General features: G+C 44.4%; 1 protein-coding gene across 1 annotated transcript; it reads left to right on the top strand.

The window, feature by feature from the left end:
- The first annotated feature begins 42680 nt into the window (after positions 1-42680).
- SCN11A (sodium voltage-gated channel alpha subunit 11) lies at positions 42681-135719 on the top strand. The gene is made up of 26 exons (XM_010595497.3): positions 42681-42947; positions 46066-46184; positions 49115-49216; positions 55466-55594; positions 57722-57816; positions 70541-70720; positions 71496-71562; positions 76682-76823; positions 78568-78765; positions 80113-80286; positions 83863-83992; positions 85911-86149; positions 89804-89974; positions 92452-92817; positions 95446-95877; positions 103288-103398; positions 104130-104244; positions 106526-106680; positions 109616-109789; positions 113988-114089; positions 114555-114824; positions 115424-115477; positions 118370-118511; positions 124888-124988; positions 129656-129926; positions 134692-135719. The coding sequence occupies exons 1-26, from the start codon at positions 42681-42683 to the stop codon at positions 135717-135719; spliced, it is 5334 nt and encodes a 1777-aa protein (XP_010593799.2).
- The last annotated feature ends 8460 nt before the right edge of the window (positions 135720-144179 follow it).

Here is a 144179-nt window from a genome sequence, read left to right as displayed (position 1 = left end):
CAGGCGGTGTTCTAAATACACTGCGAATACCGGTCCTTCGTTCTCACGTCAGCTCCATGAGCATTTATGACGTGCCAGGCGGTGTTCTAAATACACTGCGAATACCGGTCCTTCGTTCTCACGTCGGCTCCATGAGCATTTATGACGTGCCAGGCGGTGTTCTAAATACACTGCAAATACCGGTCCTTCGTTCTCACGTCGGCTCCATGAGCATTTATGACGTGCCAGGCGGTGTTCTAAATACACTGCGAATACCGGTCCTTCGTTCTCCCGTCAGCTCCGTGAGCATTTATGACGTGCCAGGCGGTGTTCTAAATACACTGCAAATACCGGTCCTTCGTTCTCACGTCGGCTCCATGAGCATTTATGACGTGCCAGGCGGTGTTCTAAATACACTGCGAATACCGGTCCTTCGTTCTCCCGTCAGCTCCGTGAGCATTTATGACGTGCCAGGCGGTGTTCTAAATACACTGCAAATACCGGTCCTTCGTTCTCACGTCGGCTCCATGAGCATTTATGACGTGCCAGGCGGTGTTCTAAATACACTGCGAATACCGGTCCTTCGTTCTCACGTCGGCTCCATGAGCATTTATGACGTGCCAGGCGGTGTTCTAAATACACTTCAAATACCGGTCCTTCGTTCTCACGTCGGCTCCATGAGCATTTATGACGTGCCAGGCGGTGTTCTAAATACACTGCGAATACCGGTCCTTCGTTCTCACGTCAGCTCCGTGAGCATTTATGACGTGCCAGGCGGTGTTCTAAATACACTGCAAATACCGGTCCTTCGTTCTCACGTCGGCTCCATGAGCATTTATGACGTGCCAGGCGGTGTTCTAAATACACTGCGAATACCGGTCCTTCGTTCTCCCGTCAGCTCCGTGAGCATTTATGACGTGCCAGGCGGTGTTCTAAATACACTGCGAATACCGGTCCTTCGTTCTCACGTCGGCTCCATGAGCATTTATGACGTGCCAGGCGGTGTTCTAAATACACTGCGAATACCGGTCCTTCGTTCTCACGTCGGCTCCATGAGCATTTATGACGTGCCAGGCGGTGTTCTAAATACACTGCGAATACCGGTCCTTCGTTCTCACGTCGGCTCCATGAGCATTTATGACGTGCCAGGCGGTGTTCTAAATACACTGCGAATACCGGTCCTTCGTTCTCACGTCGGCTCCATGAGCATTTATGACGTGCCAGGCGGTGTTCTAAATACACTGCGAATACCGGTCCTTCGTTCTCACGTCAGCTCCGTGAGCATTTATGACGTGCCAGGCGGTGTTCTAAATACACTGCAAATACCGGTCCTTCGTTCTCACGTCGGCTCCATGAGCATTTATGACGTGCCAGGCGGTGTTCTAAATACACTGCGAATACCGGTCCTTCGTTCTCCCGTCAGCTCCGTGAGCATTTATGACGTGCCAGGCGGTGTTCTAAATACACTGCGAATACCGGTCCTTCGTTCTCCCGTCGGCTCCATGAGCATTTATGACGTGCCAGGCGGTGTTCTAAATACACTGCGAATACCGGTCCTTCGTTCTCACGTCGGCTCCATGAGCATTTATGACGTGCCAGGCGGTGTTCTAAATACACTGCGAATACCGGTCCTTCGTTCTCACGTCGGCTCCATGAGCATTTATGACGTGCCAGGCGGTGTTCTAAATACACTGCGAATACCGGTCCTTCGTTCTCACGTCGGCTCCATGAGCATTTATGACGTGCCAGGCGGTGTTCTAAATACACTGCGAATACCGGTCCTTCGTTCTCCCGTCAGCTCCATGAGCATTTATGACGTGCCAGGCGGTGTTCTAAATACACTGCGAATACCGGTCCTTCGTTCTCACGTCGGCTCCATGAGCATTTATGACGTGCCAGGCGGTGTTCTAAATACACTGCGAATACCGGTCCTTCGTTCTCACGTCGGCTCCATGAGCATTTATGACGTGCCAGGCGGTGTTCTAAATACACTGCGAATACAGGTCCTTCGTTCTCACGTCGGCTCCATGAGCATTTATGACGTGCCAGGCGGTGTTCTAAATACACTGCGAATACCGGTCCTTCGTTCTCACGTCGGCTCCATGAGCATTTATGACGTGCCAGGCGGTGTTCTAAATACACTGCGAATACCGGTCCTTCGTTCTCACGTCAGCTCCATGAGCATTTATGACGTGCCAGGCGGTGTTCTAAATACACTGCGAATACCGGTCCTTCGTTCTCACGTCAGCTCCATGAGCATTTATGACGTGCCAGGCGGTGTTCTAAATACACTGCGAATACCGGTCCTTCGTTCTCACGTCAGCTCCGTGAGCATTTATGACGTGCCAGGCGGTGTTCTAAATACACTGCGAATACCGGTCCTTCGTTCTCCCGTCAGCTCCGTGAGCATTTATGACGTGCCAGGCGGTGTTCTAAATACACTGCGAATACCGGTCCTTCGTTCTCACGTCAGCTCCGTGAGCATTTATGACGTGCCAGGCGGTGTTCTAAATACACTGCGAATACCGGTCCTTCGTTCTCACGTCAGCTCCATGAGCATTTATGACGTGCCAGGCGGTGTTCTAAATACACTGCGAATACCGGTCCTTCGTTCTCACGTCAGCTCCGTGAGCATTTATGACGTGCCAGGCGGTGTTCTAAATACACTGCGAATACCGGTCCTTCGTTCTCCCGTCGGCTCCATGAGCATTTATGACGTGCCAGGCGGTGTTCTAAATACACTGCAAATACCGGTCCTTCGTTCTCCCGTCAGCTCCGTGAGCATTTATGACGTGCCAGGCGGTGTTCTAAATACACTGCGAATACTGGTCCTTCGTTCTCACGTCGGCTCCATGAGCATTTATGACGTGCCAGGCGGTGTTCTAAATACACTGCGAATACCGGTCCTTCGTTCTCCCGTCAGCTCCATGAGCATTTATGACGTGCCAGGCGGTGTTCTAAATACACTGCGAATACCGGTCCTTCGTTCTCACGTCGGCTCCATGAGCATTTATGACGTGCCAGGCGGTGTTCTAAATACACTGCGAATACCGGTCCTTCGTTCTCACGTCGGCTCCATGAGCATTTATGACGTGCCAGGCGGTGTTCTAAATACACTGCGAATACCGGTCCTTCGTTCTCCCGTCAGCTCCATGAGCATTTATGACGTGCCAGGCGGTGTTCTAAATACACTGCGAATACCGGTCCTTCGTTCTCACGTCGGTTCCATGAGCATTTATGACGTGCCAGGCGGTGTTCTAAATACACTGCGAATACCGGTCCTTCGTTCTCACGTCGGCTCCATGAGCATTTATGACGTGCCAGGCGGTGTTCTAAATACACTGCGAATACCGGTCCTTCGTTCTCACGTCGGCTCCATGAGCATTTATGACGTGCCAGGCGGTGTTCTAAATACACTGCGAATACCGGTCCTTCGTTCTCACGTCACCTCCATGAGCATTTATGACGTGCCAGGCGGTGTTCTAAATATACTGCGAATACCGGTCCTTCGTTCTCACGTCGGCTCCATGAGCATTTATGACGTGCCAGGCGGTGTTCTAAATACACTGCGAATACCGGTCCTTCGTTCTCACGTCGGCTCCATGAGCATTTATGACGTGCCAGGCGGTGTTCTAAATACACTGCGAATACCTGTTTCGTTCTCACGTCAGCTCCATGAGCATTTATGACGTGCCAGGCGGTGTTCTAAATACACTGCAAATACCGGTCCTTCGTTCTCACGTCGGCTCCATGAGCATTTATGACGTGCCAGGCGGTGTTCTAAATACACTGCGAATACCGGTCCTTCGTTCTCACGTCAGCTCCGTGAGCATTTATGACGTGCCAGGCGGTGTTCTAAATACACTGCGAATACCGGTCCTTCGTTCTCCCGTCAGCTCCATGAGCATTTATGACGTGCCAGGCGGTGTTCTAAATACACTGCGAATACCGGTCCTTCGTTCTCACGTCAGCTCCATGAGCATTTATGACGTGCCAGGCGGTGTTCTAAATACACTGCGAATACCGGTCCTTCGTTCTCCCGTCAGCTCCGTGAGCATTTATGACGTGCCAGGCGGTGTTCTAAATACACTGCAAATACCGGTCCTTCGTTCTCCCGTCAGCTCCGTGAGCATTTATGACGTGCCAGGCGGTGTTCTAAATACACTGCGAATACCGGTCCTTCGTTCTCACGTCAGCTCCATGAGCATTTATGACGTGCCAGGCGGTGTTCTAAATACACTGCGAATACCGGTCCTTCGTTCTCCCGTCAGCTCCGTGAGCATTTATGACGTGCCAGGCGGTGTTCTAAATACACTGCAAATACCGGTCCTTCGTTCTCCCGTCAGCTCCGTGAGCATTTATGACGTGCCAGGCGGTGTTCTAAATACACTGCGAATACCGGTCCTTCGTTCTCACGTCAGCTCCATGAGCATTTATGACGTGCCAGGCGGTGTTCTAAATACACTGCGAATACCGGTCCTTCGTTCTCACGTCAGCTCCATGAGCATTTATGACGTGCCAGGCGGTGTTCTAAATACACTGCGAATACCGGTCCTTCGTTCTCACGTCGGCTCCATGAGCATTTATGACGTGCCAGGCGGTGTTCTAAATACACTGCGAATACCGGTCCTTCGTTCTCACGTCAGCTCCATGAGCATTTATGACGTGCCAGGCGGTGTTCTAAATACACTGCGAATACCTGTTTCGTTCTCACGTCAGCTCCATGAGCATTTATGACGTGCCAGGCGGTGTTCTAAATACACTGCAAATACCGGTCCTTCGTTCTCACGTCGGCTCCATGAGCATCTATGACGTGCCAGGCGGTGTTCTAAATACACTGCGAATACCGGTCCTTCGTTCTCACGTCAGCTCCATGGGCATCTATGACGTGCCAGGCGGTGTTCTAAATACACTGCGAATACCGGTCCTTCGTTCTCACGTCGGCTCCATGAGCATCTATGACGTGCCAGGCGGTGTTCTAAATACACTGCGAATACCGGTCCTTCGTTCTCACGTCAGCTCCGTGAGCATTTATGACGTGCCAGGCGGTGTTCTAAATACACTGCGAATACCGGTCCTTCGTTCTCCCGTCAGCTCCATGAGCATTTATGACGTGCCAGGCGGTGTTCTAAATACACTGCGAATACCGGTCCTTCGTTCTCACGTCAGCTCCATGAGCATTTATGACGTGCCAGGCGGTGTTCTAAATACACTGCGAATACCGGTCCTTCGTTCTCCCGTCAGCTCCGTGAGCATTTATGACGTGCCAGGCGGTGTTCTAAATACACTGCAAATACCGGTCCTTCGTTCTCCCGTCAGCTCCGTGAGCATTTATGACGTGCCAGGCGGTGTTCTAAATACACTGCGAATACCGGTCCTTCGTTCTCACGTCAGCTCCATGAGCATTTATGACGTGCCAGGCGGTGTTCTAAATACACTGCGAATACCGGTCCTTCGTTCTCCCGTCAGCTCCGTGAGCATTTATGACGTGCCAGGCGGTGTTCTAAATACACTGCAAATACCGGTCCTTCGTTCTCCCGTCAGCTCCGTGAGCATTTATGACGTGCCAGGCGGTGTTCTAAATACACTGCGAATACCGGTCCTTCGTTCTCACGTCAGCTCCATGAGCATTTATGACGTGCCAGGCGGTGTTCTAAATACACTGCGAATACCGGTCCTTCGTTCTCACGTCAGCTCCATGAGCATTTATGACGTGCCAGGCGGTGTTCTAAATACACTGCGAATACCGGTCCTTCGTTCTCACGTCGGCTCCATGAGCATTTATGACGTGCCAGGCGGTGTTCTAAATACACTGCGAATACCGGTCCTTCGTTCTCACGTCAGCTCCATGAGCATTTATGACGTGCCAGGCGGTGTTCTAAATACACTGCGAATACCTGTTTCGTTCTCACGTCAGCTCCATGAGCATTTATGACGTGCCAGGCGGTGTTCTAAATACACTGCAAATACCGGTCCTTCGTTCTCACGTCGGCTCCATGAGCATCTATGACGTGCCAGGCGGTGTTCTAAATACACTGCGAATACCGGTCCTTCGTTCTCACGTCAGCTCCATGGGCATCTATGACGTGCCAGGCGGTGTTCTAAATACACTGCGAATACCGGTCCTTCGTTCTCACGTCGGCTCCATGAGCATCTATGACGTGCCAGGCGGTGTTCTAAATACACTGCGAATACCGGTCCTTCGTTCTCACGTCGGCTCCATGAGCATCTATGACGTGCCAGGCGGTGTTCTAAATACACTGCGAATACCGGTCCTTCGTTCTCACGTCAGCTCCATGGGCATCTATGACGTGCCAGGCGGTGTTCTAAATACACTGCGAATACCTGTTTCGTTCTCACGTCAGCTCCATGAGCATTTATGACGTGCCAGGCGGTGTTCTAAATACACTGCAAATACCGGTCCTTCGTTCTCACGTCGGCTCCATGAGCATCTATGACGTGCCAGGCGGTGTTCTAAATACACTGCGAATACCGGTCCTTCGTTCTCACGTCAGCTCCATGGGCATCTATGACGTGCCAGGCGGTGTTCTAAATACACTGCGAATACCGGTCCTTCGTTCTCACGTCAGCTCCATGGGCATCTATGACGTGCCAGGCGGTGTTCTAAATACACTGCGAATACCGGTCCTTCGTTCTCACGTCGGCTCCATGGGCATCTATGACGTGCCAGGCGGTGTTCTAAATACACTGCGAATACCGGTCCTTCGTTCTCACGTCGGCTCCATGGGCATCTATGACGTGCCAGGCGGTGTTCTAAATACACTGCGAATACCGGTCCTTCGTTCTCACGTCAGCTCCATGGGCATCTATGACGTGCCAGGCGGTGTTCTAAATACACTGCGAATACCGGTCCTTCGTTCTCACGTCAGCTCCATGGGCATCTATGACGTGCCAGGCGGTGTTCTAAATACACTGCGAATACCGGTCCTTCGTTCTCACGTCAGCTCCATGGGCATCTATGACGTGCCAGGCGGTGTTCTAAATACACTGCGAATACCGGTCCTTCGTTCTCACGTCGGCTCCTTGAGCATCTATGACGTGCCAGGCGGTGTTCTAAATACACTGCGAATACCGGTCCTTCGTTCTCACGTCAGCTCCATGGGCATCTATGACGTGCCAGGCGGTGTTCTAAATACACTGCGAATACCTGTTTCGTTCTCACGTCAGCTCCATGAGCATTTATGACGTGCCAGGCGGTGTTCTAAATACACTGCAAATACCGGTCCTTCGTTCTCACGTCGGCTCCATGAGCATCTATGACGTGCCAGGCGGTGTTCTAAATACACTTCGAATACCGGTCCTTCGTTCTCACGTCGGCTCCATGGGCATCTATGACGTGCCAGGCGGTGTTCTAAATACACTGCGAATACCGGTCCTTCGTTCTCACGTCGGCTCCATGAGCATCTATGACGTGCCAGACGGTGTTCTAAATACACCGCGAATACCGGTCCTTCGTTCTCACGTCGGCTCCATGAGCATTTATGACGTGCCAGGCGGTGTTCTAAATACACTGCGAATACCGGTCCTTCGTTCTCACGTCAGCTCCATGAGCATTTATGACGTGCCAGGCGGTGTTCTAAATACACTGCGAATACCGGTCCTTCGTTCTCATGTCAGTTCCATGTCCGCATTTATGACGTGCCAGGCGGTGTTCTAAATACACTGCAAATACCGGTCCTTCGTTCTCACGTCAGTTCCATGACGCAGATATCATTATCTAGAATTTGCAGGAAGGAAGTGGAGGCGTAGACAGGTTAAGCAGCTTGTTCAGGTGACGTAGCTCTTATTAACGGGAGCCCTCACAGCCTTTCCAGCAGCCCTGGTCTCGGGTCTCGGCAGTGGCAGGATGCAGGCCGGATGGAGGGGGAGGAGGAGCGGGAGGCAGGATGGACAGGAAACCGTGCCAGCACTTGAGACGAATTATGAGAATCGGACTAGGCCGGTGGGAATAAAGAGCAGAAGGGAAATCTGAGAGCTAGCACGTCCTCTGTCTCCTTTTGAGTGATCCTGCCCTACTCGGCAACAGTAATTTCTTTTAAGTTTTTTCTTTTGTTTAGTGGAGATGCACACGAATACAAATCCGCAGTAGGAGACCTGAGTAAGGTCTGGGGAGGGTCTTCCCAGAGATTTTGTCTCTCACGGTTGGTCTCCCATGGCCCACATTCTGAGCAGTGTTAGACGGTAAATTATTTTCCTACCCACCGCTAGTTGTACAGGTAACGACCAGTCACTGCTTTTGCAGGAGGAAGGCTTCTGTAGAAGACTCTTTGATGGTTCTGAGCACCTGTACGGGTTTGTATTTGGGCTGGAGAAAGCCGACTTGGTCAGTGTGAAGGGTGGGAAGAAATAGAGTTCCTGAGTGTGAGAAAGGAGCGGCGAGGAGGAGAGAGAGGGGCAGGTTAACCAGTAAGCACGGTACCCACCCACTTGCCATAAGCAAGGTAGGCACGGGCTGACTTGTGCTCCCCTACTGATCTGCAGTGCACGGTGTCACCTGTTTTCCATTGCATCAGTTGTGGTGACATGTGCACTTCAGATTAGGAAGTAAGCACACTAAGCCCGTGCCTACCTTGCTCATAGGGTAATCTGTCCTGAGAGAGAGGAAAGGAGGAGAGAAGCCAGGAAGAGCAAATGAGGCTTGAGGCTCTGGGGTGGGGGGCGGGGGCAAAGATCAGGAGTGAGCCACATTTGGTTTGAAAATGTTCGTATTTCTGTAATGTAAAGGCCCGGCCATCTCCCTAGACGTTCAGCAAAGTCTGCTGGTTTGGGGCGTCTTGTGTGAGCGGATGTTGCCAGCACGTGAAAACTGAGAAACTATCCTCACAATGTGGAAACTTGGTTTGTAACAATCTATGCCTTTCTGTTCTTTGGCTTTTAATATTTCTGTTTTCTTATGTTTTCACTGAGTCTCCTAAGATACACATAACTGGATTTTTATTTTAAATCCGTTACGACATTATTTGATACTGAACAGTTCATCTATTTAGTTTTCTGGTGATTACTGATATATTAAGATATACTGTGCTACTATCTTACTGTGTTTTTTTTTTTTTTAAAACTGCCAAAAATTAGATTTATACTATATTACCAATGATCTAATCATTCTGATCTCTATTGTAGACACACGGTTACCTGGTAAGAAGGAAATATGTCCCTGTTCTGTCTAGTTTGATTGCTTTTCATTACAAATCCTTCATTCGTGCAGAACACTTTGATTCCATAATAATATGGCTCAATGGTGTAATGAAATGCTATTATAACACTGCAGGGGTTATACCACAATTTCATGGGTTATGCTACAGTTGAAAAAATTTTATGATGATGCATTAATGGGCATAAAACATAATGCACGTGAGTGTGTGTGCACATGATTCAGCCTGCAGTAATCGTCAGTTATTACATTTCTAATACATATATACCTGTATTCTATGCCTGAGAAGATTTTCCTTTAAAATATTTATGTTACCGTTTGACAGCCAATGAGGATTTCAGTAAACATCCTAATATGCTTTTACAATACTGAGAAGCAATATATTGAAAGAAAACATTGACACCTTTAAAGTCCTGAAATAAAATAATAGAACATTGTTGTTAGTTGCCCTCAAGTTGGTCCCAATTTATGACAAAAACCAAACCAAAACAAAACATTGCCTAGTCCTGTGCTATCCTGAAGATCTTTGATTTGTTTGAACCTATTATTGTGGCTTTTTTTTTTTTTTTTGGTAATTTTTATTGAGCTTTAAGTGAACGTTTACAAATCAAGTCAGTCTGTCACATATAAGCTCATATACACCTTACTCCATACTCGCACTTACTCTCCCCCTAATGAGTCAGCCCTTCCAGTCTCTCCTTTCGTGACGATTTTGCCAGTTTCTAACCCTCTCTACCCTCCCATCTCCCCTCCAGACAGGAGATGCCAACACAGTCTCAAGTGTCCGCCTGGTACAAGTAGCTCACTCTTCATCAGCATCTCTCTCCTACCCATTGTCCAGTCCCTTCCATGTCTGATGAGTTGTCTTTGGGAATGGTTCCTGTCCTGGGTCAACAGAAGGTTTGGGGACCATGACCACCAGGATTCCTCTAGTCTCAGTCAGACCATTAAGTCTGGTCTTTTTATGAGAATTTGGGGTCTGCATTATCCCAGCGATCTCCTGTTCCCTCAGGGGTTCTCTGTTGTGTTCCCTGTCAGGGCAGTCATTGGTTGTGGCCGGGCACCATCTAGTTCTTCTGGTCTCAGGATGATGTAAGTCTCTAGTTCATGTGGCCCTTTCTGTCTCTTGGGCTCATGGTTATCATGTGACCTTGGTGTTCTTCATTCTCCTTTGATCCAGGTGGGTTGAGACCAATTGATGCATCTTAGATGGCTGCTTGTTAGCATTTAAGACCCCAGATGCCACATTTCAAAGTGGGATGCAGAATGTTTTCATAATAGAATTATTTTTCCAATTGACTTAGAAGTCCCCTTAAGCTGTAGTCCCCAAACCCCCACCCTTGCTCCGCTGACCTTTGAAGCATTCAGTTTATCCCGGACACTTCTTTGCTTTTGGTCCAGTCCAGTTGAGCTGACCTTCCGTGTATTGAGTATTGTCCTTCCCTTCACCTAAAGTAGTTCTTATCTACTAACTAATCAGTAAATAACCCTCTCCCACCCTCCCTCCCCCCCCTCGTAACCACAAAAGTATGTGTTCTTCTTAGTTTATACTATTTCTCAAGATCTGTTAATAGTGATCTTATACAATATTTGTCCTTTTGCCTCTGACTAATTTCACTCAGCATAATGCCTTCCAGTTTCCTCCATCTTATGAAATGTTTCACAGATTGGTCACTGTTCTTTATCGATGCGTAGTATTCCATTGTGTGAATATACCACTTTATTTAACCATTCATCTGTTGATGGACACCTTGGTTGTTTCCAGCTTTTTGCTATTGTGAACAGAGCTGCAATAAACATGGGTGTGCATACATCTGTTCGCGTGAAGGCTCTTATTTCTCTAGGGTATATACTGAGGAGTGGGATTTCTGGGTTGTATGGTAGTTCTATTTCTAACTTTTTAAGAAAACGCCAGATAGATTTCCAAAGTGGTTGTACCATTTTACATTCCCACCAGCAGTGTATAAGAGTTCCAATCACTCCACAACCTCTCCAACATTTATTATTTTGTGTTTTTTGGATTAATGCCAGCCTTGTTGGAGTGAGATGGAATCTCATCGTAGTTTTAATTTGCATTTCTCTAATGGCTAATGATCGAGAGCATTTTCTCATGTATCTGTTAGCTGCCTGAATATCTTCTTTAGTGAAGTGTGTGTTCATATCCTTTGCCCACTTCTTGATTGGGTTGTTTGTCTTTTTGTGGTTGAGTTTTGACAGAATCATATAGATTTTAGAGATCAGGCGCTGGTTGGAGATGTCATAGCTGAAAATTCTTTCCCAATCTGTAGGTGGTCTTTTTACTCTTTTGGTGAAGTCTTTAGATGAGCATAGGTGTTTGATTTTTAGGAGCTCCCAGTTATCTGGTTTCTCTTCGTCATTTTTGGTAATGTTTTGTATTCTATTTATGCCTTGTATTAGGGCTCCTAATGTTGTCCCTATTTTTTCTTCCATGATCTTTATCGTTTTAGTCTTTATGTTTAGGTCTTTGATCCACTTGGAGTTAGTTTTTGTGCATGGTGTGAGGTATGGGTCCTGTTTCATTTTTTTGCAAATGGATATCCAGTTATGCTAGCACCATTTGTTAAAAAGACTGTCTTTTCCCCAATTAACTGAAACTGGGCCTTTGTCAAATATCAGCTGCTCATATGTGGATGGATTTATATCTGGGTTCTCAATTCTGTTCCATTGGTCTATGTGCCTGTTGTTTGACCAATACCAGGCTGTTTTGACTACTGTGGCTGTATAATATGTTCTAAAATCGGTTAGAGTGAGGCCTCCCACTTTCTTCTTCTTTTTCAGTAATGCTTTACTTATCCGAGGCTTCTTCCCCTTCCATATGAAGTTGGTGATTTGTTTCTCCATCACATTAAAAAATGTCATTGGAATTTGGATTGGAAGTGCATTGTGTGTATAGATGGCTTTTGGTAGAATAGACATTTTTACTATGTTAAGTCTTTCTATCCATGAGCAAGGTATGTTTTTCCACTTAAGTAGGTCCTTTTTAGTTTCTTGTAGTAGTACTTTGTAGTTTTCTTTATATAGGTCTTTTACATCTTTGGTAAGATTTATTCCTAATTATTTTATCTTCTTGGGGGCTACTGTGAATGGTATTGATTTGGTGATTTCCTGTTCGATGTTCTTTTTGTTGATGTAGAGGAATCCAAGTGATTTTTTATAACCTGAGACTCTGCCAAACTCTTCTATTAGTTTCAGTAGTTTTCTGGAGGATTCCTTAGGGTTTTCTGTGTATAAGATCACGTCATCTGCAAATAGAGATAATTTTACTTCCTCCTTGCCAATCTGGATGCCCTTTATTTCTTTGTCTAGCCTAATTGCTCTTGCTAGGACCTCTAGCACAATGTTGAATAAGAGCGGTGATAAAGGGCATCCTTGTCTGGTTCCCGTTCTCAAGGGAAATGCTTTCAGGCTCTCTCCATTTAGAGTGATGTTGGCTGTTGGCTTTGTACAAAAAAAAAAAAAAAAATTTCCGATCCAAATTCCAATGACATTTTTTAATGTGATGGAGAAACAAATCACCAACTTCATATGGAAGGGGAAGAAGCCTCGGATAAGTAAAGCATTACTGAAAAAGAAGAAGAAAGTGGGAGGCCTCACTCTAACCAATTTTAGAACATACTTTTTTTTTTTTTAGATGCCCTTTATTATGTTGAGGAATTTTTCTTTAATTCCTATTTTGCTGAGAGTTTTTATCATAAATGGGTGTTGGACTTTGTCAAATGCCTTTTCTGCATCAATCGATAAGATCATGTGTTTTTTTGTCTTTTGTTTTATTTATATGGTGGATTACATTAATGGTTTTTCTAGTATTAAACCAGTCTTGCATACCTGGTATAAATCCCACTTGGTCGTGGTGGATTATTTTTTTGATATGTTGTTGAATTTTATTGGCTAGAATTTTGTTGAGGATTTTTGCATCTATGTCCATGAGGGATATAGGTCTGTAATTTTCTTTTTTTGTGATGTCTTTTTTTACCTGGTTTTGGTATCAGGGAAATGGTGGCTTCGTAGAATGAGGTAGGCAGTATTCCGTCGTTTTCTATGCTTTGAAATACCTTTAGAAGTAGTGGTGTTAACTCTTCTCTGAAAGTTTGGTGGAACTCTGCAGTGAAGCCGTCCGGGCCAGGGCTTTTTTTTGTTGGGAGTTTTTTGATTACTGTTTCAATCTCTTTTTTTGTTATGGGTCTATTTAGTTGTTCTACTTCTGATTGTGCTAGTTTAGGTAGGTAGTGTTTTTCTGGGAATTCATCCATTTCTTCAAGGTTTGCAAATTTGTTAGAGTACAATTTTTCGTAATAATCTGATATGATTCTTCTAATTTCAGTTGGGTCTGTTGTGATGTAGCCCATCTCGTTTCTTATTCGGGTTGTTTCCTTTCCTGTATTTCTTTAGTCAGTCTGGCCAATGGTTTATCAATTTTGTTAATTTTTTCAAAGAACCAGCTTTTGGCTTTGTTAATTCTTTCAATTGTTTTTCTGTTAGTTCAGCTCTAATTTTTGTTATTTGTTTTCTTCTGGTGCCTGATGGATTCTTTTGTTGCTCTCTTTCTATTTGTTCAAGTTGTGGCGACAGTTCTCTGATTTTGGCTCTTTCTTCTTTTTGTATGTGTACATTTATCGATATAAATTGATCTCTGAGCACTGCTTTGCAGTGTCCCAGAGGTTTTGATAGATAGTATTTTCATTCTCATTGCATTCTTTGAATTTCTTTATTCCTTCCTTAACGTCTTCTATAACCCAGTCTTTTTTCAGCAGGGTATTGTTCAGTTTCCAAGTATTTGATTTCTTTTCCCTAATTTTTCTGTTATTGATTTTCACTTTTATGGCCTTGTGGTCTGAGAAGATGCTTTGTAATATTTCAATGTTTTGGATTCTGCAAAGGTTTGTTTTATGACCTAATATGTGGTCTATTCTAGAGAATGTTCCATGTGTGCTAGAAAAAAAAAGTATACTTTGCAGCAGTTGGGTGGAGTGTTCTGTATAAGTCAATGAGGTCAAGTTGATTGATTGTAGCAATTAGGTCTTCAGTGTCTCTATTGAGCTTCTTACTGGAAGTCCTGTCCTTCTCCGAAAGTGGTGTGCTGAAGTCTCCTACTATAACTGAGGAGGTGTCTATCTCACTTTTCAGTTCTGTTAAAGTTTGTTTTATGTATCTTCCAGCCCTGTCATTGGGTGCATAAATATTTAATATGGTTATATCTTCCTGGTCAATTGTCCCTTTTATCATTATGTAGTGTCCTTCTTTATCCTTTGTGGTGGATTTAACTCTAAAGTCTATTTTGTCAGAAATTAATATTGCTACTCCTGCTCTTTTTTGCTTATTGTTTGCTTGATATATTTTTTTCCATCCTTTGAGTTTTAGTTTGTTTGTGTCTGTAAGTCTAAGGCATGTCTCTTGTAGGCAGCGTATAGACGGATCGTGTTTCTTTATGCAGTCTGAGACTCTCTGTCTCTTTATTGGTGCGTTTAGTCCATTTACCTTCAGCGTAATTATAGATAAGTATGTGTTTAGTGCTGTCATTTTGATGCCCTTTTATGTGTGTTGTTGACAATTTCATTTTTCCACTTATTTTTTTGTGCTGAGACGTTTTTCTTTGTAAATTGTATGTTCCTCATTTTCATAGTATTTGACTTTATGTTTGCTGGGTCGTTATGTTTTTCTTGGTTTTTATTTTGAGTTATGGAGTTGTTATACCTCTTTGTGGTTACCTGAATATTTACCCCTATTTTTCTAAGTAAAAAACTAACTTGTAATGTCCTATATCGCCTTGTATTCCTCTCCATATGGCAGTTCTATGCCACCTGTATTTAGTCCCTGTTTTTGATTATTGTGATCTTTTACATATTGACTTCAACGATTCCCTGTTTTGACCGTTTTTTTTTTTTTTTTTTAATTAATCTTAATTTGTTTTTGTGGTTTCCCTATTTGAGGTGATATCAGGATGCTCTGTTCTGTGACCTTGTGTTGTGCTGGTATCTGATATTATTGGTTTTCTGACCAAACAATTTCCTTTAGTATTTCTTGTAGCTTTGGTTTGGTTTTTGCAAATTCTCAAAGCTTGTGTTTATCTTTAAATGTCTTAATTTCGCCTTCATATTTCAGAGAGAGTTTTGCTGGATATATGATCCTTGGCTGGTAGTTTTTCTCCTTCAGTGCTCTATATATGTCATCCCATTGCCTGCTTGCCTGCATGGTTCCTGCTGAGTAGTCTGAACTTATTCTTACTGAATCTCCTTTGTAGGAGACCTTTCTTTTATCCCTGGCTGCTTTTAAAATTTTCTCTTTATCTTTGATTTTGGCAAGTTTGATGATAATATGTCTTGGTGATTTTCTTTTTGGATCAATCTTAAATGGGGTTCGATGAGCATCTTGGATAGATATCCTTTCGTCTTTCATGATGTCAGGGATGTTTTCTGCCAACAGATCTTTAACTATTCTCTCTGTATTTTCTGTTATCCCTCTCTGTTCTGGGACTCCAATCACACGCAAGTTCTTCTTGATAGAGTCCCACATGATTCTTAGGGTTTCTTCATTTTTTTTAGTTCTTTTATCTGATTTTTTTTCCAGCTATATTGGTGTCAATTCCCTGGTCCTCCAGATCTCCCACTCTGCATTCTAATTGCTCGAGCCTGCTCCTCTGACTTCCTGTTGTGTTGTCTAATTCTGTAATTTTATTGTTAATCTTTTGGATTTCTGAATGCTGTCTCTCTATGGATTCTTGCAACTTATTAATTTTTCCACTATGTTCTTGAATAATCTTTTTGAGTTCTTCAACTGCTTTACAAGTGTGTTCCTTGGCTTTTTCTGTAGATTGCCTTGTTTCATTTCTGAGGTCATCCCTGATGTCTTGAAGCATTCTGTAAATTAGTTTTTTATATTCTGTATCTCGCAATTCCAGGATTGTATCTTCATTTGGGAAAGATTTTGATTCTTTGGTTTGGGGAGTTGTAGAAGCAATCATTGTCTGCTTTTTTATGTGGTTTGATGTTGACTGCTGTCTCCGAGCCATCACTAAGATATTGTAGTGATTTATTCTATATTTGCTCACTGAGTTTTATCTTGTTTTGTTTTCTTTCAATATATATAGATGGGCTACTAGATTGCACTGTCTTGATTGTTGTAGCCCTTGACTCACTTATGTCCTATTACCAGCTGGTTTGGGCTGTTACCAGATATATAAGCCTAAGAGTCCATTCACTATTCTTGAGTAGAATCTGATTTTGGGTCATCAAGCGTGTGGTGCAGACTGTCACCTATCCACCTAGAGAAGTAGTGGTGATAGTCGTGTGCACCAGATTCTAGTAGCAGCAGGGGTTCACACTCCCGGGGGGGAGCAGGATGCTGACAGGCTTCCCCGAAGTGCCAGTGAGGTAGGTGTGTCTCTATTCCTAAAGCACCTTGATGGGTGGGTTCTGCAGCTGTACCTTAGGCCCCCAATGCAAGTACCTCTACAGATTGGTAGGTGTCACCCTCTTTAGACCCCTAAGGCAGGAGGCTAGGTGGTCTGGGGGGAGCTTCAGCCCTCAGTTCCCTGTTGTGGGTCAGTGAGGGCTCTGTTGAATATTGAGAGATATCAGACCTGGGAAACTTGTCTTTCCAGTAATCCGCTAAAACAATTACAGTCAGATCCCTATCAGAATTGCCTTTGCATTATAATAGCCATCTTGTTCCCTGTAGGGATGAAAGCCCAAGACTGTGGATCACATATGCTTGGCTGGACCTGGTTCTGTGTTTTTAGTCCAATTAGGGAAGGGTTTTTGATCCCTGGGTTTTTTTTAGCTGCTTCTCTCAGGTCAGGAGAATGGGTTAGGAAATTACCAAAAAAAAAAAAAAAAAGAAAGAAAAACTGCAGCGCAGTTCACTCTCTGGCTCAGGAAATTCCAATGTTAATGAAGCCGCCTGGGAAGGGGAGGGGAGGGTTCAGATAAGTAGGAGAGAATAGCACCCCGGAATATAGACAAAGTTACTTATCTTGCTTGGGATGACTGTTTTACCTGAGATTCCCGAGGGGCACGTCGACTGTGTGCGCTGGCTGGGTAGAGATTGCCCCTGAGGGTCAGGCCCGCGTCCCATGCTTGCGCTGTTTCAGAAGCGGCCCTTAGTTCCTCCGCTCCCAGTCCAAAAGCCCAGCGCCAAGGCTCCCCAGCTGGGATGCCGCACTCCTGGCTCCAAAACCAGTCGCTGCCTCCCGGTGACTTCTCCTCCTGTCAGCCGCGTCACTGCGCTGTCTGTGTGCACTGGCTGGACTTCTGCCGAGGTCAGTTCTGGGGGCTAGGGCTGTATCCCGTGTTTACGCCGTCTCAGGATGCCGTGCTCAGCTCCCCTGCGCCCAGTCCAAAGCCCAGCGCCAAGGTTTCCTGACTGGGACGCTGGCTCCAGGCTCCGAAAACAGTCGCTCTTTCCCCGTGGTTGTTTGTTCTCAGTCTCTGTCACTGAGGTCAACTTTTTAGATCTGTGTTTGATGGTCAGGGTTCGTAGATTGTCATGCATGTGATCGATTCACTTGTTTTTCAGAGTCTTTGTTGCAAGAGGGATCCGAGGTAGCCTCTACCTAGTCAGCCATCTTGGCCCCGCCTCCTGTTCTTCGTGTTTTCTTTTTATACTGCATTTTCTTTTTTTTTTTTTAAGCAATCTCCATTCTTGCCTTCTTTTTCTTATTACAATTTTCCTCTCAATTCATTGGGAAGTTAGGTACTCTATGTCCATTTCTTTAGCAAGTTATTTTAACATGCCTACACTACACTAGTCTGGAAACCCTGGTGACCTGGTGGCTAAGTGCTACGGCTGGTAACCAAAAGGTTGGCAGTTCGAATCCTCCAGGCGCTCCTTGGAAACTCTACGGGGCAGTTCTACTCTGTCCTGTAGGGTCGCTATGAGTTGGAATCAACTCCACAGCAGTGGGTTTGGTTTGGTTTGGACACTAGTCTAGTCCCTGAGTGGTGCAAAAGGTTAATGTGCTTGGCTGCTGACCAAAAGGTTGGTGGTTCAAGTCCACCCAGGGGGTACCTGAGAAGAAAGCCCTGTTGAGCTACTTCTGAAAAATCAGCCATTAAAAACCCTACAGAGCACAGTCCTGTCCTGACACACACGGGGTCACCGTGAATCAGAATCAGAGTCGACTGGATGACAACTGGTTTTTTTTTTTTTTTTGGTATGCTAGTCTAAAGTTAATATTTTAGTCCTTCTTTTGAATTGAACAACCTAAGAATCCGAGAATGCTTTAGTTCCTACCAGCCTTTCCCAACTAAGATGCCTTTGCTATCCAGTGTTTTATTTCCCAGCTACCTTTCACCTCTCAAAGCACACGTTGTCATTATTACTCTTAGCGTCATCACAGTTAGTTTCAGAGTTCGTATTCACTTAGCTTTACCCACATATTGTGTTTTCACTCTCTGTTTTTCATGTGGCTCTGACTTCCTAGCTGAAATCATTTCTCTTCTAGCTGAAAAACTTCCTTTAGTAAGGATGTTTTGGTGATCATTTTTTTCTCAGTTTTTGCCTGAAATTGTCTATATTTTACTCTTGTTCTTGAAAGATAGTTTTACCAGCGTAGAATCTTAGCTTTATGTTTTTTTTCCCCCTCTCCATACACTGGAGAGTTTATTCTGTTGATTCCTGATTCCTTTATTGTGGTTGAGATGTCAGCTATCAATTAAATTGTCATTTCATTGGCACAGGATCTGTCTTTTCTCTGGGACTGCTGTCAGAGTCTAATTGCTTTGAGGTTCTGGAATTTCACAATTATGTATGTGGTTATTAATTAAATTTTTTTCCTTGCTTTGAATTTATTGAATTTTTTGAATTTAAAGATTGCTGTTTTTCTAACAATTCTGGAACTATCTCCATTATTATTACTTCAAATATTATCTTTTGCTCATTCTCTCTATAGCTTCTTTTTCAAACTTTAATTGGACTTGTATCAGTGTTTTTTAATCTATATCCATACCTGTTAACCCCTCTTTTTTATTTTGCATCATCTTGTATTCCTGTGTTGCATTTTTATTCAATTTCCTAATATTTATCTTCTGTGTATTAATTTTCTTTTCATATGTGTATAATCTGCTGTTTAATGCATGCACTGGGTTCCCAATCGCGGTTGTTAAATATTTTCATTTATTTAAATTCTATTTGTTTCATTTTAGAATTTGTTAGGGTCATTCTTTTTTTTATTGTACTTTAGAGAAAGGTTTACAGAATAAACTAGTTTCTCTTCAGTCAGTCAGTACACACGTCGTCCTGTGACCTTGGTTAAGAACCCCGTGACGTGTCAGCACTGTTCCCTGTCAACCCTGGGTTCCCTGTTACCAGCTGTTGGGGTCATTTTTGATGGTCTCCTGTTCCCCAATGTGTTCAAGCTTCTCTGTTAGTTCTTAAGTTTCTATGTGGTAACTCAGTATTTAAAGTATTTGTTGTTTCTGTTGCTTTGACTAGCTCTCATTCCTGGCGACTTATTTCCTTATATGTTTTGTTATTTTTGATTGCAATCTCCTAATTTTTTTAAAAACCTTACTGTGGTAATCTCTGAGGCCTGGATCAGAGTGAACTTTCTGCAGAAAGGATTGTTTTTGCTTCTGCCAGCCTCTTTCTGGAGGCAGAGTTTATTTCTCATTACCTTACACTTTACACCGTAACCTTACACCTTACTTAGGAGACTCAGGTGTTCTGCTTTAGAGGGGCCCAACCTCACTGCTGTGTCCCCACCCTGTGCAGCCATCCAGGTGGAAGCATAAGGCCTACAGAGCTTGGCAGAAATCCTTCAGGTGAAAGCTGGTTCTGACACTCTCTTCTAGCCAAGGGTTTCTGTTTTCTCTTTATCGTAAAGTCCTTAAATCATCAGAGCTTTTAAAATGTTTTACTTTTCATCTTTTACTGTGTTATCCAGTATTTTAGCTGTTTCAATTACAAAAATTATTTAGGGTGTCTAACCCTCCATGACCCTGGTGGCGTAGTGGTTAAGTGCTACTGCTGCTAACCAAAAGGTTGGCTGTTGGAATCCGCCAGGCCCTCCTTGGAAAGTCTGTGAGGTAGTCCTATTCTGTCTTATAGGGTCGCTGTGAGTTGGAATTGACTTGATGGCAACGGGTTAACCCTCCATACTGATAGAAATGTCACTCCAGTATCTTAAATCCCACATTTTCTTAAACTAAAAACGATTTATCCATATTCCTTTCTTTGTTAGCATTTAGATTTCATTATCTACGCACACATGCACACACACACGCACACGCACACACACACACACATTCAGTGCTGACTCCTGCTTGCAGTGAGAGACTGTGAGCCTCTAATTAACAGACCTGTGAAAAAGCTTTTTCTCCTGAGATAACATTTAGTTACTCAAAGCTTTGCTCATGAAAAATTTTTCTTGTGATAAAGCTGAGAATACTCTTAAAAACATAAAATTAAAATATTTATTAAACTACCTTGTAAGCACGTGGACGTCAGCATTTTAGTGTTGTCTCATGTATAATATAACCGTAAAACTCCAAGTCTTGTTAATTAACTGTCATGTAAACATCGTGTGAAATCTTTTTCAGTAACACAGCTCTGTAGATTTCTGAATTTCTTTATTTGCTGATGGTGTTATCAGGCTCCCTCTGCCTTCCTCTTCTCCCTTTGGTCTCACGATTATTAATAAAACCCAAGACTCTGGCAGATTCTTTGTCTTAAATTAAATGCTAGAAAGACTTTTTTTTTCCTTTGCAGCCGACAATGAGTAAAATGTGCTTGTATCTGTCTTCTCAATTGAGTTAAGGCAGAAGCCGAGTCTTATTCATTTCTGTGTGCCTCCATTGACCCTCTCCCCAACTAAGTGCTTTATAATTTAGTAGAAGATCAGCATATATTGAATAGAATAGAAACACTAAGAGAAAAGAAAGAAAGAAAGAACCAAAATACAAGTTTTTGAATACAGATTCAATCTGCTTTTGGGGCCACCTACCTTTCTTTAGGGTGAGGGACATCTTGGGGGGGTGGCTGGTGGGGCATGTTTGGTGCTCAGAGCTTGGGGGACCATTAGGTGACGCTCCCCTTGTTTTGGGGTCACTCAGTACACCCCCTGACTCTCTCAACCTTGGGCCACCTGGCTACCAAAAAGGCTCAAGCCTGCTGGGGGACAGAGCGTGCAGGAATGGGACCTGGCTGTTGCAGGAGCCTGGGGAGTGAGCGATGACCCACACTGTGCTTGTCATCATGGCCGCATGGTCCTGGCTACAAACCTGCAACTGAGACTCCCTGCCCCCCAGGGGAGTGCTGCTTTGAGGCTCTTCTCTGCAGCATCTTGTCCTTTCCAATTAACTGTGCATAACAACGAGGAGTGAAACCAAGTGATTTAAGTCGTAATTTATCATCTTCAGCTCACCATTAACAGCCATCTCGTGTTTCCTTTGCCCTTTTAAATGAGTCTTTGTTCTGCTGTTCTGCCCTTCTCCTGTGTATTCCATAAGCTTTTAGCAGATGCCTGCCCTCCCACCTCCTTCTCCCTCCCTTCTCTGCCCTTCCTTGAGCTTTGAAGCACAAGCGTCTTTCTGGAAGCAGCTGGGCCATCACATCTGGCACACTTTGCCCTCTTTATTAGGGAACTGGGGTGTTAACTGTGAGCCTCAACTCCAGGATGGTGTTGGGAGACACAAGGGAAAGGGATACAGCCTTTTCCCTGGACCAGTCTCCAACCTAACTGGGGGGATGAGGCCCATCCAACAATAACCAGTCAGAGGAGGAGGGCGGGGCAGAGTATGCGTCAATGTGGCTGACATAGGGTGGTTCTGGGGACTCACAGGGGTCAGCAAAATCAGACCTAGCTCTGAGGAAAGCCCCCTGAAGGAAGAGCACTTGAACCGTGTTCCAGTCTGCTACAGCTTTGGTGGTGGGAAGTGGGGGGGTGGGAGCAGCCTATGTGGGGACACAGCGGGGGCAAAGGTGTGAACTGGTAATGGACCTCTGCAGTGTGGTGTGGGGGTGGGAGATAGAGGAGGGGCAGCCCATGTGGAGGACAGTGGGGGCAAAGGTGTGAACTGGGAATGGACCTCTGCAGTGTGGTGTGGTGGTGGGAGGTAGAGGAGGGGGAGCCCATGTGGAGGACAGTGGGGGCAAAGGTGTGAACTGGGAATGAACCTCTGCAGTGTGGTGTGGTGGTCGGAGGTAGAGGAGGGGGAGCCCATGTGGAGGACAGTGGGGGCAAAGGTGTGAACTGCGGAATGGACCTCTGCAGTGTGGTCTGGATGGGTGGAGGCAGGTGACAGTAAGGACAGGCAGATGGGCCTCACGAGGCCAGTGCCCAGGTAGAGGGTCCTTTACCTGCCTGCTTTCTCGTTCCACTCTTCTTTGGAATGGCCTGACCTGTGAGTGTTCCTTTCCTGACCCCGTGATTTCTGGGGCATGGGGAGCCCAACCTTCCCGAGGAAATCAGGTAATTGGTCTCAGTGAAGGCCAATTTTCCTGGGTCTGTACATGTTCATGTCTGACTCATAGCAACCCTGTGTACAACAGAACAGAACACTGCCCGGTCCTGCGCCATCCTCACAATCATTATGTTTGAGCCCATTGTTGCAGCCACTGTGTCAATCCATCTTGTTGAGGGTCTTCCCCCTAAACTGTGAGGAAATTAATTTCTGCTTGTTAAAACCATCCACTTGTGATATTTCTGTTATAGCAGCACTAAATAACTAAGACATTCAGTATCCATTTTTAATTTCTAAAATTAAATATAATATTGATAGCAAAATAAATAAAAAATATTACTTTTAACTTCAAATTATGGTGTTCCAATGAGATGGAGAAATGTTTCTTTACTAAAATTTCCTTTGGAGAGCATATTATTTGTTTGAAAGAAATACTGAGATAAATTGCTTGAGAAGGAGGGTAAGATCCCAAGGGAGAAAAAAAAAAATGGAGGGGATGCCTTGAAAACAGGTAGGCTTGAGTTGCCAGAAGAAATGTGCCTTATTCCTGAGAGGAAAGATAGTGGGAAATTGAGGGGACTAGAAAGAACCCCGGGTTCAGTAGGTGGGGAAGCCAAACCCACTCCTGTGTCTCTGGCACAGAAGCCTTGGTGACATTTGTTGCTCGCTAACTGTTCTGTGGGGCGGGTGTTCGGGGGACCAGAGTCAAGCGGCAGGAGGGAGTGCAGCATACAGACAGCTGACATCTGTACAGAGGAAAGGAGCCGCTTCTCCAGTGATGACAGAGTCGCTGGGTCAGGCGCGACTTCTGTGGGGGTTACAGGGGCGGCTTTGGTTCCCCCATTTAGAGGAGAGAGAACCGCACCTCAGCAAGGTCTGGTTTTGGTATCAAGCAGTCAACCCAAGGCCACATGGCGGGCGGAGGGGGGAGGCTGCGTGGTGGGCAGAGTGGGGGGAGGTCGTATGATTCCTTCGTGACAGTGTCACTCTGTTCCTGACCTTGGAGCTCAGTTATCGGACACTGTCCCCCTTCCTGCGCACACTGTGGGTTCCTTTCCAGATGCCTCTAAATTTGCACCAGAAATACCAGCATCCACTTTCTGCCTAATCAGGGAAAAGCAGAGAATGAAGGCTAAATGATCAAACAACTGGGGTATCGTGAGACGAAACTGCCTCAGTGCTTCAGGGGACACTGGGGTGCAGCCCTGGCCACATTCAGTCCCTAAGGGGCTGGAGGGTCGCCGTTTCACACCCAGGCCATGTGTATTTCCTCCTGTGGTAACAGTTCACCTCCTTTCCTCTGTCTGTTCCGTGAGGGAGTGGCCGGCAGGTATCTGATGTCATGGCAGGCCACTCAGTTTTCCTTCTTTCTTGTTTGTATGTGTGTGTGTGTTTTTAAAATTTATTTTTTGTTGTGAATATATATAACAAAAGCATTTGCCATTATGACCTTTTTTTATGAGAACAATCCATTGACGTTTATTAGTTCATCATATATTGCGACCGTCATCACTGTACGTTTCTAATTTTTTTTTACCCCCCCAGCAGATCCAGTGCCCCCTAAGCAATGACTGCCCTTCCCCTTCCCTCCTGCCCCGTAACTGCCCGTAAACTTTGGTCTCGATGCATCTATGGCCACTGCATTTTTGTCCAAAACCTCTACCCATTCCTTCTCTTGTAAGCATGGTGTGCTGCCCTTTAAGGCTTCTCCTGGCCTTTCCTTCTTCCCTTCTTCCCCAGCAAGGGCACACCGAGAATGAAGCCAGGGTATATTGAGAAAATATTTGAACCTATTAAGAGTCATCACAAGTTTATTGTGATTCTTAAGTTAATTATATACATTTTGACTTCCAGCCAGTCCCTCTGCTGGGCTTCCATATAGACTTGGCCACCTAGCCCAGCCGCAGGCTGGCAGCATGCCCATCTGCCTGCCTTGTTCCTCCCTTCCTCCCTCCTGCTCCGACAATCAGCAGTAATCCATTGTAGCTGCTGCTTGCTGGAGCTTAGGTGTGGCAGGGACTGTGGTGGGTATAAAGAAGTTGAAGTGTGTATGTGTGTGTGTTTCCCCCGTCTTAGTTATCCAGTGCTGCTGTAACAGAAATGCCACAAGTGGATGGATTTATCAAAAAGAGATTTATTCTATCACAGTCTAGGAGGCTAGAAGTCTGAATTCAGGGTGCCAGCTCCAGGGGAAGACTTTCTCTCTCTGTCAGTTGTGGGGGAAGGTCCTTGTCATCAGTCTTTCCCTGGTCTAGGAGCTTCTCAGTGTAGAGACCTTGGGTCCAAAGGACACACTTCCCTCCTGGTTCTTTGTTCTTGTTGGTAGAAGGTCTCCCTGTCTCTCTGCTCTGCTCACTTCTCTCTTTTGTATCTCAAAAGAGATTGACTCAAGATACAACCTAATCTTATAGATTGAGTCCTACCTCATTAACATAACTGCTTCAAATCCTGCCTCATTAACGTCATAGTGGTAGGATTTTTCAACACATAGGATGACGTAATGGTGGACAGTCAGACCCAATACGGGGAATCATGGCCTAGCCAAGTTGACATACATTTTGGGGGGAAAAAATTCAATCCATAACACCCTTCTACACTATATGTAGTTGTTGTGTGCCATTGAGTCTGTTCTGACTCATAGTTCCCCCGTAGGACAGAGTAGAACTGCCCCCTAGGGTTTCTAAGGCTGTAATCTTTATAGACGCAGACTACTACAACTTTCTCCTGTGGAGTAGCTGGTGGGTTCCAACTCCAGCTCTTTCAGTTAGCAGCCGAGCGTTTAAGCGCTGCGCTACCAGGGCTTCTTCCCTCTACACCATACTGGTTCTCAAAGCAATAAAGCTGTACCTTTGTATAACATTTAAGAACATACAAAGAGAAGCTCATAAATATTATCTCATGCAACCCTTAAAACATTGTGATGTTGGTGCTATCCCCATTTGGGGCTTCTTCTTTAGGAATTGCTCCTCCTCTCTTCACTCTCGGGGTGGCAGGGGAAGCTGCCATGATTCTGCTGCCTGACCCTCATCTCCCTGACCTCTATGGATTGGCTCTGGGTCAGGTCCCTGAGCCAGGCGGGGCCAATCAGTCCCTTCCCCAGGAATTTTATATCTAGGAATGAAAGAGATCAGCATGTAAGCAGGGTGGCTGAGGGTAACCATTTTTCATTCTGTCAACTAGAACAAGAGACAACAGTCAGAAAGGATAGCAAAGAGGCTGTGCAACCATGACAGAAGGAAGAGACAAGGAGAGGGAGACCTTCCTGCATTTCCTGCAGGCCCGTCTTTGGTTTGTTCCCTGAGGGTCAGCAGCTCCTCTTCTTTTGGGTTCCGTATGACATACCCCTGTTCTCTGCCGGTGAGTTCTCTTTAGGATTACACTAGTTGGGGTTAGGATTTGTTACCTTCAACTGAAAGAATCCACAATAACATCCGTCAGAAAATGAAACAAAGTGAACTAAATGCTAAGCACAGGTACAAGGAGTGAACTGGAAGTCAGAGGACGGAGTTGGGTTGCAGGAGGCTACATAACCTGGGCATTAAAGTCTTTGCTAAGTACTGACATGCACGTCCAGCCCTTTGTCAAGCCCTGTGGAGCAGAGAGAATACAGAGAAACTGTCTTTCAAGAGGTTTCTGAGTGTAGCCGATGCTCTTGGTGCCTTTGCTGCATGTCCTCAGGCCACCTCTGATTTCAGTTAAAGCTGTGGCAGACAGTTCTCTTGTACACAAACAACTCCTCCCTCAAGATTCTACCTTGCTTTTCTGTCTCAGTGCTTTCTCCCGTGCCATGGGGGCTCTCTCAGCCACGATCAGGCATAGTCCAGAGATTTGGAGGTGGGAGGCCAGTTAACACCTGATTGAGGTTGGAGAGCCTGCTTCCAAAATGACTTACATAGCAGGCAACTTAGTGCTGGCTGTTGGCTGGAGGCCTTAGTTCCTCCCCACATGGGTCACCCATGCCTGTTTGAGCACCCTCACAGCATGGCAGCTAGCTTACTTCAGAGTGGACAATCTTACAAAAATTGTGAGATACCATGGACTATTGGAATATTGATGATTAATATCATTGAGAGGGCTTGGGGAGGGACCACATGGCCAAGAAAGAAAGTGACATGCACTGTTTTAAGCATGGGGGCATAGCAATGAACAAAATATGGATAAAATTAAGCTGTGACCATAAATGGGCATATTTTCTGTAGGAGTGACAGGTATAGAAACAAATACACATGTAATATAATCCTAGGCAGTACTATAAAGCCACTATGAGTTGGAATCGACTGGATGGCAAGGGGTTTGGTTTTTTTTTCATTTCTTTTCTTTTATAGGCGGTACTCAGTGCTATAGAGGAAAACAAGTCAGGGCAAGGCAATGGAGGATGACAGTGACGCTGCTGTCATTATAAGTATGGGGGTTAGCATTTGGAGAGGATCTGTTTTCAGTGTTTTTCTGCCATTCCCTGGGGAGAGAGAAGAGTGGTGGCCAGGAAGTATAAAGAATAAAGTTCCCTTGATCCAATTTCCCTCCTAAAAGATGAGCTCCTGTGTTTGGTTCCCTAGCCACCCAACCTGCAGACCCCTTGGCAGAAGGAAGATTTCTTTGGTCACCAAAGATTTACCTTAGAAACCTGAAGTGCAAGTGCTTCACAGGAAAGGGATTCTGTGTGTCCTTAGAACTATGTCCATAGAATCAGCTGCAGCCAGTTCTCCTTGGTTTGCTCACTCAAAGTTTTCCCCAAAATGCGCTGTTCACCTTTGGCTGCTCATACCTTCTGCTGTGGTGTGTATCTCCCCCAGCATTACCCATTAATATCTGCTTATTTATGTGGAAGAAGAATTGATGCATTTGACCATAGTGTTGATGAAGAATATCGAACAAGTCGTAGAAGGAATACAGCCAGAATGCTGCTTAGAAGCAAGGGTGGCGAGACTTCAGTTTGCTTTCCTCGGAGACATCATCAGGAAGAACCAGTTGCTAGAAAAGGACATCATGTTTGGTAAAGTAGAGGGTCAACAAAAATGAGGGAAACTCTCAATGAGATGGGTTGACACAATAGCCACAATGAACTCAAACACACCAACGATCATGAGGATGGTGCAATCTGCTTCTGTAAAAGGTCACCATGAGCTGGAGCTGACTTGATGTCAACTAACAACAACAACGATTTATATGGATGCCTTATTGTCAGTGGGCTCAGAGAGCAGTGGTACACGTTAGGAGAACAGAAGACTTGATTATACATCAAGTCATCAGAAACTTAAGATGGTGCCATGCCTATTGTGTGGCTCAGTGCAAGTTCAAGTTGACACTCTTTAGTGTGGTGTTCAAGGCCATGCAAAATATCCTTCAGTTTAGCCTCTTCCTCTGTGGCTGCCCAGTATAGATACTCCATCCTCATGGAGGCACTTGGGACGCTCGACACATGGCCTATGTTTCCAGGCCTGTGCATCCTTGCTCAGGCTTCTCCTGGAAAGCCCATCTCCAGTCTCTGAACATTGAGTTCTTACTCATCCTCTCAGCCTCAACTCAAATCCCACTTCTTGGAAGCCTTCTCAGAAAATGCGTTGCTTCCTGCTCTGTGCTGTGAAGGCTTCTGTCTGTATCTTGTTTGCAGCTCCTTGATACTCTCTTCCTCGGTTTATAGTCCTTTGCCCACTTTTCTTTCCAATACAGTTGACTGCATGCTACTCAAGGTCTCAGGTCTTGTTTTCATATTCCCAGGACCTAGCACAGAGTTCTGCAATGGTAGAAGCTCAGTGTCATCTTTGCTAAGAATAGATGGGAGGTGTCGGTGAAAGCTGATGGCCCTTAACTAGCCAGTGATGCTGAAGCTGGTCTGAGACTGGCAGGGTCTCACTGCCTGCTAGCACCCGAGGGGATCAACATGCTGAGTGGCTCTGGGGCTGTAAATGTAGGGGACACCCTGGGTGTTGCAACATGCGGTGTGGCTCTGGGGCTACAAATGTGGGGGACACCCTGGACGTTGCAAGTCACTGTGTTCTGATATTGGCATCCTCTCACTCTGAGGACTCAGCACAGGTGCTCTGCTCTGGTTGTCTCGTGCTCTGCACGTTTGCCTTCCCCATGCTTCCCACAAGAGAGAGGAGTCTGAGGAAAGTCCTGAATGCCAACTTCACACTGCTGGGTGCACTAATCTGGCCTCTGGGGCCTGGATTTCTTTGTCTTTAAATCCTTACACTGGGATTAGTTGCACTTGCCTTGAAGATGGAGCTAGAAGGAGTCTGGAACTTCAGAGAGGAAATCCGAATATGACTTAATAGATTTGGAAAATAATATTTACAATGAGTTTTTATTCAAAAGGGCTAGTGCCTTTTAAGATAATGCATTTAGAGGCCTCCTTTACCTTCTCAAATGCACACATGTTGAAAAAGTGTTTATGAACTCTTAAGTACTTTTCCCATTCTTTGGTCTTCTTTTATTCTGAGAGTCATCCTGAAATCAGACAAGAAATTTAGAATTTCTGGTCACCACTTAAGAAAGCCAGGTCAGATAACGTGGTACTAGGCCAGGGATGAATCTTGGATCTGTGGTTTGATTTCCTCTCCATAAGATCATTTCTTCTCCCTGTCGGGCCAGTGGAGGGGGAAAAGCAGACAGGCATTTTCCCTCTTAAAAATTAAAAGAAATGTCAACAGATACTTATGTTTAGTGTTTGCAAAGTGCTTTTTATTATCACATTTGCTCCTTAAGTGTAAGGAGGTTGAACATTATCCCATTTTGGGGGGGAGAAAACTAAGACTCAGAGAAATTAAGTGACTTGTCAGATATCACATAGCTTGTAAATGGTGATGAGACTCAAGTCCAGTTCTTTGGAGTAGTACTCAGTGCCCCTTTGGCAGGAACTTGTCTAAGGCCCATCAGGACCATGGAGAGAGGCAGTATGCTGTGATCTTCATCCAACACTCCGCTGAGCACTTTTGCTTCCCTGGAAACGTCCATACTCATCTTACATCCTTTATCTACATTGGGCTGTCAGCTGGCCACCAAAGGGTGACGATAGCTGATAGTTCTTAGTGTGACACCTTCCGGGGATATTTAAAGTCTCAGGCTTGGTGGCCGGTCAGTTGTGGAGTTGCTTTAGTGGCCAAGGCATCTTCTTGGCATCCATTATGGCCACCACCTAAGCAAGCAGGCTGTTTTCCTGGGCGTGAACCCCAGTGTTGATAGTGCAAGAGGACGGAGAGGAGGAGGAGCTGCGTGGGTGCCCCACCAGCAATTGTGTGGGCCTCGTCATATGTCTTGGGGTGAGATACCAGACCCTCCGGATAGGCAGCCTGCAGGCTGAGCTGTGTACAACCACAGCCTGACCTTTCAGATCATCTTTTCTTTATTCCCTCACCCACTTGGATGAGGCCAAAGAAAAAAACAACCTGTTTCTTTATTAATGATGCTTTCTGCAGAGTTAGATTAAGCACTGATTAAAGGCAGATGATTGCAAAGTATAAATGTAAGTACTCTCTCAGTCACTTCTCTGGTAACAGGGTTTCCTACGAGGTTCTTTAAAATCACTTTGGCTCCTTTCCCGTTTGCCTTCCTCCACGCTCTCTCCACCCAGCTTCCGAGCCACCCCTCCCAGAAGGACTCAGATTGCCCAGACCAGGAGCTTGGGCTCTGGTGAGACGTGCTCTGTGGAGAACCTCAGGAGGCATTGCTGGGGCAGCTGTCTGGGGTGGCCTTACCCAAGGCAGGTAAGTCCACTGGGCCAAGGGGAGCCTTGCTTTTCAGTTCTTTCAAGGGTTAGACTGCCACTTTGGAACTTCGGGTGTTGTTGTTTTGAACCAGGGTGGAGTAGAGACCTTCTGTAACCATTTCCTGCCCAAATCAGTGGCAGAGACCAGACACACGATACATGGCTCAGGGGATGGGGCATCTCTTTGAGAGGGCATCAGGGCATGGCTGGCAGCCTGATAGGTGCTCCCAACCTTTGGATGTCAGGAGTTGGATCTCTCTAGAAAAGGTGTGCTCTAATCTTGCCTCCATCTGAGGTGTTGGTGTAAGCCCTCCAAATATTTTCTGAATACCCGGTGGCCAATTTACTTAATCATAATTGTTGCGCACAGCCTGTTTTCTGAAGAGCTAGCAAACTAATCTTGGAATTGGCTTCTGATAGAGATCGATTGTGTTAAAGTCTGTTCGTATTTATTTGCTTCTGCTTTTCTTATGGGATCTACGAAGAGGGAGGAGAATATTATTTTTTTGTAACCCACATTAATAAGCATGGCTTATGTGCCACCAAGGTTAAGAAGTTGTTGTTGAGACTACCACCCAAACCAAAGACAGGGCATCCTGTCAGACATATCTGCCATTGGGCTGTCTGGCTGGGGTGGGGGCGTGGTCATGGTGGGGCAATAGAATGCCTGTGTGCCTGATATATGATTGGGGTGGGGGGTGGAGGCTGATGTCCTGGGTGGCACATCACACACAGTCAGGGTGCCATAGACCCAGACCAGCTCGAGCTGGAAGCAGTGTGGCTTTCTCCTCCTGACTCCCCTTTGCCCACTTCTTGGGGATGTCTTAGCTTTATGCATAAAGAAGGCGGCTGGTAGGTAGAATTGTATAGAGGCTAAGAGTATGAGGCCTGGAATGGAATTGTTTGGGTTTGAGATTCTCTGGCAGTTGAGTGACCATAGACAAGTTTCTCAATTTCTGTAAACCCCAAAGCCTTCCTTTGTAAAATGCAGACAATGGAAATGGAATTATCAGAGATAATCCATTTAAAGCATTAGGCACAGTGCTTAGCCCATAACTCAATAGCCGGTGACTCTTATTAAGTTCATTTGGACCTTTGGAATTCCAGATTGCACGGACAGATCCATGTCGAATATTCCGGAAGCTCAGTTGCAAGCCTGTTAAGAATTCTCCAGTGGCTTCCTTTATTGGTTCGGGTAAAGCGTGAGGGTCAGGGTGTCCAGTCTGGCTCCCTGAAAGAGACCACCCTCCCTTTCTTGATGGGGATGTAGATAATTATCAAGGAGGAAATATCTGCATGTGTGGGGGACTTCCCACTCAGACTGATGTGAAGTATTCCCCCAGGGAAGCAGTCCATCTGCCGTAAAAAGAAGCAGTCCATCTGCCGTACTTGTTAAAAATGCACATTCCTGGACCCCAGGAGATCTGGGGAGAGGCCCCGGAATGTGCGTTTCATTTAATCACAGGTGATTCTGATGTAGGCTGACCAGGAGCCCCACTTGAAGAAAGGCTCCACTCAGCAGGAAGAATCTGAAGTCTTCTGACTTGTACTTTTCTGGAAACTGGAGAGACAATTCTTTCTTTGGATTTAAAAGGTTGTTCTTGGAGCCCAGGGTGAGTTTTGTTTATAAGTAATAGCTTGTTCACTCGACAAACATTTACAGAGTACCTGCTGTGCACTGGGCACCTGATGAGCAGAGGCGGGCCCTTGAGGAGCCCACAGTCTGGTAGGAGAGTTGGGGTGCCAACCAACAATGACATCCTGATGAGCCCCAAGAGGAAAGTTGGCGTGAGTGCTGTGGGAGCCTAAGGGGAGGCTTTTCACAGGAGGAGATGCTTGAGCTGAGTCTGGAAGGATAGTAGAGCCTTGCTGGTTAGAACTAAGGCCTTGGCAATGGGGGAGAAAAGGGAAGCGATCTGAGAGGTGTTTGGGATGAGCAAAGTTGAGGACTTGTTGGTTCTTTCCTATTTGTGGATGGATGGATGGTGGCATCATTAGCCAAGAGGAGAAACCCCAACAAGTTGGAGTGGCTACATTTTATTAACCTGACAACTCAAATGGGGGGACTATTCCCAGAGGGCCTCTGCCCATAGATGGAATTGCAATGGAAGCCAGGACAATTCTCAAACCCTAAGGGAAAGCAAGATAACCTCAAACAACCCCAGTCTTACATAATAAAATGAAGATGTCAGAGAAGGCTTACAGTGCCTAGAGAGAAAACTCTAGTCAAGAAGGTATATGGTTAAACTCCTACCCCTTGAGAGGAGGCCACAAATAATTCGTCTTAATTCTAGACGAACATTTCTTTTCATAAATTTCTAAGTTTAGTATTCATCTCATGAGGTTTTCTGAGGATTAAATGAGACAGTGTATTAATACACCTAACATTTGATCTAGAACGGGGTAGATACCATTAAATGAGAGGAGCCCTACGGGGCAGTGGTTAAGAGCTTGGCTGCTAACCTAAAGATCGGCAGGTTGAATCCACCAGCCACTTCTTGGAAACTCTATGGGGCACTCCTACTCTGTCCCGTAGGGTTGCTCTGAGTTGGAATTGACTCCATGGGAATGAGTTTGGTTTTTTTCTTTTGGTTTAGTGGTTCTGTGGTAGAACTTTCACCTTCCATGCAGGAGGCCAGTACACCTCATGAGTGGGTACCACTCATCCGTCAGGGAGTCTCGAGTGTTGCTATCATGCTAAAAGGTTTCAGCAGAGCTTCCGGAATAAGACAGTCTAGGAAGAAAGGCCTGGAGATCTGCTTCTGAAAATCAGCCGGTGAGAGCCCTATGGATCATAACAGTGCAGTCCCCAGCTGATCGCGAGGTGGCGCGGGACCAGGCAGCCTTTCGTTCTGTCGTGCGTGGGGTCTGCGTGAGTCAGGGCCGACTAGACAGCAGCTAGGAACACTACCACTGTAACAACGTTTGTGACATAACATTATGTGACAAGGTCAGGACATAAATTGTAACATGTGACAATGACGACTGTGTAAAAGGTACGCACAAAAAGATTTACTGAAAAGAAATGCATGAAGATGCTAAAACTTGGATGTGTCAGGTGGCTTTGGCTTGTGGGTGATCATTTCCTTGTCTTGTTCTCTAAATTCTGTTTAATGGATGATTCTGTCAGGGCCCTGGCAGGAAACAGATGGAGCATTCAAACCGGGCATTTTTGAGGGATATTTTATTAAAGAGACTTTTTATAAAGGTATGGGCAGAATTTCACAACAGGAAAAAGTGACAGTGACGCTCCGGGGGCTAGTGAGAGTGGGGTGCCACTACACCCCACATCTGACAGGACGAGGGGAGGGAGGTGCTGCAGAACTGGAGAGAGAGCTGCAGGAAGTGGCCACCTGACAAGAACTAAGGTCCATGGTGGAAGGACACAGCAGTGTTCGGGAAGCGGGGGAAGGAATTCCTGACCTCGCTCTCCTTCTGTTCTCTGGGTCTCCTGCTGAAGCTTCCCATTGGCCAAACCCAACCAGAAACCAGAGTGCAAGGGACCCCAGCAATGGGATCCACGTGGGTCAGCTTCGTGGGCACTGAGCAGGGTGGACGGTTGGGGAAGAGATCTGGAGGGCAGACTGGAGGTGTCCATCAGCACAATGAGGTCATGTAAATTCATAAAAAGAAACAAAAGCCTTTGTGCTACCCTCACTGACTGAACACACACACTCCCTGCTGTCTAAGACCTTTCTCTTCTCCTCCCAGGAAACAAGGCTACTTCCTCTGGACTCCCAGGGCACCCAGCACTTACCCATAGAGTAGCCACAAGTGTTGTGTGGCTCCGTCCTCTGTCATTGCTTACTTGATTCCCCACAGGATCGTAAGACCCTGAGGGTTAGCAGGACGCTCTGTATCACTTTGTATACCTAGCACCTAGCACTGTGCCTGGCACATAATAAAACAAACAAAAAACCCAAACCCGTTACTGTTAAGTCAATTCTGACTCCTAGCGACGTCACAGAACAGAGCAGAACTGCCCCATAGGTTTTCGAAGAAGCATCTGTTGGATTCGAACTGCTGACATTTTGGTTAGCAGTCAAAGCCTTAACCACTGCACCACCAGGGCCCCTGGCACATACCAGGGCTCAATAAATATTTGAGGAGTGAATGAAGGCACGGGCAATTGGAGTTCAGATCAAAATACCTCCATAAAGCTATAGATTTGAAGTGAGTCCTGTAGCTACTTAACCTTGTCAGTGAATTTCTGAGAAATTTGGGGCCTCTCCTTTGGGAAACGAGGGCCCTGGTCCCTTTCCTAAGTGAATGACTGTTTTGTCTGTTCAGCAGGAGCAGCCTGTGGGATTGCTGGGTATAGCCAATCCTCAGAGGAGCTGGAGCTCCCACCACCTTCCAGTCCAGCCAGTCACCTCGCTGAGGTCTTGTAGAGCCCGCTCATGGCCAGGGGTGTCACTAGGGAAGTGCAGGGGCTGTGGACTATACTGGGTAGCACTGTGTGTGTGTGGCGGGGGGTGACACCAAAATGACTGTCTATAAAATTTATGTGCAGTGTTTCAGCAGAAATTTACTGTTTTTTATAAAAATATCCCTGTAGTTGGTTACAACAAAAACATTTTTCGTAAGCCCAGCTGACATGCATCAATATACCTACAAGGCTAAAACTCTATGTTGATTTACTTTCTGAACCTTCGAATGTGCCCTGGGCAGAGCGGTCATCACCACCCCATTACAATGATGCCTCGAGTCACGTGGTTTCCTCTGCATGCGCTACAGTTGGGCCGTTGTTTTCATTGCACTTGCTGTTTTTCTCGGTTTTCAGAAGAGAATGCTCTTAGCATCTCACACTCTCTAGGACCTCCCCCAAGCTCCCCAGCCTCCTTCCTCCCTGACCTCAGTCTGGGGAGGTGGGTTTTCCATTCTACTCTGTCCTATAGGGTCGCTGTGAATCGGAATTGACTTGACGGCAGTGGAGAGTGGGGGTTGGCTGGGTTCACACAGTGAGAGGATGACCACACGGTCTCCTGACACAGGATGACCCACAGAGGACCGTCTACACAGCTCCAGGCTTTCAAGCAGCCACCAGAGGAGCCCAGAGCTCGTATTCTCTCACTCAGGGACCCCTTTAAGGAATTTTTACTAAGATTTTCCTACAAAAACTACATCCAGGTAGCTAAAAGAGCAAGCCCGATGGGATTTGTATATAATCTGCTTGTGCCCACCTGGTTACCATTTTATTAGACTTGATTTATTGAGCTCTTGCTACATGTCGAGTGTTGTCTAGGACTTTGACCTTCTTTATATTATTTGGTAGCCTAGAAAGCCTATTGTCCAAGAGCTTTTCAAGGTAAAACCTTGTTGCTGAAATGGGTATTCTGAACAGTGTCCAATTTTCTGGTGTTTTGGCTACAATACTGTGGTAATTAGTGTTTGTGAGCCTGTATCAATAACTTTTTTGAGAATGAAGTAGTAATTAAAAGAAAAGAAGAAGTGACATAGGGGAATTACAATTTCTGAGTAACGTTAGTACAAAAAACATTCCTAAGGGTTCTGGATCGTCTGATACAGGAGGAGGTCCATGAGGGTGGAGGGTGACACCATGAGTTAGCGCACTGGGCGACACCAACCCTAGTGGCCCCACTGCTCATGGCTCTTGGTTTCCTCTTGCTTCTGTAACACAAATACCACAGGTGTGTGGCTTTAAACAACAGAAATTTATTTTCTCACAGTTCTGGGGGCTGGACGTCCAAATCAGGATCTCAGCTGTGTTAACTCCTTCCTTGTCGATAGCCCTAGCATTCCTTGGTTCTTGGGAATCCTCCCATGGCATCTGTCTTCCCCTCTATGTGTGTATGTGTCTACGCTGCTCTTTGCATAACTCGCGAGTGATTAGGGTTAGAACACGCCCTACATTGGTATGGCCTCATCATTAACGCGACAACCCCCGCTGCAGTCGAGTAGATTCCGACTCATAGCACCCTATAGGACAGAGTAGAACTGCCCCATAGAGTTTCCAAGGAGCACCTGGTGGATTCAAGCTGCCAACCTTTTGGGTAGCAGCTGTAGCTCTTAACCACTATGCCACCATGGTTTCCTAACGTAACAGAGAGAACCCTATTTTTAAGCAAGATCACATCCACAGGATTAAGGGTTAGGATTCTAACACGTATTTGGAGGTTGGGCACAAATCAATCCATAACAGTCTCCTAGCTCTGTAATTTCCCCTTGTCAAATCTTAGTTGACATTTCGCTGGCCTCATGATCGAAAATTACAAGTTGAGATTATATTTGTTTCGTTTATGAGTCAAGGATATTTAAAGCCTGTCATTTGTAACTGATATTTTGAGTCAGAGGGTAATTTGAGCCCCTGGAGGATTTTTATTATAAAAGTAGTACGTGCACATAATTCCAATAGCTCAGAAGTAAAAGCTGTTGGAAAGGATGTTGTTGTTGTTAGGTGCCGTCGAGTCAGTTCCAACTCATAGCAATCCCATGCACAACAGAATGAAACACTGCCCGGTCCTGCACCATCCTTACAATCGTTGTTGTGCTTGAGCTCATTGTTGCAGCCACTGTGTCAATCCACCTCGTTGAGGGTCCTCCTGTTTTCCGCTGACCCTGTACTTTTCCAAGCATGATGTCCTTCTCCAGGCACTGATCCCTCGTGACAACATGTCCAAAGTATGCAAGATGCAGTCTTGCCATCCTTGCCTCTAAGGAGCATTCTGGTTGTACTTCTAAGACAGATTCGTTCATTCTTCTGGCAGTCCATGGTATATTCAGTATTCTTCGCCAACACCACAATTCAAAGGCGTTATTTCTTCCGTCTTTCTCATTCATTGTCCAGCTTTCACATGCATATGATGCGATTGAAAGTACCATGGCTTGGGTCAGGCTCACCTTAGTCTTCAAGGTGACATCTTTGCTTTTGGAAAGAATATAAAATGTCTTCCCCTCCACCTATATCCCCAATCCCACTTTTAACCATTTCAGTTTCTGACTCTTCTGGTCATTGCCTCTCTTATCTAAATCATTCACTTGTATGACTGTTTCTTGATTTATCAAGTCTAAGTAGAAGTTAGCCCTGGTGGTGCTGTGGTTAAAGTGCGCTCAGCTGCTAACCAAATCCATCAGCTGCTTTGCGGAAGAACGTTATGGCAGTCTCCCTGTAAAACTGCAGCCTAGGAAACCCTATGGGACGGTTTTACTCTGTCCTGCCGGGACGACGGCAGTGGGTTGAAGTAGAACTTATGCAATCGTTCCTAGGCAAGAGGAAGAATTTAGCCTACGGTCAGAAACCCCTCTCCCCTCCCCAGGCTTCTCCTAGCGTTTGTTACGTGTATATTCTGATTTGGTTATGCATTTGATTGCCTGTATAATTTCAAGTACTGACTTACATGTGAATGGTTTAGTTCATCAACTTCCCACAGAATGTCTCTGCTCTCCAGTGTTTAAGATGAGGAAACTGGTTAGCCTCTGAGCTTCACTACACATTTTCTCGCCAACTCCAGCTTCCAATAAAATTTTATAACATTTGTCACATTTGCGTTGTATTCTGTGGTTATAAAGTCCCTTCTGCTTTGTGCTGGAGCCCTGGTGGCGCAGTGGTTAAGAGCTAGGGCTGCTAACCAAAAGGTCTGCAGCTCAAATCCACCAACCGCTCCTGTGAAACTCTACGGGGCAGTTCTACTCTGTCCTGTAGGGTTGCTATGAGTCAGAATTGAAATGACTAAAGGGCAGCAGGTTTCTGCTTTGTCTGTAGGATGATTGTTAAAATTAAAAATTATTAGAAAACCTTTATAATGATTTTGTAGCCACTCTTCTAGTAGGAGTACTGATGGCACAGTGGTTGAAGCATTCAACTTCTGATGGTCGGCAGTTTCAAGCCCCCAGCTGCTCCTTGGGAGAAAGATGTGGAGTCTGCTTCCATAAAGACTTATGACTTTGGAAGCCCCACGGGGCAGTTCTACTCCGTCCTATAGGGTCACTGTGAGTCAGAATCAACTCGGTGAGAGTGGGTTTGGTTTTTTTGGGTTCTTCAAGACCAAGTGCTATATCTAGACTTAGAGAGAAGGATATGGACTCTGGTGTCACTGATCTGCTGCTGCATGAAGGAAAACGTTCTAAATGCCAAGGTCAAATGGACGCTCTTTTCTTCTATTCTTATGTCCTTTCAGGCTCTCAAATAATTTAGTTGGCTTCATATGTGGAACATGACTTTCTGAGGAATGTTTTGTTTTGATGGGATTCCTAATTACCTTTCTTTTTATATACTGAGAAATCGGTTTCTTAGTCATATTCTTTGTTACAGAGAATTTACTTTATTCTTAAAGAATTTTTGGCAGGGTCCTCTGACTTCTAATTCTAATTGGACCAATTGCTTGGATGTCTTGGATTCCATGCATCTGAATTTCTTGGATTATCTTTTCATTGTTTGGGAGCACATACTCCAAAAAATTTCTCGGAAAGAGTAATTTAGTGTCTGGAAGTTTTCCCTCATACTTGATTATTAGTTAGGTATGGGAATAATTGTGCTAAGCCGATTCAATCCTTCCATCTATATTCTATGCCACACAACCTATTTTCTATACAGAAAGTTTGCAGGACTAAATGTTGTCTGAATAAAGTCACAATAAAGTTTTGAGTCATTAAAAATTTTACCAATTATAGTATCTACCATATTAATTTGTGTGTGACCTTCATTTTCACATTCCAATTTTCCTGAGTCTAATTTCATTGAAGAAGATTGGGTTCTTCCAACCATTATTTTTTTTTTTTCCACTTAGCAAGAAACTTTTACTGCATGTTGTTTTATGTTGTCAGGTTTATTTGAGTTGATAATCTTTATAAAGTCATCTTTTTTCCTGGGTCGATTTTTTAACTTTTTCTTCAGTTGTTTATCATCTATAACAAATTTTAATGTGTGCATTTTCAGTCGTTGTCAGTTTTCCTTGGTGTTATTTATCTTTATCAAGTCTCTTTTCCTCAAAGGAAACCAAAAACTCAGGCAAAGTAGCCCCGGATCAAAATATCCCCATGGTCAAAACAACAAGGTCAGAATGTCCAGCTGCTTCTTTAGCAGTGACATTACTAGGCAGCAGCCTCCCTGGGATCCTTCCTGTAACTTAGCATCAGGCCCAGTGTTTACCACCCAAGATCCTTCTCAGCTCACCCACTGTTACAGGATCAGCTAGCATCCATATGCTACCAGCTACAAAAGCAAGGATGGGGAGTCTTCATCTCATGTACTTTGGACATGTTCAGGAGGGACCAGTCCCTGGAGGAGGACATCATGCTTGATAAAGTAGAAGGTCAGTGAAAAAGAGGAAGACTCTCGATGAGATGGATTGACACAGTAGCTGCAACAATGTGCTCAAACATAGCAGCGATTGTGAGGATGGTGCAGGACCGGGCAGTGTTTCATTGTGTTGTACATAGAGTCACTATGACTCGATGGCACCTAACAACAACAACAAATTTTCAATGTCTTTCATAAGCTCTAGAGCCAAATACAGTAGAGTCTCATTACATGCCCATTTCAATTCAATTGTTTATGAGAGAGAGAAGAGAGAACAAAGAGGGAATAATTTAAGTAGTATGGAACACCATCATCCAGTTCTTTCAGTAAAGAGCCTGACCTGAAAAAGGACAGTGAGAATGGTGGCACAATGTGAAGAACACAGACAATGTTGCTGAATTGTACATGTAGAAATGGTTGAGGTGGCGTATGTTTGGTTATGTATATTTTCATCACAATAAAATTAAAAAAAAAAAAAGAGCCTGACCTGAATGAATATGGGATGGAATGCGTGAATCATACTTCGTACATTCCAGGTTTCTATTATTAATGGATGTTTGCAGCTGTTTCTTCTCACTTTGAGTTGTGCTACATCAGCAAGTGAAGATCCCGAAAGCTTGACTCCATCCACGTCATTAAGGTCGACTCTCCTTTGAGGAGGCAGACTCTTCCCCAGTCATCTTTTGAGTGCCTTCCAACCTGAGGGGCTCTTCTTCTGGCACTATGTCAGTGTTCCACTGCTATTCAGAAGGTTTTCACTAGCCAGTTTTTTCAGAAGTAGACTGCTACCTCCTTCTTCCCAGTCTGTCTTAACGTGGAAGCTCTGCTGAAACCTGTCCACCAAGTGTGGCCCTGCTGGTATTTGAGATACCGGTGGCAAAACTTTCAGTATCACAGCAGCATGCAAGCCACCACAGCAGGGCAAACTGACAGACACGTGGTAAGCCTACCCGTTGTCACCAAAGTCAGAGGGATCTTTGAAAATAATAATAATAAAACCTGATAGAGTTACTCCTCTGCGATAATAATAAATTAAAACCACACCCTTCAGCAGCTCTCCATGGTTTTTACCAGGGATTACAGGATCCTACTTGCTCTCCCTCTGTTGACCGGATCCTATCTGGCCACTCCACGAAATCTCCATTCCCAGTAAACAGGACTGGCTGATGGCCACCGTGTTCCTTCTCACCCGAGGAGCTCTATACATGCTGTTTGCTCTCCCTGCAACACTCTAGTGCTCCCTTTTTTTTTCTTGTCTAACTCCTGCTACTCCTTCAAGTCTCAGCTTAGACATTAAAGCTTTGGGAGGCCATCCCTGATCCCCCAAGATGGTGTGCCGCCTCTCCTATGTGCAGACCGAGCACCTCTCCCTATAGTAGCATTTATTCCACTATATTATAATTTCCTGTCTTTTCTCCATCTTCCCCACCACACCAGGGCAGCAGAAATGCGGGACCAGGAGGATGGGGATGACAGCTTCTCACCATTAGGGCCTACTGCTGTGCCTAGAACAGACACTGGGCATGAGTTTGCTGAATGAACAAATCTGTGTTGTGTTGGATTACCCCTGTAATTCCCAGGAGCGGTATGGGAGTTAATCCTAGGGTGGAATTCAGTAAATAGGAAAAGATGAGGGTGCTTGGCATGGGGAATAGAGGCATTCAACCTGAGCACCACTGATTTTCCTTAGAGTCTAGTTTTAACTCTGGGTTCCCTGGGTGGTACAAACAGGTAACATGCTGTCTGCTAACCAAAAGGTTGGAGGTTCGAGTTCACCTGGAGGCACCTTGGAAGGAAGGCCTGGTGATCTATTTCCAAAAAGTCAGCCACTGGAAATCCCATGGAGCACAGTTCTATTCTGACACACACGGGCTCGCCATGAGTGGGAGTTGACTTAAGAGCAGTTGGTTAGTTTTAACTCCGGGCTGTTGAGAAAGTCCTTGCAGAAGGAGCTGTTAGAGATAGGGGCCGAGAGAGTTATTATCCCACAGGAGAGTGACCCTACTAGTTTTGGCAAATCCTTTCTGCTTTCTTGGGGTCTCACTTCTGCCACATCTGGGTTCCAGAAGTAGGAGAGGTGACATGGGATCATAGGTGGTAATATAAATTTCTGTGCTTGTATTTATGGCTCATTTGTTTTGATTCCAATACATTTTAAGAATTTTGCTGACCAAATGTGAGAAAAGATTGTTGGGGGAATGGTCTGCCTCTACGCCTTCCATACAGGCTGCCTAAGTAAAGGCCTTGGGCCCACAGCATTCTCTGATAAGGAGGCTGGAAATTGGATCACCTTATCTCTCCTAGTTCCTCCTCCTTCCCAGAGAAGTCTTCTTCCTGTTCTGGGCACACAGTAGCCTTCTCTGTCTCTTGCACATGTGGGGGCACCATATGGCACCTGGCCAACCCTACTTCTGTATCTGTTCCTGGTGGGGAGGGAATGGGTCTCTCGTACTACAGCACAAGAAGGGGAGCGTAGGACATCTGCCCTGCACCGGCCACGAGCAGGGTGAGCCCGTTGGCCACGGGAGACCAGTGCCCACTAGTGAAGCTGATCTCCATCTGTCTCCTTTCTTTGTGCGTAAAGTGTTTCCCATGCACTGCTAGAGCGTGTGGGTGTGGCCTTTTCTTGGCTATCCTGAGTGCTGCCTCAACGACAAAGGTTTGCATATTTATAGTCTAGATTTTGCAACCCACTGCTATGGCCACTTGATTCCCCATTCCTTCCCCTTCTGTTCACACAGTGTCCCCTTGTCTCCCATCTGCAGCCCCCACATCAGTAGTTCAGCCGATTCAGCCTTATTGCCTTGCGTGTTGCTTGGGCCTCAGTTTTAAAGACGGGGCTTCCTCTGCCAACTTGTTCCTGAACTCAGCTTCCCACCTATCCCCAGGTACTCTAGGAATAATACCCTGCTTTTTTTTTTTTTTTTTGGTCTTGGCTGTGCCCGAAGTTCCAGCTATCTACAGTGGCGGTCACCGCTGACCTGTCCCTCAGCAGCGAGCTCCCAAGCCCCCTCATCTCAGTCCCTGCTCCCATAGACTCTGATGGCACTGTCCTTTGAGGGTGGAATCCCAGGGAAGCCTGCATTATTCCTACCTCCTGAAAGCTCTCAGGAGCTGCTGTCTGTCTCTGTCCCAAGGGTAAAGATGGACGACAGGTTCTACACGATCATCTTCCCAGATGAACGGAATTTCCGTCCCTTCACCCCTGACTCTTTGGCTGCAATCAATAAGCGGATCGCCATCGAAAAGGAGAGAAAGAAATCCAAAGATCAGACAGCCACGGAGCCCAAGCTTCGGCCTCAGCTTGACCTAAAGGTCTCCAGGAAGTTGCCCAAGCTGTACGGCGACATTCCCCCCGAGCTCGTAGCGAAGCCCCTGGAAGACTTGGACCCCTACTACAGAAATCATAAGGTACTCCTGTGGGAGGCTGGGTGGTTTGACCATCTAGTTGTAACCAACATTACTAGGTTCTCCAAACATCAATTCCTACCTCTCCTTTGCAATCATACCCTGTCTTTGCCTTCATAGTCCTGAGAACCCTTTTCAACCACCATTTTTCTCTCTGTAATGCATGTTTTGGGGAAGGACATGAGGACAAGGAACATCAGAAAGTGCAGAAGGCACATAGAGGAAACACAAAATGATGTCTGGAAAGAGAACTGGACTAGCAGTCAGAAAAGTTGAGGTGTAGGTCATTTCAAGCGGTTGGCTTTATGACTTTGGGTAAGTCACTTCGTTAATCCTCGCTTTCTTAAACTGTAAAATGGGAATAATGCCTGTTTTCCCTACAGCATAGACATGCTAAAGAAGCACTTTATAAATTGTGATGCATTATATTGGTATGCAGGATTAATATCACTGTCCAGGCATACCCATTTCAGCAACAAGATTTTACCTTGAAAAACTCTTGGACAATAGGCTCTCTAGGCTACCAAATAAGGTAATGAAGGTCAAAGTCCTAGACACCTCTTGACACGTAGCAAGAGCTCAATAAATGAAGTCTAATAAAATGGTAACCAGGGGGGCACAAGCAGATTATAGATAAATCCCATGGGGCTTGCTCTTTTATCTACCTGGATGTAGTTTTTGTAGGAAAATCTTAGTAAAATTCCTTAAAAGGGTCCCTGAGTGAAAGAATATGAACTCTGGGCTCCTCTGGTGGCTGCTCGAAAGTCTGGAGCTGTGTAGGCGGTCCTCTGTGGGTCATCCTGTGTCAGGAGACCATGTGGTCATCCTCTGTGTGATCCTAACAGGGAATGGAAAACCTACCTCTCCAGACTGAGGTCAGGGAGAAAGGAGGCTGGGGGACTTGGGGGAGGTCCTAGAGAGTGTTGGATGCTAAGAGCATTCTTTTCTGACACTCATGAAAAACTGACCTCTCAGAGAAAGGTCGTCAGGCTTGTATGTCCTTAAATTGGGGTACTTAGGGATGCCAGCCCAAAAGGGGACCCTGTGTATAGAGGAAAGTGGGGTATAAGTGGGAGGGACAAGCAAAGGGAAAAGAGATGAGGGAGCAAGAGTACTCCTTATGCCACAGAACTCCAGGGGCTTCTTGGAGGCACCGTTGTTGGAGGTGAGTTAACTGCTGGAGGCCTCCGTCTGCCTCAAGGCTGGTTAGGACACCCCCAAGTCAGTCAGCAGCTCGGTGTCGTGCAGGCAGGCCTAGCAGAACAGGCTCTGTCCCAGCATGGGTGTATGTCCTAAGACCATCTCTTAGGCTGGGCCCTCCCTTTAGGTCAGAAAACATGGTACTGGTTTTGAGTGTCCACACCCATGATCTCACATGACTGATGCTCCCAACAGTCACATGGTATATGCGTGGTTGTCTCTAGAGTTCCACTTTACAGGTGAGGAAACTGAAGCCAAGCCAGGCAAAGTGGCTTATGCGTCGGTGGTGGAGCTGGGACTGAGATCCAAGGGCTCTGTCCATAGTCACAGGCCACCACCTCTCCTTAGGGGCTGCCATTTTAGAGATAGCTACAGGGAGATGGAGTGGAGATGTGTCAGCAAGCAGGCACCATGAGCTGCTACCTATCATTTCAATCGTTAAAGCCCTGGCAAGTGTAGTTAAATACACCATTAGTTAAAATATTTAAAGCAGTCAGAAGAAGCATTAATAAAACATCAAAATCAAAGGGCACAGAAACAGAGCCAGATCACGCCACCTATTAATCTGGGGGTGATTTGTTTGTTCTCTGCTGTAAAATTGTCTCCAAAGGAAGGGCACAGAATCCCCAAGGTGGGTCTTGGGCTCTCAGTTCCTAGCTTTTAAAGAACACTGTGGCCCATTTCGTTTTGTTATGGAGGCAAAGGAAAATATCCTAGTCCACACTTTCCTTCCAGTCCCCTGGCCACCAGACAGTTGGTTCGGCATGTCACCCAAGGAAGGTTGCTGGTTGGCAGTGGCTGAGAGTCTGGCGCCCCAGTCAAGGAAGCACCCATCCTGCTGTCTCTGGGCTTGGTGATAAGATCTGTCTTTTCTGTCTGAGAGCATGCTGGATTACATGGTCAAGCGGCACCCCCTACAAATCTGAGAGGGGTAGTGAGACAGGAATGACCCTCACTCTGTGAAGGCGTTTGTAACTGATGGCCTGAGGGACAGAGAAGAGGACAAGCAGCCTAGCGTTATGGAGAGAGGGAGGTCTGGGGGTCAGTGTTAGAAGCCTGTGAGTAGTGGGTTGTTGTCTGGGGGATGCTTCACTCCCAGAGCAAGGGGGCGCGACTGGGCACTTTAGGTGGACACCCTGGACCTACCCACCAAAGGCCAAAAGAGTCCTTACTCGTTATGACAAACAAAAGCACCCACGCAGATTTCCAGATGCCTTCTGTAGGGGCAGTATCCCACTCCCCTGCTAGATGGGAACCACTGAGCAGATTTGCCCTGATTTTCATGGGGAGGATGGGATAGCAACTCTGGGAACCTTGATGGCGTCTTGAAGATCCTCGAGGTTAGAGTTGAATGGCAGACTCTTGCCATGTGGAACTGCTCAGACCTGAGGTGTAATAATATGGACTCTGGAGGTCCCGACTATGCTGAGATTCACTACAAAGATTTCACTGGTAATAAAAAAAATAATAATTTAATCTGCTGAATGTAAATGTTTAACCCCACTTCCAACTCCTCAAATTCTCCTCTAGTCCTTGTCTCCACAGACACGTGCCATAGAGGATACAGAGACGCAGGAAGGGGCTTGCTCTGCCCTGTTGACGATTCTACACCCCTGCTTCCTGCATTTGCAGGGGCCCTACTCTGCATCTCTGGTGCCTCCAGAGCATCCCATTGGGTGAAGAGTCCACTTACCTTGAGACCCTGAGTGAATCCCAGCTACGTGGGAGGTTGGTTGGCTCCAAAGCAACAGTGTAGGCTGGTCAGAAAGTACTTGGGGCTTCAGAATGCCAGCTCTCCAAGAAGCAGTAGTTTTCACAATCAGCCAAACCGCACCTCTGCCCATGCTTCCCTGACTTTTCTCTAAATGCACTCATGATATTGTCATTCCACTTGTGCGTGTGTGTGTGTGTTTTTTTGCAGACATTTATGGTGTTGAACAAAAAGAGAACCATCTACCGCTTCAGTGCCAAGCATGCCTTGTTCGTTTTTGGACCTTTCAATCCAATCAGAAGTTTAGCCATTAGAGTTTTGATTCATTCATATCCTTTTACTAAGTTGATCCCCCACGAAAAGTGCATAAGACCCCGGGGTGGAGGCAGGAGTGGCCAAGGGCTTTGTCACAGAGCTGGACCAGGCTGATGGCAGGGGTTCCTGGAGCTGAGGAGAGTAAATCTGCAGAGCTGGAGAGGAGGCTGAGATCTGTCAGCCAGAGAGCAGCAGAGGGCAAAGAGATAATGGGGAAGGCAGACAGATACCCCCTTCCACGGGTGTGGGCTGGCCTGGGCTCTAAGGCTGAGGGCATCTCAGGGCAGTGGGGGGCTCTGGGTGATGCTGCTGCTGAGGCCTTTGTTGGGGAGCAGACAGGGCTGCTTGGGGCAGAATTTGGCAGCTAAAGGAGTTGCTTGGTTAGCATGGTCTCTGCCGTCTCACTGGGTGGGGATTTACCCCATGAATTCAGGAGCTTTGGCATCGAGTTGCAAAATCAAATTTTTACCCTGTGGCTTGGTTTTACAGCAGGATCTGCACCACCAAGAGGCCCTGAGGGTCGAGTTGAACAACAAAAGCATTAGTCTCCCTCTCTCTCTTTTTTTTGAATGTCTTTCTTTAAGGGATCTGAGCCCTCTTTGGGCACAGCACAGGATCCTGACCACTGGGCTAGGAAATTTCATGGTCCAAATGAGAGGGCCACCACCACCAGGCTGGCACATGGAAACTGCTTTATTTTATAGAGATTTTAGTGAGTAACGAAAGAGGTTCCAGCTGAATTTGATTCGGAGCTGGGGACAGCCCTGTCCTGGGCGGTGGCCCCAGCCTGGGCTCCTCCACAGCAAGTCCGAGTCCAGCCCTCTGAGCTCCCATGCACTCCCAGAGCCTCCTGCGTTTGCTCCTGGTTCTCCTTCTCTGCACACCCAGCCTTGTAAGACCCCGTGTCCCCCACCAGGGTGTAAACAGGATAAGGAGCGGGCCACGGACACCCTGTGTTGTCACAGTCTACCCTGGCCCTTTATGTGGTTGTGTCCAATCGGTCCTTGCTGAATGTGTGGGCGGATGATCAGCTTGCTTCCTGTCCGCATCTCTCCAGAACCTTTCCTCCCCCTTTCACTCCGGGGACACAGCGTTGTTTATGGTTCTCCAGTTCAGTGATCTCTCACGCCTCTGTGTTACTGTTCTCGTTCCCTCTGTCTGGAATGCTCCTGCCACCCTACCTCCACCCCACGTTCCCGTCTGCTCTTCATCTTTCCATGTACCCCCCTTGCCTCTCAGGACCGTGGTCTCTGTCCCCCCCATGCCTGGCCCACCTCCATGCTTGTACGGTTTCCCTGAGGCACTGCGGTGTGAGTACTACAGTTGTTCTTTTCTTACATGTCTGTCTCCTCCACCACCTGCCACCATCCCTGAGGACAGGGCCCAACTCCTTTCAAAAGAGGAGTCATGTAGGCATGTTCATTGAGTGCAAACAAATTGCTCATCCTTTCAACAAATACGATTGTGTGTCTACTGCTTCACAGTGGGCACTGTGCTAGGTACCAGGGATACAAGGGGGGACCAAGGTATGGCCCCTGCCCTTGGATCCTATGGCTTCAAAGGGAGACAATCAAAAGGCAGGCAGTTTTGTTAGTGAGATGAAGTATGTGGAGAGGCACTGCCATGCTTTGGAGGTATCAAGTATGGCTTCTTGGAGAAACTACGCAGTTGCCATTGAGTCAGTTCTGACTCATGGCGACCCCATATTTGTTAGAGTAGAACTGTGCTCCAAAAGGTTTTCAGTGGCTGAATTCTTGGCAGTAGATTACCAGACCTTTCTTTGAGGTACCTCTGGGTGGACTTGAACCGCCAGCCTTATATGTTAGCAGCCAACCGCAGGTCAGCCATTTGCACCACCCACACATTCTTCTTAGAGAAAGAGACATCTAAGTTGAGACCCAAGCCAAGGCTGTAAACTGGTGACCAGTGAACCACATCTCCCTGGTAGATGTGTTGTGTCAGAACTACAGTGTTTGAAACATTTTTTGAAAATAGTTTGCATTCTGATAAAAGTCCAGATTTCAAGCATTTCTTGAAAAAATGGCACCTCTGGCAAGGCGAGGGCTGCATTCCTGTGCAGCCAACATCAGTGCAGTGGGAGACAGTGGCCTCTATCAGTGGGGACTAGTAGGTTGTGTTTCACATGTCTCCTCACTCTCTTCTGCTCAGCGTCAGTCCCTCTCACCTGTTTGTATTACTTGCCAGACTTCTGAAGACGTCTGAGTTTGCGATTTCAGTCTTAAAGCATAAAGACAGGTAGGGATTGTTAACATTTCTGAAGTGTACAAGGGATTAGGGAGAGACTAGGCAGATTTAGACAAGGCGAGGTAAAAAAGATAGTGATTGGTAGAGATGATGAAATGTTGAGAAGGATGTTCAGGAAGAGCTATGGAGGCTGGGTTCCCTAGGAGGATGGCCATGAAGAGCTATGGAAGCTGGATTCCCTAGGAGGATAGTCATGAAGAGCTTGGAGGCCGGGTTCCCTAGAAGCAGAGCCTGAGATGGAGATTCTCGTTCAAGTAATGTAGTGGTGGGGGGGAGCAATGCTTGCTGGAAAAGGAAAGAGAGGGAAGCCCAGGCAAAAGGAGGAGCCCCAAAGATGGGCCTCAGCTGGGGTATGCTGTAGCCTGACCCCATGGGGAGCTCCAGAATGTGAATTGCACCCCAGGGGTGTCCTCCCTTGGCACAAAGAGCCAGCATTTGTAAGTCTGAGTCAGTCAGACACATGGGAGGGGATTTGCAGCCCTCTAGGAGAGGTGATTCCTCTTCACTGAGGACAGTACTCCAGAGAAGGAAGAACTGCGAGCTGTTCTCAGCCAACCTTCCCTGTTAGAGGATGACAAACCTGTGGGAGAGGAGCCCTGGGGGACACTCACAGCCTCCATTACGGTCACTGATGACACTCACCGTCCAGCGTGTATCTGCCTTAATGGACGCCAGCCACAGTATTTAGCGTGTTCATCATCTGCACGGTCACCGTCAACTGCGTGTTCATGGCCAGCATCCCTGCTAAGCACAACAGTGGCAATGACAGTAACATTCCTGAGTAAGTATGTTTTCTTCACTCGCCTGTCCTGCCTTTTCAGATAAATACACCTGAAGAGTTACGGTTACACTGACAATTTTAGAGACAGCAAAGAAGAAGGCACTCGTAATCCCAACTCCCCAGCACAAATGCTAGCACCAACAACAACAAAAAAAGACCCGTTGCCATCACATCAATTCTGACTCATAGCAACCCTATAGGGCAGAGTAGAACTGCCCCATAGGGTTTCCAAGGAGCAACTGGTGGATTCAAACTGCCAGCCTTTTGGTTAGCAGCCAAGCTCTTAGCCGCTGCACCACTAGGGCTCCTAAACGCTGACATGGTCGGTTTTATTTTTATTTTTTTACAATCGTCTTTAAACACCTTTTAAAATTATACTTGTAGTAATAACACGTTAAGTTTGGCTTTTAAGTGGTTTTCTTTGTGCTTATGTGGGCTTTATAGGAATTCATTTTTACGGCTGTGTATTTTCTTAGGCGAATAAACCATAATTTACTTAACTGCTCTAGTGTTTTACTACTATAAACAGCATTGCACTAAGCCTCTTTTTGCATAAAGTTATCTTTTAAATTATTATTTTATTAGGATAGACTCTTAGCGATGAGTTTGCTAGGTCAAAAGGTCTAAACATTTTAATGCTTTTGTAATATATATACTGACAAATTATTTCTCACAAAGTTTGTGTCAGTTTACTCTGCCATCAGCAATGTGTTCTAATGACCAGTCATACCATGTGCTTGCCAGGATTACGTTGTTTTTCTTCACTAACTTATGGGGTTAAAATATTTACATTTCCTTAATTTCTTGTTGAGTTGGACTTTTCTGATGCTTATCATTTGTTAGTTACGTATGCCTATTTATCTATCGGGTCACTATGAGTAGAAATCAACTCGATGGCATTGGGTTTGGTTTTGTTTTTTGTTTTTTTTGGTTTTATTTATTAGCCTTAGTGTTTTTCTTTCCTAGTCAGTTTGTGTGAGTTCTTCGTATAATTAAAATATCAACTTTTAGTCTGTGATTTTTAATTGGCTCTTAAGATGTGCAAGTTAATTTTTAAGCTTGCAGTGTTTCATGTTTTGCTAAGTATTCTCTTATATGTTGTCATAATTTTTCTAATTTGGCATATTTACTGCTTTACTATTTCAGAAATCTATTGAATAATAAACTGAATAAATAATACGAGGCTGTTTATTGAGGTTTAACTCTGAGATAGAAACTGCCACAACTAACATACAGACCACTTCAAACACCCCAGGAAGTTCCTCTGAGCATCTTTGTAGACAATCCTTTGCCCCACTCTCTACCCCAGGCAAACACTGATCTGCTTTTTGTCACTATAAACCAGTTTTGCCTTTTCTAGAATTTAATAGTTATTAAAAAATTTCCCCATGCTTTCTTCCAATGATTTTATATTTTTTTAAATTTAAAATATTTGATTAATTTGGGATTTATTAAAAAAAAAGGATTTATTAGAATGTGATAAATAGATCTAACTTTATTTTTTCATCCCCAGTGACTCTCCATTTGTGCTATCATTGTTTATTAAATAGTTCATCTTTTCATCACTGATTTAAGATGTTACCTTCCTACTTGGGTTTGTATCTGGACTTTGTCTTTTGTTCCATTTGCCCATATTTTCGTATACCAGAAACACACTCTTTATCAAGGTTGTCTAACGTTGTAATATCTAGACTGCTACAGATCCCTCTTTGCTCCTCATTTTGAGAGCTTTTATGGCTCTTCTTCTTAGTTTATTTTTCTGCATGAACTTTGTAGTCAGCTTGGTTAGTTTTATTGAAATGGAGAGAACATTTCTAAATGAACTAAGAGATAATTTACATCTTCATGAATTTGGAACTCATAGAGAACATATGTCTTTCATTTGTTAAAAAAATTTTTTTGTATCCTTCAGAATGCTTCAAAGTTTTCTTTATATCCATCTTTCACATTTCTTGTTAAATTTGTGTCTGTAGATTTTACTCTTTTCTATTGTAGGTATGGTCTTTTCTTTCATTGTATCTTCTAATTCTTGTTGTTATATGAAAACTATTGTGATGTCCTTGATAAAGTTTGTTGTCAGCATTTGTTTTCTCTCCCTTGATGAGTTGGATGGCTTTCTATTTTTTCCATGTAACATGGGAATGAGACATCCCTTGAAAATTAAATGACAGAGATAGAGAGACAGAGAGAGAATTACCCATTAAATCATTTTATCTGCAAATCTTTTTTGCAGGCTGGGATATAAGAAGTTAGATGGTGGAGTGTGGAGGGATTAGTTTGAATAGCTTCTTTAAATATTTTTTCCCTTGGTAATTGATCTTTTGTTAATTTCAAAAATCCTCTCAATATTTTGCTATATCCTCTTTCTCATTTATAATTTTGTTCATATGTTTTCTTTTTGTGTGTGTCTAGATTTGTCAGGGGCTTGATTTTTTTTTTTTAATTTTTATTGTGCTTTAAGTGAAAGTTTACAAATCAAGTCAGTCTCTCATACAAAAATTTATATACACCTTACTGTATACTCCTAATTGCTCTCCCCCTAATGAGACAGCACACTCCTTCTTTCCACTCTCTATTTTTGTGTCCATTCGGCCAGTTTCTGACCCCCTCTGCCCTCTCATCTCCCCTCCAGACAGAAGATGCCAACATAGTCTCATGGATCTACTTGATTCAAGAAGCTCATTCTTCACCAGTATCATTTTCTATTCCACAGTCCAGTCCAATCCCTGTCTGAAGAGTTGGCTTTGGGAATGGTTCCTGTCTTGGGCTAACAGAAGGTCTGGGGCCATGACCTCCGGGGTTCTTCTAGTCTCAGTCAGACCATTAAGTCTGGTCTTTTTACAAGAATTTGGGGCCTGCATCCCTCTGCTCTCCTGCTCCCTCAGGGGTTCTCTGTTGTGTTCCCTGTCAGGGCAGACATCGGTTATAGCCGGGCACCATCTAGTTCTTCTGGTCTCAGGCTGATGTAGTCTTTGGTTTATGTGGTCCTTTCTGTCTCTTGGGCTCATAATTACCTTGTGTCTTTGGCGTTCTTCATTCTCCTTTGTTCCAGGTGGGTTGAGACCCATTGATGTATATTAGATGGCCGCTTGCTAGCATTTATGACCCCAGACACCAGTCTCCAAAGTGGGATGCAGAATGTTTTCTTAATAGATTTTATTATGCCAATTGACTTAGATGTCCTCAGGGGCTTGATTTTTGTTTTCTAAAATCATCTCTTAAATTCTATTTTAAAATAGAATTTATTTTCTCTTCTAGCTTCCTTTATGCTCTTTATCTTACTTTCATTAGGACGTAATGTTTTCTAAAATATGATTTTAAATGTCTCATTCATTCTCCTTCTGTAAACATTGGAAATATTTATAGAGACAGTAATTATGAGTATAGCTTTGGCTCTGTCCCCTAGGTTTTAATAAGTGGCATTTCAATTTTTAATATTTTCTAAATGTCTTTTGTATTCTTGATTTTCCTCCTTCCTTTACTCAGTTCCTTGTAGATTCCTTTTTAAGGATGCTGACATGTAACATTCCTGGTGTTTTATTCAGAAAGTTCCAAGTATTATACTACCTCTCTTGCATTGGTTGCCCTTGTGGATACATATTTCCCTTCGGATTCTCCAGAATTTCAAAGAGACCCATGCAGGTTCAGATAGAGGTAAAAAGCCTCTTGCAGCTGGAATGGTTGATCTGATATTTATGCAGTGACTAAGCAGTGGTTCGTCTACTCTGTCTCAGTCTTGAGGGACTTAAGCACACAAGTAATAAAGCCCTTTACCCCAGGGATGTGACAGAGCTGACTGCAAGGTGGTTTGTGTCTCCAACATGGAGTGGGGTTGAGAACTTCCAGACGCTGGAGTAACTGGTCAGGGAATGGACCATGTCATCAGGCTGGGGAAAAAGGGCATTGAGTGAGGTGGGTGCTCCTGGGAAAGATGGGTTGATGATCTGTGGAGACTTTCCTTCTGGAATCTGGGGAATGCTCAGTTTTCATTATGCTTCTTCAGTAAATGTTTTTGTTTTCAGACTGTTCCATAGATTTTTAGAATGGGAATTTGGGAGAGCAGTCTTGTCACTTCCACTTGCTCTACCATCTTCCTAGAAGTATTCTCTGAATCCCAGACTATACTCTTCCTGCTTTATTTGGTTCTAAGGATTTCTGGAACATGGGCTATAGGTCAGACATTGGAAGTTGCCCTTTCTCTGACCGAAAGGTCTGGGCAGGTCCATCTGTCCTTGGAGACAATCCTCCCTCCTTGCTGGGACCATTGTAGGAAGGGTCCCTCTCTGTTGCTGGGTGGGACCAGGAATCCGGTTAAGGCCAGCCAGCTCTGGGACTGTCCTGGGGAGGGCACAGGACACCACTGGGAACAGAAACCACTCTGGCAGCAACACTAGAGAAAATGGCCTCCCTTTTGGAGAGTTGGCTGTTCGGTGTGGGAGCAGAGTGGGAATGTAGGGGCCACTGCCCATTCTTTATCGCGGCTTCCGTAGGAGGCTTTGTGGCCCATGGAGCAGGACGTGTGGAGGAGACAGAGCCAGGGGAGGGCATTGCTCCTGCAGCAGTGGTTTGCATTGCCCAGCACTTTGCCAGATGCAATGACTTGTCTCCCTCCCTTATAGGAAGCAGTGGCCCAATTAGGAGCTTATTTGCTCTAAGGGCATTTTTACTACTAGAAGACCCATAAGGCAGAGATATGAAAGAACCCTTGTCTCAGCCGTTGGTAGCAGAGAGGCGGTGGGGTGGCGGGGGATATGACTAGGGGGAAGCTGCTGCTCTCCCCAGGGGTGGCATTTGGATGGCTAGAGGCTGCACGAAGGCATTTGGATGGGAGGAGGCTGTTGAGAATGTCCTCTTGAAAGGAGCCATGCAGCAGAATGGCTGAGTCCATGGGCAGTGTTTCTTTATTTTTCTTTGGTTAGAAAGCTTCTAAATGGGGAAATCGATGGCAAGTTATTAGTGCCCAGGAGAATGAATATGAAAGCCCCCTAAGATAGGCGATGGGGTTCTGTTAACCTACCTGGACACCATCCATGGCCCTCATTGGATACCTTAAATATTCTTGAGTTGACAGTGACATGTCCCCCTGTGAGCCCCCACTGAGCTCCCAGTCCCTGTTATGACCTGCCGATGGGCTTGTTCAACTCCATGTCAGATGTCATCTGGGCTTCATGTGGAATAGAGAGAATGGGGGGGAGGGGGGCAGGAGATGAGAGACTGAATGGCCAGGCAGAAATGATGGCCAGGGGCAGCCCATCTCATTTGCTTGAGATCTAGAAGAAATTTTGCAAAATACCACAAATCCTCAGTACTGATCTTTTTTCAAAGTACTTATAACTTTATAAATAAACTTGAGTTTAAAAGATGATATTTCATGGCAGACATTGTTTAATCCGGTGCATTTCCATTGGTCACCTAAAAGGTGAGCAGCTCGGAAGAAGATGGAAGCAGGTAGGAGCTCCTGCTTGTGGCAGCCTCATGACCTCATCGGCTCTTGGACTTGGTTACTCTGGGGTTCGCCAAGTTTCTAAGACCGTGGTTTAGCTTTGAGGACTAATAATGGCTGGATAGTCTATCAGAAAATGCCTACGTTTTTTACTCTGAATCAACAGACTGTTTGACCAAATTGATTATTTCTGTCCCCAAAATGGAGCCTGTGTGTGTGTGTGTGTGTGTGTGTGTGTGTGTAGACCCAATATCTGACAACTTGGGAATTATAATAAGAGAAACAGGGTGTTGTTATTATAATAATTATTGTTTTTTTAGTTGGAGGAGGGGACAAAAAGGAAAATGAAGAAATTGAATAGAGGACAGAACATGATGTAGGTCCCAGAAGAAGTGGAAAGACCCAGCTTTTTGCCTTGTCACTTACTCTCTTCATTGTTCCCTCACCATGGCCTCCTTCTGTACATCAGAGTACCAGCTCTAGAATGGAGTGACGACCTGCACCCCCAGTCCTAGGGCGTCCCTTGTCAGCTGAAACTGGTATCAAGAATATGGCCATAAGGCTAGGCATTGAAAAGGAGCTTTACAAATTTATCCACTGGCCTGCTTCCTCAGAAATTCTAAATACCAGGACTTGCCTGAGGAGCTGGCCTTTCTGAACTTGGGTTTGCTGATGACCAGAATGTTAAATACCACATTCAAATGGAAGAAAATCTATCTCATCAAGGCCAGACAAGACAGATGGGCTCCTTGCTTTTCTCATCACTTGCCATGCTCTTTCTTGTTCTAAATGATTTTTTTTTGTAGGTATGTCTTCACTGGGATCTATATTTTTGAAGCTTTGATAAAAATATTGGCAAGAGGCTTTGTTCTGGATGAGTTTTCTTTCCTTCGAGATCCATGGAACTGGCTGGACTCCATTGTCATTGCAACAGCGTAAGAATGTTAAAGATTTTTATTGGAGACACAGGGTGGGAAAGAAGCTCCTTTGCTTCTACCAGGGCACGGTGTCGATCCAGAGTGCTGGAGCCTAGCCAATAATGCCTATAACTCTTAGTGCAGCATCGGCTAGTCCTGAACAGCACCATGCAGCCAATTGGCCAGAGGTCTCCAGGCACACATCTGTTTCCAGGCCAACTCTCATGCGCTTGCTCCTTCAGCTATTCCCTCCCCAAATGCTGGCCTGTTTCAGGCCTGGCTGTGTGAAAGATATAGGGAGTGTGACAATGGAAAAGACATAGTTCTCACCCTCTTTCTTAGTTTCCTGTTGCTGCTGTAAGAAAAAGACCACAAACAGGTGGCTTTAAAGAACAGAAATCAATTTTCTCACAGTTCTGGAGGCTAGAAGTCTGGATTCAGGGTGTGGCTCTGGGAGAGGTCCTTCTTTTTCTATCTCAGCATCCCATAGCTGCTGAGAGTCCTTGGCAGCTGTCCCCACCTTGTGTGTGTTTGTGTCTGTTTTGCTCTTTTTATAACTCAGAATTGATTAGGTTTAGGACCCACCCTACTCTGGTATGACCTCATTAATGTAAGGAAAGAAACCCCTATTTCCAAATAGGGTCATGTTACAGGACAGGGGATAGGATTTCTACGTATTTTGGGGGACACAATTCAATGCATAACACCCTCTTAAAGCTCACAGTCCAGAGGGGGAGATACACCACGAATGACTATTACTATATAGCATAAATCTGTTGCTGTTGAGTTGATTCTGACTTATGGTGACTTGGTGGCACAATGGTTCTGTGCTCAGCTGCAAACCGAAAGGTTGGTAGTTCGAACCACTAGTGGCTCCATGGGAGAAAGACCTGGTGATCTGGTCCATGAAGATGACAGCCTAGAAAACCCTATGGGACAGTTCTGCCCAGTCACATGGGGTTGCTATGAGTTGAAATTGACTCGATGGCACCCAGCAACAACAACACTATATGGCATGGTGAGTGCTAGAATAGGGGATACGTATGGATTTGGCTATCAGAACAGGTAGGAAGAACCGAGGAGTCTTAAAAGTCTTTGGCTACTGCAGGGTCACAAGGAGTTTCTCTCATGTTTTCTTTTAGATGCTATCTAGTTTTGGGCTCTTATGTTCAAATCCATGGTCTGTTTTGATTCAGTTGTTGTCTATGGTGTGAGGTAAGGATTGAAGGAGAGGACATCAATTTGGCATCTAAATGATGGGCAGAGTCAGCAAGATAAAAGGGGAGAAGGGAGTCCCAGAAAGAAGAAAGACCGTGTTTAACGGTCCCATTGCCATGCAAAGATAATAAACCTAACATTACTTAGTGCAACCCAGGCATCTTGTTAACCCCTTAGCCGCCCCAGGTGTCTTGTTAACCCCTTGGCATATGTTTTCATATTTAATATTCACAAAAACTCTTTGAGGTAGGTGCTATTAATTTCAGAGTTTTACATTTGAGGTTCAGCAGCTGGATGCTGTTGTTGCTGAGAGGCAGCATAGTGTAGCGGTAAGAGCGCAGGCCCTGGAGTCAGATCACCAGGGTTCACTTCTGGCCTTGGCTGCCTAGTAGCTTAGAAGACTGTGGAGAAGTGCATTAATACTTGGAACGTGGTAACCAGTCAGTAATGTTTGGGTTGGTTTCTGTTATCCATGGGTGTAGCCACAACCAAAAAAAAGACCCAGCTGCTGTTGAGTCGATTCTGACTCATAGTGACCCTATATATAGGACAGAGAAGAACTGCTCCATAGGGTTTTCAAGGAGCAGCTGGTGGATTCGAATTGCTGACCTTCTGGTTAGCAGCCACAACTCTTAACCACTGCACCACCAGCATCCCATAGCCACAATAGCACGAAGTATTTCAAGGAATCCTTATCTATGTCCAACTACAAGGATTAGCTGAGAGCGGGCTCCATGCAGTCCGTAGCAATAAAGAGTGATGTTGCCTGATCCTGAGATTAAGGTGAGTCTGGGAAGGTGGAACTGCAGATTTTGGATTTTGCCTTGGTGGACACAGGCCTCAGGATCTTACCTGAAGCCCCGTGACATGCACAATGCAGCTGCAGGACTGAGCAAGCCCAAGCTCTCTCTGTATTTTGTCTTGTAGGTTTGCATCATATTTTCCAGCCACCAAAATCAGTCTTTCATCCTTGCGGACCTTTCGTGTGTTCAGAGCTTTGAAAGCGATTTCAGTGGTTTCAGGTAAGTCACTGTAACTTTCAACGCTGGCTGCTAGCTGGAGAGAATGTCCTTTAATACTTAAAAGTTTAAAATGTCACCATATGAACCCAAAACAAACTTCACTTTGTTCATTTATTTGGTTGTTCAGTGAGTGTTCATTGAGCACCTAATATGTCCAGGCATCATGCTGGCCACTTGAGGTGTGTCAGTGAACAAACAGACCCAGATCCCTGTCCTCATGGAGTTTACATTCTAGGTGGGGATGGGGAGACAGCCACTCATCAATAACCATAATAAATAAGTAAATTATGGTGCATGTTAGAAAGTGATATATGCTATGGAAAAGGAAAAGTAGACAACATAAGGAACACTGGTGGTGCAGTGGTTAAAGCGCTCAACTGCTAACTGAACAGGTCAGTGATTTGGAACCACCAGCGGCTCCACAGGAGAAAGATGTGGCGGTCTGTTTCTGTGGGGTCGCTATGAGTTGGAATTGACTTGACAGCAGTGTGCGTGGTTTTTTGGTTTATACAATGTAAGGGCTATTGGAAGTTCCAGGGGTCAGGCGCATTAGGTTGCAGTTTTAAACAGAGTGATCAGGATACGTGAGGTTGAGAAGCGGAGAACAGACTTGAGCACAGGAAGCAGTCGCTGCAAGGACTGAGGAATAGCAAGGGTGCTCGAGCAGAGGGAGCCAGGCGCCAGGGGCTGTGGGAGGACTCAGGTAAAGGGGAGGCTTGCAGGCCCGGGAGGACACGGGCTGCTGTGTGGAGAACAGAATGTAGGGGAGCAAGGGTAGATGGAGGAAGACCAGGTAGGAGGTATGGTGGCTGCTATGGAACTGGTCCACTCAGATCTGCTGCGGAGAGCTTAGTTGACTGGTGGTACCAGCTGGATCCACACGACATTCGCACTCGTGCAAAGGCCACATGTCCCCTGTATGCCAGGGGTAGTAGGGCAGACCCATTCCTGCAGGATGCCAGACCCCTCTAATGGAGATCTGTGGCTCACAGGCTCCCCACCAGCCTACCTGGGACTCTTACACCTGCGCAGTAGTCTGAGACTCTTCCCATTCAATCCCTCTTCTTTCCCTCTTTCCTTTCTCAGATGTCAGATCTGCACTGCAGTCTGAAGCCTCTCCCTGCACACTCCCACTCCCTCCCCTTTATTCCTCGTAGGCATTTCCCCGATAAATCTCTTGCGCATCTAATCCTGTTTGGGTGTCAGCTTCTCAGACAGCCCAGACTGACATAGCAGACTACTGCTATCACCTGAGCAAGAGGTAGCGGTGCTCTGAGATCTGGTGGTAGCAGTAGAGTGGGTGGGAAGTGGTCAGATTCTGCATACATTTGAAGGTAGAAAACCTAAGATTTCCTGATAGATTGATTATACATGTGATGTGAGAGAAAGAGAAGGGTCAAGGATCACTCCAAGGTTTATGGCCCAAGTGGCTGAAAAGATGGAGTCATGACTGAGATGGGGGGACCGGGGAAGGAGCAGGTCTGGGGAGTAAGATTAGAAGCTCGTTTTGGACATGCTGAATTTGAGGTGATTGTTAGATATCCAAGTGAAGTCACTGAGTAGGAATTGGACATATGAGTCCAGGGTTCCAGGGGGCAGTCTGGGATGGAGATGTCAATTTAGAAATCATAAGTCTACAGAAAGTATTTATAAAAACAGTGTGAGGGAGGTGTCTGACCTCCCCCAACCCCACAAGGGGGAAGGAGAACTAAGATCAACAGCGCAAGACTGACTCCCATGAGGTGAAGGCTAGACAGGCCTCCTCTCTCCGCCATCTTTACCAATTCTGTCCTTCCCGTGGCACTCTCTACTTCTCAGCTGGGTTAGATAATTCATTGCAATGGCCACACAGAACTCACAGACCAGACTCACAACTATGGGGTTTATTAGGGAAGCAACAGGTTACAATTCAGGCTCAGGAACACTCAAGGATATAGTTCTTCCAGCGGGACAACCTCCTGCCAGCTGTGCTCACAAGTATGCCTCTCCCTGGCCCTAAGCCTCTGCCCAAAGGCACTCTCTTTCTCTCTGGGAAGCCCACTGCACTGTCTCCTGCTGCCAGGTCTCTGCCGTTGGGTCTCTCCTGCAATGGCTTCTCACCGTCTTCATGGTTACAGCTCCATCTCTCGGTCCCCTGGTTCCAGGAGCTTCTCAGTGCAGGGATCCCAGATCCAAAGGATGTGCTCTTGGCTGTACTTCCTTGGCTGTACTCCCATCTCTGGGGTCACTCATTTCAAGCCCAGCAGGATGGCAAAACTGACCAATCCCTTTGGTGGTCCACTATTACCGTATCTGCACAGTCCCACAGTCCCACCCAATCACTTAGATGGGAATTACAAGACCATGGCTAGAAATGCCACACAAAAGTGATCCATTGCGCAGCAGTATCTAAAGTCACGGAGCCTGATGAGATCACCAAGGAAGTAAGAATAGATGGCAAATGGAAGACATCCAAGGACTGAGCCCCAGGGCACTCCAACATTAAAAGGGAAGTGGAGAAAAGGAGAAGCTAGAAAAGGCGAGCAGGAGCCACAAGAGTGGTCTCCTGGAAGCCAGGTGAGGAAGGTGCTTTATGAATACGCATTCCAGTTTGTCAAAAGAGGTTATTATGGCACATTCGTCTCCTCTGCTTCTCACTTCTTCTTTCTTTCCTTTATTTAAAGAAAAAAATCTTCCCTTTCTGGAAACCACCCATCTTTTCTCTTTCTCTTCCCTTGTGTTCTAGTCTCTTCTATCAAAAGGCTTTGGCAAATCCTGAAAAACCATTGGAATTATTTGGCTCTACCGATTATATAGACTTAAACTCTACCATATTTTCCCAATCCCAAAACTCCAGGCAATTTGGATCCTTTCAAACAGAGGCGGTAGTTTTTTGAAAATCCGGACAATTGTGCATAATGATAAAGAAGCTGTCAGTCAGAGTAGGCTTTATGTAGAATTTATCTCTCTCCTCCTTCTCTTCCTCTTTGCAAGTAGAGTCTCAGTTTCCCAGGTGAATTTAGGAGTTTTCTACGTGATCCAAGTCCTTCATATTTCATACACCTATGATGAGTCGGCGTCGACTCGACGGCACAGCGTGATGATATATATTCAGCCAGTCACTTAGCATCAGTGCCTCCTCCTTCATCTCTGAGGAGGTGAACATAGTCTTTTTTGGCTCATGAAACGCACTGAGAATGCTGGATTTTTTTTTTTAATTTTATTGTGCTTTAAGTGAAAGTTTACAAATCAAGTCAGTCTCTCACACAAAAACTTATACACGCCTTGCTACATACTCCCAATTACTCTCCCCCTAATGAGACAGCCCGCTTTCTCCCTCCACTCTCTCTTTTGTGTCCATTTCATCAGCTTCTAACCCCCTCTACCTTCTCATCTCCCCTCCAGGCAGGAGATGCCAACATAGTCTCAAGTGTCTACCTGATCCAAGTAGCTCACTCCTCACCAGCATCTCTCTCCAACCCATTGTCCAGTCCAACCCATGCCTGACGGGTTGGCTTCAGGAATGGTTCCTGTCCTGGGCCAACATAAGGTCTGGGGGCCATGACCACAGGGGTCCTTCTAGTCTCAGTCAGACCATTAAGTCTGGTCTTTTTATGAAAATTTGGGGTCTGCACACCAGTGTTCTCCTGCTCCCTCAGGGGTTCTCTGTTGTGTTCCTTGTCAGGGCAGTCATTGGTTGTGGCCGGGCACCATCTAGTTCTTCTGGTCTCAGGATGATGTAGTCTCTGGTTCATGTGGCCCTTTCTGTCTCTTGGGCTCATAATCGCCTTGCGTCCTTGGTGTTCTTCATTCTCCTTTGATCCAGGTGGGTTGAGACCAACCGATGCATCTGAGATGACTGCTTACTAGCGTTTAAGACCCCAGACACCACTCTTCAAAGTGGGAGGCAGAATGTTTTCTTAATAGATTTTATTATGCCAATTGACTTAGATATCCCCTGAAACCATGGTCCCCAAACCCCTGCCCCTGCTTCACTGACCTTTGAAGCATTCAGTTTATTCAGGAAACTTCTTTGCTTTTGGTTTAGTCCAATTGTGCTGACCTCCCCTGTATTGTGTGCTGTCTTTCCCTTCACCTAAAGTAGTTCTTATCTACTATCTAATTAGTGAATATCCCTCTCCCACCCTCCCTCCCTCCCCACTCTCGTAACCACAAAAGAATGTTTTCTTCTCAGTTTAAACTATTTCTCAAGTTCTTGTAATAGTGGTCTTATACAATATTTGTCCTTTTGCAACTGACTAATTTCACTCAGCATAATGCCTTCCAGGTTCCTCCATGTTATGAAATGTTTCACAGATTCCTCACTGTTCTTTATCAATGCGTAGTATTCCATTCTGTGAATATACCATAATTTATTTACCCATTTATCCGTTGATGGGCACCTTGGTTGCTTCCATGTTTTTGCTATTGTAAACAGTGCTGCAATAAACATGGGTGTGCATATATCTGTTCATGTAAAGGCTCTTATTTCTCTAGGATATATTCCAAGGAGTGGGATTGCTGGGTCGTATGGTAGTTCTATTTCTAGCTTTTTAAGGAAGCGCCAAATCGATTTCCAAAGTGGTTGTACCATTTTACATTCCCACCAGCAGTGTGTAAGTGTTCCAGTCTCTCCACAGCCTCTCCAACATTCATTATTTTGTATTTTTTGGATTAATGCCAGCCTTGTTGGAGTGAGATGGAATCGCATTATAGTTTCAATTTGCATTTCTCTAATGGCTAATAATTGAGAGCGTTTCCTCATGTATCTGTTAGCCGCCTGAATATCTTCTTTAGCGAAGTGCCTGTTCATATCCTTTCCCCATTTTTAATTGGTTTGTTTGTCTTTTTGTGGTTGGGTTTTAGCAGAATCATGTAGATTTTAGAGATCAGGCGCTGGTCAGAGATGTCGTAGCTGAAAATTTTTTCCCAGTCTGTAGGTGGTCTTTTTACTCTTCTGGTGAAGTCTTTAGATGAGCATAGGTGTTAGGTGTTTGATTTTTAGGAGCTCCCAGTTATCTGGTTTCTCTTTGGCATTTTTAGTAATGTTTCGTATTCTGTTTATGCCATGTATTAGGGCTCATAACGTTGTTCCTATTTTTTCTTCCATAATCTTTTTCATTTTAGCCTTTATGTTTAGGTCTTTGATCCACTTGGAGTTAGTTTTTGTGCATGGTGTGAGGTATGGGTCCTGTTTCATTTTTTTGCAAATGGATATCCAGTTATGCCAGCACCATTTGTTAAAAAGGCTATCTTTTCCCCAATTAACTGACACTGGGCCTTTGTCAAATATCAGCTGCTCATATGTGGATGGATTTGTATCTGGATTCTCAGTTCTGTTCCATTGGTCTACGTATCTGTTGTTGTACCAGTACCAGGCTGTTTTGACTACTGTGGTGGTATAATAGGTTCTAAAATAAAGTAGAGTGAGGCCGCCCACTTTCTTCTTTTTCAGTAATGCTTTACTTGTCTGGGGCTTCTTTCCCATCCATATGAAGTTGGTGATTTGTTTCTCCATCACATTAAAAAATGTCAGAATTTGCATCGGAAGTGCACTGTATATATAGATGGCTTTTGGTAGAATAGACAGTTTTACAATGTTAAGTCTTCCTATCCATGAGCAAGGTATGTTTTTCCACTTATGTAGGTCCCTTTTGGTTTCTTGTAGTAGTACCTTGTAGTTTTCTTTGTATAGGTCTTTTATGTCTCTGGTTACATTTATTCCTAAGTATTTTATCTTGTTGGGGGCTACTGTGAATGGTATTGATATGGTGATTTCCTCTTGGATGTTCTTTTTGTTGATGTAGAGGAATCCAACCGATTTTTGTATGTTTATTTTGTACCCGGATACTCTGCTTAACTCTTCTATTAGTTTCAGTAGTTTTCTTGAGGATTCCTTAGGGTTTTCTGTGTATAAGACCATGTCGTCTGCAAATAGAGATACTTTTACTTCTTTCTTGCCATCCTGGATGCTCTTTATTTCTTTATCTAGCCTAATTGCTCTGGCTAGGACCTCCAGCACAAAGTTGAATAAGAGCGGTGACAAAGGGCATCCTTGTCTGGTTCCCGTTCTCAAGGGAAATGCTTTCAGTCTCGCTCCATTTAGGAGGATGTTGGCTGTTGGCTTTCTATAAATGCCCTTTATTATGTTCAGGAATTTTCCTTCTATTCCCATTTTCCTGAGAGTTTTTATCATGAATGGGTATTGAACCTTGTCAAATGCCTTTTCTGCTTCAATTGATAAAATCATGTGGTTCTTGTCTTTTGTTTTATTTATATGGTGGATTACATTAGTTGTTTTTCTAATATTGAACCATCCTTGCATACCTGGTATAAATCCCACTTGGTCATGGTGGATTATTTTTTTGATATGTTGTTAAATTCTATTGGCTAGAATTTTGTTGAGGATTTTTGCATCTATGTTCATGAGGGATATAGGTCTGTAATCTTTTTTTCTGCTATCTTTAGCTGGTTTTGGTATCATGGATATGCTGGCTTCATAGGATGATTTGGGGAGTATTCCATCCTTCTCTATGCTTTGAAATACCTTTAGTAGTAGTGTTGGCTCTTCTCTGAAAGTTTGGTAGAACTCTGCAGTGAAGCTGTCTGGGCCTGGGCTTTTTTTCATTGGGAGGTTTTTGATTACCTTTCAATCTCTTTTTTTTTGTTATGGGTCTATTTAGTTGTTCTACCTCTGTTTGTGTTAGTTTAGGTAGGTAGTGTGTTTCTAGGAATTCATCCATTCCTTCTAGATTTTCAAATTTGTTAGAGTACAGTTTTTCATAGTAATCTGATATGATTCTTTTAATTTCAGTTCGGTCTGTTGTGTTATGGCCCCTCTTGTCTCTTATTCAGGTTATTTGTTTCCTTTCCTGTATTTCTTTAGTCAGTCTGGCCAATGGTTTATCAACTTTGTTAATTTTTTCAGAGAACCAGGTTTTAGCCTTGTTAACTCTTTCAATAGTTTTTCTGTTCTCTAATTCATTTAATTCTGCTCTAATTTTTATTATTTGTTTTCTTCTGGTGCCTGACAGTTTCTTTTGTTGCTCTGTTTCTATTTTTTCAAGTTGTAGGGACAGTTCTTTGATTTTGGCTCTTTCTTCTTTATGTATGTGTGCATTTATTGATATAAATTGACCTCTGCGCACTGCTTTCGCTGTGTCCCAAAGGTTTTAATAGGAAGTGTTTTCAGTCTCGTTGCATTCTATGAATTTCTTTATTCCCTCCTTAATGTCTTCTATAACTCAGTCTTTTTTGAGCAGGGAATTGCTCAGTTTCCAAATATTTGATTTCTTTTCCCTGGTTTTTCTGTTACTGATTCCTACTTTTATGGCCTTATGGTCTGAGAAGATGCTTTGTAATATTGCAGTGTTTTGGATTCTGCAAAGGCTTGTTTTATGACCTAATATGTGATCTATTCTAGAGAATGTTCCATGTGCAGTAGAAAAGAAAGTATACTTTGCAGCTGTTGGGTGGAGTGTTCTGTATAAGTCTATAAGGTCAACTTGGTTGATTGTAGCAATTAGATCTTCCGTGTCTCTATTGAGCTTCTTATTGGACGTCCTATCCTTCACCAAAAGTGGTGTGCTGAAGTCTCCTACTATAATTGTGGAGGTGTCCATCTCACTTTTCAATTCTGTTAAAGTTTGTTTTATGTATCTTCCAGCCCTGTCATTGGATGCATAAAAATTTAATATGGTTATATCTTCCTGGTAAACTGTCCCTTTAATCATTATGTAGTGTCCTTCTTTATTCTTTGTGGTGGATTTAACTCTAAAGTCTATTTTGTCAGAAATTAATATTCCCACTCCTGCTCTTTTTTTGATTGGTGTTTGCTTGATATATTTTTTTCCATCCTTTGAGTTTTAGTTTATTTGTGTCTCTAAGGTGTGTCTCTTGTAGGCAGCATATAGACGGATTGTGTTTTTTTTTATCCAATCTGCAACTCTCTGTCTCTTTATTGGTGCATTTAGTCCATTTACATTCAGCGTAATTATAGATAAGTGTGAGTTTAGTGCTGTCATTTTGATGCTTTTTTTTGTGTGTTGTTGACAATTTCATTTTTCCACTTACTTTTTTGTGCTGGGAAGTTTTTCTTTGTAGATTGTGTGTTCCTCATTTTTGTAGTAGTTGAATTTATTTTTGCTGAGTAATTACTTTTATCTTGTTTTTTATTTTGAAGTATGGAATTGTTAGACCTCTTTGTGGTTACCTTAATATTTACCCCTATTTTTCTAAGTAAAAACCTAACTTGTATCGCCCTATATCACCTTGGTTTTCTCTCCATATGGATGATCTATGCCTCCTGTATTTAGTCCCTCTTTTTTGATTCTTGCAACCTTTTACATAATGACATCAATGATTCCCTGTTTTGAGAATTTTTTTTAAAAAAGTTAATCTTATTTTGTTTTTGTGATTTCCCTATCTGAGTTGATATCAGGATGTTTTGTCCTGTGACCTTGTGTTGTGTTGTTAGTTTTCTGACCAAAGAATTTCCTTTAGTAATTCTTGCAGCTTTGGTTTGGTTTTTGCAAATCTCTAAGCTTGTGTTCATCTGTAAATGTCTTAATTTCGCCTTCATATTTCAGAGAGAGTTTTGCTGGATTTTTGATTCTTGGTTGGCAGTTTTTCTTCTTTGTACTCTACATGTCATCCCATTGCCTTCTTGCCTGCATGGTTTCTGCTGAGTAGTCTGAACTTATTCTTATTGATTCTCCTTTATAGGTGACTTTTCATTTATCCCTGGCTGCTTTTAAAATTTTCTCTTTATCTTTGGTTTTGGCAAGTTTGATGATAATATGTCTTGGTGATTTTCTTTTGGGATCTATCTTGTATGGGGTTCAGTGAGCATCTTGGATAGATATCCTTTCATCTTTCATGATGCCAGGGAAGTTTTCTGCCAACAGATCTTCAACTATTCTCTCTGTATTTTCTGTTATCTCTCCCTGTTCTGGAACTCCAATCACATGCAAATTATTCTTCTTGATAGAGTCCCACATGATTCTTAGGGTTTCTTCATTTTTTTAAATTCTTTTATCAGATTTTTCTTCAAATATATTGGTGTTAATTGCCTTATGCTCCATCTCCCCAACTCTGCATTCCAATTCCTCGATTCTGGTCCTCTGACTTCCTATTAAGTTGTCTAATTCTGTAATTTCATTGTTAATCCTTTGAATTTCTGAGTGCTGTCTCTCTATGGATTCTTGCAGCTTATTAAATTTTTCAGTATGTTCTTGTATAATCCTTTTGATTTCTTCAAGTGTTTTATCTGTGTGTTCCTTGGCTTTTTCTGTAGATTGCCTTATTTCATTTCTGAGGTCATCCCTGATGTCTTGAAGCATTCTGTATATTAGTTTTTTATATTCTACATCTGGCAATTCCAGGAATGTATCTTCATCTGGGAAAGATTTTGATTCTTTGATTTGGGGGTTTGTAGAAGCAATCATGGTCTGCTTCTTTATGTGATTTGATACTGACTGCTGTCTCTGAGCCATCTATAAGATAATGTAATGATTTATTTTATATTTGCTCACTTAGTCTTATTTTCTTGTTTTGTTTTGTTTCAGTATACCCAGATAGGCTACTAGATTGTGCTAACTTGATTGTTGTAGCCTTTGAATCACTTATGTCCTGTACCAGGTGGCTTGAGCTGTTACCAGGTATATGAGCCTATGAGTCCATTCACTATTCTTGAATAGAATCAGCTCCAGTGTTGTGATAGTGGGTCACCTAGTGTGTGGTGTAGGCTCTCACCTATTAACTTAGAGGAATAGTGGTGATGGTTGTATGTGCCAGTTTCTAGTAGCGGCAGGGGGTCACACTCCAAGGAGGGCAGGATGCTGACAGCCTTCCCCCATGTGCCAGTGAGGTGGGAGTGTCTCTATTCTCTAGAGCACTCTGGTGGGTGGGCTCTGCAGCTGTACCTTAGGCACCCAATGCTTGTACCTCTAAAGATTGGTAAGCGTCACTATCCTCTGACCACTTTAGCAGGTGGCTGAGTGGTGTTGATGGAGCTTCAGCCCTCAATTCCGTGCTGTGGATCAGTGAGGGCTCTGTTTAATAAGTAGAGAGGTATCTGACCTCCAAAACTTGCCTTTCCGCTGCTCAGCTAAAACAATCACAGTCAGATCTCTATTAGAATTGTCTTTGCATTATAATAGCCACCTGGTTCCCTGTAGGGGTGAAAGCCAAAGACTGTGGATCTCTTATGCCTCGATGGAGCTGGTTCTGTATTGTTATTCCAGTTTAGGGAAGTCAGGGAAGGATTTTTCCCCTGATGGCTAAATGTTGCTTTTCTCATGCCAGGAGAATGGGTTAGAAAAAAAAAAAAAAAAACCCACACATCACTTCACTCTCTGGCCCAGGGAATTCCAATGTTAATGAAGCTGGCTGGGGCAGGGAGGGGAGGGATCAGATAGATAGGACAGAGTAGTGTGGCAAGATAGACAAAGTTACTTATCTTGTTTGGTGAGGACTGTTTTATCTGAGATTCCAGAGGGGTGTGTAGTCTGTGTGTGCTGGCTGGGTCCCCACTGAGATTGCCCCAGAGGGTTAGGGTTGTGTCCCGTGCTTGCCCCATCTCAGAAAGCTGTGAACAGCCCCACCCTGCTTAGTCCAAAGCCCAGTGCCATGGTCTCCTGGTGGGACACTGCACTCCAGGCTCCAAAACCAGTCACTGCTTCCCTGTGGTTTCTCGTTCCCGTCAGCTGCGTCGGTGTGCAGCCTGTGTGCACTGGCTGGGTCCCTGCAGAGATTGCTCCAGGGGGTTAGGGCTGTGTCCCGTGGTTGCCCCGTCTCAGGAAGCTGCCATCAGTCCCACCGCACTTATTCCAAAGCCCAGCTCCAAGATTTCCTGGCTGGGATGCTGTGCTCCAGGCTCTGAAACCAGTTGCTCTTTCCCCATGGTTTCTCATTCCCCTGTTAGCCACATCAGTGTGCAGCCTGTGTGTGCTGGCTGGGTTCCCACCAAGGTTGCTCCAGGGGGTTAGGGCTGCATCCTGTGCTTGCCCTGTCTCAGGAAGCCACGATCAGTCCCACCACTCTGGCACCAAGGAATCACAAAAGTTCCAGGCTGTGGCATGGCACGCCGGCTCTGGAAGCAGTCGCTACTTCAGCATGCGGCTTTTCACTCCCCTGTCACTCAGGTCAACTCCTTAGTTCTGGTTAGGGTTCGTAGATTGTGATGTATGTAATTGATTCACTTGTTGTTTCAAGTCTTTGTTGCAAGAGGGATCAGAAGTTTCTACCTAGTCAGCCATCTTGGTCCCACCTCCTGGATGTTTTTTGGAAATAAAGGTGTGAGGTACTGTCTTTTATGGGACTACATAAAAATTATCCAGGAATCATAGCTATCTCCCATCTCAATCTTCTTGCTTTGGAGAAGACCCAATCCTCTTATTATATGTTAAAATGTTGCCTGGATGAGGTTGTAGTAACCTCTGGTTTGGCTGATATTGGAGACTTAGAGAATCTCTTAGCTTGGCCTCAAGGATCTTCCCCAACTGGCATCACACTTTGTGGGAAGCCTTATTTCTTGGTGCACGCAGCTGCTAACCAAAAAGTCAGCAGCTGGAACCCTGTAGCCACTCTGCAAGAGAAAAGGCCTGGTGATTTACTCCCGTAAATATTTCAGCCTAGGAAACCCTATGGGGTTTTGTTCTGTAGGGTCACTATGAGTTGGAATGGACTTGACAGCACACAACAACAACAGCATTTCATTGGACACTGCCATGTAGTCTCATCTTCTCTACCTGCAAGTCTGCCATTCATGGTCTACACCAAGGAGTTGAAATTTTGTCATTTAGTGCCGTCCCACATATTACAATTCATATCTGGGAGCTTATCTCTCCAGCTTTTTTGATGTATGCAGGAGCTGGCTTATTCTGGCTCCCCAGATGATTGTGCACATCTTTCTCCAACTCTGTGTTCAATGATGTCATGTTGGTAGCTTGAAATTGACCATAGGGGCTGAGGGTAGAGAGTATTAACCCCAATTCAATTCAGTAAACAGGGACACCTGTAACCCTACAGGTCACAGCTCCTCCCTCTCCCAAAGAGCTGACTGTTAAATATTTTCCAGTTCACCACAAGATTACGTCCTTCTTATTTTGTAATTTGGAAGCTTAACAGTGTGCCATAAACATAGTAGGTGCTTAGCAGATACTTCTTCAATAAACGAAAAAAACAAAACAAAACAAAAAACAACCTATTATCACTGGCAAACTGAGTTTTTATTCCAGGATATCTTCATTATTTGGGTCCAAACAAAATTCCTCATTCTTCCTGCCCACCTACCCCCAATTTAGTTGTGTCTCTTGGAACCTCATGTACCTTGATGGAAGTACAGAATGCTAAATACACAGGTCTCGCTCATCATCTAGTGTGGCCTCACTTGGGTCTTAATGCTGTTGACGACCGCGGCTGTGGAGGTGCCTTCACAGCTGTCATCACGTTACTCCATATGTCCAGATGGGACACTCCTCACTTGCTCCTCAGAGCAACCCTGCTCCAGGCACAGAGCAAGGAAGAGGGGACTGAGTCTCAGGGTGTTTTACGATTTTGAGGACATCCAGCTTCTAAGGCACAGAGTTGGAATTAGAAGTCAGGGCATCAGAATTTTAGGCCAGACTGGTTTCCAGTTTCAGCTTCCACCTGACAGCTGTCTGGTAGTTCCCTCCTTGCTTCTTTTCCCCTTGTCCGGTGGTGGTGGTGGTGATGGGGCTTTCACACCTGTCATCCTCCTCAGGTCTAAAGGTCATTGTAGGCGCCTTGCTTCGCTCTGTGAAGAAGCTTGTTGATGTGATGATCCTGACCCTCTTTTGCCTGAGCATCTTTGCCTTGGTTGGTCAGCAGCTCTTCATGGGAAGTCTGAACCAGAAATGCGTCAGAAAGGACTGTCTAAATGGAACTCTTTTTGAAGATAAAGGTAAATACCTCACTTTTCACTCCTTGTTTTCTCGTTGTACATGGTTAACTTCATTTATCCCTACTCATACACTCTGCACATCTGCAAAACAGAGTCTTCTAGGAGCAAGAGATGACTTCATCCATCCAGGGTTCTCATGCAGGCAGATGAATTTATTACAGTTTCTTCGTTCCATGAGTTTCCGTGGAGAAGGAAAAGCCCAAAGCCATATCCACAAGGATATTGACAGCTCCCATCCTTCCCTGCCTAGATCTCTGCCCCCCTCTTTGTCATGTTTTGCAGAAGTCTTCAGAATACCAGGAATTGGCCAAAGGGAACCAGCAACTTCCCAGGCACCTTCATTCAGCATTTTCTCTGAGGATATCACTGTTTTCTGTGCCCCACCCTCTCCACACTGAGGTCAACCCTGCACGTGTCCCAAATCTCATGTGGCTACACTTGGTTTATGTGTGTTTTGATTTATGAGCTTCTCATGAGCTGTATCTGGGTCCACCTACCCCCTGAAGGTGATCCCTGGTTCAGTGTTATGTGTCCAAGAGCAGGGTAGTGGTGGTGGTGATGTCACTGCCTCTTCCTCCCATTTCTCCCTTACTTTGCTCCATCCTCTTTTCTCTTGCCCCTTCCGGAGGCTTAAGACCCGGTTCCTCTCTGGGCAACAACTTTGATCACCTTAGAGGATTCAAAACCATCTTCGTCCAGCATAATCTGGCATGTTTGCTATTCTTTTTCCTTTCAGTACTTTTGTATCTGAATGTATGCCTTTTTCCTTTCTCAGGCAATTGTTTTGAAAAGAAAGGTAACTCTGCTGAAGACAAACTGTGTAGCATCTTGGGGGATAACAGGTAAGAGGTTTACACTCTCCATTTGTCTCCCAGTTAGAACACCTCTAGGCCTTTCCAAATGATGCAGCACACAGTTTTCATCTAATGATTTGTGGAAACGGTGATGATAGTTCTCAAACAGTACTGACAGTTTCACGCTTCTTAGCAAACGTAGCCCTGCATTACTAAGTTATTTTTAAGTTAGAGCAGTTATAACGTGAATTCGTAGCTTGTGAGAAACATCCTTAAAACTGAGTAATATTTCAGCTTGATGGAATGGATCAAAGGTGAGAAAAGATTTTGTGATGGAGAGCCCCACAGAGTGCTTGTTTCCTGTTCAGTGGCATGGTCCTGAAATAAGACCACTGGAGCACACTTCTTCTCTTTGCTGATCTGTTGACCGCCACTGCCGCTAATTAGGTACATGGGATATGTGCCCTGATACACATGCACCCCAGATATATGGTAGATATATGGCTTTTGGAGGTTACTCTTCCTTCTTCCAGATGTCAGTGGTCTTTGTCAATTGAGAAATTCAGTTCGATTAAGATTCAGATGAAGTTAATATGCTAGGAACTCTGATGAAATAGACTACACCCATTTCTCAGTAACAAGTGGTAATCAGGAGCCTACAGTATGCCAAGCTCTGTGTCATGCCCAGGAAACGCACTGACCAACAAGGCAGCGCCTTCCTGTTGAAACTGATGTCTTGCTGGGAAGATCTAAAAACCCAAACCCACTGCTGTAAAGTTGACTTCGACTCATAGCGACCCTACAGGACAGAGTAGAACTACCTCATAGGGCTTCCAAGGCTGTAATCTTTACAGAAGCAGACTGCCACATCTTTCTCCTGAAGAGCAGCTGATGGGTTCGAACCACCGACCCTTCAGTTAGCAGCTGAGTGCTTAACCACTGTGCCACTAGAGCTCTTGTTGGGAAGGTAGATGTAGAGTAAATGCTCAAAAGTGAGATGAATGTTCAGGGAGAAGAGACAAAAAAAGGAATGTAACCCTGTCTGGAGACTTAGGGAAGACTGCTCTAATGCCACCAGTGGTGGTCAGAGGTTCAGTTTGGATCAAACTCACAAGACCCTGTAGGCTTTGCTCTAATATGAGGTTTACTGAGCTTTCCAGTATGGTGCCTGACAGGACACTGTGCATACACAGGTGTCTTCTTCTTAACGGGAGACCTAGCAGCTGCCACTATACAGTGCCTCTTTGACCCCTTCCCTACAAAGGGCATGCATGGTTACTGTGGACAAACCCGAGGTGTGTGCAGGCCACCTAGATATGCAGGGGAGCAGCCTTGGTTTCCAACTGGTCTTTTATGTTGTCTTACTCTCACTAGGAAACCCTGGTGGGGTAGTGGTTAAATGCTATGGCTGCTAACCAAAGGGTCAGCAGTTTGAATCCACCAGGCGCTCCTTGGAAACTCTATGGGGCAGTTCTACTCTGTCCTATAGGGTCGCTATGAGTTGGAATCAACTCGATGGCACTGGGTTTGGTTTTTTGGTTTTACTCTCACTAAACCTGTGTGCCAGTCACAGCTTTCTCTGAGTGTAACTCCAAAGCTCAACAGTTTTATAGTCAACAAACTCCTGGTACCCAACATTCCACATTTATCATAACTCAGTAGTCTCTAAGGACAAGGAACGCTGAGAAGGCAGACCCAAGTTCATCTTCCCAGGCTGGCCTAGGTCTGTTCAGAGACCAGGCTTGGTTTTCACCCTCTGCTAATTGCTTCCTTTCCTGAGGACTCAGTGATGGGTGACCTTACAACTCAGATCTGAAGAATGAGTAGGAGATTTAAATAAGGAAGGAATGGAGGAAATAATTCCAGAGAGAAGGAACAACAAAGGTGAAGGACTGGGAGCATGAGGCATGAAAGGGGTAGTAAGAAGCCCAGTGGCATGTTGGGGAGAGGGCAGGAGAGGAGGCAGGACAGGGAGACAGGTGCTGACCATGCTGGGCCTGGTAGCCCATCATGCTGAGAAATCTGACTTTGATCATAGAGGAAATAGGAACATGGAAAGGATTTAATGCAGGAGAATGACCTGAACAAATCAGACGTTTTAAAGGTTACTATGACTGCTGTGTGCAGAAAGGATGGATGGAGTAGACCAGGAAACTATTTAGAAGGCTGCGTTCACACAGGTGAGAGTTATGAGGTTTACAGTGGATATGAAGAGAAATGGGGCATGAATTCCAAAGATGTTTAGGAGATAGAAAGAACAGGACTTGTAAACTGAAGAAGGGTGTTGGAGTATGTGTGTGCAAGGGTTTGTGTAAGAGAATTGTGTATGAGAATGTAGAGACATTTGTTTTGTTTCTGGCCAAGCAACTGATGATGCTGTTTGCTGAAGGAGGGGCGGGAGGAAGAGAAACTCCATCACCTGTGTATATCAATGAGAAGGAACACCCAGAGAGGAGATTGGGGCGGGGGGAGGTTTATATTTTTAATGGTGGCCGGGCAATGAGGGAAATGAAGTATGGTGGGTTCATCTCCAAATGAAGTATGATGGAGGATGATGGACCCTGGGATTTCACAGAATTTCATTGAGGCTTGGTGGGAAAAGCAACACATTGGCTGCCCTGCTGCTCAGCCACCCTAAAGCAAAGCCTACCACTAAGTCCACCCAAATCAGCAGACCACCAATCAGCTTGTTAGTACTTCTGATTAAATGTGACTAAACACCCAGACTCATCAAGCATCTGAAGAAAGCCTTTGATTTATGTAATCTGGAGATAAAGAAACAAGGTAGCAGTGGGCAAAACAACAAGAACTCAAAAGAGCCAAAAAGAGCTTTAACAACTTTAAGATCTTCGGTGGAATTAAAAATGACATTGTGTACATAAAACAAAAATAAGATGCTATGAAAAAGGATCAGAGAGCAAGGAAGATCCATTAGAAATTAGATATGACTATAAAAAATCAGTAATAGAATTAAAAGGGAAAGTTGAGGAAATAGCCCAGGAAATAGAAACAAAAAGACAGAGACAGAAAATATGAGAATTAATATAAATCCATAAATTCCAACAGTTGACTTAGTAGGAATTTCAGAAATAATACAAGAGAATTTCCCTGGGATTAAGGATGTAAGTCCCTTACAGCTCACAAAGTCCCATTACAATGAATGAGAACGCCCACGCCAAGTGCGTTATCATGGCATTTCAAAACCTCGAGGGGAAGAGATCTTGAAATCCTCCAAAGAGAAGAAGAAGGTCACCCACAAAGGAACAAAAATCAAAATGGCCTCAGAACTCTCAACAGCTGCAAAGGATATCAGATAATAGCTGAGCAGTGCCTTCCTATTTCTAAGGAAAAATCATTTTCTTTTAATTTTTTTATTGTACTTTAGGTGAAGGTTTACAGAGCAAACTAGTTTCTCATTAACAAATTAATACACATGTTGTTCTGTAACATTGGTTACCAACCCCACACCATGTCAATGCTCCCCCTTCTCAAAGTTGGGGGTTCCCTGTTACCAGCTTTCCTGTCCCTTCCTGCCTTCTCATCCCTGCCCTGGGCTAGTATGCCCCTTTAGTCTCATTTTGTTTTATGAGACTATCTAATCTTCGGCTGAAGGGTGCACCTCAGGAGTGACTTCATCACTGAGCTATAAGGATGTCCAGGGGCCATACTCTCAGGGTTTCTCCAGTCTCTGTCAGACCAGTAAGTCTGGTCTTTTTTTTTTTTTTTTTAAGGAAAAAATGGTTTTCAATCCAGAATTCTATTTCTGACCAAAACATAAATCAACTGTGAAAGTAGAACGAACATATGAAAGATGCCCTAATCTTAAGAGGCTACTTGAAGAAGCTGTTCAGAAAAATGCAGAAGTAAACCAGGGAAGAGCCAAGAAAAAGCATATCCAACCCAGGAGGGCCGTTAACATAGGCCACAGTATTTCTCAGCGAAGAGTCGTACAAGCACCATAGTGACACCAATAGTGATGAAGTGGGATGGGGGAGGAGGAGGTTACTCCATAAGGACCAAACTGGGAAATCAAGTATCAAGTATAAGCACCGTTGTAGAGTCATGGAAGTAAAAGAGCTAAAGGTTGTTGAATTTGGGGTGTGTAAATGACGATTGGAGTCCCTGGGTGGCACAGATGGTAAAGCACTTGACTTCTAACTGTTCAAACCCACCCAGGGGTGCCTTGGAAGACAGGTCTGGCAATCTGCTTCCAAAAGGCCACAGCCTCGAAAACCCTCTGGAGTGTAGCTCTACTCTGAAACACACTAGGTCACCATGAGTTGGAATCAACTTGACAGCAACTAGTTTGTTTTGGGCGGGTTTTAAAAGATAGTGAAAGGAGTGATACAGGACAGTCGCAAGTCTTTTGGTCCCATGTGATTTTGTTAAACCACATATGCATATTACTTTGATATGAAAAGGTATGTATTTAAAACTTACAGAAACACATACCCTTAGTAGAGTCCACAGATACACTTAATGATATGTGTTTTGGTGTTGTGGGCAAAGACCTACGTGCAGAGATGCTCATTGTCCAAATGTTTGTAAGAGCAAAAGACTGTTAACAACTGAAACCTAGATAGATACTCATTAGAACACCAGTTAAATAGCTCATATGACTGTAAGTCACGAAAGGAAACGAGCCATCTCCATGTATGCGGATATGGAAAGACCCCCAAGCTAGAGTGTCCCATGAAAAAAACAAGGGACTGGAAACTGTTGAAGGCATACTCCCATTTGTGTGTTATAAAAAATATGCATTTAAATATATGCTTCTATGTCCATTGAAAACATCTACAAATGACAAAAGTAACTGCTACTTGTCCCTGGGAGGTGGGTCCGGAGGTCTGGAGAGTGAGAAGGACTTAATATTCATTGTCCACCCATCACTCCCAGTTCTTCACTGTATGACTGCACTTAATTTTTCAATTAAAAACTTGCTGATATGAACTTATTTGTCAATCAATTTGAAAAAGAGCCAATGGGAGCTCACTTTAAGGTCTGGGCTGGAAGTCTTGGTAGATGGGAGAGAGGGAACTGCCTCTCTGAAAACACTCCCTTCAGCCAGTGCTTCTTGAGTGAGCCCAGGGCCCTTTGAAGAACCAAAGGGGAAGCTGGGCTGTGGGGAAAATAATTCTCTCTCTCTTCCCTTCTTTCCAATTTCTAGTTCCTGTTCCGAACAATTTACATGCAGCCACACCAAATACAATCCTGACTATGATTATACGAATTTCGACAGCTTTGGCTGGTCTGTTCTTGCCATGTTCCGGCTTATGACCCAAGATTCCTGGGAGAGGCTGTATCGACAGGTCATCTGTTTATAATATCTGTCTATCTATCTGGAGCCCTGGGGCGCAGTGCTTAAGAGCTCAGGCTGCTAACCAAAAGCTCGGCAGTCCAAATCCACCAGCAGCTTCTTGGAAACCTTATGGGGGCAGTGCTGCTCTGTCCTGTAGGGTCGCTATGAGTCAGAATGACTTGATGGCAACGGGTTTTGTTTTGGTTTTTTATCTATCTGTTGTCTACCTACCAGTTACCTGTCTTTTTCTCTACCCTTTATTTATCACCTACTTTTATGGATTGAATTATGTCCCCCGAATATATGTGTTGTAAATACTAACCTGTAAATGTGATCCCATTTGGGAATAGAGTTGTCTTTGTTATGTTAAAGAGGCCATATAATTTTAGATATAATATTTATATTTGGGATATAAAAAGAGCAAATGAGGCATAGAAGCAAGCAAGCACAGATCGGGGGAGAGAGATGCCATCTGGAGATCACCAAAGAACAGAAGAGCAGAAACCAAAAAGAGACAAGGACCTTCCCCCAGAGCCTGCAGAAAGACAGAAAGCCTTCCCCTAGAGACAGCACACTAAATTCAGACTTCTAGCCTCCTGAACTGTAAGAAAATACATTTCTGTTTGTTAAAGCCCCTCACTTGTGGTATTTCTGTTACAGCAGCTATCTCAGTCATCTAGTGCTGCTTTAACAGAAGTGCCACAGGTTGATGGCTTTAACAATGAGAAGTTTATTCTCTCACAGTCCAGGAGGCTAGAAGTCTGAATTTAGGAAGCCGGCTCCAGGGGAAGGCTTTCTCTCTCTGTCGACTCTGGAGAAATGTCCTTGTCATCCCTTCCCTTGGTCTGGGAGCATCTCTGTGCAGGAACCTCGGGTCCAAGGGACACACTCTGCTCCTGACACTGCTTTCTTGGCGGTATGAGGTCCCCATGTTTCTCTGCTTGTTCCTATCCTTTATATCTCAAAAGAGATTGGCGTAAGGTACTTCCTAATCTTGTAGACCTCATCAGTATAACTGCCGCTAATCCATTTTATTACATCATGGTGATAGGATTTACAACATATAGGAAAATCACGTAAAATGGTGGACAATCATGCAATACTGAGAATCGTGGCCCAGGTAAGCTGACTGATATTTTGGGGGGACACAATTTGATCCATGACAGCAGGCGCTGGCTAACTAAGACACCTGCTATCTCTCCTCATCTGTGTCGTCCGTTCCCCATGTTTAAGAGCTGTGCCGTTGAATTCTGCTTTAGAAGTTCTGTTAGAAATTCCAAGAAAATCGTTTTAAGTGTGGTATTTGGAAGAAAAGTGCAAAACAACTCTTCCTCCTAGAAATGCTGCCTCTCTGATTCCCTGCCGCCTGAAGCTCCCTCTTTAGAGCTTCTCCCTCGTTAGAGCTTCTCCCTCGTTAGAGCTTCAGTGCTCATAAAGCACTGTCCTCGAGCTCTCTCCTGTTTAATGCATACACCTGAGGATGTAATATAAAGTCTAAGATTTTCACATGAACATGTGAGGATGTCTCCCCACTGAGATGCAGGCCACTAGAAGGCCCTGGGTGCCTGCAGGGGCCGCAGACTGCTGGGGTTAGCTGAGCTGTCCTTGTATTACTACCCAGGACTGCCCCACGGAGGGAACCAGTGCTGGGGGAAGACCAGTTTTCTGCCACTGTATAATCTTTGCTTGAGGCGATGGGCAGTCCTCTGTGGAAGGAAGGCTTCAGACGCAAGCATGTTCTCTGTCCTTTGCAGGTCCTGCACGTCACTGGGTACTTCTCAGTCTTCTTCTTTGTGGTGGTCATCTTCCTGGGCTCTTTCTACCTAATTAACTTAACCCTGGCTGTCGTCACCATGGCTTACGAGGAGCAGAACAGGAATGTAGCTGCTGAGACAGAGGCCAAGGAGAAGCTGTTCCAGGAAGCCCAGAAGCTGTTACAGGAGGAAAAGGAGGTAGGAACACGTGGGGCTGGATTGGGGCTCAAGGCTGCCATGTGAGGCCTGGTTTCAGCACTCTCTCTATGGGTGCCTGTCTTAGGCTGAGTTCTCTAGAGAAGCAAAACCAGTGAAATATCCATCTATCTATAGAGAGATTTATATCCAGGAAATGGCTCACACGGTTGTAGAGGCTAGAAAGTCCCAAGTCCGAGGGTCAGGGTGGAGACTTCTCCTGACTCATGTAGCTGCCAGGGCTGATGAACCCAAGATTGGTAGGTGAGACAACAGACCTCTGGCTCACAGGCTGCAGAGGCTGATGAATTCCAGGACTGGCAGGTAAGCTGCTAGTTCAAGTCCCAAGAACCAGAGGTCAGACCAACAGGAGTCAGCTGCAGGATCCAGAGTGAGCAAAAGCCCACCAGCCTTGCTAAAAAGTCCACTTATATTCGATGCAGGCCACATGCCCAAGGAAACTCCTTTCAACTGATTGGCTGCTTACAGCAGATCCCATCATGGAGGTGATCACGTTGTATCAGAGCTCATCATGGAAATGATTACGTCATCATACGACTGTCAAACTACGTCATAACTGTCAAACCACTGAGAATCATAGCCCAGCCAAGCTGACTCATAACCTTAACGATCACAGAGCTTTTCTGAGGAATTAAGTCCCTTGTAGGTTGATCACCCTGCTCTGTCTCACACAGATGTCAAGCACAGGGCTCTTGAGAACAGGAGCCCTGGTTTTGATGCTCTTCTTTGACCTTCTGAAGCCTGGGCCTCCTAGTCCGGTCACTGGGTAGAGGATAATAAAGCTGTCCTTGATGTATCAGTCCAGGCTCAGCTCATCTCTTGTGGAAACCCAGAGATGTTTGTGTTCAGTACCTTTGCTTGAGAGAGTCTGGAAGAGCAGTAATGGCGGCTCTGGAAATGACAGTCCATGACTATCTCTCCCTTCTTGAATCTGCTGTTGTATGTACAGGCCATTCTGATGATTTCTCTGGTGTCTTTACATTTTCTCAACTCAAGTGTCAGGTTTTTAGGGCCGAGGCCATGTTTTACACTCCTTTCCGTTCCCCTTGGATTTGTCTGAGTAAGCCCGCAGCCCGGTATCTTCAGGCACAAAGGTTCACCGAGGGCCCAGCACATGGCAGACGCTGTGCTAAGTGTGCATGACACAGAGATATGAAAGAGTCGCTGCTACTTTTCAGGGCTGCAGTCTCCCCCAGATAAATGCCAGCCTATTCTAATGGTCCGACAGCACCAGGAGAGAGAGCACATGCTTGCTGAGATTGGGGTCGTTGGCAGTGTCTCATGGGGAGGCCTAATCTGCTCACTAATTGGTTTTGTTTACTTTCTAAGGCCCTGGTTGCCATGGGAATTGACAGAAGTTCACTTACTTCCCTTGAAGCATCATCTTTTGTCCCAAAGAAGAGAAAGCTATTTGGTAGTAGAAAAAGGAAGCCTTCCTTTTTGAGAGAATCTGGGAAAGACCAGGCTCCAGGATCAGATTCTGATGAAGATTCCAAGAAAAAGGTAAGTCTCTGTCTAAGGGACCAATCATACCACATAGCTGCCTAGGGGGAGAGATCGGCTATTAAACTAGTAAATATAAGTGTATACTTAATACCTAAGTAATTTTTTGGTATTCATCCATTTACACATACTTTCATTCATCTACATAGCTATTCAATCATCTGTTTTTTAAAATTGTGGTGAAGTATATATTGCAAAACATTTGCCATTTCACCCATTCTTACGTGTACAATCACATGACATAAATTACAATCCCTGCGTTGTGCTACAGTCGTCATTATCTGTCCCCAAAATTTTCGTCACCCTGACGGAAACTTGATACCCCTTAAGCAATACCTTCCCCATCCTCCCCCTCTAGTCAATTATCCATTCAATCCATTTACTTACAAACATCTCCTGAAGAATATTTACAGTGTTTACTAAGGAGACCTCGGGTGGTGCAAATTGTTAAGAGCTCAGCTACTAACTGAAAGGTTGGCAATTTGAATCCACCCAGAGGCACCTCAGAAGAAAGACTTGGAAATCTGCTTCCAAAAGATCATAGCCATTGAAAACCCTATGGAGCACATTCCTACTCTGACACACATGGGTGCACCCTGAGCCAGAATCCACTCATTGCCAACTGGTGTACCGTGTTTACTATCTGCCTGGCGCTGGGTTGGCACTGGGGATGTATGGAGATGTGTAAGACAGCAGGGTTCCTACTTCACAGAATTTTCAACTAATGAAGAAGACACACTAATACATAGGCAGTTACTGCTCAGCATAGTGACGGTTGTGTTGAGGGCTGTGGGAGAAAGGAGCAGGGGCAGTGTCTTAGTGTGGGTTCTCGCAGAAGTGGACCCTGAAACACTGGAGCTTAAGTAGCTCATTTGGGCAGGGATCCCAGGAGGCTGATATGTGGAAGACAAGGTGGCCACTTAAAGTGCAGCTTCAACCCAGTTCCCACTGAAGGCGGTTGGAGTTTAGTTCCTCTGGAGTGAGAGCACTGGAGTATTTATACTTGCACTTGTCCTCTGTTGATTAAAGACTTCTGTGAAACCAGAGACTTCAGTTGTCCTGGCTTGTGTGCACTAGGGCACGGGGAACTCAGGTCACCAAAGAAAGCCCTCAGGCAAGGCCAAGGGAATATGGACAGGACAACCAAGAGCACCTGCTTCAGAAAAGGGTTCCCAGAGGAAGCAGTGCTGAAGCTGAAAAGGTAGATTAACCAGGCAAAGGGAACGATGTTGCATGGAGAGAACAGCACGTCAAAAGATCTGGAAGCAAAGGACAGCTGGGAGTGTGAACCATTAGAGGAATCCAGAGGCGATTACCAAAGGCCTTGAGAAGCAAGCTAAGGAATTCTCCCTTTACCCTGAGCACAAGGAAGAAGCAGCGTCAAAATGTTGTTGATCAAGAGTGTTACAACCAGATGTGCGTTTTAGAAAGGCTGTCCTGGGTGCATTGAAGAGAAGGCATTGGAGGAGGGCAAGGACGGAAGCAGTAATCCAAATGAGAGTTTGCAGTGACTTAACTCGGGTCAGGGCAGTGAGGATGAAGAAAAATCAACAGATTACAGTCATCTGTAGAAGGTAGGGAGCCCTGCTGGCGCAGTGGTTAAGAGCTCAGCTGCTAACCAAAAGGTTGGCAGTTGGAATCCACCAGCTGCACCTTGGAAACCCAATGGGGCAGTTCTTACACTGTCCCATAGGGTTGCTATGAGTAGGAACCAACTCGACGACTACAGGTTTGGGTTTTTTTTTTTGGTAGAGAAGGTAGAGTCTGACAAATGACTGGATGTGGAAAGTGAGGGTAATGCAGGTTTACGGTTTGGGGTCCCTGGATGGCGCAAACGGTTAATTGCTCAACTGCTTTTCAAAAGGTTGGTGGTTTGAACCTACCCAGAGGTGGTTTGGAGCCCTGGTGGTACAGTGGTTCAGAGCTATGGCTGCTAACCAAAAGATCGGCAGTTTGAATCCACTAGCTGCCCCTTGGAAACCCTATGGTGACCCCGTGTGCGTCAGAGTAGAATTCTGCTCCATAGGGTTTTCAATGACTGATTTTTTTTAAGTAGATCACTGGGCCTTTCTTCCGAGGTGCCTCTGGGCAGACTTGAACCACCAATCTTTTGGTTAGCAGCAGAGTATGTTAACCATTTCTGCCACCCAGGGACTATTATCATTGAGGTGGGAGGTGTTTGAACGTGTTTTAATTGTAAAGAAGATACAGGCCAGGAACTCATGGCTGGAGCCACTTTCCTGTCATGGGAGCAGGGAGATGGAGTGAGCAGAAGGTAGGTATGCATGCCTGGGAATGGGGTGGGGAGATGGAGTGGGGAGAAGACAGGTGTGCACACCTGAGAATGGGGTGGGGAGATGGAGTGAGCAGAAGGTAGGTATGCCCACCTGGGAATAGAGTGGTGAGAGGGAGTGAGGAGAAGACAGGTATGCCCACCTGGGAATGGGGTGGGGAGAGGGAGTCCAGGAGAATTTGCACGAGCAGAGACAGGCCCCATCCATTGCTGTATCCTACTCTCGATGCCGTGGCTGGGCAAGACCTCGTGGTTTAGAGAGTTCATTCCTGTCAGACACAGCGCACTGAAGAGATTGCACATAGAGACATCTTTTAAATTTCTCTTTGTCTGGGAGAACAGCAGGCAGAGACCTGGACAGCTAATATAAAATGTCTTTTCCCTTCCAATAAAGCCCTGTAGGCTGCTTTTAGATTAGCTCATCACAAAGGGGCCCCTCTGGGGCCCTGGCTGGCGAGAACTTTTGGGAAAGACGCCAATATGGACACCTGAGTTCTCTGGTAGCTGAAGGTTTATGTCCTTTCATCTCCAGAGTGTGTAGAACTGTAGCTAACGTTAGGGTCAATAAGCTCTTGGGCAGTATATAGATTTTGTGGTATTTATTTTGACTGTTCTTTTTGTTACTGACTGTTTTAAAATCTATTTAGGCAGGCATTTAAGGCACTTCACTGTCTTGATCCCACTCCATCAGTCTAAATTTATCCCCTACTTCTGTGCCTTACAAGCGTTGTTTCCCAATTCATAACCTGAGACCTTGCTCATGAGTTTTTTGTAAAATGTTATTTGCTGTTTGTTGACAATGGGTAATGCATAAGGGAGTAAAATTTCTGTGGGTAGGAAAAAAAAAAAAAACCACACCTGTTGTCGTCAAGTTGATTCTAACTCATGCTGACCCCATGTGTTACAGAGCTGAACTGCTCCATAGGGTTTTCTTGGTTGTCTTTACAAAAGCAGATCACCAAATTGCCAGGGCTTTCTTCCTAGGTGCCAGTGGGTGGGTTCAAACTGCCAACCTTTCTGTTAGTAGTTGGATACATTTGTGCTACCCAGGGCTCTAGCAATGTACATACATAAGAAATATGAAGGTTGAACCATATTTCTCTATTGAATACAAAATAAGAAAACTGAGTATTTGGCATTCTGTGGGAATAAAGTAAGTTGACACCCATTGTCAAATATTGAGCATCTTTTTTACTACACATGGTATTGAAACGAAGTGGATTGTGAAGCTTTGAGAAGGGGCAGCCCCTGCCCTAGCCGGCCCACCATGCTTTGTCTTACAGCCACGCCTCCTAGAGCAAACCAAACGGCTCTCCCAGAATCTGTCGGTGGACCACTTCGACGAGAACAGAGACCCCTCGCAAAGGCAGAGGGCCCTGAGTGCTGTGAGCATTCTCACCATCACCATTCAGGGTAAGTTCCACCCCTAGTCCAAGGGAAAGCTGAATTCAGTGTCCTTCCATCCTTGCCCCAGGCCCCACAACCGTCTTAGTTATCTAGTGCTGCTGTAACAGAAATACCACAAGTGGATGGCTTTAACAAACAGAAGCTTATTCTCTCACAGTCTAGTAGACAAGAAGTCAAAATTCAGGGCGTCAGCTCCTGGAGAAGGCTTTCTCTCTCTGTCAGCTCTGGAGGAAGGTCCTTGTCATCAATCTTCTCTGGTCTAGGAGCTTCTCAGTGCAGAGACCCTGGGTCCAAAAGACGAGCTCTTCTCTTGGCACTACTTTTCTGGTGGTATGAGTTCCCCTGTTTCTTTGCTTGCTTCTCTCTTTTATTTCTCAAAAGAGAGCAGCTTAAGACACTATCTAATGTTATAGAATGAGTCCTGCCTCATTAACATAACTGCAGCCTATCCCACCTCATTAACATCACAGAGGTAGGATTTACAGCACACAGGAAAATCACATCGTATGATAAAATGATGGACAATCACACAATACCAGGAATCATGACCTAGCCATGTTGACAGATTTTTATGGGGGACACAATTCAATGCATGACGGAAACCACCCACTGTACGTTCCTGCAAAGAGTGGCTTCCAGTGACTCCTTGGAGCATTTAAACAATGAGACTTGGAAGAAGTAGCCCTTCCCTGGGCCAGTGCTTGGATAGTGGTGGAAACTGGCTAGACATCAGACCACTGGGTCCATGAACACAGGCCCTGTTGATCTGGACAGGCCATCATGAGAAGTCTCAGTGACAATGACAGTCCAAGAAGAGAAGACACAGGTAGTTCCAGAAAGTGACAGTTGTCATCAAAGTTAGAATGAGGAATCTGTTAAGAACAGTAGAAAGCTTGTGTAGGTAGGTCTGGAGCACCTGATCGACCTGATTAACAGCATGTAACAGGGACCCAGCTAAGGGTTTTGTGTTCAGGGGCAGAACTCAAGTCCCTGCAAGCATGGGGTCAAATGGGAGCCTTAGCATTTTTGAGCCTAGCTGCATCACCTAACGGGCTGCATGAGTCCCGGAAAAGTTTCCAGGGGTGCAGCTGCTTTACAGCCTGAACTCAACCAGCTTAACCAAAAAACCCATTGCTGTCGAGTCAATTCTGACTCATAGTGACTCTATAGGACAGAGAAGAACCGCCCCATAGAGTTTTCAAGGAGCAGCTGGAGGATTCAAACTGCTGACGTTTTGGTTAGCAGCTTGAGCTCTTAACCACTGTGCCACCAGGGCTCCTCAACGAGCTGACAGAGTGCCTTGTTTTGTTTCGGTGGTTAGAGCTGTCCCTGCCCAAATAGCTCTTCTTCCCCTGATCCCAGTAGGAAGCCATCACCATGGTCTGCCTTGAGGAAGCATTACTTGGGGTTGTGTCTAGCTCTGTCACGGGCTCATAGCCAGTCAATGTTGACTTCCCAATCTGTACCCTTAACATTACTTGGACTTGTGTCTAGCTCTCTCATGGGCTCATGGGCTCATAGCTCTCTCATGGGCTCATAGCTAGTTAATATTGACTTTCCCATCCGTACCCTTAACATTACTTGGGGTTGTGTCTTGCTCTTTCAAGGGCTCATAGCTAGTCAATGTTGACTTCCCAATCTGCACCCTTAACAGTATAACCCAGCCCCTAAAAAAAAAAAAAAAAGATGCTCAATAAAAATGCAAGGATGTGGTTTGTTTGACTGTATCACCTAACAGTTGTATGTGGGAAACCTCTCTCCTGCACTGTGACGGTGGAAAAATCATTCTGGCAGCACAAGTGAGTGCCCTTCTTGACTGATCATGTTGTATCACAAGAAATGCTGGGGCGGAGGGAGAGAGGAATGTACTTGGGCAAACAACTCAGAGATAACCCTTAAGCACTCTTTCATTGTCCTTCCCTAGAACAAGAAAAATCACAGGAGCCTTGCCTTTCATGTGGGGAAAGCCTGGCATCCAAATACCTGGTGTGGGACTGTAGCCCCCAGTGGCTACGCATTAAGAAGGTGCTGAGAACTGTGGTGACGGACCCCTTCACTGAGCTAGCCATCACCATCTGCATCATAGTCAACACTGTCTTCTTGGCCTTGGAGCATCGCAGAATGAAGGAAGACTTTAAGGACATGTTGGCTACAGGCAATAAGGTAAGAGTTTTAAAAATATGAAACATATTTCAAGATTTGAATTACAAGTCTTTCGAAGTGTAAGCATTGTGTGAGTGGCCTAACCTGACCTAGGTCTTTGGCCCCCGTAAACAGAGGAGAGAGAGAAGATGACCTATTATCATTTTATTTTACTCAGTTCACTTTTATTGTTCAGTGATTTTCCACGATGACAGGCCATCCGGACTCTGTGTTGGTCCTCTAATAGGTTAAGGAGTCTCTAGTCATCAAGAGGATGTGGGGTAAACCAGAAACAAGAAGGCATCTTAGAAGGTCAGTTATCTGGGATAATTAAGAAAATATTAACCATATCAAAGACCCACAGTAATGAGTACCGTGGTCCCCCTGACAACAGTACCAACTGTCGTAAGACAATGTGGCTGCCACTGTTGCTGTTAGTTGCCCTCATTGCTAGGTGCTATTCCCCCTGGGGGAAGTCCTCTGTTCCAAGGGAGAGAAGGGGATATGGAGTGTGGGGCGGGGGCAGGAGGCGGGGCTAAGGGACCCTAGGTTTCAGCTGCTCCTGTGCATGTCTTATCAGCTGGATCCAGTCTAAGTTAAATTGGAAAAACTTAGGGGAGCGGACTTTTCCAGGACTGCCCACTCTAATGCGTGGTTCCTATGAAAGGCATTTTTCTCAAGGAAAATTAGCCCCAAATGTCAGAAGCAACAAATAATTACCCTCTGGGTGCTCCACCCCGATTAGCTAATGGGTTGATGGGCTAGAGTCTTACCAGAGCGTCTAGCCTTTTCTTCTTAAAATTGTGTTTTATTTTTCCCATCTAAAAAGCAATATACACTTTTTTTAATTTAAAAAATAAGGAAATACAAAGAGGGAACTAATTTCTCATTGCCTTATCAATAGAGATGAAAAGACACCACTATGGCTATAATATATATATGTATATATATACCTTTTTTTTTTTACATTGAGAATCCAGTGGACCTATTGGATCAGGACTTGGTCCACAAAGCTGCTTCTGTGCCTCAGGTTTAGGATGGTATGCAGCTAGAGATAGGTACCTGACTCCTTGGTACCACATCCCTCCCAGGACGACAAGGATCCAGTGGGGCTGAGTGTAGGGCCAGGGTGGTTCTCCCTACAAGGAGTCTGCATCTGAGTTCCCTTGCCCGTACTTCCTTTGGAGAGAGGCGCCTTGTGGGTGTGAATGGGTCCATCTAGACTCCATGCTGCACAGTGAACAGGACACACAGGTCCTTCTAACAGACCAGTGTCCTCTGGGCTCCTGGACCAGAGCCTTCAGATATTCCGTGCTGAGGTTGCCCCAGGGATGGGCTGACAGAGCCGTTTCACTTGGAGGAGGTTGCTGTGTCTGCAACATCAGCTGAGTCCGCAGACCCCCCCGCTCTGTGCACCTCTTGGTGGGTGGGACTGTGGCTAAATTCCAGAGAATTCCAAAGTCATCTCTCTGGACAGAGCTTCCCAGCTGCAAAGGGGAAGTGGGAAATGAGAAAAGCTGCCCTCCTGGGTGTCTTGGGGTGTTCAGGTGGAGATGCGTTTTGCAGTCAGAAGTCAACGGGGGGTGGGGGGACACTTGCCCCCAGGCACAAACCCCAGGGGTGCCAGATGAGGCATGGAATGACATCCCAAGGCGGTGGGGGGACACTTGCCCCCAGGCACAAACCCCAGGGGTGCCAGATGAGGCATGGAATGACATCCCAAGGCGGTGGGGGGACACTTGCCCCCAGGCACAAACCCCAGGGGTGCCAGATGAGGCATGGAATGACATCCCAAGGCGGTGGGGGGACACTTGCCCCCAGGCACAAACCCCAGGGGTGCCAGATGAGGCATGGAATGACATCCCAAGGCGGTGGGGGGACACTTGCCCCCAGGCACAAACCCCAGGGGTGCCAGATGAGGCATGGAATGACATCCCAAGGCGGTGGGGGGACACTTGCCCCCAGGCACAAACCCCAGGGGTGCCAGATGAGGCATGGAATGACATCCCAAGGCGGTGGGGGGACACTTGCCCCCAGGCACAAACCCCAGGGGTGCCAGATGAGGCATGGAATGACATCCCAAGGCGGTGGGGGGACACTTGCCCCCAGGCACAAACCCCAGGGGTGCCAGATGAGGCATGGAATGACATCCCAAGGCGGTGGGGGGACACTTGCCCCCAGGCACAAACCCCAGGGGTGCCAGATGAGGCATGGAATGACATCCCAAGGCACCACAAATGAAAGGCACCTGACTGAGGCAGCTGGACAAGAGGGGGGAGGCGTTTCTGCTGCCGCCAGGGCTCTGTTACTGTTAATGGGGGGGGGGGAGGTGGTTAATCATTAATAAAGGAGCCCTGGTGGTGCAGTGTTTAAGCCCTTGGCTGCTACCGGAAAGGTCAGTGGTTCAAAACCACCAGACGCTCCGAGGGAGAAAGATGTGGCAGTCTGCTTCCGTAAAGATTTGCAGCCTTAGAAGCACTGTGGGGTCGCTGTGAGTTGGAATCGACTGGACAGTGGTGGGTTTTTAAATCATTAATGACTTTTTTTTCAGAACTGTAGTGGAAAGTGTTATATCTGACAACATTTTTTGAGGATTTAAGTCTTTTTATATTACCTTATTATTTTCATACTATTGTTTTTTTATTTCTATTTCTGTGTGTGATACAGAATATAATATTTGCTATAAGGAAATATAGCAAATATTTTATCTTCTGCAAATATATAAAAAAAGATGATCAATTATTTAATTTTTAATTTGGCTATTATCTATTCAAAATTTTGCAGATTTCTTAACCTTGTATTTACCTAATTATTAAAGACAAAGACGAAACAATGACCATTCATTTGTGCCCGTGGAAGACACATATTTAGCACTTTCGGTAACTCTCTCCCCTTTTCTTTATGCTTTCGTACTTATTTATCTTTTTTGGAGTGATGAACCTTGCATTCTGAGTGAATTCTAAGGGCTATATTCCAACTCACTAATCCCTTTTCAGACATAACCTATCTGGGATTTATCTAATGTATAAAAAAAAAAAAAAAAAAATTTTTTTTTTTATTGAGTTGCTCAAAGACTTTTTCTGTCCCTGGCAGGGTTTTTATTTCTCTGCTTTGGGCCCCTTATTTTATTTTTTTCTGAGCAAGCTGTTGAGGTTGAAGGAAGGATGATTCCTATTTCGGGATGCGTAGTCCTTACAGTTGTGGTTAGGTGCACGCCTGGATTCAGGTTCATGGAGGAGGGTGAGCTTTAGTTTTCAGGTCTGTCATGCATTCTCCCGGTCACCATTCTGGGGTTTTCACTGGTATTTTATAGAGAATTCAGAGAAGTAATTTCCTGGCACTTCCTACCGCTCTGCCATCTTCCAAGAAGCTAGTTGTGCCCTATTTCAACAGAGTGGGAAATTATATTCATTTTGCATCCTGATGTCTGAGAGCTTGGTGACAGTGGGGTGGGCGTCTTGGGGGGGGGCAGCCGAGAGAGAAGCGAAGGTGAGGTGGGTTCAGCCCCAGCAGTAAGCGGACTTTTAAAATCGTTGTCTTCCAGGCACATTGTGTCAACCGTGAGGGTACATTCTGTTTCTTTGCACCCTCTCTGATTCTCTCCAACCATTCTTAAAAGTGTGTCCTCAAGGGGAGGTGGCTTCCTTTTTCTCATTCTTCTCTGTCCCACCGTAGGTTTTCAGTGGCATTTTTATAGCAGAAGTGTGCCTCAAAATCATTGCACTCGATCCCTACCACTATTTCCATGGAGGCTGGAACGTTTTTGACTTCGTGGTTGCCCTTCTGAGTCTTGCAGACGTGCTGACCTTTGACAAATCAATACCAGTCTTGCGTTCCTTCAGAGTGGTAAGGCGCTTCCGTATTCCACCGCGGAACTCAGCTGCTCGAATTGAAAAGCGTCTTGAATGAGTTGAATGACTGTCTTGGGCTAGCTCATCCTACATTAATTCCCAGAACCAAAACTACCTCCCCGTTCCCACCCGGGTCTTCAGTAGCCTTGGGAAGCTCCAGGGAATCCTCTCTTAATGAGTCCCTTCCCCCACCCGGGGGCAGCCCTTTAGGTAAACAGAGTCAAAATTGTGTACTTCTGTGCATGACCCACCAGCACTCTCTCCCCACGTGGAGCTCTGAGCCAGGTGGCCTCACACCTGAGCTCACCAAGGTTGCTGAAGTCCACGGATCCCAGGGGTGGGCCAGGTGCTACCAGCAGGTGCCGTCTCAACGAGGTGTCTCCTCAACTGTGCTAGTGCCACCTTCCCTTCATCCTACCAGTCTGGAGGCATTTTGCCAGCCTTGGTGGAGTCCCTGATGTAAGCTGACATGGGGGAAGGCACAAAGATGAAGCAAGCAGTGTCTTTAAGGAGTTTGCAGTCCAGGGGTGGTAGAAGACGGGGCCAGAAATGACCATGAAGCCAAGTAGAGTGTGACAGACCCCACAAGAGGTGTGGCTAGAAATCCATAGAGGAATCACAGCTGAGAGCAGAGCTGGGAAGACACCAAGAGAGCCTTTGCCTTCTTTAAAAGATATTTACTGCTTTTGGGAGGCATGAATAGGATTTTTAACCTAGGACATTTGATCCAGTTACCTAAGTGTACATTTTATACCTGGGGGGTGGTAGCAGATGACACTGTTCAAAGCCAGGCATTATTAGGCTGCTCTGTTAAGGATTTTCAGGGTTGCAAAAATGGCTCAGCACTAGACGACCAACCAAGATGTTGGCGATTCAAACCCACCCAGAGACACCAAAGGTCTGCTGATCTACTTTAGAGAAAAATCAAGCATTGAAAATTCTAGAGAGCACAGTTCTACTCTGCAACATATGGGGTTGCCGTGAGTCGGGACTGACTCGATAGCAATTTTTTTTTTTTAAATTACAGTTTTATTGACACTGCGGTGAGCAGAATTACATTTGGTTTACTGTTGTTTAGGCTCACTACAGCGGGCTCTGCGGCAGAGAACTTTGTGGCGTTGCCTACGCGTGAGACCAGAACCGCAGTTCTCCCTGGCCCGCCCTCACCATCCTCTGAGGTGACGGTGCTGGCCCTTCTCTTTGGGCATAAGTCTTACTGGCTTGCAACACTTTTTTGCCCCCAAATAGTTGATACTTACAGAATCGTGCTTTGGAATGAAACTGTCCATTTACATTGGAAGTTAACATAAGCAATTACCCAGGAAACGGGTTGCTGTGCTCTCCCTAAGGTTATCGTACCCTAAAAGATCTGCGACGTTCCGTACACAGTTTCTCTTTGGAAAAGCCGTACGTACCCCGAATTGCTGGCTGCCTTTTTTCTCCTGGTACAAAACATCATATGACTTTCATCGTTGTTAGTAAAGTTTAGATTCAAATGTGCAGCCTGTATTATATAATGTAGGAGTTGGCTAGCTTATTCTGTGAAGGGCCAAATAAATATATTTTCGGCTTTACAGGCCATACAGTCTCTGCTACAGCCACTCTGCTCTGTTGCCGTAGTACAAAAGCAACCATACCAAGCAAACAAAAAAAACCCCAAACCTATTGCCATCGAGCAGATTCCAACTCGTAGCAACTTCATGTGTTAAAGAGTACAACTGCTCCATAGGGTTTTCTTGGCTGTAATCTTTATGGAAGCAGATTGTCTTTTTTCTGTGGCACACTGGGTGAGTTCAAACTACCAACCTTTACGTTAGTAGTCGAGCGCAAACCTTTTGCACCACCCAGGGACCTAAAAGCAGCCGTAGGTATTTGTAAACGGCGGGGTGTGATTTGTGCTTCAAACAAGACTTTACTTACGGACACTGGAATTTGAATTTCATATAATTTTCACGTCATGAAATATTTTTTTATTATTCTTTTTCAACCATTAAAAAATATAAAAAGCATTCTTAGCCTCTGGACCATACAAAATCAGGCAGCAGGCCAGATTTGGCCAACGGGTTATAGTCTGGTGACCCCTGGTATATCGTGCAGGGTTCTCTGGCGTTCATTTTATATACTAAACATTTTATGTACTAAACATTTTATGTGCTAAACATTTTATGTACTGAACACTTTATATACTAAACAGGTATGTTCAAGGGTACCATCATTATTCCAAAGTTTTTATCATTTCAAAAAGTTAGAGCAAAATATTTCCATTTTTAAAGTGAAAAGTAGATACAGGTGAGTATTAGATTGGGACAGGGAGTTGGTGACTATGGTCAGGATGAATGTGACCTTGAAAAGATTTTTGGAAGTTGTAGTTGCTTGGTTTGGGAACATGTCATGTGCTTTATAGCTGGGCAGGTGGGATTTGTCCTTGACTGGATTTTCTTCCATTTCCGTTTATTGTTTGTTTTTTTGCAGCTGAGGGTCTTCAAGTTAGCCAAATCCTGGCCAACTTTAAACACGCTGATTAAGATAATTGGGCATTCCGTTGGCGCCCTGGGAAACCTCACCGTTGTCCTGGCCATCGTTGTCTTTATTTTCTCAGTAGTTGGCATGCACCTTTTTGGCGCCCAGTTCAATTCCACGAGGACTAAACAACCGTGTAGCTCCAAAGCGCCCTGTCAACGCCGCTGGCACATGGAGAACTTCTACCATTCCTTCCTGGTGGTGTTCCGTATCCTCTGTGGGGAGTGGATAGAGAGCATGTGGGAGTGCCTGCAGGAGACAGGGTCCTACCTGTGCGTCTTCGTCTTCCTGCTGATCATGGTGATAGGGAAGCTTGTGGTGAGTGTCTCAGACAGACAAACAAACAAGTAAAAAACACGTGGAGAAAACAAATGCAGTGGCTTCTTTTGCAGCATTTCAAGAGTGAAAAATATGATTGCAAATGTAATGCCCAAGTAGATACTAAAAATTGCTGCTTGAATTTGGTTTGAGAAGGTAAGATAAGCTTGATACGAAACCTTCTTGTCAGTTAGTGATCACTGTGACCAATACCCAGTACACAGTCCCCTCCAGAAGGTTATTCTGACAATCATGTCCTCTTTGCCAGGACTTGGCTGAGGTAGGGGCTTCCGGTTGAACCTGGCCAGCAAGGTACAGAGGGATGCCCATGGGGAAAAGTTGGTTAAGGTTTCTTGCTCTTTAAAAAAAAAAGGAAAAAGAAATGTGAAAGCACTTGTACTTTTACTCCCCTGGACCTTTTTATGACTGACTCTCAGAAGAGCTGTGGGCGTATGTGAAAAGAAGCAGCCTAAGACAAAACCGGCACCAAGGAGGCAGAGTGAAGGGAACAGCCTGCCTTCATGTCAGAATGGACCCCTCTTTAGTTTCAAACTTCTTTTTATCACACATTTTCTCATGGTCTAAGTTGGCTTGAGTCTGTTACTTGCAGCTGGACGCACAGACATTTATAGAGAAGCTAAATGGTCCCTGGGGGCACAAAGGGTTTACGGGTGACTACTAACCGAAAGGTTGGCGTTGGGAACCCACCCGGCGACTCCTCAGAAGAAAGGCCTGGAGGTCTCCTTCGGTGAAGATTTCAGCCGAGGAAACAGTTCTCCTCTGTGACACGTGGGGTCGCCATGACTCAGAATCGACTAGATGGCAACTATGACTCAGAATCGACTAGATGGCAACCATGACTCAGAATCGACTAGATGGCAACCATGACTCAGAATCGACTAGATGGCAACGAGTTTGTTTGTTTTTTAAACTAGGCGTAGACCAGTGAGGATATAAAGAGACAGGAGACACAGGATTCTTGAGCACAAGACCTTCAAAATCAAGTTGGGACTATGGTGTAAATGTAGTTAACCATCTACACGTGATAGCTTTATCCTAACCAGTTGCCATCGAGTCGATCACAGCTCATGGGGACCCCGTGTGTGCCAGAGTAGAACTGCTCCATAGGGGTTTCCGTCGCTGATTTTTTGGAAGTAGATGGCCAGATCTCTCTTCGAGGCACCTCTGGGTGGGTTTGAACCACCAACCTTCTGGTTAGCGGTCAAGCGCGTTGACCATTTGTGTCACCCAAAGACACCAGCTTTATCCTAAGTACCTAATAAATGGCTGTTGTGGATTGAATTGTGTCCCCACTGCCACCCCCACCCCCGGTACCTGTAAATGTGGCCTTACTTTGCAATAGGGTCTTTGCAGATGGAATCAAGTTAAGATGAGGTCACAATGGATTAGGGTGAGCCCCAAATCCAATGACGGGCATCCTTATAAGAAGAAAAGACAGACAGACAGACAGATGCACACACACAGGGGAGAAGGTCACGTGAAGATGGAGGCAAAGATTGGAATGACGCGCCTCCCAGCCAACAAGTGCTAAGGATTGCGAGGAACTGCCAGAAGCTAGGAAGAGGCAAGAAAGGATCTTCCCCTAGAACCTTTAGAAGGAGTACGGCCCTGCCGACGCCTTGAAATCAGACTTCCGGCCTCCAGAACTGTGAGACAGTAAATTCCTGTTGTCTTAAGCTGCTCATTTTGTGGTGCTTTGTTATGGTGGCCCTCGGAAATGAGTGCAGTGGTGTAGACAGCAACACACAAGTCCAGAGGAGCAGGTCATCCCCGACGGGAGGGGAAGGAGCGTGGATAAAGGGTTTTTGGAAAATCTGGTACTTGAGAAGGACTTAGCCAGAGGAGACTGAGAGGAGACCTTAACCTCCAGAGGTGGAAGTTTTCATTGTGAAGCTGAGGAACAGTGACAAGACCCCTTCATGCCCACGAGACCCTTCTGTCTGAAGGCTGGTGAGAGTCACAAACAAAGGAATGTTTCACGAAGGTAATGGAGATGAATTGGAGGCTGCTGGGATAATCTGAATTTCAAGTGGCATGTGATTCAATAGAGGAGTGGCAGATTTGGTCCAACCCTCTCTGCTTGTCCTCAATACCTCACAGAGTTTAGGGCTGCGGGACACACACCACAACATACACCATCCCCCAAATCGTGCAGACAGGAGAGAGGACTACACAGCGACCTTGGATATCAGATTCACATCCCTGTGGAAAATTCCAGCCAAAATTCAAGCTCATGGTCCTGGCCAATCCCCAGGGAATGTACACTTTTGATTTTGCCGCATCCCATCCGTTTCTGCTTTCCCGTGGCCAGGGACTGCATGGCCATGTTGCTTATGTGTAGACAAGCTGGATTTGGCTGTTTGTACCCTTTTCACTTTGGTTTTTCTTTCATCTCATCTTGCTGTCTCTATTTCTTCCCCAGTCTTCTCTCTTTTTACTCATTTTATAGATGAACTTTCACGGTAGACAGAGGACACAGAGCTGTCGTTTGGCTCTGTTTTGGGTCTTGGGAGAAAGTTGTCCTAGAAATCTACAGTATCCTTTCCTTTGCTAACTTTTCCATTCTCCTTGCCGCCCCCCACCCCCCACCGTCCCCACCCTTTTCAGGTGCTCAACCTCTTCATTGCCCTTCTGCTCAATTCCTTCAGCAACGAGGAGAGAGACGGAAACTCGGAAGAAGGGGCCAAAAAAACCAAAGTCCAGCTGGCCCTCTCTCGGTTCCACCAGGCTTTTTGTTTTGTGATGCATACTGTTAGACATTTCTTTTGCCACTGGTGCAGGAGGCCAAACTTACCAAGGCAAAAAGAGCTTATAGGAAGCCCTGCTTCCAGGAGCAAAGACATCATTCCCCTGGTCGTAGAGACAAAAATAGGCCCAGAGACCGGGGAGGAGTTTGGTGCACTGACCTCTCCACGAAAGGCCATTGATGATGGATATGAACGGACTCGGCTGGCCCCACTTGCAGAGGAAGAATATGACATCGAATCTCCTGATGAAGATAATGTACACCCTGACACACAACCTGAGACCGCGAAACAGGTAGGGAGGCTCACGTATAGACTTCGAGGTCATACGGAACTGGAGTTACCTTGGGACAGACTGCCTGCCCTGCTCGCAGCACTGTGCTGGGCTAAGAGGGGTATAAGACGTGGTAGCTGCCCGCAATGCCGTCGACATTTGTTTGCCAACCTCACCCTTACGAAATTATCTCTAGGAGGGAGGGCATGGTCAGCAAACAAAGTAGAAGGTGCACAATATTTGCATAAAGTGGTTATCATGGCCCCGCACACATGGTACAGAGAGGAGGTGTCTGAGGAGCTCAGAGGGGGGCAGGATGAGAGTGGGCTGGGGCCACAGGGGAAACATGTCCCCTTGGCTAAGCCTGAAAGAGGTATAGTCTTGATGAAGCGTAGTGTTTGGATTGGCTGAAAGGTGAGGGAGTGCGGCGAGTGAAGGGAACCCAGTTGCCTCCCAGTCAACTCCAATTCATGGTGACCCCAAGTGTGTCAGAGTAGAACTGTGCTCCATAGAGTTTTCAATGGCTGATTTTTTTGGAAGTAGATCATCAGGCACTTTCTTCTGCTATGCGAATAGGTGGATTCAAACAGCCAACCTTATAGATTGTAACCAAGCACAAACTGTTTGCACCACCCAGAAGTGAAGGGGATAGCATGCAAAAGGAGACAGTAGTGTGAGCAAACTGTCTCTTCAGGGACCAGTGGTGTGCTCTTGGGTGAGGGGCAGTGGAAGATGAGGGCTGCCAGGGAATGGGGAGGTGATGGACACCCTAAATAAATGACTGGGGACTGGGGACTTGGTTCTGAATGCACCAGGAGCTATTCACGTATGCTCAGCAGAGCAGTGCGGCGATTAGAAACATTTATTTACCTGCCAAAGAGGGTTGTCTCTTTTTTAATAGTAAGTTTTTGTTTTGATATAGTTTGAAAAGTACAGAAAAGCACAAGAAACTCCCCTAAACCCTTTACCCTGATTCAGCGATTGGTAGCATCCTCTGTTGCTCCGTGTCTCTCTGTATCTGTCTGCTAATTCCTATGATTAGATTCAGGTCATGCATTTGGCAGGAACACCAAGAAGTCAAGTGATGCCTTCCCAGGGCATCTTTTAAGCAGATGCAGGACCCTAATTTGTTCCACTCCTGGAGATGTCAACTTTGATCCCTTGGTTAAGGTGGTGTCCCCAGGTTTCTTCACCATAAAGTTACCATTTTCCCTTTTGTAATTAATGAGTATCTTGAAAAAAATTTTTTATGTGTGGGGAGATGTTGTTTCTCGTCAAACTTTCACCCACAGTTTTAACATCTATTGACAATTTTTGCCTAAAATAATTAATACCACGGCAGTTGTCAAAGGTGGTTTTCTAAATCCCATCACTTCATCCACATTTATTAGTTGGAATCCTGCGGTAAAGTAGAGTTTATGTACGCTGGAATGTACACATTTTAAGTGTATTATCTGACGAGTTTTGACACGTAACCTGCATCCCTACAGAGATATAAAAGATTTCCGTCACCTCTTCCCAGACTGCTCCAGGGGGCTACCCCTTTTTTAATTTTTTGCCATAGATTCCTTTTTCGTTTTTGAAAGACTTCATATGAATGGGATACTATATACTATTTCATAGCTGGCCTTTGTTGCTCCCCCAATGTCTGTGAGATTAACCCATGTTACTGACTTGTTCTGTTTATTGCTGAGTAATAACCCTTTATCTGACTGTACCACAGTTTGTTTACCCGTTCTCCTGTCGAGTGACTGTTCCCAGTATTTGGTTATTATGAATAAATTTGCCATGAACATTCTCTGTACAAGGGTTTTTTGGGAGACATATGTTTTCACTTCTCTTGGGTAAATAGCTAGGAGTAGAGTACCTGGGCTCTACAGTAGGTGTGTGTTTAACTTTGTAAAAACAAACAAACTAACAAAACTAACAGTTTTGCGAAGTTGTTGAACCATTTTACGCTCATGTTCGCAATATATTGGTGTTCTCATTGCACCACATTTTACCAGTGATTTTTTTTTTTGAGGGGGGGTAGATTTCGGCGTTTCCAGAGAGTGTTTAGTGGTATCTTGTAGTTTTAATGTACGTGCCGTTAATCACTAATGATGTTCAACTCTTTTCATGTGCTTGTTGGACATTCATACAGCTTCCTTTGTGAAGTGCCAATTCAAGCTTTTTTGCCTATTTTTTTTTAAAGTTGAATTATCTTCTTTATTATTGAGTTGTTCTTTGGATACAAGTCCTTTGTTAGATATATGTACTGAAAATATTTTCTTTCAAACTGTGGCTTGACTATTCATTTTTTTTTAAAGCTGTCTTTTTGGTTTTGATGAACGGAAGTTTTTAATTTTCATGAAATATAATTTATGAACATTTTCTTTTATGGTTTTTGCTTCCCATGGCCTAAGAACTCTGCCTACCCTCAGGTGGCAAAGCTGTCACTCTGTCATCCTTTCTAGAAGTTTCATAGTTTTAGCTCTTATACTTAGGGGTATGATCTACCTCACATTAACTTTTGTGTATGATGTGAAGTAGGGATACGGCTCTTTTTTTTTTTTAATTGTGTTAAGTATATAAATAACAACATTTGCAGTTAAGGTTCATTTTTAAACTCAACTTTATTGCTGTATAATTTATATGCAATAAAATGTATCAATTTTAAGAGTACAGCTCAGTTTGAGGAATGAATGCACCCACATACTCACCACCACAAGCTGGAGAGACAGAAACTTCTCTTCCGCACCTTTCTAGCCAATGGCCTTCCCCAGCCACAGCCATGAGCAGCCCTGCTTCTGCTTTCCTTTGCTACAGATCAGATAGGCCTTTTCTAGAGCTTCATGTAAGTGAAATTTTACATTGTGTATTATTTTGTAACAAGCTTCTTTTGCTCAGCATAATTATTTTGAGGTTTATAAGTGTTTTTGCATATATGAATGTCTTAGTTTTCTAGTACCGTTATCAAAGAAATACCACAAATGGATGGCTTTAACAAAGAGAAATTTATTCTCTCACAATCTAGTAGGTTACAAGTCCAAATTCAGGGCGTCAGCTCCAGGGGAAGGCTTTCTCTCTCTGTGGGCTCTGGAGGAAGGTCCTTGCCTCAATCTTCCCCTGGTCGAGGAGCATCTCAGGCGCAGGGACCCCGAGTCCAAAGGGCGTGCACTGCCCCCAGTGCTGCTTTCTTGGTGGTATGAGATCCCCAACTCTCTGCTTGCTTCCCTTTCCTTTTATCTCTTGAGAAATAAAAGGTGGTACAGGCCTCACCCCAGGGAAACTTCCTTTACTGTGAATCAGGGAGGTGACCTGAGTAAGGGTGGTGTTAACAATCCCACCCTAATAATCCTTTCAACATAAAATCACAATCACAAAATGGAGGACAGCCACACATGGCCGAACCAAGTTGATACACACATTTTTAGGGGGACGTAATTCAGTCCATGACCGTGAACATTCACATATAAATACACATTTGTACGAACACATGTTTCTGTTTCTCTTGGGTAAATACCTAGGAGTTTGATTGTTGGATTGTTCCGCAACTCTATGTTTAGCTTGATGTGAAATTGCCAAACCGTCTTCCAGAGTGGATGTAACATGTTGTATTCCCTCGGGCAATGTATGAAAGCTGCATTTGCTCCACACCCTTGACGACCTTTAGTTGTTTCTGCCTTTTTAATTTTAACCACGCGAGTGGGTGTGGAGTGGCATCTCATCGTGGCTGTAGTTTTCGTTTCTCTGATCAGTAAAGATGGCACACATTTTTTTCATGTGCCTCTTGGCCGTTCACATACCTTCACTGGTGAATGTCTGTTGTCCATTTTTATTGAGGGATTTGTCTTCTTATTATTGAGTTGTAAGCATTCATTACATATTCTGAATACAAGGCCTTTGTCTGATATGTGTGTTGTACATGTTTTCTACTAGTCTGTAGCTTGCCTTTTTATTTTCTTGGTGGTGTCTCTCAATGCACAATAGTTTTTTATTTCAATGAAGCATAATTTATCAAAATCCCTCCTACGTTTCATGGTTTTATTTCCCTCCTAAGAAACCTTTGTATACCCCAAGACAGAAAAGATTTTCCCATATGTTTTGTTTTAGAATTTCATAGGTTTAACTCTCAGGTTCGAATACATAATTCCTTTCATTTTAATTTCTGTATGTGCTGTGAGTTCCCCGGTAGATACACCCAGTGACTCCAGCACCACGTATTGAAAGGTCTGTTCTTCTCCCAGTGGATCAATTGGTATCTTTGTCAAAAATCAATCAGCCGTCTATATTCAGGTCTGGTTCTGGACTCTCTTCTGTTTCATGGATCTATCTTTATCAGGCTGTTTTGGCTGTTGTGGGACCTTTGCATTTGCCTATGCATTTTAAAATCAGTTTATCAAATTTTCACAAAAAAGGTGGTATGATCCCACTTACGTGAAATATCTAGAATAGGCAAATACCTAGAGACCAAAGTTAATTAGTGGTTATCAGGGATGGAAAGGAGGAGAAAGAGTCAGTGCTTAGGGGACACTGAGCTTAGAGGTGATGGAAAAATCTGGAAACAGATAGTGGTGACGGCTGTACAACGTGATAGATGTAATTAATGTCACCGAATGGTACATGTAAGAAATGTTGAAATAGCCAACAGTTTCATTATATATATACTCGACACGATTAAAAAGAAGGCTGCTAGGGTCTTGGTTGGGGTCTCATTGAACGCATGGTCACTTAATAAACAACGGGCAACTTAATGATGTTGTCTTCTGATTCTTGAGAGGCGTCTCTCTCCACTTACGTGGATCTCCTTTAATTTACCTTAGGTAACGCTTTGTAGTTTTCAGTGTACAAGTCTTGACATATTTGGATAAATCTATCCCTAAATAGTTAATGTTTTTATGCTATTGTGTCACTTTTAATTGTCAATTTCCAGATTTTATTATTAGTATATAAAAATGCGGTTAACATTTCTATATTAACCTTATATCCTGCAACTTTGGTAAACTGACATTAATTCTAACAGCTTTTTTTTTTTTTTTTGAGATTCCTTAGGATTTTCTGTGTATACAGTTATTCCATCTGTGACTAAAGAAAGTTCTTTCTTTTCGACCTGAATTATTTTTCCCCTGCCTTGTTAGACTGGTTAGGGCCTACGGTATCACACTGAATAGAGTGGTGAGAGTGGGTGTCTTGCCTTGATCCTGATCGTAGGTAGAAATCGTGAAGTCTTCCACCATTAAGTAGGATCTTAGCTGAGGAAGTTTTTTGAGTTTTTTTTTTTTTTTTTTTAATTTTGAATGTATATTGAATTTTCCGAAATAAATTCTCTGCATCTGTTAGACAATCCTGTGGGTTTTTGTTTATTCTGAGTGCTAAATCACCTTTGCTTTCCTTGGATTAGCGTGCTGGCTATGGCATATTCTCCTTTTACACATACCTGGCTGCTTGAGTGTCCTGTTTGGGGAAGTGTCTGTTCATGTCCGTCTTAGTCCTCTGGTGCCGCTATAACAGAAATGCCACAGTGGATGGCCTTTATCCTCTCACAGTTGAGGCAGCTAAAAGTCCCAGTTCAGGGTGCCAGCCCTAGGGGAAGGCTTTCTGTCTCTGTTGGCTCTGGGGAAAGGTCCTTGTCTCCTTTCAGCATCTGTGGGCCTGGTGTTCCTTAGAGATCTCCGTGTGTCTTCACTTAACAGGTTACAAGTCAGGATCAGAAACGACTCAGGATACAGTTCTTTGGTCAGGACGGCTTCTCAGCCATGTCTGCAGACGGGAGTCCCTCTCTCTCTCTCTCTGTATTTCTGTCTCACTCAGCTCTCAGCCATCGGCCCTTTGGCCCCTCAGGCCAGCCAGCCCTCTGCTCAGGCAGGTGTTAACAAAGCTCTTTTGCTCTGCCAACAAGTGCCTGGAGGCACCCCACTCAGCCAGCAAGCCTCCTGCCTGAAGGTGCTCAGGTCCCTTGCTCTGTGGGTTGGCACACCCACTGTGCCGACCCTGGCTAGTCTCCTGGTACTGCTGCTGCTAGTTCTCTGTTGCAGCTTCCCCCCATCTTACACTGTCTTCAGTGTTACAGCTCTCTGTCTCCTGGGTCTAGGAGGTTCTCGGTACAGGGACCCGGGGTTCAAAGGATGCCCTTCACTCCTGGCTCTTCTTTTTTGGTGGTGGTGAGGTCCCTTCCTCTCTGCTCACTTCTCTCTCCTTTTATTTCTTGTAGACAAAAGGTGTGATCCAAGCAAGGATGTGACTTGAGTAAGGCCAGTGCTGTGACCTTACTAAAGGGTGTGACTCAGGGTATACCTGCACTAATCCTGCCTCGTTACATAGGGAGGTTTAGGATTTACTTTATTTTTATGTTCTGTTTTGGGTCCATAGAGATGTTTACCTGCTTGTGTATGTGTGTGTGTGTGCCATTGTCTTCTTGTGTGTGTGTGTCATTGTCTACTTGTGTGTTTGTGAGCCATCGTCTACTTGTGTATGTGTGCTGTTGTCTTCTTGGATGTTTGTGTGTGTGCCATTGTCTACTTGTGTGTGTGTGTAACTCTATATATTCAAAGTAGAGAAGTGTTCTGAAATCATAGCCTTATAAGTCAAATTCACAGAAACTCTCACAAAGACTGTAGGATGAACCCTCACTTAAGTTGAGACTTAGCACATCCTTCCTGGGTATTCTCAGAGGCCATAAGACCGAATTTCTTTTACATTTTGAATGTAGCAATATATTTTCATATTTTCTTTTATGTCTTGGAGCCTGGTGGTACAGTGGTTAAGAGCTTGGCTGCTAACCAAAAGATTGGCAGTTCAAATTCACCAGCCTCCTTGGATACTCTGTGGGACAATTCTACTCTATCCCACAGGGTTGCTATGAGTCAGAATCGACGCGACGGCAACGGGTTTTTGTTTTATGCCTTTTGGTCTCTCATTTTGCTAAGGAAACCCTTCTGTACTTCAAAGGGTAAAAAATTATTTTCCAAAATTTTTTCTAACACTTCCTCATTTATTTTTATAATATCAAAATATCAAATGATAATGGATTTTATTTTTATTCTATTCTGGCACAGTATTATTTGGAGGGGATAGCTAATTTTATCATTTATTAAATAATTTATTATTTAGCAATTGAAAGGGCACATTTTGAAAATATATCAGATACCCATATGTTTCATGTCTTTTTATCTTCCTCTGATTTATTTGTAAATTTTACACCAGAACCATGCTGTTTTGGTTATATGACTTTTCAGTAAGTTTCAGTATCTGTTTCCTGTAGTAGTTTTCCCAGAATGATGTCACAGTAAGTTTTTACAAGAGCAGTTCTAAGAAGTAAAAAGAAAATGGGTTATAACGTCACAGATTACTCTCATGACAAACAAAACTCCAAATAGAATTTAGGCTTTTTCATCACAGGTGAGATGCCCAGGAAGAATATTAACTTTGTTTTGGGCTTCTCTGTGTCAGGCCTATGAACTCCATCAGAAAACCCTGAAGTCTTCCAGCCCAGAAGTTCAAAGCGTGGAAATTGACGTGTTCCCTGAAGATGAGCAGGCGACAGTACACAATCCCCGAAAGGTAACCCCCCAGGGTGTTGTCTGAAGGAACACGTGGTTGATCCACGGGCCTTCTCCGGGATAGCCATTACGGAGAAATGCCGGGATTGATGTGAAGAAAACTGCTGCAAGTGGGTCTTCAGCCAAGGTCTGGGCCAGGGTTCCTCCGCCTCGGTCCCGTGACATTTTGGGCAAGGTAGTTCCTTGTTGCAGTGGCTGCCACGTGTGATGTGAAGGCTGTTCAGCAGCATCTGTGGCTTATCAACTAAATGCGAATAGAGCTCCCCTGCTGTGATGATGAAAAACGTCTCCAGATGGTGCCAAAGTGCACTCGGGTGGCGGGAGCAAAATCCACCCTGGTTGAGAACTGCTGGTCTAGACAGATCATGCCACGAGTTGGGATAGCTGAAAATTGCAATCCCAGGAAAGTGGCCTTTTCCACATGACCTGGCTTCTCTACGGGGGTTAGGCAGCCTATCAGGGGTGTGGCTTGTAGGGAAGAAAAGGTGAAGTTATCGTGTCTTCATTTGCCTTTCCTCCGTCAAGGAAGAACAGTTAGAGAATTCTTTGCTGAAGTCAGAGCACTTAGCGAAGGACCCAACAGGGCACTCTTCCCAACACCTCTTGCGCCTAGAAGCCTATGTCTGGCTAGTTGTGTCTCTAACAAGCCCAATGATAAAGAATTAGGTACTACCAAGGTGAGAGAGGGTCTTGGTAAATGACTCTGTCCCTTTCCTCTGTTCTGATGTGCAGAAGTCTGATGCTACCAGTGTGCTATCCTACTGTAGCACCATTGATCCAGTAGATCCCTTTAGGTGGCTACCTGAAATGGTTCCCAAAAAGCAACCAGAGAGATGTTTGCCCAAAGGTAAGTGGCAGGATTTCTGTTCTTCACTGAAGCCCTGTAGCTTTGGGAGATGTCTTCTTTCTACTTCTACTGGGGAGAAAAGCAAAGATAGGTCGCTCACAGACTCTTGGGGACCAGTATCAGTTCCAGGAAGAGGCAACTTCAGGAAATTCTTGCTTCAGGTGGGCTCAACCTACATAGTTCACCAACCAGGACAGACACGCTAGAAAACTTTTCTAGGAGTCCCTCTGGGCCAACATGTCTGCCGCTTTGTATAGTCCCAATACATCCTCTGCCAGTATGTAGTTGAGGTTATGTACCAAGAGAACGCCATAGCCCAGGGTTGATGGGAGCCCTTGCTGAGCCTTCAGCTTGTCCCTTAAGATTCTTCTCTGGGAGGCAGGAGAGCACTGCAGTTAAGAATGTTGACTCTGGAGCTATCGACTCTGGAGCTACTGTCTACGCTCCCATTCTGACCTCTCCACTAGCTGTGTGACTTGCTCAAGTTACTTACCCTCTCTGTGCCTTATTTATAAATGGTGATAATAATAGTACCTGCTGCAAAGCACTGTTGTGAGTATTAAATGAGAATATAAATTGCTTTGAAGAGTGTCTGGCACAAAATTAGCAATCAATAAATGCAGCCTTTCCTGACTCTCTAAGTGGATGTAATGGCCCCTTCCCAGCTGTATTCATTATTTCCTGTATTCATTGTAGGGAATTTATTTGTGTCTGTCTCCTCCTCCCGCCCCCATGAGGCTCTTAAAAACAAAGTTAGTGGCTTATCCAGAATTGTATATCTAGTGTGAGCGCCTGGGTGCACAGATGTTAAATGCTCAACTTCTAGTCAAAGCTGTCGAACCCACCTGGAGACATCTTGGAAGATAGACCTGGCACTCTGCTTCTGAAAGGCCACAGCCTTGAAAACCCTATGGACCAGTTCTACTCTGCACACATGGGGTCACCATGAGTCAGAGTCAACTTGATGGCAACTAACAACGACATTTTTAGTGTGAGAATAGGACCTGGCCCAGATTATGGGCTCAACAAATGTTGACAAAGAAATAAATAAATGACTTAACAAATGAGTGAATGAATCTAAAAATTTTAAATTTCTCCATAAGTTTCGGGCTAAACTGGGCCCAGAAAGAACACCAGGAATGGGTTTCAAACTCATATTTTTGGTTGTTTGAAAACCCCATAGCTGCCCACAGGGAACAGAGGCCAGACTAGGGATTTCCAATAGACATGAGCTGGAATCAACTTGACCACAATGGACTTGGGTTTTTGGTTTTATGGTTCTCCTGACTTATATCTGGCCTGGTCCTTGAGGTATGCATAGGATGTCAATAGTGGAGATGGCAAAGAAAGGTGAGCTTTCTAGGAGAAGGGAGGAGTGGGATAAAAGACAGAAAAACAGTGTTTTAGGAAGAATAACCTACTGATGTTTTGAAAGATGGAGGGAGGAAAGGGTCAGAGTGAGAAGACCTCGCTACAGCTTAGGAAGAAGATGAGGAGGAACGGAGTGGAATGTTGTGACCACCATGAAGTAAGGGTCAGCAGGATTTGGGACAGGGGAGGGGGAGACAAGGTGGAAAGGTGATGCGATTCATGCTGAAGACTTGTGTGTTGAGAACAGATGCTCCGCTGTTTGTAAACAAGGCACCAATTGATCAAATTCTTCCATGTACAGCTTGGGTGGTTCACAAAGCCTGTACCTATCCTAGCTCATTCCCTGGAGTTCTTTGGATACTGTCTGTTTACTGTAGCCCCCTCTCCCCGCCCCCAAAAATTGTGACATAATAAGCAGCCACAAAACCTCAGTGGCATGCAATAATAAATGTTTATCGCTCATGTCTCTGTATGACTCAGCTGATCTAGGCTGGTATCTCTGTTGATTCATTCACACATGTGGTGTTGACTGGGGACCAGTTGGTCTAGCCTGGGCTCAACTGAGCAGCTTGGCTCTGCTCCACATCTCTATCATTCTCCTCCTGGAGCCTATGGGCTAGCCCAGGTTTGCCCTTCTCATGGAGAGAGTGCAAGAGAGCAAGGAGAAACGTGCACGGTCTCGAGGCCTAGGCTCAGAGCTGGCACACTGTGACTTCCAATCCACTCTGTCGACCAAGTCAATGGCTGAGCCCAGATTCAAGTGTTCGGAAAAGAGACACAACTTCTTTAGTGGGAGGGACTGCAAAGTCACATGGCGAGGGGCATGTGTACAGGGAGGGGTGAAGAACTGGGGCTATTAATGGGATTTACCACAGAGACTAACGGTTGTGCCACCGCTGATTCCTCCCAGGCCTGGGTCACTGCTTTCCACGCTGCGGCATGGACAAGGGAAGGCCCCTCTGGGTCACGTGGTGGAAGCTGCGGAAGACCTGCTACCAAATAGTGAAGCACAGCTGGTTTGAGAGCTTTGTTATCTTTGTGATTCTGCTGAGCAGTGGGATGCTGGTAAATGACTGTGGTCTCATGGGGACATTGGGAATCAAGGCAACTGAGGGAGCTGTGTTTGGGCCTGTGGACGTGGGGAGAGCAGGCAGAAGTAGAATCTTTGCTGCTGGTTCCCCTTGGGGTCAGGGTTTTTCACAATGTCTTCTAGAGTCATGCTCCCCCTGGGGCATCTCTAAGCTGAAGACACTTTCCCTGTGAGGAAGAGCTCCTGGAGTCTGGCCCTTGGGCCCAGGCCTGTCCACCTACCCCTCACTCTTGGAGGATTGCTAGCTATTTTCACTGAATCCTACATGTTTCCTCCTCTAGATCAGAAGTACACCTTCCCTCCCTTTTCCTGAAGGCCATAGTGCTGCTTCCTAAAATGTAAAATGCTAAGGGACAGGGCTCCATGGATGAGATTAGGATATACTAAGTTGCCTTGGCAGTTGCCATCACTCATGTTTCCTTGAGAAAAGGAACAAGGAGATACCATTTTCTGGGCATGACAGAGCCTTCCAGATAGAGGTGAAATCAGAAACCCCAGTGGGGCTGGGAAGTAACTCGGAATGTATCAGTTTCCGTAGGCACACTTTCTGCTCTCTCTCCTCACCTTTGGTCCTTCTCTATACAACTCCCCCCCTCCACCTTCTTCCATGGGGGACAGTGTCTTCTCTCTTGTCACCTACACATCTCTTTCTCTCCCCCTCCCCTTCTATCTTGGTCTCTCCTTAAAATGACCATAATATAGAACTAAACCGTCTAACTCTTTGTCGTATTAAGTGAATGGCGTTCTGGGTTCTCCCTTATTGATTTAGAGTGACAGAGCACTTCACGGTAAGTCACTAGCAAATGGAAGGGACAAGGAAATGCTTTGCTCCCACACACCCTGTCTTTTCTGGTGGTGCTTCACACCTGTGTGACCTGTAGCTGGAAGAAGAGGAGCACATGCTGGGGCCCACCTGGGCCTGTGGTCCCCCTCTGTCCTCACTGATCCGTTTACTGGAGCACAAATTATTCCTCAAACAAAACTAGCCCAAGGAGCTCCCTCAGTTAATTTTTATTGCTAACCCTTAGTCTAGGGTGCTGTCTACTCTTATTCAAGTGGTAGAGTTTCTCTCATTTATTTCACAAATGGTAATTGGTGTCTACCAAGCCTCGTGCTAGCCAGTAGAAAACAGCAATGTTGTTAACGGGTCCAGGCACATGCTCCGTGGTGCCATGGAATGGAAACTTACTATCAGAGACTTAACAGAGGGCACACAATCCCCACGTTCTCATCTTCAGAGAGCCAAGTGTAGGCTGAGCAGAGTGGGACTGAAAACAATGCAGAGGACTCCAGAAGGACCCAGTCCCTGTGTCACTATACTATTTACAGAGAAATGGGGACATGAGACATTGAGTGCCCTTGGCACTGTCTGATGCTGTATGAATGAGCAGCGTCAACATCATTGGGAAGCTTGTCAGAAATGCAGTCTTGGGTCCATTCCAGATTTACTGAGTTAGAATCTGCATTGTAACAAGCTCCCGAGGTGACTTGGAGCTCATTAGGGTTTGGGAAGCCTTGGTCTAAGGAACTACATAATAACAGGAGCTTCTTGGAATAGGAAACAGCCTAGTTATAACGTAGGGGCCTCCAAAGCTCAATTGCTGGTATCAGCCTGTTCTTCCATTGAGTTCAGATCTGCTGAGCCAGCTTGTTGCTCAGTTTCCAAAATGAGGGAGGAAATGAGCCTCCAACGCCATTCAGATTTGTCTCTTCCCAAAAGGCAAACAGACAAGCCCTTGACCTCCAGGAGCTTGGAGTCTAGTAGGGAAGACAGATAAAGTCCAGGCAATTATAGACCAGGGTCATAAATGATACACTCAGAGGAGCAGAGGGTGACATGGGAGCAGGTAGGATGGGGACCTAACCCAGTGTTGGTGGAGCAAGGACAGTTTCAAAGAGACAATGTCAGCTAAGCTGAGATCTAAAGGCTGACAAGGAGGTGGCAGAGGAAACGCCCACTTTGAAATTGGAAGAGAGACTGTTGAACTCTTTTGCATTCTTTTTTACCAGGGCCTGTGGGGGCTGTGGGATTCCCTTCGTTCCCTACAGCAGGATCAATTTCCTTCCTACAAGTCAGTGCCTTCAGTGTTGGCTCGAATGTCTGAGGCAGGCTGGCAGGGCCCCTTATATCCTTTCTTTCATCCTCAGTGACTCTTTAAAGGCCAGAACAGTTTATACCGTAGTTATATAGACCCTGCAGAGTTGCACAAACATTTTGGGAGGGGAAAATGTTTGGAAGTAGCATGAAAAGGTTTGCTCTGAGAGCTGGGATGCCTCGTTTTTGTAATCACACTTATAAATATTTAATATTCAAAGGAACGCACACTGGAAACTCTAGCCCAGAGTTTCCAAACTCTTTTGCATGTCATGGTGTACATATAAAGTGACCATATTTGCTGGGAACATTGCTGTAAATGGATGAGGCTGCTGGTGGTGGAAGATGAGGGTCTTAGGGTTAGCAGGATCTGGAGTGTGGGCTAGAGAGGCTGGACTTGGAATTGTAGGCAACGGAGGACCACTGAATAGAGCCTGTTGGGTTAGTAGGAGGTGAAAGAGAAAGAGTATGCCCCTGGCTGGTTCTGGAAAAATCATAATGTTGGCAAGAGCTGAAAGGATTAGAGAGTCCAGGAAATGGTGTGGTGAGACTGCAGGCAGGAGCTTCTGTATCCAGAGGAGTAGTGCTGAAAACTTGGGGGGCTACAGAAGTGCAGAAATGGGCCTTTCCTTCCCCATTTTCACTCACCCAAGGAATTGATCCCATTGGAAAAGTTCAGCCTTAGCACCTTTTAAGCAAAACCTTAATTACCCAGAAAGATACTAATTGGTTCACACAAGGAAGACAAATAAAAAACAAAGTCAGGAAGAAGGTCTGTACTCAACCCAGCCCAAGTCTATGCTTTATCATTTCAGGTATTTGAAGATATTCATCTTAAGGAACAACCCAAAATTCAGGCATTACTTAATTGTACTGACAGTATTTTCACATACATTTTTATCCTGGAGATGGGTCTGAAATGGGTGGCCTTTGGATTTAGCAAGTATTTCACCAGTGCCTGGTGCTGGCTGGATTTCATCATTGTGATTGTAAGTTTGTCATCTGTGTCCCATGCGGGTGGGGGTGGGGAGTGGGGATCATAGAGGAGCTACTTTTGCTGTGTCTCATATACTCACCCCTTCAGCATATTTTCCTTGCTGTCATTGCATCTTCACAGTGCTTGTAAGTACTTGTCATTTATTCAGCAGCTGCCCAACCTTCCCTGGGTTCTACCATAATATACTGCCCTTCGTGTGCTCATTACCCAGCCCCTTCCATGAGTGGCACTCATCCACTTCACTCCATAAGCACGGCTCGTGTCTGGTATACACCTAGAATACTTTTGAGTACCCTCCATTTTCACCTCTCCTTCAACTTTCCATTGCTTTTCAAGATATCTTAGAGCAGGTCAGGAGCTCACAATTTGGACTGCTCCCCATCTTGACTGTCAAGCAACATAAGAGGATTGTTCACACACATTCTCTCGTTCGATCTGCATGACAGCATCCCAGATAAGCAGCGTTATACAGCACCTACCACCTTATAGATGAGGAAACCTGAAGCTCAGAGGATTAGCAACTCCTTTCAGGTCACAGAGTTGTTAAGTGGTGAAGTCAGGATTCACACCTTAGCCAGAATGATGCTGAGGCTAATAATAGCAGTGTGGTGGTTGTTGCTGTTGTTATTTTTCAGTTGCCATCGAGTTGATTCTGACTCATGGTGACCCCATGTGTTGCAGGGCAGAGCTGCTCCATAGGGTTTTTAAGGCTGTGCCCTTTCAGAAGCACATCTCCAGGCACGTCTTCCAAGGCACCTCTGGGTGGGCTCGATTCACCAACCTTTTGGCTGGTAGTTGAGTACTTAACCATTTGCACCACCCAAAACCAAAACCTGAACCGTCGAGTTGCCGTTGAGTTGATTCCAACTCATACTGACCCTATAGACAGAGGATTTCCAAGGAGTGGCTGGTGGATTCGAACTGCCCGTCTTTTGGTTAGCAGCCTGAACTCTTAACCAGTGTGCTACCCTGGGCTACATTTATTGATGCTTTATGTGTGCCAGGTACTCTGCTGTGTGCTTCACATGCATCATCTCTTTTAGTTATCACAGCCGTCTTGTGTGGTAGGTACTACTGTTTTTCCCATTTTCAGAGGAAGAAACTAAGTCACAAGAAGCTAAAAAGCGTGTTCAAGACTAACCAAGTAGAAGTGGTGGAGAGAGACTCAAACTTAGCAAGTCTCACTCCAGAGCCCTTGATTTTAACATCTACACCCTTTCTAAGGAGCCCTGGTGGCACAGTGGTTAAAGTGCTCAGCTTCTAACCAGATTGATGGTTCAAACCTACCAGCCGCTCAGTGGGAGAAAGATATGGCAGTCAGCTTCCGCGAAGACTTACAGTGGTGGAAGCCCTATGGGGCAGTTCTACTCTGTCCTATAGGGTCAGTATGAATTGGAATCAACTCAATGGCAGTGGGGTTTTTTTTTTCTTTTAGTACCCTTTGTACCAGAGATAATTAGTTAGACTTAGTCCCTGCTATGTAAGAAAGTAGATGCAACAGATACAAGAGCAAAAGTCTTGTCATTGGCCAACTCCGCTGAAGAACCATAATGTTATGATGGACACACAGAGGCCATGTGTGGTCTGAAAGGCATCAGTGCCATAGGAGCGCCAACAGGGATCAAAGAAAGGAACAAAAATATCCACATGTTTTTCAGTCCTATCAACCTCCAGAGTACAAGTCACTCTGTACCCATCATCTTATTAGATTACAATAAAAAACCTAAGTTAGGTGGAAGGACGATTGTTACCTCCATTCTAGGGGACTGTGGTTTACTGGAGAAAAGCCCTGGACTTAGGAGACCTAACTTGTCTGCTCTCATTCTGTCAAACCTTAAGCAAAGCATTTCCTCTCTTTTGACATTAGTTTTCACAAATGTAAAAATGAAGATGTGACTATAAATTACCCAAATACAAAATGAAAAGCATAAATACAGCAATAACCATTAAAAATACCAAAACGTTTCAAAACTACAGTCAAAAAAAAAAAGGGCACCAGGCCCAGATGGTTTTACAGACAAGTTAATCTGGATATTTTCCGAATTGTTACAAAGACTAGAAAAAGAGAAGAAGCTTGAAAACTTACTTAATAAGACAAGTATAACCTTGATTTAAAAAAAAATTAATAGAATAAGAAAAGAGAATGGTCAGCCTTTTTTATGAACAAAAATGAAAATCTTAAATAAAATGTTAGAAAATTGAATGCAACCATTTATTTAAAAATACATGAGACTAAGTTGGTTTATCCTAGGAAATCGAAGACTTCTCACCCTGAAGAGTGCAGTAGGGTGGGAAAGAAGCAAAAAAAAAAAAAAAAAAAACCACACCTGTTGTCATATGGCCAATTCCAACTCATAGTGACTCTGTAGAGTGAGAAAGGATGTGGGTGTTTTGTTTTGTTTTTTTAAATAATTTTTATTGTGCTTTAAGTGAAAGTTTACAAATCAAGTCAGTCTCTCACACAAAAACCCATATACGCCTTGCTACATACTCCCAATTACTCTCCCCCAATGAGACAGGCCGCTCTCTCCCTCCACTCTCTTTTCGTGTCCATTTCGCCAGCTTCTAACCCCCTCCACCCTCTCATCTCCCCTCCAGGCAGGAGATGCCAACATAGTCTCAAGTATCCACCTGATCCAAGAAGCTCACTCCTCACCAGCATCCCTCTCCAACCCATTGTCCAGTCCAATCCATGTCTGAAGAGTTGGCTTCGGGAATGGTTCCTGTCCTGGGCCAACATAAGTTCTGGGGGCCATGACCACAGGGGTCCTTCTAGTCTCAGTCAGACCATTAAGTCTGGTCTTATGAGAATTTGGGGGTCTGCATCCCAAGAATGTGGGTGTTTTTATGTCTGAATATCTTATGTGCACCTCCCAGTTTGGTGGGACAGGAACTGGGGGATGAGGCTCTAAGTGAAAAAGTGTACAATGACTTTCTAGGAACACTTCTTCCCCACCAGTGACAGCAGTGATTTGGGAAAACTAGAAGAACTGCTAAGATTTGCCATCCTTTTCCCTCTAGCCAGGACCTAGGTAGATGGAGTATTTGTGGAAAACCTGCTTAAATAACTCTTCCAACAAATAACAATATGACAAAATACTTATTTAAAAAGCCAGTATACTATGAAAACCATCAAAATATTTTGAATTGATAATGATTTAAAAAAATTTAATTACAAATTTTAAAATCTTGTTATACTGTCATATTAACTCACTTAATTAACCCTCTTAACTTTCAAAATATTTACTACAATGGAGCTGGAAGAGTTAGTGTGGGATATTTTTAGATAATAATGAACTCTGATGTCAGCTTGTCAGGAGTATCACAATTCACTTCCTGTCCAGGAGAGCAACTCCCCTTCCAAGTAGAGCCTCTGATGACTCCCTTTATAACCAATGACAATGGCTGAAGATCTGCAGAAAGTGGTCTTTGACTTAAGCTCAGCATGCTGTTAGATTTCTATTTCGTGTACTTATAGAGCTCTCCAAAACTCAGCCCTGTCTTTCTGGGGAAAAGTACGTTGGGAGAGAAAATTGCATTTAATTCCCCCAAAAGGAGCTATTTGAGTAAGGAGAAGTATTAACAAAGAATTTATTATTTATTGTAAATTTTTATTTTGATATCATTTCAAACTTACAGAAAATTTGCAAGAAATAGTATAAAGAACCCATTATGCTCTTTTTTGGGTATTCACCAATTGTTAACATTTTGCCCCATTTGTTTTGTCTTTTCCTCCCTCTAATTTTTTTCTAAACTAATTGAAATCAAGTTGCAGACATCGTGCCCCTTTGTCCCTGAACATTTCAGTATTTCCTAAGTCCAAGGACATTCTTTCACATAATTGCAGGAATTATCAAAGTTAGGAAATTTAACTTTGCATCAATACCACATTTATTTTCACACCTCCCGGTTTTCCTTTAATATATCCATCCTTCCGCCTTTCGTCTTTCATTAAACAAGTCATGTAAATGCAGCATTCTCACCTTTCTGAGCGGTAGCTTTGCCAAACAAGGAGACTAACGGACCCTCCAGCTGCCCTCCCCTTTCCAGCAAGGTCTGACAGGCTAATATCTGGATAGTCCACATGGACACCACACGTTCTGCCTCCTCAGGATCAGGGCTCGGAATCCCCCACCAGCTTCCATAGGCGTGCTGTTAGGTGCAGTACCTGTGGCTTCTCTTCCTCGCAGGTCTCTGTGACCAGCCTCATCGACTTAAAGCCCTTAAAATCCTTCCGTACTCTGCGAGCACTGAGGCCCCTTCGTGCGCTGTCCCAGTTTGAAGGAATGAAGGTATGTTCTTCAGGCAGATAGGAGAAAGCTCAGCTAGCAAAGGAAAGATATTAGCTCCTCTTGGACTTGCATTTCCTTAAATTCCCAAGATTTTCCTGGGCTCCTTCCCACCCAGCTCGATACTTAGAATTTGACAGATGGAGGGAAGTCTAAGTCTATGGTCTCTACCCTAAGAGTTTTGGGGACAGCCAGGATGGGCTCTAGTCCCCCTCAGATCCTAAGGCAGGAGTCCCATACGCCCATCATTAGAGGACACTTCTCAGGTTATCCTCAGCGGCAGCAGAAAGGAAACACTATGGAGAACATATGAGTCATCGAGCTGAGAGAGGTGGGGAGGGTGTGGAGAACGAAGGCATACCTTGAAGAAATCCAGCCTCACACAGTGGACCCAGCCTGGGGAGGTCAGGAGCTGGGTGACTCCTACACACCTCTTGGAATGTTTTTCTTCCATTTTGTTTCCTTAAGGTGGTGGTCAATGCTCTCATAGGTGCCATACCTGCCATTCTGAATGTTTTGCTTGTCTGCCTCATTTTCTGGCTGATATTTTGTATCCTGGGAGTAAGCTTGTTTTGTGGAAAATTTGAAAGATGCATTAATAAAACAGATATGAACTCAGTTATAGATTATGAAATCATTGCAAACAAAAGCCAGTGTGTCAGTAAAAATTTCTCCTGGGTCAACCTGGACGTGAACTTTGACAATGTGGGAATGGCTTACCTCGCTCTGCTGCAAGTGGTAAGTGTTGTTGGCACATTTTTTACTTAGAAGAACTATAAATCATTTCTCAGCTAATAAAAATAACCCTCATACGGGAGCCATTGCCCTCTAGAATTGCCCCCTACTGAACATCTCCAGGTGATATTCCTTTGAAGGTCTGTATGTCTCACCTTGTCCTACACGGCACCTTGCTCTCCAGAGCTCAGCCAGAGAGGGGTGGAACCTGAGATGCCAGGTCATCCATTAAAAAGGGTTCCCTGTTGAAGTCAGTCCCAGGTCAAACCAGAGTACCCAGGTCTTGGACAGACAGTACAGACACAAGTGACATCAGGGAAGAAGAGACAAGATTTAACCAGGGGAACAAAACAGTCTAAGCATCTCTAACAACTCTCTAAGGTAGAAATTTATTTTGGTTTAAAACTTTTATCTTGTGCAAATGAAGAAGAAAACCCATCCTTGAGCTCCCTTCTCCTGTCCTTTTATTTGGATATTCTGTCCTGAAGGGTGGGGCATTATCTTAAGTATATCTTCCCACTGGGCCTTGCTTGCTTTGCATGGCACGTGTCTGTGGACAGCAAGTGTACAACTACACTCATGTTTCTTTGCTTTTGTTGCAGGCAACATTTAAGGGCTGGACAGATATCATGTATGCAGCTGTTGATTTTAGAGGGGTGAGTTTGCGTTTTACCTACCGTGTGACAAAGCGCTGGGGTCAAATCAGGCACATCATGTCACGGATAGCCCAGAGCTTCCTGCATCCCAGTCCCAGTAGCCAGGGTTCTCCTTCTTGTTTTCCTTGGAACAAAGCACCATGAAGCAACACTGCTCAGTTAAAAAGGTTCTTATGTGTCCGTCAGTGAGAATCTGACACCCCCACTTACCCTAGAGTCTAGTCCTCTTTCACCATGACGACCAAGGAGAAACCACTCATGTAGGTGATGGAGCCAGAAGCAACAGAATCACAGGAGGCTTTGGTTTTCCTCTATCTCACCTCTTCTCCAAATAAGTGGACAGACAGAAGCCTACTTTCAAAGGGCACTTGCCCTTGGCTATGGGAAAACCTTAAGACTGGACTAAATCTGAGCAAGAAAGATCCTCCCATGGCCCAGGATCTCCAGAGACTGAAGGGTTTCTGGTGATTGCCAGCTGTTGAACTCTAGCTAAATAGAAAGTGATCAAGAGTTTACAAAGTTGAAAGAATACTCAGTAATCTCATCCATTTCTATTTCCCAGTTGGTAAAACTGAGAGATAAAGAAAGGGAGTTGCCCAAAGCCATCAAGTGAGCAAATGGTTGAGTCAAGGATGGAATCAGGATTGCTAAGGTTTTTCCTGTGGTAACACGTGTATGTGTTGTTTGAGAATCTGTAGTTGATTTCTGGTGCACAGTAAGTGTTCAATACATGTGAGCTGGCGGCAGGAATAGAGGTGTGTGAATAGTGCTATAGAAGTAGTGGAGATAATTTATTTTAAGACGATTAATGTGCACATTTCCTTTGTCTTTTTGAGTACGTGATTTTCACCCTAGTTTGCCTTAGGCATCCTTGAGGTGGCGATGAGGGGTGGGGAGGAGATCTTACCCAGATGTGTGGGAGAAGAGGTAAGTGGCTTAAACATGCTGCCAGAGTGAGTGATGGGTAGGGGAGGTATGTGAAGGGCCCTAGCCCTGATGCCGGTCTTGGGATGTACTCGCTGGTGTATTCTGGCTTCTAGCTTGATGACCTTTGTCTGTGTAGTCACAGAGCATCCCGTTGGTCTTCTCAAATACTGAATCTGTGACTGGTGAAACCATGAACTATTCTCCACCTCAACAACTCCTGGCCTCAAGTAGAGGCTTTTGTTGTTGTTGTTGTTGTTGCCATATCTTCCACATGGCTCCCTGGCACAACAGTGTACTCCCTCTTCTTGGTTTGAGGCCCACCATGGCTATCACTTCCATGTCCAAGGCATGTGGGAACTGAGGGACATTCAAGAGACTAAGCTACGCTAGCCTCCTAACTAAGCCTGCCTGCCTGATAAATCCCAGGACTTGCCAACACAGCCATCTCCTCCCAGAGAATCAGAAATGGAACACAAACCCCTTTCATACCCTCCATGTTCCCCTCAAATCACTGTAGACCCAGAGTGGGAGAATCAGGACATACTTCTCAGGTCTCCACTCTTCTCCAGCCCCTGTTCCTTCTCCCACGGTTCCCTAGGGACAAGTTGGCAGGCTTTTGTCCTCTCCTACCCCTGTCTGAACATCTCAGGTCTCTGCTCTTCTCCATCCCCTGTTCCTTCTCCCACGGTTCTGTAGGGACAAGTCGGCAGGCTTTTGTCTTCTACTCCTATCTGAACCTCTCTGACACAAAACTCTATCCCTTCAAGCTGTCGATATACCAAAGAGGGACACAAAGGAATTTAAACACACCTATATCTCAAGGTGACAACCTAGTTTGCAAGACTATCTTATTTTAACTGTCAGATGCTGAACATTAGTTCTTTCTTTCTGCTACACCATTTCTGTAATAAGCATACCCTTTGCTCAAACAAATGGATACCTCAAGTCAGCTGAGACTAAGATCAGCTACTCTCTAAGGCAAAAGAGAAAAGTGGTATTTTCAAATTCTTACCTCGGTTACACTAGTATATATGATAGGTGTTGAATAGCAAGTATCGTAAATACATTCAACAGATGGCAGATTCATGAACGCTCACAGCTGTATCTTGGAATGAGATCGGGGAAGGAGAAGTGAAATCTTCCCATCACTTTCCCTAAAGTGCATGGAGCTGATGACAGTGTGAAGAGTTTGGACGAGAGGGATCTTAGAGGCTTCTGGCAGCACTTTGAGCTGGGAGAGCTTGATCGTAATAATTCGTATCCATTCTGGAGCTTGATCATTCACTCATTCACTCAATGTGTGTTGAGAATCGAGTTGATTCTGGCTCCTGGCAACCCCATGTTTTACAGAGTAGAACTGAGCTCCACAGAGTTTCCTCGGCTGTGATCTTTATGGGAGCAGATTGCCAGGTCTTATTTCCTGGTGCCACTCAATAGGTTTGAACAGCCAACCTTTCAGCTAGCAGCAAAGTGCAAACCGTTTGCACCACCCAGGGACCCATGAAGGTATTCTAGGCACTAAGAATTGAACAGGGAACAAGACCCAACTACAAGTTAGGTGGAACAGTGAGAATATGAAGGCTGGGGCAGTTCCTCAGCAATTGGTGTTCAGTCACCTTTGCCTGAGGTGACCTCGCCCTCTCCCTGGTGTCCTCGCCTCCACCTGGCCTCCTTCAGGTGCTTTTCCACACAGAGATCCGAGACACCTTTTCAAGGGACGTGTGATTGTGCCACACTCTGTCTCCATTGCTTCAAAGACAAAGCCCAGCCTTCCCATCCCCTGAGAGCCAAGCTAGAAGACACGGAAAGACGCCTCCTTCTAGGGGCCGTGCCTGTTGAGGATGGGGGCGGGGGCGTAGTTGAGGCTGCTAAGAAACACTTTGGTCTTCTAGATAAGGCAGTTGGGATGGCTTATATATTTTTCCAGTAATTGTTGTTGTCTCTTATTTTAAAAAATCCTAACAGGATATGCAACAGCCAAAGTTTGAGGAGAATCAATACATGTACCTATACTTCGTAGTTTTTATCATCTTTGGCTCATTCTTCACTCTGAATCTCTTTATTGGTGTTATTATTGACAACTTCAACCAACAACAGAAAAAGATAAGTATACGCGAGTTGTCCTGACTTGGTAATATCATCTCTGCTCTCCAAAGGGCTTGAATGAAGCCTAATTCTGGTCCAGATTTTTTGTGTAAAGCAGCATTTATCAGCTGCCTAAGAACAAAGAGGGAGCCTACCATGTCCTACTGGAGATTCTCAAAGATGAGGCTGAAAGGAACTTGAAAATGCTTGGGTTTTATTAAATCATTGTTCTTTACCCTCTATCTGTCTTACCCTCTTAATCAATAGACATTGTTACTGTCAAGATTAAGCCTGATAGTAATTGAACCTCAATAGGACAACAACCACTAGGATTAATATTTATGACTCTGAGGTCACATTTAGAAAGTGTTTTTCTTTTCAGCTGAACTTTCCGTGGACTTAAATCATTTTATTTCGCGGGAGGTAATTTAAGTGCACATTGTTGTTGTCGTTAGTGCCATAGAGTTGATTTCAACTCATAGCCACCCCACGTGTGCAGAGTTCCTGTTGCCATCGAGTTGATTCCGACTCATGTAGGGTCGCTATGAGTTGGAATATGTGCAGAGTAGAACTGTTTAATAGTCACGTTTTAATAACCTTTCAAGTGTCCTTTGATATCCAGGGTGAAAAGAACATATTCTCCTCTTTCTGCAAACGTGTGTCCCGACCCCCAGCACCTAAACCTCAGCAGATCTACAAAACCTACTTGGAAAGATGGTTGGGGAAGAGGCAGGGCTAGGGATAAATTTTTCGTGAGTTATAATTTATTGTTTTTATTAGGTACCGTTGAGTCAACTGCAACTCATAGCGACCCCATGCACAACAGAACGAAACACTGCCCAGTTGCGGGCCATCCTCACAATTGTTATGCTTAAGCCCATCGTTGTAGCCACTGTGTCAATCCATCTCATTGAGGGTCTTCCTCTTCTTCACTGATCCCCTACTTTACCAAGCATGATGTCCTTCTCCAGGGACTGATCCCTCCTGACAACATGTACAAAGTATGTGAGATGTAGTCTCGCCATCATTGCTTCTAAGGAGCATTCTGGTTGTACTTCTTCCAAGACAGATTTATTCATTCTTTTGGCAATCCATAGTATATTCAATATTCTTCTCCAACACCACAATTTCAAAGGCATCCACTCTTCTTCAGTCTTCTTTATTCATGGTCCAACTTTCACACGCATAGGAGGAGATTGAAAACACCATGACTTGGATCAGGAGCACCTTAGTCTTCAATGTGACATCTTTGCTTTTCAACACTTTAAAGAGGTCCTTTGCAGCAGATTTACCAATGCAGTGTGTCTTTTGATTTCTTGTTTGCCGCTTCCATGAGTGTTGATTGTGGATCCAAGTAAACTGAAATCCTTGACCACTTCAGGCTTTTCCCTATTTATCATAGTGTTGCTTATTGGTCCCGTTCTGAGGATTTTTGTTTTCTTTATGTTGAGGTGTAATCCATACTGAAGGCTGTGGTCTTTGATCTTCATCACTAAGTGCTTCAAGTCCTCTTCACTTTCAGCAAGCAAGGTTGTGTCATCTGCATAACGCAGGTTGTTGAGGAGTCTTCCTTCAATCCTGATGCCCCGTTCTTCTTCATATAGTCCAGCTCGGAATATTTGCTTAGCATACAGATTGAATAGGTATGGTGAAAGGATACAACCCTGATGAACACTTTTCATGACTTTAAAACACACAGTATTCCCTTGTTCTGTTTGAACGACTGCCTCTTGACCTATGTACAGGTTCCTCATGAGCCCAATTAAGTGTTCTGGAATTCCCATTCTTTGCAATGTTATCCAAAATTTGTTATGATCCACACAGTTGAATGCCTTTGCATAGTCAATAAAACACAGGTAAACAGCCTTCTGGTATTCTCTGTTTTCAGCCAGGATCCATCTGACATCAGCAATGATATCCCTGGTTCCACGTCCTCTTCTGAAATCGGCCTGAATTTCTGGCAGTTCCCTGTCGATACACTGCTGCAGCCACTTTTGAATGATCTTCATCAAAATTTTACTTGTGTGTGTGATGTTAATGATATTGTTCGATAATTTCCACATTTGGTGGGATCACTTTTCTTGGGAATAGGCATAAATATAGACCTCTTCCTGTCAGTTGGCCAGGTAGCTGTCTTCCAAATTTCTTGGCATAGACAAATGGGTACTTCCAGTGGTGCATCCGTTTGTTGAAAAATCCCAGTTGGTATCCCGTCAATTCCTGGAGCCTTGTTTTTCACCAATGCCTTCAGTGCAGCTTGGACTTCTTCCTTCAGTGCTTTTGATTCCTGCTCATATGGTACCTCCTATAATGGTTGAACGTTGACCAATTCTTTTTGGTATAGTGACTCCGTATTCCTTCCATCTTCTTTTAATGCTTCCTGAGTCGTTTAATATTTTCCCCATAGAATCCTTCAATGTTGCAACTCAAGGCTTGAATTTTTTCTTCAGTTCTTTCAGCTTGAGAAATGCAGAACGTGTTCTTCCTTTTTGGTTTTCCATCCCCAGCTCTTTGCACATGCCATTATAATACTTTACCTTGTCTTCTTGAGCTGCCCTTTCAAATCTGTTCAACTCTTTTACTTCATCATTTCTTCCATTAGCTTTAGCTACTCAACATTCTAGAGCAACTTTCAGAGTCTCTTCCATTTTGGTCTTTTCCTCCTTTCCTGTCTTTTAAATGACCTCTTGCTTTCTTCATGTCCTTGATGTCATCACACAACTCATCTGGTCTTCGGTCATTAGTGTTCAACACGCCAAATCTATTCTTGAGATGGTCTCTAAATTCAGGTGGGATATACTCAAGGTCGTACTTTGGCTCTCTTGGACTTGTTCTAGTTTTCTTCAGTTTCAACTTGAACTTGCATATGAGCAATTGATGGTCTGTTCCACGGTCAGCCCCGGCCTTGTTCTAACTGATGATATTGAGCTTTTCCATCAACTCTTCCCACAGAAGTGGTCAATTTGATTCTTATGTATTCCATTTGGCAAGGTCCACATGTATAGTCACCATTTACGTTGGTGAAAAAAGATATTTGCAATGACGAAGTTGTTGGTCTTGCAAAATTCTGTAATGCAATTTCTGGCATCATTTATAATAAACATGTTTTATTTTTCTCATTCTGAAATCCATAGGATTTCCTTTGGAAAACAAAGGAAGATACAAAGGAAATTTAAATTACTCACAGACAACCACCACATAAGTCTTTCCTCAATGCCTCTTGTCATTTTGATACTATCCCTTCCAGTTACTTTTTACCCAAATATTTTACCATGTTGGGATTATGCTGTATTTTTAGTTTTGTAGCTTTCTCCCTCCACATCATGAAATCATGTCTAATACAAGAATTTCCAGGGCTGAACTACACCCCATCTTATGGATAAACCACAGTTTATCCTAATCAATCCTCTTTTTGGACATTTAGGTTGTTTCTAAATTTCTTGCTCTTCTAAACAATCATAACCATTTTTGAAACTCCCTCTATGCATCTCTGATTGTTTCTTCAGGGTAAATTCCTAGAATTAGAATATAAAAAATATATATATAAGGCATTAAAAATGTGTTGTCAGCTCACCTTCCAGAAATTCTGTGCTGTGCCCTTTCCTGCAGGCTGTGGGGATGCCTGTTTATTCTGTTCTCATTATTCTGAGTGTTTTAACTTTCATCATCTTTTTTAGTTTGATGGGCACAAGTGTTATCTCATTGTTTTATTTCTCATTTATTTGATCATTTCTGAGGTTAAGCATTTTTGCACAGGTTGATGGCCATCAGTATTTCTCCCTTTAAAAATTATCTTTTTATATCCTTTGTGTGTTTTTAAACATATTTTTTTACTGTGGTAACAAAACATTTGCCATTTCAACACCTTTTACATGTACAATTCAGGGACATTAATTACGGTCATCATGTCATGTGACCACCACTGTCTGTCACCAGATTTTTCCATCACCCTTAACAGAAGCTTAGTGCCATTTTTAAAATTGGAATTATCATCATTTTCTTACATGTTTTTATGTAGTTAGTCAGGTTTGTGACTTGCTTCTTAGATTTTTGTAATGATGTTTTTGACTTGTAGACATTTAGAATCAATCAAACTGCCAATCTCGTCCTTTTTGGTGTCTTTTCTCTTGCATTTATATCCTGAAGGTATTTCTCAATCTCAATATCAGGGGACTAAATATTCACCTCTGGTTTTCCTAACTGTTTTATGGCTTTTTATTATTATTATTATTGGACTCTTGTAATCCGTTTGCAATACACCTCAATACCGACTAGCCTTCTTAGTGTCTGCTGGGAGCGTCATTCACGGCCCTTCTGCGGCTCTCTCACTGCATGACTCAGGAGTGTGTACTTATAGGTCACTCTGTGGATCACCTCTAAGTGTGGATGTCAGCCCTTGAGTTTTTAGATTTAGGCTTACATTTGAAATCACTGTTTTGATCAGTTCACAGCACACTTTGGTTTGGTTTGGTTTTACTTTTCATTATGGAAGTTTCAAACATGTACAAGAGTGTAGTAGCAGGAGCCTAAAATACCTATCACCCAGCATAACGTTTGTTGACTTCAGAAAGTCTTTGTGACCTCTAAGCCCTTACCCAACACTGACATCAGATTTTTTTATAGAGCAAATTACAGACATCACAGCATTTCTTCTCTAAGTATTTCTTATAAAATATCTCTTTTTAAAACACAACCACAATTCCATTATCACACCTAAAAAAATTCAACACTAATTCATTAATATCATTAAATAATACCCAGTATTCAGATTTCCCAGAGTTTTTATTTTTTTTAATATTTATTTATATTAAAGGTTTTTTGTTTTGTTATTTATTTATTTATTTCATATCAGGATTCAAATAAAGTCCTCTCACTTCACAGCTTCCTTGTTCTTGGGAATGACAAGGTGTCCCAGGATCAGGCAGTTATCTTTCCTGTCCCAGATCAGGAATCAGCCATTCTCTGAGGAGTGCGTGCTGGCTTTAGTGGGAAATGCTGTTCCAAGACCACAATCTTGCTCGTCGTTTCTGAGCTTTTCAGTGGACAGAGCTGCTTCATTCAGGATTACGAGGAGACTTATTTGTGGGATTGCAGATACTGATAATTCAAATTCAGGACTAGAAGGTTTTCACTTCATCTCCCCTCCACCTCATCTGTGTCTCCTCTTTTCCACGCTGAGAAATCAGGGCACAGGAGGTGATAGGATTTAAAATTTCCACAATTGCTCATTTTCTTTATCCCACAAAGCACACAAAACAGCCTCAGCACAACAGTATTAAAGTCATCATGACGAATACGATTACTGAAAACACTTGTTACCGACACACTGTCAAAACAACCTGGTTAATTCCTGGGGTCCAGACTGGTGATGTCAATTCAAACTCCAAACCTTCATTGAGAAAGGCCTGGGGTCACGAATTATCAGAGGAGTCCAGGTTGAGGCAGACACGTTTCCTCACGGACTTCTGTTCCCAGTGGACGGGGTCTGTTTTCTTTCCGCCGTCGCTGAGAATGCAGCCCTTGAAGAGCTCCAGATTCCTACAGGGACTTCTGCTCCACCCTTCCTTCCATATAAACCCACTGCCTTGGGGCTGACCCCCTTGTGGTTTTTAAAACCCAGGGGTCTAGTTTATAGCCAGTTGCTGTTGAATCAATTCCAACTCATGGCAACCCCTCACGTTGCAGAGTAGAACTGCTCCATAGGGCTTTCAAAGCTCAAATCCTTCAGGAATCTGGTTTATAGAGATTAGCAAATGTCTTTAGGCCAGCCATGGCTTCAGGGCTAATGTACTACTTCGTTTTTATTTTATTTTTCAAATCTTTCTTGTTTTCCAGACCCTGGAGATTTTCCTTCCTTTTGTGCAAGTTCAGCTATACATTTAAAGGAAATTCTGTTTTGTTTTACCCAGTGCTTCTAGATAGTTTGTCCCTGAATTTCCAGAAACTAAAATCCTTGTTCATTTTTTTATTCTCTCAGTATTGAAAACATTTAAAACTTTTTTTTATTTTCCCCTGAGAATGGCTCTGGGCAGGTTTTATGAAATTGTTAGTAATGTTTTACGTATTCATTATTTAGGAGAATTTCATTTGGCGTTTTATGGGACTTTTATCTAAATGTTTGTAAAGATTCCATAAACGTTTGCAAAAAAAAAAAAATTGTAACCTTTGTTTATATTATAAAAAGTGAAGCGTAGCTGATGAGAGTGACCTATTCCTCCCCGTTCTTTAATTTAAACCATTTCCTTCCAGCCCTTCCCTAGAGTTCAGCCTCGTACTCTCCATTCAAATTTCAAGAATCATTAATAAAAATGTAATATAACTTTAAAACAATTTCTAAAAATTCAGAACTCGTCTCCAAAAAAACTATTAATTATCTCTCATATTCTCCATGTACTTAGGTGGCCAAGACATTTTTATGACGGAAGAACAGAAGAAATACTACAATGCAATGAAAAAACTAGGATCCAAAAAACCTCAAAAACCCATTCCAAGGCCTCTGGTGAGAACAACTGAATAATTCTAATTACATACATCATAGACTGATTAAGTGGTTATGAGGAACTTGGGTTTCTGCAAACTCCTTTATTCTTTAAATTCACAGACATTACCTAAAAACTCAATAAAAACCCAAATGTACTGGTAATTCTACATCCTTAGGAAAATAAGACATTCAAATTCAACAGTAAGACCCTGGACAATGGCTTTAATTTGCATTTTAGTGAGCGCACAGTGAGTGCTGAGTATATATTCATTGCAATGATGTGAAAGCAGTTTGTTTGAACTTCATGTTGCCAACACTTAAAATGTATTTGTAATATTTTCACCAGAATTTTGTGGTGTTTGAGATTGACATCATGCCTACTTCTTTGTACTTCACAAGAATTTATGATCAACTTTCTACATCAGGAGTCAGCAAACTTTGTAAAGGACTACATGAAAAGTATTGTAGACTTTGCAGGTTAAGTGGCCTCCTGCCATCATGCTGCAAAAGAAGCCTTATGCAATACATAAATGAATGGACGGGGCTGTGTTCCAATACAATTTTATTTATGGACACTGAGATTTGGATTTCACATAGTCTTCACATATCACAAAGTAATATTTCTCTTTTGAGTTTTTCCCAGCCATTAAAAAATGTGAAGATCATTCTTAGTTCATGGGCTGTACAACAGCAGGAAGTAGGCCAGGTCTGGCCTGCGTGCCTTAGCTAGCTGAGCCCTGCTTTCCATGAGTCCTGCTTCTCCAGGTACTAAGGGCAACGTCAACGTGCCATCCAGTGCTGCTCTGTGCTTGCAGCCCATTTGAGGAGCATTCAGATTACAAAACAGCACCAAGGCACAGTTGATGGCTCTGACAAGGCAGGGAGGGTGGGGGGGGGAGCGAAAAGTCTGTAAAGCAGCAACAAAGGGGAGTTTGAGATCTGACACATGTAGAGGGCTTAGGGATTTTCATTCTAGACGCAAGACCCAACAAGAACCATCAAACAAGATCCAAAAAAAAAAAGATCCAAGGTATGTTTAATTGACTGCTGGATTCCTGCAGTCAGAACAAACCTGGCACATAGTATATCCTCAGCAATTATTTGTTGAATGAAAGAATGTGTTTTAGGCCATGAACAATAGTCCATCCTGGTAGGATAAATGTTTGTATTGCACTAAAGATGTCTGTAAATATCAGGGCAAAGTGTTCAGAATTTATCCTGTATACAGGGGATTTTTGACCAGGAGTTAATGATAAAATTATATTTGGGAATGTTTAATCTACCAGCAGTCTGTGGGACCTCAGTTTACCTAAGTCCAGTCTAGCTTTTAAGTACCACTCTCACTTTCCAGTACTAATTTCACTTTGGAGTTCTTATTTGAACTTGAGTCAACAAAAAAGACAAAGGATTTTTGTTTACTTGTGATCTACACAGCCACTGACTCAATACCAGTTGGTCCTAGGTTAGGAATGAATGATAAGACTCGTGCGATGCAATACGTTCCTTCATGTTTACCAGTTTGGTTCATAAAGGATATGAAGTGAGCAACGTAGCACACAGCCAAACAGAGGCTGCAACATCACAGAGGCAGTTTCCACACCCCTCCACTGCACAAGGCGTGCTTGGCAGCAACAGATGAACTTGAAGTTGCCGTGGACTGCTTTGCCACAAGGAAGCTACCACCTCCATTCCTTCCCTGTCTTTTATAACATGTTTGTTGCGTGGCTCATCTGGAGTAGGCGCCAAGCCATAGCCTTCCCAGTGTAGCTACAACCTGCCAATCAAGTTTTCGCAGTGAAAATTCTGATACCCAAGTTCATTGTCACCAGTTAACCCTGTACTGTATCTTAACCTCCTGTATTCCAGAGAGCAGTGCTGGTGAGACGGATCCAGTGTCATTTCCCTGGATGTGTCTGAGTCTGGGCTAAGACTACTCATCAGCTGCTAACCTTTTGCCCTGAACTATACCTCCCCAGAGGTTTTTTAAATCTCTGAAATCTAAATATTATCTTTTGACCTTTGGAGCAAATGACTAGTAATTGCATGGAGGGAGGGGATTCAGCTCTTTTAGGCTTGAGAAGTGATGGTTTTCATTTCCAGCAATAGGGCAGGGGGACTGGAATAATTTCTGATTCCTCCTGAAGCATCCCCACAAGGTGACTTCATTTCTTGATTTAAAAATCATACTGAGATGCAGAAGTCAGTGTACAAGCTGAAGTGGCACAGGCTGACACAGAGTGCTTCTGGATCATCTACCACTTTGGGTAATTTATACTCTTAACCTCCTCCGTTTGTCTAAATATTAAACTAAAGGTGAGGACCTTTATTCTTGCCCCTCATTCTGCTTCCCTGGAGAATAGTCTTAAAACTATCTTTTCTCCTGGGTCTTTTCTGGCTTCTCAGATATATTCCTATATAGGAAATGCTCTGACTTTCGAGTATCTTCTCCAAGCTCCTTGATAAAAGTCTTAGGGCTCCCAGCTCATGGTTTGAGAAACACCCGTTTAAATGGAGTGTCCCTCCAGTGCTGTCCTCACCTCTTTCTTCTCACCACCGGTGCCCTACCTGAGTGGTGTCATTCACTCTCCTGGTTTCCATTCACATCAGTATTGATGCACGGAACTCTACATCTGTAATCCAGCTTCTGCACCTGAGCTCCAAGCCCACACCTCCACCTGCTCCATGGCCCTTGCATGTCCCGCTGGGGCTCAACATACTCAAGACAGATCTCATCGCCTCCCTCCAAAACTGTTCATCCTCTGGGTTCTCTGGCCAGTAGAATGGCTCCACCAAACAGAAATGAGAGCCTCGGCTTTCATTACATTCAAATAGTCTATGATTCCTCTTGTTCCTACCTCCGTATTAGCTCTTAAATCTATAAGATTTAAATCTATAAGTCTTTCTCTGCTATCACCCTGCAAGCCACCATCATATTTTTCCTGGACTAGCACACAGACCCCTAGGTAATCCCTAGGTTGCCACAACTGATCTTTAGATGTCTTCTACATAGAATCGTGTATGCACACTTTGATTAGATAATGATACAATCTAAAATATACATATATACTAAAACTACCAGTCTATAGTTAAGAACGGTGACACAATTTCAGTATCTGAGTTTGTGTTTAAGAAGTTTTCCACCCAGTGAAGGACGAAGTAGTGTTTCACAGCAGCTAGACTGAAGTAACCGGTAGAATAACTGTGTCATTTCACTGCCTGTGGTAGATCAGGCAAACTGGAGCTAGAACCTGTGCAGAAGCAATCAGCACATGCTTACTTTGGGACAGTATGGCCGTCTCTGCACAAACCAATATGTAAATTTGCTGTCAGTGATAATAAGAAATAATGAGTTTTTATGTTTCCATTTTTAGTAATCGTTGGATCATAGTCCCATTTATCTAGCTTTATCCTCAAGTGAACAAGAATTAGAAAATAGACATTCAAGAATTGCCTAAATACATAATATAGTTTATAAAGAGAATGTGCTACATTCTGCTTTGGCGAGTAACGTCTGGGGTCTTAAAAGCCTGTGAATGACCATCTAAGATATCCCACTGGTCTCACCCCTTTGGAAGCAAGAGAGAATGAAGAAAACTAAAGACACAAGGGAAAGATAGGTACAAAGGACTAATGGACCACAACTGCCACGGCCCCCACCAGTCTGAGTCCAGTATTACTAGATAGTGCCTGGAAACTACCACTGACTGCTCTGACAGGGATTGGAGCGTCCCAATCAGAGCTGGAAAAAAAATGTAGAACAAAATTCTAGCTCACGAAAGAAAGAAAGAAAGAAAGAAAGAAAAAGATCAGGCTTACTGGCCTGACAGAGAAACCCCAAGAGTGTGGCCCCCGGACACCCTTTTAGCTCAGTAATGAGGTCACTCCCAGGGTTCACCCTTCATCCAAAGATTAGACAGGCCCATAAAACAAAATGAGACTAAAGGGGCACACCAGCCCAGGGCCAAGGACTAGAAGGCAGGAGGGGACAGGAAAGCTGGTAACAGGGAACCCAAAATCAAGAAGGGAGAGTGTTGACATGTCATAAGGTTGTTAACCAGTGTCATAAAACAATATGTGTACTATTTCTTGAGAAGCTAGTTTGTTCTGTAAACCTTCATCCAAAGTACAATAAAAAAAAAAAAAAAGAGTTGCCTAAATAAGAGTTTTGGTTAATACAAGTTCTGATTATTCTGAACTGGCAAACAAAGCCTTGGAGATGTTAATTTCATTTTGTCCAACATACTTAGGTGAACAGGTATTCTCTGGATTAACATTATTGAAGCCAAATTACAGAAACAGATGAAATATGGAGATCAAGGTTTATCTTTTCCTCTTAAATCCAACGTGAACTACTTTATTTCAGCAAAACGACATTATTCATCTCATCAGAATTATGTTAATAAGAATTTTTTTAATGGAATTAAAGTTGTAAGCCTAAGCAGCTTATAACCAGTTACCTAATTAGGTAATTAGCTACCTAATTAAATTTAAAGGAAAGTATGCAAGACAATACCGGGAATCTATAAGAATTTCTTGTCCTTTAAAAAGTATTTCTGCCTTTTTCAAGAAACTGCTTTAATTGTAAGAGAGAACACATTCTGTCGTATTCATGTGCCTTTTTTTATGTATGTGATTTCATTCTTGCAACTCAAAATAATCTATAATTTCTTTTTTTCCCCCCTCAGAACAAATGCCAAGGTCTTGTGTTCGACCTAGTCACCAGCCAGGTCTTTGACATCCTCATCATAAGTCTCATTGTCCTAAATATGATCAGCATGATGGTGGAATCGGAAGACCAAAGTGATGATGTGGAAAGCACCCTTGAGACTCTCAACCTGGCCTTTGTGGCTATCTTTACAGTGGAGTGTCTCATCAAAATCTTTGCTTTGAGGCAGTACTACTTCACCAACGGCTGGAATTTATTTGATTGTGTGGTCGTGGTTCTTTCTATTGTTAGTAAGTAAAATCACCAACCAGAGGGGCTTTAGACAGAGAGCCAGAAGTAAAGTTCTAAATCACCATGAGTCATCCAAATTTTTCACAAACCCACAAATTTGTGTGTCATGCCATTTCTGAAATAATAGGCAGACATACGAATGCCACTCTCTAGTAGGATGTTGCCAGGAGATGTAGTGTAATTTCTGTTCTCTAGACTGTCTACACAATTGATGTAGAGAGTTAAATCATTTGTGGATAGTTTGAGATAGAAAAAAATTAAAACCAAACCTGTTGCAGTTTGAGTCGATTCTGACTCATAGCGACCCTATAGGACAGAGTGGAACTGCCCCATAGAGTTTCCAAGGAGCAGCTGGTGGATTCGAACTGCATACACCTACAATAAGACCAGTTAATACAACTATTATTCAAATTTACACACAAACCATGAATGCCAAAGATGAAGAAATTGAAGATTTTTACCAACTTCTGCAGCCTGAAATTGATCAAACATGCAATCAAGATGCATTGATAATTACTGATGATTGGAATGCAAAGATTAAAGATAAAGTATCTGTGGGTGGAAAATATGGCCTTGGTGATAGAAACGACATTGGAGATGACATGACAGAATTTTGCAATACCAACGACTTCTTCATTGCAAATAACTTCTTTCAACAACATAAACAGTGAGTATACATGTGGGCTTCATCAGATGGAATACACAGGAATCAAATTGACTACATCTGTGGAAAGAGATGATGGAAAAACTCAATATCATCAGTCAGAACAAGGTCAGGGCCGACCTTGGAATAGACCATCAATTGCTCATGTGCAAGTTCAAGTTGAAGCTGAAAAAAACTAAATCCATGAGAGCAAAAATATGACCTTGAGTATACCCCATCTGAATTTAGAGACCATCTCAAGAATAGATTTGACTCACTGGACACTAATGACCAAAGACCGACAAGTTGTGGGAGGACATCATATATGAAGAAGGCAAGAAGTCATTAAAAAATGAGACAGAAAGAAAACACCAAAATGGATGTCAGAAGAGACTCTGAAAATTGCTTTTGAAAGTAGAGTAGCTAAAGTGAATGGAAGAAATGATGAAGTCAAAGAGCTGAACAGAAGATTTCAAAGGGCAGCTCCAGAAGACCAAGTAAAGTGTTATAATGACATGTGCAGAGACCTGGAGTTAGAAAACCAAAGGTGAGGAACAACGCTCGGCATTTTTCAAGCTGAAAGAACTGAAGGAAAAATTCAAGCCTCCAGTTGCAGTATTGAAGGATTCTGTGGGCGAAATATTAAAAGATGCAGGAAGCATCAAAACAAGATGGAAGGAATACACAGAGTCACTGTACCAAAAAGAATTGATCGATGTTCAACCATTTCAGGAGGTAGCATATGATCAAGAACCAATGGTATTAAGAAGTCCAAGCTGCACTGAAGGCATTGGTGAAAAACAAGGCTCCGGGGATAGACAGAATACCGACTGAGATGTTTCAACAAATGAGTGCAGCACTGGGGGTGCTCACTCGTCTATGCCAAGAAATGTGGAAGACAGCTACCTGGCCAACTGACTGGAAGAGATCCGTATTTGTACCCATTCCAAAGAAAGGTGATCCAAATAGAACGTGGAAACTATCAAGCAAAATTATTAATATCACACACAAGTAAAATTTTGTTGAAGACAATCCGAAAGCGGCTGCAGCAGTATATCAACAGGGAACTGCCAGAAATTCAAGCTGGATTCAGAAGAGGATGTGGAACCAGGGATGTCACTGCCGATGTCAGATGGATCCTGGCTGAAAGTAGTGGATACCAGAAAAATATTTACCTGTGTTTTATTGATTATGCAAAGGCATTGGACTGTGTAGATCATAACAAATTGTGAATAACATTGCAAAGCATGGGAATTCCAGACACTTAACTGTGCTCATAAGGAGCGTGTACGTTGACCAAGAGGTAGTCTTTCAAACATAACGAGGAGATACTGAGTGGTTTAAAGTCAAATAAAGTGTATGTCAGGGTTGTATCCTTTTACCATACTTATTCAATCTGTATGCTGAGCAAATAATCTGAGAAGCTGGACTATATGAAGAGGAACGGGGCATCAGGATTGGAAGAAGACTCATCAACAACCTGTGTTATGTAGAAAACACAGCCTTGCTTGCTTCAAGTGAAGAGGACTTGAAGCACTTACTGATGAAGATCAAAGACCACAGCCTTCAGTATGGATTATACTTCACCATAAAGAAAACAAAAATTCTCACAATTGGACCAATAAGTACCATCATGATAAACAGAGAAAAGATTGAGGTTGTCAAGGATTTCACTTTACTTGGATCCACAATCAACAGCCATGGAAGCAGCAGTCAAGAAATCAAATGATGTATTGCATTGGGCAAATGTGATGCGAAAGACCTCTTTAAAGTGTTAAAAAGCAAAGATATCACTTTAAGGACCAAGGTGTGCCTGACCTAAGCCATGGTATTTTCAGTTGCCTCATATGCATGTGAAAGCTGGGCAATGAATAAGGAAGACTGAAGAAAAATTGATGCCTTTGAATTATGGTGTTGGTGAAGAATATTGAATATACCATGGACTGCCAGAAGAATGGAAACCCTGATGGTGTCATGATTAAGAGCTACGGCTGCTAACCAAAAGGTCGGCAGTTCGAATCCACCAGCTGCTCCTTGGAAACCTATGGGGCAGTTCTACTCTGTCCTGTAGAGTTGCTATGAGTCGGAATTGACTCAATGGCAACGGGTGTGGTTTAGTTTTTTTTGGCCAGAAGAATGAATAAATCTGTCTTGGAAGAAGCACAGCTAGAATGCTTCTTAGAAGCAAGGATGGTGAGACTTCACCTCATGTATTTCGGACATGTTATCAGGAGGGACCAGTCCTTGGTGAAGGACATCATGCTTGGTAAAGTAGAGGGCCGGTGAGAAAGAGGAAGACCCTCAATGAGATGGATTGACACAGTGGCTGCAACAATGGGCTCAAGCATAACAATGACTGAGAGGATGGTTCAGGACCTGGCAGTGTTTCGCTCTGTTTACATAGGGTCCCTGTGAGTTGGAACTGACTCATAGCACACACAGTACAAATATAGCACACATAGTACACAGCAAAGGAGAGTTTAGAGAAAGGACAGATTCCTGTGGGCTGTGTTAGTCAAAGAAGTAATTTTGGAAGAAGTAGGACATAAAGGATGCATCTCCAACAGTGACTGCCAAATTGTCACTTAATCTATTCCACATCTTGCCCGGGTTAGGTGCCCAGTTAACGTATGAATTAAACTTCTTTGATACAATTGAACAGTGAGTGAAGTATCCCATCATCTAGTTCTCTTAAGTCATTAGGTGATGGCAGATGCATTTTGGCTGCCTGCCCTACAGTGATCCCTAAATGACCTTAGAGGACGCCCAGGGCAAGAACAAGGCCAAGTCTACACAAGGCAAGCATGTTCCAGACATCCTGTAATATTTGGGCCAAAAATGTGACTTGTTTTAAATCCGTGTATCATTTGCCTGCAGGGCAGGCAATGAAAACTCAAGGTAACATTTTAGGCCAAATATTCAGTTTGAAAAAAACTTCTGCTTGAGATGCCGCTTTGGGTTGTCAACAACAGAGAAAGTAGCTTCCAAGTTGATTATTAAGCTTCTTGAGTTTGGACCTTGGGGATCCCTGAGTTGAGTGTATTTACAGATACGAGCAATCCCTAGTCCAAAACTGAGTGTCCCAACACGCCATGTCCCCTCAGCCCTACCCACATTGAGGCTCTTCTGGCAAATAAGCTGTCCTTGCCTGTGTCAGGGCTGTGTTCAATTCTTCCATTCAAGTAAGAACCCATTTATTTTAAAGATCTTTGGAGGTAAAAAACCAAAAAACAAACCCATTGCCATCCAGTCGATTCCGACTCCTGGGAACCCTATAGGACAGAATAGAACTGCCCCATAGGGTTTTTCCACCCATAGCCCTAGCTCAAGCCAAACTTGAATATCAGAAATTTCTCCTTTCTCTCTAATATAAAAGACTCAAACTGTAGTTTATCTGTTTTTCATTCTATATACCGTATTCAGTAAACATAGGAACCTATTATATTTGTTACCCCATCCCAACCCAAACCCACTGACGTCGAGTCAATTCCAACTCATAGCGACCCTATAGGACAGAGCAGAACCGCCCCATAGAGTTTCCAAGGAGCACCTGGTGGATTCGAACTGCTGACCTTTTGGTTAGCAGGCGTAGCACTTGACCACAACACCACCAGGGTTTCCTGTTACCCCGTAAGTGGCTTTAAATACCCAGAGTAGATAATGTACATCAAGTGCATGGCATAGCTCACAAAATACCCTTTCACAAACCACTTAAGCTTCCCTTCTGGCCTCTCTTTTCCTTTGTTGTCCTTCTTCAATATTTTAGACATTCTCTGAGTTCCTCTCAGCTCTCACATGACTTTCCACATTCTGAGAACAGGAATTTTCTGTGCAAGGCACAAGTACAGATCAAACACAGTGATTTGTGTGGAAGTGAACCTTTTTAGTTTAATCGTGGTCTCTTTCACACTCTGAAACTTTGTGGCCTTCAGAAATTATTTTCCAAGTTAAGGCACAGATAGATGTTTTCCCCAATATTAGTAAAGAAAATTCTTAATTTTGTGTATGAATGGCAAAGCACTGAAAAAGCTGGCCTCTTTAGGATTCTGAGACACGAGGGGCAGCCTGGGTCTGAATGCAGTGTGACTACTGGGAACTCACTGACCGTTCTTTCTCCTAAGGTACAATGATTTCTTACTTGAAAAGCAAACAGAACATTCCTTTTCCTCCAACGCTCTTCAGGATTGTCCGCTTGGCTAGAATAGGCCGAATCCTGAGACTTGTTCGAGCAGCACGTGGAATTAGGACTCTTCTTTTTGCTCTGATGATGTCACTTCCTTCTCTGTTCAACATTGGTCTTCTGCTCTTTCTGGTTATGTTTATTTATGCTATTTTTGGTATGAAATATTTTTCTGAAGTGAAACAAGAGTCTGGAATTGACGACATGTTCAACTTCCAAACATTTGTCAGCAGCATGCTGTGTCTCTTCCAGATAACCACATCGGCAGGCTGGGACACCCTCCTCAACCCCATGCTGAAAACAAATGACCCATGTGACTTCTCCCTGGAGAACTGTTACCTCCCTGCCATAGCCATAGCCTACTTCGTCAGCTACATCATCATCTCTTTTCTCATTGTGGTCAACATGTACATCGCTGTGATTCTAGAGAACTTCAATACAGCCACTGAAGAAAGTGAGGACCCTTTGAGTGAAGATGACTTTGAAATATTCTACGAAGTCTGGGAAAAGTTTGATCCAGAAGCGACACAGTTCATCAGATATTCTGCCCTTTCTGACTTTGCCGATGCCCTGCCTGAGCCTTTGCGTGTGGCAAAACCAAATAGATTTCAATTTCTAGTGATGGACTTACCCATGGTGAGTGGGGATCGTCTGCACTGTATGGATGTTCTCTTCGCTTTCACCACTAGGGTGCTTGGTGACTCCGAGGGCCTGGATAGCGTGAAGGCAATGATGGAGGAGAAGTTCATGGAAGCCAACCCTTTCAAGAAGTTATATGAACCCATAGTCACCACCACCAAGAGGAAAGAAGAGGAAAGATGTGCTGCTGTTATTCAAAAGGCCTTTCGAAGGTACATAACGATGACCAGGAGTGCCTTGGAAGACAGGCCTCACCCACCACTCCAGACACTCTGCAATGGAGATTTGTCCAGCTCAGGGGTGACTGAGGGCAAGGTCCACTATGACTGAGCCCCTGGCCTCCACCCTTACCTCACAGGCTCACAGCCTTGCCTCTAGCCTGTAGCTCCAGGGGTCCACAGCTCAGTGTATGAACAAGCAATGGACTCACTGAACTAGCCATTCCATTTTTCCTGGCTAAAGTCAAGAAGTGATATTTCAATGTTCATTTCAAATAAATCTTACAGAGATATAAGATAAAGCTATCTGACTATCAACCACTGGTACTACTTTAATAAGGACGAAGACACTGTAAAGGGTCATTTATGTTAGGATTGAAACACATTTCAAATTATGTCAAAATAAAACCACAAAAAGACAAAACAGCACATTGAAAGTTTTAAATTGTGTTTTTCTGTATGTTTCTAGGTCCATTACCCAATACCTTGGCGTGATGTTTTTACCTGTGCAAGTATGTGGCCCGTCCCATATGGGTCTTTTGCATGTTAAATGAAAATTCAAAAGCTGCTAATAAAGGAATGGTTTATTGCAGACATTTTTAGCAACATTAAATGTTTTATTTCATACTTAAAGGCGTGATCTTGAGGTGTCAGTTACTACCTATCTTTTGTCAGCTATAATCTCTGTTATAAATATTTGAAAAATAAATAAATTAAATAAGTTACAGTTTGTAGTTCTCTCAGATAGTACACAAACGACTCTGCTGTTGTTCAGGGGCTGTGTAAGCAGTGGTTTACATGAGGTGCTTTGCTTGGAGCTAAAGGCCGCAGCCAGTGGTGTGCTGATAAGTATTTAACAATCGCCTCATTCACTGACCTCCATGGTGTAAGTGGGGCTTTGGTGGCGTAGTGGTTAAGAGCTACGGCTGCTAACCAAAAGTCAGCGGTTCAAATCCACCAGCTGCTCCTTGGAAACCTTACGGGGCTGTTCTACTCTGTCCTACAGAGTCACTATGAGTTGGAATCGACTCGATGGCAACGGGTTTGGTTCTTTCGGTTATGGTGTAAATACTCTCATCATGGCTGATCTCCAGCTACTGACATGGTGTCACTGAACATGGACTTGGGAAAACATGCTGACAATGGGTTCTCACAAGCTGGCCGGAGCCAGTAAAAAAGTCTCACTTGACTTTGTTTAAGATATCTGCGTGGACACCTTGGATGATGACCCCTGGGCCATCGGGTGGGGACGGCATAAGACACACTGGCTAGCCAGTTACTAGTCACTTGATGAGCCTTAGACTCGGCTCTGGTTGAAGAGCATGAAAGAAATGCACACTTGTGAAAAGCACCCCAGAGAACAGCCCAGGCCTGTCAAGAGGGCTTGGCCCCAGGAGTAGACCCAGGGCTTCCCTAACAACTAGAGGTGTACAGAAGCCAGAGAGGGCAGTGGTGGTACGTGGTGGAATTCATGCCTTCCAAGCCAGAGATTTGGGTTCGATTCCTGGCCAATGCAGTTCAAGCACAGCCACCACCTGTCTGTCCGTGGAGGCTGCTCTGACGCTGAACAGGTTTCAGCAGAGCTTCCAGGCTGAGACAGACTAGGAAGAATGGCCTGGCAATCTACTTCTGAAAATCAGCCAATGAAAACCCTGTGGATCACAACAGTTCAATCTTGTTGGGCCTGAATGGAGTTGCTGTGAGTCGCAGGTGACTTGATGGCAGCTAATAACAAAACAGAGGCCAAACAAGGCATTATTGTTGTTGTTAGGTGCCGTCAAGTCAGTTCTGACTCATAGCAACCCTACATACAATAGAATGAAACGCTGCCCGGTCCTGCGCCATCCGCACTATCACTGCTGTGTTTGAGCCCATTGGTGCAGCCACCGTGCCAATTCATCTCGTAGAGGGCCTTCTTTTTCACTGATCCTGTACTTTACCAAGCATGATGTCCTTCTTTAGGGACTGGTCCATTCTGATAACACATCCAAAGTACGTGGAATGAAGTCTCACCATCTTTGCTTCTAAGGAGCATTCTGGCTATACTTGTTCCATGATAGATTTGTTCATTCTTCTGGCAGTTCATGGTATATTCTTTACCAACATCACAATACAAAGGCATTGATCCTCCTTATCATGTCTTCCTTATTCATTATCCAGCTTTCACATGCATATGAGGTGATTGAAATCACCATGGCTTGGGTCAGGCACACCTTAGTCCTCAAAGTGAAATCTTTACTTTTTAACACATTAAAAAAGTCTTTTACAGCAGATTTGCCCAATGCAATGCATCGTTTGATTTCTTGACTCTTCCTTCCATTGGTGTTGATTGTGGATCCAAGTAAAATAAAATCCCTAAGGACTTCAATATTTTCTCTGCTTATTGGTCCAGTTGTGAGGATTTTTGTTTTCTTTATGTTGAGGCGTAATCCATACTGAAGGCTGTGGTCTGTGATTTTCATCAGCAAGTGCTTCAAGTCCTCTTCGCTTTCAGCAAGCAATGTTGTGTCAACTGCATAACCCAGGTTGTTAATGTGTCTTCCTCCAATCTTGGTGCTGCGTTCTTCTTCATATAGTCCAGCTTCTCCAATTATTTGCTCAGCATACAGATGAAGTATGGTGAAAGCGTACAACTCGGATGCACACCTTTCCTGACTTTAAACCAGACAGTATCCCCTTGTTCTGTTCCAATGACTTCTGTGCCATGGAGTCAGTTCCCACTCAGTGACCCTATATGACAGAATAGAACTGCCTCATAGGTTTCCTAGGCTGTAATCTTTACAGGGAGGAGCCCTGGTGGTGCAATAGTTAAGTGTTAGCTGCTAACTGAAATGTCAGTGGTTTGAACCCACCAGTGGCTCTAAGGGAGAAAAGACTTGGTGATCTGCTCCCATAAAAATTACAGTCTGTCTCATTACGGGGAGAGCAATTAAGAGTATATAGCAAAGTGTATATAAATTTTTGTATGAGAGACTGACTTGAGTTGTAAACTTCCACTTAAAGCACAATAAAAAAAATTTTTTTTAATAATAATTAAAAAGATTTCAGCCTGAAGACACTATAGGGCAGTTCTATTCTGTCGCATAGGATCACTATGAGTTAGAATTGACTTGGTGGCACACCACCACAGCCACAACAGTCTTTACGGCCCAGCTGCTGGTGGGTTTGAACCACTGACCTTTCGGTTAGCAGCCAAGTGCTTTAACCATTGTGCCACCAGGGCTCCTTCTCATGGTTCCTGAATCCAAAAGTCCAAAATCAAGGTGTTGGCAGGGCCACACTCCCTCCAGAGGCTCTAGAGGAGAATTCTTCCTTGCCTTTTCCAGCTTCTGGTAGCTTCTAGTGTCCCTTGGCTCATGGCAGTTAAACATCAGTCTCTGCCTTCATCTTCATGTGGCCATCTTCCCTGTGCATCTATGCCTTCTCCTCCTCCTATGAGGACGCCAGTCATATTGGGTCAGGACCCACTCCAGTTCACTATGGCCCCATCTTGACTACATCGGCAAGGACCTTGTTTCCAAATAAGGTCACATTCATGAATACTGGGAATTAGGACTTTGACATTTTGTGGGGCCACAATTCAACCCATGACACAGCCAGCAGAAATAACCGTGGAATCCTATACCTCAGACAAGGCTGGGTGTGCCGAAGTGTCCATCAGCAGCATGGAGCTTCTTCGGAGCCCCTGACCCGCCCCACATTCCAGTGGAGGGAAGGACAGCAAAGACCCTGTGACGGGCTGAAATGATCATATTCAAATGTGCACAAGATCTAACCGTGGCTTGATGCATTCTTGTCTGGGGTCTGAGCTTTTTGAGTTTTGTAGGCAGTCTGGTGCTCTGGAGGGATGGCAAAATAAAAGTAATATCATTAGCTAATATTTAGTGGTTGCTGCGTATCGGGCTGGCTGAGCAGTTGCCATGAAGAACCTCACTGGTACCTCACAACAGTCCAGTGAGGAAGGGACACCTTTTTTTTTTTTTAATAATTTTTATTGTGCTTTAAGTGAAAGTTTATAAATCAAGTCAGTCTCTCATACAAAAACCCACATACACCTTGCCACACACTCCCAATTACTCTCCCCCTAATGAGACAGCCCGCTCTCCCTCCACTCTCTCTTTTCGTGCCCATTTCACCAGCTTCTAACCCCCTCCACCATCTCATCTCCCCTCCAGGCAGGAGATGCCAACATAGTCTCAAGTGTCCACCTGATCCAAGAAGCTCAGTCCTCACCAGCATCCCTCTCCAACCCATAGTCCAGTCCAATCCATGTCTGAAGAGTTGGCTTTGGGAATCATTAAACATGAGAAAACTGAGGCTCAGAGAGGTTGATTAAATTGCACAGCTTCACCCACCAAGTGGAGTCAGAGCCTTTGTGCTGTGCTGGAGAAGGGGGAGTCCGTGATCTCAAGACCAGAAACTTCTGAGACAGGGGTCCGCCCTGCAGGGCTGTGAGGGTCTTGTGGAAATGATCAGTTCTAAAGCCATGGTCCAGTTCTGCTTGAGGCATTAGTGATGACGTGTGGCTCCCCTAAAAGATGCCCCCGATTATGAATTTTCGGTGTCTTGTGGAACTCTACCAAGTTTTCTGAAAAAGATGGCTGGCCGTCATTCCAGTAGAGATGGTTACTGACTGGAGAGAGAGAAGGGTCTGGAAGGACATGGTCTTGCCCATTCCAGGCTATCATCTAGGAGCTTAGATGTGATCCGTTCTATGCAGAAGCTTTGTCCCTCCCCACCAACACACACACACACACACACACACACACACACACACACGAACTGTGCACCCCAGACAGTCCCATTTGGCCAGAGCTGGATTTCTGGAGCCATCTCCTGGGGAGAACACAAGATCCGCTTGGCTTCAACAAGACGCTGCACCACTCTCCCTTTGCTAGATCGCTAGGTGGCAGCAAACGCACGGCACGTTCTTTTCTGAGCAAAGCCAGCATCTCTGTGAGCCTGGAACTCAGAGGGCCAGAGGACTGCAGGGAGGAGAGCCAAGGCAGGAAGCCCTGAATTATCCAGACCTAGATGGAAACTGGACAGTTCACATTCCTCCAAGGCAGCCGTCACTGCGAAAGGACCAGGGTACCATCAGGAGGCAGACATGTTGGTCTGTGCTCTGCCCTCCTGGGGTCATACTGAATTCCCATGGCTAACAGCCCTTCAAGGACTCAGAGCCAGGCCCCATGTCCTGAGTCTTCTCTCTTCCAGAAATCCACCCCTACTCAATTCAATTAGTAGACATGCCCTTGAGAACCAATGCAGTATAAAAGCCTGTTGCTATTGAGTCGATTCCAACTCCTGGAGACCCCAGGTGTGCTCCACAGGATTTTCAATGGCTGTTTTTTTTTTTTTTTTTTTTTTTACCAGGCCTTTCTTCTGAGATGCCTCTGTGTGAACTAGACCTCCAACCTTTCAGTTAGCAGCCAAGCGTGTTAGCCATTTGCACCACCCAGAGACACCCCCATGCAGTATACCTTGTGTAAACTGCTACAAACAAAAGACGTGGCCATGAACCTCAAGAGCATATATACCCATTGGGAGGGAGGAGAATCAGATATGTGTTAACGGGATGATAAAACCCATTACTACCAAGTTAATTCCAACTCAGAGCTGCCCTATGGGACACAGTAGAACCTCCCTATGGGGTTTCCAAGGCTGTAAATCTTTACGGAGCAGGCTGCCACATCTTCCTCCCACAGAGCAGCTGGTGGGTTTGAACTGCTGACCTTCTAGTTAGCAGCCAAGTGCTTTAACCACTGTGCCACCAGGGCTCCTTGATCATACACTGCAATATGACTAGTACCATAAATAGGGGCTACACCACTGCTCTGGGGGTATGCATGGACACAAGCTCACAGGAAAGCCTCACAGGAGAGGGACATCTGAGATGAGCTTGATGGACATGCAGGACTTTGATGGAAGTGGTTTGGGGGGTGTTTGAACTGAAGGAGATGGCACAGGCAGCACTGTGGAGGCTAGGATACCATGGAGGCTAGAATACCGTGGAGGCTAGAATACCGTGGAGGCTAGAACACACCAAGGAGGCTAGAACACCATGGAGGCTACAACACACCATAGAGGCTAGAACACCATGGAGGCTACAACACACCATAGAGGCTAGAACACCATGGAGGCTAAAACACCATGAAGACTAGAACACCCCATGGAGACTACAACACCACAGAGGCTAGAACACCATGGAGGCCAGAACACACCATGGAGGCTAGAACACCAGGGAGGCTAGAACACTGTGGAAGCTAGAAGACCATGGAGGCTAGAACGCTTTGCTGGAGAAATTCACCATCAACAGGGTGAGACATGCAGTGTCCCTCTGCATCCCTTACACTGACAGTCACACAGGAGCCAGGGCACGCCAAGGATGTGTTCCAGGAAAGAATTCCACCCCCTACTCACTTATGTTTTTGCAGGGCAAGGATGAGAGCTCGCCTTATGAACAATCAGGGCTCAGGTTCCTGCTGTCCTGGGGAGATGTTTTGGAATGTCAGCTATTAGCACCCAATGCCTATGGGGAAGTTAAATAATCATATACAGCTCTTCCTGCTCAAGGAGGGGGAGCCACTGGTCCCAAATAGCTTGTTGCCAGGCAACTCAGATAGAATCTCCAGGGTCATTCAGTGGGCAATCCCAGCCCTTGCTTCACAAGGAGTAATCAAAGAGGCAGTGAGAAAATGAGCTAACATTTATTGAGCACTTATTCTAGGCCAGGTAGCCACTTTACCAGCATTAACTCATTTGATCTTCACAATAGACCTATTAGGTAGAAACTATTTTTAACCTTCATTAGACAGATGTGGAAACTGAGGCATGCAGAAGAAATAAGAGGCTTGTTCAAGGCAACATAGCTAATGAGTGACCTTGTCAGGATTCAAATTCAGGCAGCCTGACTCCTCCTAGCACAAGCATCAACCACTACACTCTGCATTGCCCCACAGATAAAAAGGGGTACACGGTGAAGGTGGAATAAGGTTACAGTGTTTTCTGGGTAGTATTTGTGAACCTCTCACCACCCGTTTCTTCTCTGCAAAGAATGCATGTTTTTAAAGTTCTTATAATGTGGAAATCTGTTTGGGGAAGATGCTGTGTTCCCACTCCAAATTTAACACCCTAAGCCTGCTACCTAAGTGTTCTAACGTAGTTCCTACCCTTTTACCATTCTCCCCCTCCTTCTCCAGGAGAACTCTGGTTAGTCCAACTCCACTTAAACCAGGTAGCCAGGGGCAGTAGGACTATCCCCATCCTTTGGAAAACATATTTCTATTAAAACAGACTACAGGTGTGCTAGTAAGATGTAGTGATACCAAGAGGTGTCCTGAGGGTGCGAGTTTAGCCTCCCTTCATCTTCATCAATCCCCAAACCCAGGTCCCTGAATGAGAATACAGGCTGAGTAAAAACATTGTGTCTGCTATGCCAATGCACCTTCAAGTCCCCTTACTCCCTTCCCAGACTCTTCCTGTATTTTAAATCTTCTATATTTTAAAATCATGCCTGGAGCCAAATGACACAGACAGATTATACAGTATTGATTCCTGAGCCCTCGTTAAACTTCCAGATTTTTTTTTTATCATAAATTAATGTTTAAAAAAAAAAGTATGCTTTAAAATACAACACTTAAATTTTTGAATCTAAATGGAGGTCTCAACTACACCTGAGTCAGCCATTTTAGCGCTAAAGTTTGAAAGGAGAGGTTTCTGATGTTCCAGGGGAGGGCAGCAGAGCCTCAGGGGATGGCCCACCCATTCTGGGAGGCACATTAAACAAAGGCGTTGCCCTGCCTGTTTCGGAATTGGCAGCTCCAGCTCTGGATAAGAATGTAGAAGAGTATAGAAGACTTGAACAACAGAGTCAACCAACTGCTCTGATATGTATAGAACTCAGCAACAGCAAAATAAACATAATTTCCACGTACACATAGAATGTTTACCAAGATAGGGCCATAAAATTTCTCAGTAAATTTAAAAAATATTCAAATCATAAAAGTATGTTCTTAGATCACAATGGAACTGAATTAGAAATCAGCATAAAAATCCTTAAATACTTGGATACTAAAAACCAACGTCTAAATAACTCATGAGCCAAGGAAGCAATCAAAAGAATAATTAGAAAGCATTTTGAGCTAAATGGAAATAAAAACTGAGCATATCAAAATATGTGGGATACAGCTAAAGCAGTATTTAGAGGAAAATGTACAGCACTAAATGCCTAGGTTAGAAAAAAAGGAAGGTATCCGTGATGGTTAAGATTGTGTGTCAACTTGGCTGGGCCGTGATTCTCAGTGATTACCCCCATGATGGGATCCGCTGTGAGTAGCCAATCAGTTGAAAGGGAGTTTCCTTGGCCATGTGGCCTACATCCGAATATAAGTAGCCATTCTGGCTTTTGCCCTCTCTGGATCCTGCAGCTGATGCCTGTTCATCTGACCTCCAGCTCTTGGGACTTGAGCTAGCAGCTTATCTGCCAGTCTTGGGATTCGTTGATCTTCACAGCCTGTGAACAAGAGCCCTGTTCTCTGACCTGCTGATCAAGGGTTCACCAGACACTGCA

Source organism: Loxodonta africana, chromosome 27, assembly GCF_030014295.1.
Source record: "Loxodonta africana isolate mLoxAfr1 chromosome 27, mLoxAfr1.hap2, whole genome shotgun sequence".
Classification (NCBI taxonomy): domain Eukaryota; kingdom Metazoa; phylum Chordata; class Mammalia; order Proboscidea; family Elephantidae; genus Loxodonta; species Loxodonta africana.
The sequence above is the reverse complement of the archived record's forward strand: the minus strand, read 5'-3'. Positions and strand labels throughout refer to the sequence as shown.

Excerpts from the sequence above, each read along its gene's own strand:
- SCN11A (XM_010595497.3), top strand. The coding sequence starts at position 42,681 with ATGGACGACAGGTTCTACACGATCATCTTCCCAGATGAACGGAATTTC. Across the intron at positions 42,948-46,065 it reads CCTACTACAGAAATCATAAG|ACATTTATGGTGTTGAACAA; the intron begins GTACTCCTGTGG and ends GTTTTTTTGCAG. Across the intron at positions 70,721-71,495 it reads AACTCTTTTTGAAGATAAAG|GCAATTGTTTTGAAAAGAAA; the intron begins GTAAATACCTCA and ends TTCCTTTCTCAG.